General features: G+C 39.4%; 10 protein-coding genes across 15 annotated transcripts; 4 read left to right on the forward strand and 6 right to left on the reverse strand.

Moving 5' to 3' along the window:
* Window positions 1-392: 392 nt before the first annotated feature.
* kcns3a (potassium voltage-gated channel, delayed-rectifier, subfamily S, member 3a) lies at window positions 393-4,980 on the reverse strand. The gene is made up of 2 exons (XM_067613519.1): window positions 4,240-4,980; window positions 393-3,322 (listed from the first exon to the last, which is right to left on the reverse strand). Exon 2 carries the CDS (start codon window positions 3,250-3,252, stop codon window positions 1,963-1,965), a length of 1,290 nt encoding a protein of 429 aa, XP_067469620.1. The 5' UTR covers window positions 3,253-3,322; window positions 4,240-4,980; the 3' UTR covers window positions 393-1,962.
* Window positions 4,981-6,222: 1,242 nt separating this feature from the next.
* Window positions 6,223-23,394, reverse strand: wdr35 (WD repeat domain 35). 2 transcript variants are annotated; one of them, XM_067614151.1, is made up of 28 exons: window positions 22,958-23,394; window positions 22,732-22,849; window positions 21,605-21,676; window positions 21,356-21,448; window positions 21,142-21,270; window positions 20,876-21,009; window positions 20,233-20,398; window positions 19,995-20,140; window positions 19,490-19,615; window positions 18,416-18,601; window positions 18,106-18,141; window positions 17,934-17,994; window positions 16,894-17,038; window positions 16,441-16,510; window positions 16,006-16,059; window positions 15,804-15,913; window positions 15,445-15,664; window positions 15,226-15,306; window positions 14,821-14,957; window positions 13,265-13,468; window positions 12,972-13,118; window positions 11,881-12,013; window positions 11,613-11,723; window positions 10,650-10,814; window positions 10,076-10,216; window positions 8,485-8,641; window positions 7,591-7,828; window positions 6,223-6,838 (listed from the first exon to the last, which is right to left on the reverse strand). In XM_067614151.1, exons 1-28 carry the CDS (start codon window positions 22,979-22,981, stop codon window positions 6,688-6,690), a joined length of 3,555 nt encoding a protein of 1,184 aa, XP_067470252.1. In that variant the 5' UTR covers window positions 22,982-23,394; the 3' UTR covers window positions 6,223-6,687. The 2 variants fall into 2 exon arrangements, with proteins under 2 accessions (XP_067470252.1, XP_067470254.1); XM_067614153.1 differs by lacking the exon at window positions 18,106-18,141.
* A 1,014-nt stretch (window positions 23,395-24,408) lies between these two features.
* Window positions 24,409-41,015, reverse strand: LOC137199944 (matrilin-3-like). 5 transcript variants are annotated; one of them, XM_067614594.1, is made up of 15 exons: window positions 40,073-40,158; window positions 37,404-37,485; window positions 36,384-36,959; window positions 34,169-34,288; window positions 33,547-33,666; window positions 31,749-31,868; window positions 31,414-31,533; window positions 31,013-31,132; window positions 30,603-30,722; window positions 29,881-30,000; window positions 29,586-29,711; window positions 29,089-29,214; window positions 28,727-28,846; window positions 25,791-25,892; window positions 24,409-25,512 (listed from the first exon to the last, which is right to left on the reverse strand). In XM_067614594.1, the coding sequence occupies exons 1-15, from the start codon at window positions 40,076-40,078 to the stop codon at window positions 25,460-25,462; spliced, it is 2,031 nt and encodes a 676-aa protein (XP_067470695.1). In that variant the 5' UTR covers window positions 40,079-40,158; the 3' UTR covers window positions 24,409-25,459. The 5 variants fall into 5 exon arrangements, 3 of the variants coding, with proteins under 3 accessions (XP_067470695.1, XP_067470693.1, XP_067470694.1); XM_067614592.1 differs by lacking the exon at window positions 37,404-37,485 and having other exon boundaries at window positions 24,410-25,512; window positions 40,073-41,013; XR_010931882.1 differs by lacking the exons at window positions 24,409-25,512; window positions 37,404-37,485 and adding an exon at window positions 26,423-26,616 and having other exon boundaries at window positions 25,811-25,892; window positions 28,357-28,846; window positions 40,073-41,015.
* A 63-nt stretch (window positions 41,016-41,078) lies between these two features.
* LOC137200210 (ornithine decarboxylase 1-like) lies at window positions 41,079-42,644 on the reverse strand. The gene is made up of 5 exons (XM_067614862.1): window positions 42,634-42,644; window positions 42,507-42,552; window positions 42,176-42,338; window positions 41,948-42,063; window positions 41,079-41,828 (listed from the first exon to the last, which is right to left on the reverse strand). Exons 1-5 carry the CDS (start codon window positions 42,642-42,644, stop codon window positions 41,754-41,756), a joined length of 411 nt encoding a protein of 136 aa, XP_067470963.1. The 3' UTR covers window positions 41,079-41,753.
* Window positions 42,645-43,036: 392 nt separating this feature from the next.
* On the forward strand, window positions 43,037-49,905 carry LOC137200211 (G-protein coupled receptor family C group 6 member A-like). The gene is made up of 7 exons (XM_067614863.1): window positions 43,037-43,060; window positions 43,430-43,614; window positions 43,709-44,021; window positions 44,251-45,060; window positions 45,958-46,170; window positions 46,245-46,362; window positions 47,284-49,905. The coding sequence occupies exons 1-7, from the start codon at window positions 43,037-43,039 to the stop codon at window positions 48,204-48,206; spliced, it is 2,586 nt and encodes an 861-aa protein (XP_067470964.1). The 3' UTR covers window positions 48,207-49,905.
* Window positions 49,906-53,708: 3,803 nt separating this feature from the next.
* LOC137199524 (G-protein coupled receptor family C group 6 member A-like) lies at window positions 53,709-59,696 on the forward strand. Its single transcript, XM_067613864.1, has 6 exons — window positions 53,709-53,958; window positions 54,053-54,365; window positions 54,590-55,402; window positions 56,014-56,226; window positions 56,301-56,418; window positions 57,377-59,696. The coding sequence occupies exons 1-6, from the start codon at window positions 53,789-53,791 to the stop codon at window positions 58,300-58,302; spliced, it is 2,553 nt and encodes an 850-aa protein (XP_067469965.1). The 5' UTR covers window positions 53,709-53,788; the 3' UTR covers window positions 58,303-59,696.
* Window positions 59,697-59,721: 25 nt separating this feature from the next.
* On the reverse strand, window positions 59,722-65,381 carry LOC137199525 (ornithine decarboxylase-like). Its single transcript, XM_067613866.1, has 11 exons — window positions 65,242-65,381; window positions 64,110-64,258; window positions 63,743-63,874; window positions 63,033-63,206; window positions 62,724-62,896; window positions 62,381-62,597; window positions 62,201-62,284; window positions 61,872-62,034; window positions 61,629-61,744; window positions 61,296-61,510; window positions 59,722-61,205 (listed from the first exon to the last, which is right to left on the reverse strand). The coding sequence occupies exons 3-11, from the start codon at window positions 63,836-63,838 to the stop codon at window positions 61,067-61,069; spliced, it is 1,377 nt and encodes a 458-aa protein (XP_067469967.1). The 5' UTR covers window positions 63,839-63,874; window positions 64,110-64,258; window positions 65,242-65,381; the 3' UTR covers window positions 59,722-61,066.
* Window positions 65,382-83,285: 17,904 nt separating this feature from the next.
* nol10 (nucleolar protein 10) lies at window positions 83,286-98,075 on the reverse strand. The gene is made up of 21 exons (XM_067613717.1): window positions 97,919-98,075; window positions 97,378-97,423; window positions 97,169-97,267; window positions 97,001-97,078; window positions 96,876-96,913; window positions 95,378-95,514; window positions 95,216-95,281; window positions 94,984-95,044; window positions 94,250-94,335; window positions 93,881-93,959; window positions 93,253-93,402; window positions 92,926-92,992; window positions 91,424-91,476; window positions 88,633-88,759; window positions 87,106-87,185; window positions 86,833-86,931; window positions 86,220-86,312; window positions 85,720-85,896; window positions 84,803-85,116; window positions 84,412-84,514; window positions 83,286-84,087 (listed from the first exon to the last, which is right to left on the reverse strand). The coding sequence occupies exons 1-21, from the start codon at window positions 97,982-97,984 to the stop codon at window positions 83,908-83,910; spliced, it is 2,199 nt and encodes a 732-aa protein (XP_067469818.1). The 5' UTR covers window positions 97,985-98,075; the 3' UTR covers window positions 83,286-83,907.
* Window positions 98,076-98,137: 62 nt separating this feature from the next.
* atp6v1c2 (ATPase H+ transporting V1 subunit C2) lies at window positions 98,138-107,926 on the forward strand. Its single transcript, XM_067613719.1, has 13 exons — window positions 98,138-98,798; window positions 99,027-99,245; window positions 99,784-99,851; window positions 100,376-100,461; window positions 101,015-101,109; window positions 101,879-101,970; window positions 102,071-102,166; window positions 102,417-102,485; window positions 104,337-104,429; window positions 104,521-104,608; window positions 104,698-104,795; window positions 104,893-105,022; window positions 107,361-107,926. Exons 2-13 carry the CDS (start codon window positions 99,117-99,119, stop codon window positions 107,448-107,450), a joined length of 1,134 nt encoding a protein of 377 aa, XP_067469820.1. The 5' UTR covers window positions 98,138-98,798; window positions 99,027-99,116; the 3' UTR covers window positions 107,451-107,926.
* A 1,173-nt stretch (window positions 107,927-109,099) lies between these two features.
* Window positions 109,100-111,232, forward strand: kcnf1b (potassium voltage-gated channel, subfamily F, member 1b). The gene has a single exon (XM_067614091.1). The coding sequence runs from the start codon at window positions 109,580-109,582 to the stop codon at window positions 110,903-110,905; it is 1,326 nt and encodes a 441-aa protein (XP_067470192.1). The 5' UTR covers window positions 109,100-109,579; the 3' UTR covers window positions 110,906-111,232.
* The last annotated feature ends 13,781 nt before the right edge of the window (window positions 111,233-125,013 follow it).

Here is a 125,013-nt window from a genome sequence, read left to right on the forward strand (position 1 = left end):
TTGGGGTTATTTGTTTAAGTTAACCATGGGTAATGCTATTTAGATTTTAAAGGCACAATCCATGATCCAAACAAACAAAAATATGGTCCCACCACCAAATTCAAAACACAGCATTGGAAGGTTTGTTTACATTAGTGATAGGTGAACACTGTAGGCCTATATTTTCAATTATGACCAACTGGGAAACACACCAAGTGCTTATTTTCCAACTATAACATCCTCAACAATATTATGTTCATATATCTGCAACTTATAGTTTGCAGTGAAAAAAAACTGAGTGGGCCTTTAAACTGATAAAGTAGAGATGAAACTGTGTCAACTGACAGGAGTTAATAGGTGTCAAAGTGAGGGAGATATGAATGAAGGAATTCAATCAAAACTACTTCACAACAAGGAATTTCTATGTTCATTTTTATTATCATGTGGCTGAAATTATTTCACAAAGTGATTAATTAGAAAACTTAGTCTGGATCTGAAGTCAGTACATCACACAGTATATTTAAAGGTACTTCCAACTTTTTTTGGATTGGTTTTTGCTGCATGATAGTTGTGAAAATGTGAGTTAACATCTTCATCAATAACATCATGGTGAGGATAGCATGACTACAGACTTTTAGTGAAAACACAGTATCACTATGTTCCTGTGTAGCATAGCACCTGACTGCCCTTCAGTACAGAGATAACCACATTAGATATTGCTGACGGTGACTTTCAGTTTGAAAGACTCAAGCAATGAACTAAATCAGTGTACAGTACTTTGTGACTTTGAGTGTAAAAGAAGGACACAGGAGGAGGAACCCAAGCATAAAAGGTGACCATACCCCTGAGTGCTGACGTCAACGTTTATTTAAGGGCTGAAGCCACAAGCTACTTAGCTATTCCCTGACAGCTGACGGCTGCAAAACACTGTGAATGTTCATCAGCTGCCAGTGAGAATAATCTGACTAAAGATCACCATTTCACCATAAACAGTATTGTAGTGGCCATGATTTATATTAAAAATCAATTGAAGTGAGATTGTGGTTTCTGTTGTCTGCAGTATTGGCATTCTTTGGAGGGCAACTCTGATATTTGGCCTGTTTTCATTGATCTGAACATTCTTATCTGTTTAAGAGATAACAGATAAAACACACACAGACACTGTTGATGAAGGTGACTGCGGGAAACTGTTTCAGTGAGAAGAAGAACATAAAAACAGCACAGCATGAAATGTTTGCTCAGATTCAACACAAGTGAGAAATAAAACCTGTTAACAGCTGAATTAAAAAATGGAAATCCTGCTAATGATGATAAGACAAACTGAGACTTAATAACTTTATTGTCTGGTTTATTCTTCTCCAATTAAAGACTGCAGATCTCGATACTTACCATGGGATGAATTGTGAATTCAGCACCTTGTAAGGATTTCTATTGACTTTTACTGTTCTTGACCCAGGCACATTGATTAAGAACTCATTACACTGATGACCTAGCAAACAGCAGGACGCCTCTCATTGGATTAAGCAATTAAAAGCCTTTTGAAACAAAATACAGCAACGTGACAACAAGTCGATGGATCAATAACAGATGAGGACTGAAACAGCATGGTAGGAAAAGACAAAGGACAACTGCAGAATGCTGTATCATGTCTATAAGGAGTTTTAAAAACCTGCTACAGACACAAGATTGAGTGTGAATTCAGATAGTGTCTCATAAAGCATTTAGCGTACAAAAATGTAACTCTTGGGAAGAAAGCAACTAAAAGTATTTCCCGAAAAGCAAAATTATTCCTTTTGTCACAACAGAGGAAAAGACTTGTTTGATATTTGAATATTATCTCCATTTTGTTTTGCCAAGTTTGTTGCAGTATATTGTGTGGCTCTCCTTATAAGTTATGCTTCATACATGACTTTGTGGGGATACGTTCTTGACATTGCATCCTGGAAGACTCTTTCGCTAGCTGGAGGGGGTTCAGTTATTGCTTCACCTGAGATCGATGCGTTTTTGCCTCTCATAGAACTTGGAGAACTTATTGAAGATGTTAGTGATGGGCAACGCCACGATAAGCAGCCCACAGATGATGCACAGTGTTCCTATTATCTTCCCACCAAGCGTAACAGGAAAGGTGTCCCCATAGCCCACTGTAGTCATGCTAATAGTGGCCCACCACCAGCCAATAGGGATAGTCTGCAGCTCTGAATCCGGAGATTCTTTCTCTGCACAGTAAATGAGAGCAGAGAACATGGAAATGCCCACAGACAAGAACAGTATGAGAAGTCCGACTTCACGGGAGCTGTGTCGAAGTGTGGCACCAAGAGAGCGAAGGCCAGCTGAGTGGCGTGCCAGTTTTAGGATGCGAAACACTCGCATCAGCCGCAAAATCTGCACCACTTTGCCAACATTCTCCAGGTCTGTGTTTTCACCTTCGTCCGCTATGTCACAGGCCAAAGTGACATAGAAGGGCATAACTGACATTAAGTCAATAATATTGAGGGGACTGCACAAGAACTTCCTGGCTGATGGTGCAACAGCCAAACGAAGAATATATTCTGCAGAGAAGAACAGGACACAGAGGTTCTCAAAGAAAGTCAGCACTGGGTTTTCAATCTCCTTCTCATTGAGATCCACCTGATGAAAGTCAGGCATGCTGTGGACGCACATGGCTACAATGGAGACAATGACAACACTTAAGGATGCTACAGCCATCGCTTTGGCTGAAGTGGAGTGACCTGGATTCTCAAGTTGGATCCAAATATTCCTGCGGACGTCTGCACACCAGGAGCCTTCAAACATTTCTATGTCCTCGTCCAAAGCTGACAGCTCCTCAATAGATGAGTCCGAGCTGTGGAACTGCTGGTCTTCGCTCCCCTGATCCCAGCCTTTATCCTCAGCAAGTTCCATTAGCTCATGGAATTTGCCACTGCAGCAGAGGTCAAGGTGACGCTCCTTGATGCCCCAATACTCAATCTCTTGAAAAAAGGAGACTATGCACAACCCATCCACCAGGTGGATTTTGCCTGTGAGGTAAAAGTTGAGAACATAACAGAAAAAACGTGGATTGCGATCAAAATAGTACTCCATGTCAGAGGGACTGAAGTCATCGCAGAGCTCCAGGATTGCTTCTTTGGAGCTGCAACACAGAAGACGTCCCAGGCGTGTCTGAGGGAAACGTTTCAGGACATTGTGCTCCATTCGTTGTTTGAAACCCCCAACATTGACATTAATGAAGCAATCATCAGGACTGTGCCGATGAAAGATCTGTCCATACACCATGATGGAACAATGAACAGCTCCTAGAGGTTGTTTAGTTGTCCTTGGTGAAAAATCTCAGAGGCTTCGTTGCCTGCACACAAAGACACTGGGATTAGTACACCTCTTACACTTTCTTGTATGTAATCCGATCACAATGAAGTGCATTACATCAGGGTTGTCAAGTATCAAGTTGCATCTGGGTTTCTGTGACACGCTGTAATGGAACTGTGAAATGACAGCAGATGACTGGCTGAGCATTTTCTATTTCAGTACAAGAATATAATGAGTCTTTCCAGTTGACATGAAAAACTTGTACTTTCATTTGTGTCACTGGTTACATGTGTTACACATCATGATAGCATGCCTGCATAAATAGTGCATGCAGTGAACAACACTATCAAACTTTGTAAGTTAGATGTCCAAAAACAGCTGCAAAAATGAACCAAAGGCATTTAACACAAGAACAACTTGCTCAGTAAATTAAATGCATCAGCTGCTGAAGGCTCAGTGCATATTGACTGGCCTTTTGAAACTATGATATTAGGTAAGTGCACCATTTGTGCAGTTAAATATGACACCTAACATGATCAATATTTTTTACAAACATACATACACTTAGTGCTGGTCAAGTCATCAATAGCTGCTGTCATTCCTGCTGGTAGCTTTAAAGGAGTTGCAGTCTTACTTCTATTGTGTTACGCAAATTGCAGTAAATGGAAAGCCAAGGTCAGATTTGACATATTTCTGCTGCAATAAAAGTTGTCGGCGTAATAGAGTCTATAAAGGAATCGACGGAGAGGCATAAAACAGCAAAAGACTTAAGAGAAATCAACGAGACTTTGTGCGCCACTTAAAATAACACGATAATCAGATGGCAAATAATCTAAAAAAAAATGTGCACAAAATATACTTTGACAAATTGTCCATGGTCGCATCCTTAAAACTATTACTTCTAGTTCAAACTTCTCCTCATAGACACAGCAGCTGTAGGTAATTATTGCACCTTACCTGGCCATGTTGTGTCGGCGGCGCAGACGTCCTGTGGCTGGTTACTTTGCTCGGTGTCCAGCGCAGTGACGCTCAGTCAGTCCGGCGCAGGGCGGGACGCAGCATCCAGCAGGACAAATGATCACACGGCTGACACATCTCATCTCCTACTAACCCCACTAACAGGCTGCACAATATATTTAAACTTTTAACGTGTTGTGTGACACCAGTGTTCAGGGCGCGCCAGCTCACTTAAGGTGTGCCAAATTTATCACTGTAAATATTTTATGATTGTTTTGGCCAAGTGCTGACATTATTCTTTAGGGGCTGCTTGCGTTTTCTCATTTGTTTCCGTTAGGGACATTTGGCTTCGCTGTGCTGACTTTTGGTGTCAAATGAGAATAAACCTTTTGGGAAATAAGCGTAAAACTAATGGAACAGGTCTACAGCAGAGGGGGATATGAGGCATAAAAAAACGAATTAATTGGTTGAGAAAAATAATAAAAACACACAGCTACAGCGTTAGGCCTACAGTATAGTGAATCCACTTTGTGAGTGCACCATGCACGCAGGGTTTGTCATTGTCATCACGCCTATGCAACATTGATGCAGTGTTTGACGACTTAAAAACTGAGGCAGGGGTAAAAGTGTGCACGAGGGCTGTAGGGACTTCGGTGTTAGAGTGACTAAAGCTGCCAGTGTTAAAATGTTGAGGTCTGTGACACAAACATGTAAACATGCCACATTAATGAGTTATACTTTGAGATAACACTAAAAATAGGAGCATTGCCCTTCATGACCCCTGTGGCCTATAGATAAGTTAAGAGACACAATTCATATAGAGCATTGCAGACATGTATGTTAAAATGAACATGTACTGGTGTTTGTTCATAAGTTGACATAATAGAGAACTATTTTCAACAAAATTAATTTTCAAACCAATCAACTGACTTAGCAGAAGCAATGCACAGTATGCAAAGTGTACTTTTTTATAATGGAAGTGAAAACATCACATGACTTCAAGGACCCCAGTGTAATGCAGAAATACTTAAAATCCTACTGATAAAACACTGTAACTCCTAATTTAGGGCTCAGTTGAACAAAACCATCATGACCCAGATATGACTGAGTAATCATTGGTCAATGCACGTCATAATTATTTCATGAGAAATGCTGCAGTGGCATACCACATCACTGAAAATATACACAATGCAAAACAGAACACTGAGTCAGAGATGATTAACTGATTTTTTTTTTTAAAAAGCTTTATATAATAACTGTTTTAGATGTTGTATCCTTCTCAGTAATGCAATTTACTGACAGCAGATGGCAGAAGAAGGCTATCAGAGGCAGGTCAGCATGGCTCACTGACATGCAAACAAACAGCAACTGTCAAGACTGATACAGTGACTGCATAATGATGCGTGTATTAACTTCTGTTATATTCTGCAACTGTTTGGTGTTAAGTGAATTATTTGTAATGAAATTAATGTTTTGGATGGTAAAGACTTTTAAAACCAGCTGAAATCAAGCAAACCTTTCTTCCTTGACACATCAATGTAAAAGGCTGAAAAGATGCAACCTTGCTGAGGTACAAGTTATCATATATAGTTTTCCACTTGTAGGATTAATTAAACCAGACTTTTCCCTCCACAGATGCAGTGCTTCCCTCATTATCTGGTAAACTGACCCAGTAGAGGACATAACCTCACTTAAAGAGGTATTTGATCTGGTTGAATGATACAGCACTTAGGAGCTTCATACAACTGCTCAGCTCAGATGCTTATTTGTTAAACACTAATTAATCCAAGTGCAGTGATGTTATAAGCAAACACTGCTGATGGTGTGGGCACTGATTGGTAATTTTCCAAAACATCTAGTTGATGAGGATTGTCTAAAAGCAGTCTGTCCTTGCATAACAGTACTTCACACATCATCTACAGTGGTCAAGAATACAACACATGACATTAAAGTATCAGAAAAATGAAATCCAATCAAAATATATATAGTGCTGACAGTTTATTCACTGTTGGCTTCCATATAAAAAGCAGTTATATTCAAGTATTTTACAAGATTTAAAATACATTTAACTCAAATATTAAAGACACATGCAGTACCAGTCAAATGTTTGGACACACTGTCTCATTCAAGTGAATGGGGTTGTGTGTCCAAACTTTTAACTGGTATCATATATTGAAGTAAATTGAACATACATCTGCCACATTTTGACTGTTGACATCACATGTGACAGTTTGAGTTAAGGTGCCTGCTTTATTAGCACCTTCATAGCTGCCTATCTAAGCATTAACCACAACAAGAATGTTACTCTCAAGAACTTTAAGCATTAAGTTGAAACCAAGTGCAGCTATTTCCACAAGTAAATAATTTTAAACTATGTGTTCCACAAACTCATAAAAAAGAAACATATATGAAAGTACATTTTGATGCTGTGGAATGTGGGACTGATCTTCAGGCTACAGGACTGTGACACAGCGGGCAGCAGTTATATTTGCTGATCTCCTGCTCTAGAGCGCAGTGTTTACACGAACTGCACATCCAGAACTGGTACTCCTGGATTGGTAGACCTGTCACAATGCATGTGGGTAACTTTCCCTCCGTCCTGAAAGAGGGAAAAATAGAATTAGTTGTTATTTCAAGGAATATTTGTATTAAAGCAGCAGATGGGTTAAAGGGATAGCTGGCATTTTTCGAAGAAGGGTTGTATGAGGTACTTATCCAGATCAGCTGTTTTGGTCAGAATGTGCTGCTGCGGCATGCGTAGGAATACAGAAGTTCTACGGTTGAGAAACCATAGTGCCAAAGTGACCATCATCTACTGCAGGTAATACACTGACTATGGATAAGTACCTCATACGACCCCATTTCAAAAAAATGTGAACTATTCCTTTAATGGCAGACAAAAAGTTTCAGAGGATGGCCTGTTGATCAACTTTCCATTTAAGTGATGTACTTACTTAACTGTCCTTAATTAACTGGATTAATTTGATTTGATTTTTTGTCTTTCTAGTTCTACTTCTAACCTGTCTAATGTTTAAAAATAAGTCTATGAACAAGAATCACTCATAGAACATATTTCACGTCAAATATTATACAGATAATATACAGATACAGATAATAATAATTGAATATTTAATCATTTCTGTGTGCAGTTTAAAGGTATGTTAATAGTGAATTTTCTAAAGGTCTCTTCTTCTGAGAGGAACTGCTACATGAGCCCACAGACATTAATCATCTGAGCTAAGCTGACCTCATGGAGGAACAACAGGCTGCACTCAAACTGACACAGAAATGAAAATGATATTGGGACTGGTTTGGAGCCAGAGTTTGATGTGAACTCATTGGTGCCCTCACCCCTCTGATGATCTCTGCTCCATCATTCGGCTGTCCTTTGGGGTGTGCTTGGTGAAGATTTCCAGGGCCAAGTCCTCATACAGCTGACGCTGTTCTGGTTCCAGACTCTCCAGGGATTCCAGCTTGATGAAGGCCTGTGAGCATGTGCCGAAGGCCCGGTTGGCTGAGGCGCAAATGGCAAGCAGAGAGTAGATCTCCACCGCAGGGATGATGTCCTCATACTCACGTAGGTGAAGGGCTTTTAAAGATGAATTGAAAAAAAATTGGAGAGTTAGACTTTCACTATGTTTGGTTGAGTCTAGGATAGGAAACTAACTTGACTACACCATACAAATATGTGTCTGTTGACACTTACACAAGACCAACTCAGTTTTGCATAGGCCGGTAAAAATACACTCATTATGTATACATCCTCAGGTCAGTCAAAACACTGCTTACAGTATGCCCACATAACATGCAGCCAGTTACTGTATCTACATGTAGGTCAGCTCCATGTCAGGCTTCTGAAGGTCAACAGAAGTGGTCAGGAACAGGATGTTACTGCCTCAGTAGTTGATCTTAGAGTAAGTAACTTTATGGTCTGATTTGCGAGCTAGAAGAATTCAAGTTAGGGCACAATATAGGTAGAGGAGGTAATAACTACAGATTAAGACCAAAAAAAACCCCAACTTATTATGATAATGACATATTGTTGTGTACAACTGTTACAAATAACAGAATAATTACTTCAAAAATATGTGAAGAGAGCACTTAGGTAAATAAAACAATTTTTGTTTGAATGAGAGAAAAAAAGTGAATTACATCTCATGTATTCAACTCCTGTCTTTGAGTAGGTGGGTAAAAAACTGAATTTGAATTATTAATATGGGGAAATTGTCCTGTGTGATTGGGTACCTGTGCGCATGGCGTTCTCCATGTAGCCTTCATACAGCTGCCTTTGAGCAAGCAGGAAGAAGTGATACGCCTCTGCTCCACGCCACGCGTGGTCCACAATACGACTGTCTGCAGAGGTTGCATCTTCCTCAAGCAGCCCAGCAAGTGCAAATGTTGCCTAATTACAGAATGAAGTAAATGAAGGATGAGTAAAAATGGTATTGAGTACAGTATATCAGTGGTTCTCAACCTAGAGGTCGCGACCCTCTAATTTCTGGGGGTCGCCAGATGGTTGTGGAGAAAACAAGACTAATTCAAAACCTAGTATATGGCTGAACCCTGTATGAAACACTACAGGGCTTTTTGTTTGAAACAAAGGCTTTTTATTTGAAATAGCTACAGGAAGTGGCGGCGTTTGGCTGACCAATGGTGTAACTTCATCACTCGGTCATACAGCATTCGGCCGGCTCTTTGTGTGGTATCTTCCAACATAAAACCAAGAATACAGTTGCTTTGTTCAAATAAGCAGGTCCAGTCATCCCAGTAAAATGTGTGAGGGTAGATAATGAAAAAAAGAATGAACTGATTGATATGAGGCAACAAGCCTTTAAATGGAAGTCTGTCAAGAACTGAGTGAACAGACAGAGGATAGACCCTGAGTCTCTTATTTGATCTTATTCTTTGATCGCTCCTCGCTCCTAGCTTGAACTGTTCTGGTCCGTCATCTTGCAGGCTGTCCCAAAGCGATTATTTCTGCTCTGAGGAGCGAGGATCAAGGAGTGAAGAGGGATCTCTGAGGAGCCATGAGCAAGGATACACAAGAGCAGCCTTCATGGAAGTCTTTTACCAGCCAACATGCTTCCTTATTGGAAATCAGTTACTGGTCAGATGCTGCAGCTGAAACTCAAGTGTATCACTCCCAGGTTTTATATTTCATTTGTTTTCTGATTCACCATCTAATTAAAAATCTGTAAATTGTAGGTCTGAACAACAAAAGAACCATTAACAACTATTAGAAAGATTTTTCTTCTTCTTTTTGATCTGTTATTTTTGTTTTGTTTTGACACCAGTTTTGTTTTCAGGGGACAGTTTATCTGCAGATGAGACTCATTTTTTCTGCAGCTGGACATGTAGACATCAGTACTGACATGGTCTTTCTCTGCCCTCTTGTGGTCAATAAGCTTTGACTCAACTTGCAACTGGAGCTGGACATCATCACTCCTGCAAACTGAAATGCTAAACTGAGTCATTTATTCTGTGATGCACCAACAAAGGTCTTCTGTGTAAATTTACATCTTATTTTCTTGTGACTCTCTGTTGAGCAGAACTGACAAATTGAGATTCATGTTGCTCTGAGATGTGATCCATGTGTTTTGCATCACATCTTTCACAAGGCTGTATGCTCTGTTTCAGTCATGAACACCAACCTGATTATTCTGGGGGGTTGCAACTGGAAAAGGTTGAGAACCACTGCGGTATATGATGCCTTTCTATCATTCATTCATCTCTAGAATAGGCCGTAAACAATATTAAAAGTTTTTGTTGATGAAAAAAAAGAAAATTATATTAAAAGCATATATGGGTATAAAGTATACTGTAATATATCGTCTACCTCAGACTTCTTCCCTTTGGCTTTACTCTGCTGTGACGTCTTCACCTGCTCGTGGTAATTTTCAACAAGACGTGCTGCCAGCACATAGAGCTTCTTTACCCGCAGTGGTCGCGTCCTTTTCTTTGCCTCCTCATCTGCTATCTGTAAACAGTACCCACAAATGCCATGGTATGTACTCACACACAATTAATTCCAGCAATTAATTAGCTATATACTTAATACAGTGTATAAATGCATACATGTTATTATTCCGCATCTAGTACATAGGGCCAAGTTTTTTAGTTTTTTGTTAAAGAATAGTTTTTCTCTCAGTTATCAAACTGCCAAATATTTTTGAAAAACATCCATAAATACTCTCTGTATACATACTCTCTATAAGGTTTTGATGGAAGCTGAAAGATGATCAGTCACTAGTGAATTTCAACTGTACTGAAAGTGTTGACTCTACTTCCCTCTACGTCCCTCTCTACTTCTCTCTTTTACTGAAAATGTGTTTTTGTTGTTTTGGAACAGACCTCTTCATTTGAATGTACTGGAAACTTTCAATAGTGTTTTCATGGAAAAACAAGCCTACCTTAAACATGAGTTTGGCTGCATCGAGGAAATGGTGGGCTTTCTGATACAATTCTACCGCCTCCAGAGTTTTATTCTTCTCAAGAAGATGTGAAGCATATTTGGAAAGAAGAGATTTTATCTCCTTCATGTTGTGGGTCCTGGCGAGTTCCACTGCTTTGTTCCACTGTGGGACAACAGCAGCATAAAAAAAACAACATAAATACTACTGCATGCAACTTTTGCAATATGGAATTAGTCACATGAACCACGCATATTAATCATAATGTTCTGATTTTAAAAGCAGGATTTACTTGAAATTAGTGGCTGTGAAAGACTTTTTAACTGAAGTCACTTTCTTGCGCAAGCACTCAAACTCTGCAGCTGCAGATCTTATTTATGGTAAAACCACAACAGTTAGACATGAGAGGACGCTGTATTTTTAGATCTATCGATGGCAACAGAAAGTTTAAGTGGAAACAGTTAAAGTGACAGCTCATTCATTTCAACGTCAAACGCAGCATTAACACAGCAGGAGGTAAAGCCTGGAGGGGAGGCGGTCAGGATTTCTAATGAGCTCTCTTTGGATTAACACGGGTCAATTACAGCACTGTTTTAACATTTTTTAAACTAAAGCCAGCTGAGACACAACATCCTCACAAAGTACAGCAGTTGCAGCTTACATGATGCTTCCCTGCAACCACATACTGCTATCATTTCCTGTCTCCAACATGAACAGCTAAACAACATTTTTTCTTTAACCAAATGGTACAATTTACATTGGAAGAGCATATTTTTAGTTTTCACACTCCAGGGCTAAATATCACTCAGGAGGATGAGGGGAGTGGGAGGACAGCAGGTGCCACAGTGGCTGCTGTGGTCCAAAGTTGTTACATGCTTTGATTATAATCTGAAGGTCACCGTGGTGTTATCATGTCTGTCGCTCACAAACACTGGCGCCACAAGTTTTCTGTCTGTCTCTCACCTGGTTCAGATGGACACACGTGTCGACGGCAGCTTTGGGCTGGTTGCATTTAAGGTAGGCGTTCACAGCCTGTTCACACATGCCCACGGTGGCAAACATCTGACCAATCTCCTGCAACATAGAGGTGTAAAATGACAGTACATGATATGCTGTAGAGTTGGTTTTATTTAAAAGGTACATATTTATAGAGGTCTGATACTACAGCATGAAGCTCAAAGATGATATCCAAGAGTTATTATTTTTGGTCAATCCTGAACATTTGGCTCACCGGCAGAAGTTTATGATTCTCTGGTAGCAAGGTGGTCAGCCTCTCAAGGTCATCGTAGTCCTCTAACATGTAGTAGCATTCTGCCAGCCTCTCCTGGTTACGACCTTGAAGATAGTACTGCACTGCATTGACCCTTGAAAAAGGAAGAATAGATACTTATGTAACAGCTATAGTAATACAGTTTTTACCTTTGCGATAAATGGTGACATTCAAAAGAACAATGGCTGATTATCTGTATTTTTAACTGTTTAGTATTTCCTAAATATACTAATTAATGATATTAAATGGTGTTGAGATTGAATATGTGAGTGTATACTTTAAAAGTATAAATTGAGTCTATTTTCTATTGCTGGATGCTCTTTAAGTAATGCATATTCCCTGCACAAAGAATATAAAATACTATCACACTTGTTGAAGATTGCTAAGACATTATTTTAACACCTCATATTTAGCATTTATAATCAGTGAATAAACAATTTACAACATAGCTGTGAGCAGATATAAGGACACTGGAAGTGTTCATTAATAAATCTATCAACAACTAAAACTTCTACTGGGAAGCATCCAAAACAGATGTATAAACAGATAATGGTTGATAAAATGATATAACACAGTTGTAATCATCTAAAAGATGCCCTCATATTGTATATGAACATGAAAATCTAAATTATAATTGTATAATTACAATTGTATAATTAATGAGGTTTTTATTTATTTATAAATATTCTTTTTACTCTCAAGACAACTACGCAAACTATCCGCTGATGAAGGCCAGATAATCCCAGTAAGTGAACCTTGAGTCAAAGGTATAATCATTGAGACTTTCATGAAATACAAACCCAATTCTTGGACTTCACTATTCATGTTTTTTCTGCAATAGCCATTCAATGTATTTCAATTTTTTAATTAATACTTGACATGGTAGTTTTAATGGTTAGTGGTAGGGTATGTCATTATTTTGCAGGTTAAATACAGAGGGTTAAATTAAAATGTTACCCTAAACTAGTTTTAACTTCTAACATGAGTATACTGCACAGAATTCATACACTTAACAGATAATCAGAGAAAAAGGCTGAAAAAAATCCCAATACCACTTCTGTCTGTCAGCGAAGTAATCTCCGATTGCATTGTAAGCCTGCTCCAGCAGAGCATCATCACAGTCACCAGAGCCAGTTTTGAGCAGCTGGAGCACCCTGAACCAGTCTCCCAGCTTGATCCTAAGGCTGATGGCAAGATCCCTAGACACAAAGAGAAACATCAAATGGCCCCTATTACCATCATGCCTGAAAAATGGTGGCAATTTATCTTGTACGATAACACCAGCATTATATCCGACACAAGTTTAACAAAAAAGAAGAACTGAATTCATTAGGGCTCAACGTACCTGCGATCCATGTCCAGGTACATCCGCTCAGCTTCCTCAAACCTGCTGAAGTAAGCTGCCACTTCTGCCTGTTTCATGGGCTCGCTCTGCAGGTTTCCCAGACGCTTGACAAACTCAATGCCCTGGTAGTCTTTGCAGCGAACAAAGGCCTGCTCAGCCGTCTTCAGATCTAGTTTCTGGAGGGCTGCCTCAGCCAGCAGACGCCTGGCAGGTTGATAATGGAGAGAGGTTAGTCCCTATCAGTAGGGCTGAATGGCATGATGTATATGTGGAAATCCTTATACCCATCCTACTTTGATTAATTGAGATTTAAACCGGAATGAAACTATTGAGCTAGAAACTGGCCCCTAAAGAACAGGAAGGACATGTTTGAAGTTGCCAGATTTTGAAGGAAGCTGCAAAAACTGGCATACCAGCCAAAGAAAACACACAAACCACAGCGATCACACTGCTGCTTCAAAAAACTATAAATCTCTAACACTGCCATCGTCCTCCCACGCCAGCATCCTGAATATGCTCACATGGAAAAATTATAGTGACAGCAGCTATTTAGTGGTGATAACCTTACTTTTTTCACTTTTCTCTCAAATATAGAAGATGTAAAAAAATCGGTGGTTGTCAAGTTAATAATTTTAAATTGCGCATGTACCTATCACTAGATGACACCACAATGATTCAACCTATATCAAGTTCATGAAAGCTTTTACACTTTGTTTTCTCCAGCAACAGAAAACCAAAAGAATACATGACTGTATTAACAAACCAAAAACATTGCCAAAACCAAAAACTAAGGACTTTACTTTAAAAGGTATACTATGCAGGATTTTCCAAAAAACAATGTATAGACTTAAAAATAATCCCTCTCAATTATCACTTATGACCCACTAGAAGTGCGTGGCGGTGTGTTTATCTACAGAGACTCTGCCCTCTGCCTGTATTTTCTTATTATTTTGCTGCTGTGTTATTATTTTTGCTTCTGGGCAGTGGGTGTGTAGCCCCCAGCCAATAACAGTACACAGGGTGTGAGGTTGGGACTCATAGTGCAGCAACCAGGTTACATCGCTGTCTCTGTCTCTCTCCACTGCTTCGCTCTGCTCGCTGTCTCTGTGTCATGGATGTATGAAGAGCTGCAGGTCTGTGTGTCTGATTGACTGAGGGCGGCGCTGAGCGACACACGCGCAGAGCAGAGAGGCCACAGTGGACAGGATGAAGCTGCATTCACACAAAATCCTGCAATGCGGCACCTTCCTGCAGAGTTGTGCAGAGGTATGGGTGTGTTTATTTGCTTTAGAATGTAACCGCTGTGAAACAATCAGAAAATAACATTTTATTTATCTGATTCACTGCTTTGCATCGCTCTTCATTCACTCTCTAGTTCACTCGACCATCACTGCTTCTCTCTCTCTCACTCGCTTGTTAAACCGGGGAGGAGGGGCCAACCTTGAATGCTGTGTGTTTACAATCACCAAGCCACAAATCCTGCATAATATACCTTTGAATAAGAAAAGTTAAACAATCCCCATGCTGAATCAAAAGCACGACAATTTTGCATTTACCAGAGTCTTGGGTGAGGATTGTCTTCAATGAACTGTGAAGCATCTTCAATCCCCACTTTTTCAATCAATGCACGGCTGTCTCTCAGGGAGCGGATTTCAAAGTTGATGAGGTTGTCTTTGTTTGGCCGCTCTGGATCCTTTAAGGCAACATCGTATAACCGAATGTTTTATTCAATCAACAGATACAAACTACACGTTTGAACCCTTTCAAGATAATAAATACTCATGCTGATTACCTTTAGTGAAGCATTTTGTAATCAGCTGTTACCAAACTATTGTAAGTCTTTCTGCTTTGGGATATTTGAGATGCAAAATAGAACTTTCACTTGACACCATGAGAAAATAAGTATGTTTATACAGTATGTGTGTGATTGTGTCACAACTCAAATGACACCAAAAGTTTACCTTCATGATTTCATCAAGCAGAACGGATTTGATTTCCAGGTCCTCAAAGTTGCAGATGTATCCAGATGTTTGGATGGGTTCCTGTTTTAAACATGCAATAAAATATTGCAACAGTAATCACACTCAGATGTATATTTAGAATAAAAATAATTAGAACATTAAGACAATATAAATCAGACATCATTTGACCATCATACAAACACCAGACACTCCACCCACCTCTGGGTCCAGGTTCCTGAAGACGTACATCCTGGTCTTCTCCATCATGGCAAACAGGTCAGGGTTGTCATTCGCCCACTTCATGTCCCAAACATCCTTGCGCTCAAACTTGGATGGATCTCCTGCAGATGCTTGATTGCCAGTGCCATCGTCTGTGGAGGCACGAACTTCCAGGTCCAACAAAGTCAGCACACCTGCGATGTCAATGATGGCCAGTCGACTAAAGAAAATAATGATTACAGAATGATGTGACAGAGCTGCAATCGTGACGTTCAGATATAAAACTGTTTTTAAGGTGATTCACGACGGATTTCTTTAGAAAGATGACTTAAATCTGCAAAACATCAATCTGAGCTTGCCTGGAGTTGCAGTTCAAAGACAGATAGTAGGCTCTGTTGTTCAAAGTGTATTTCTGGATGAGAACAACATTTGGGAGGCTGTATTTGTGGATGGTGCCAGACTCCCGGCCCTGTAAGCACACATAAAAAAGAAGAGACTCAGTGTTTTACTTTGATTTTACTTTTCATTTTGTTGCACGATTCAAAATTCTGATGTACGTACCACAATCAATGTCTTATCTGTTGCTGTAATACAACAGATGGGATCTCGTGTTGCCTGAAATAGAACAGAAACATACATGTCATGACAATACATGTGCTTCATAGAAGAAATTACTTAATTATCCCTGATAATGATATTATAATGTTAAAATGTCAAAATATGATAATAATAATTATTTGTAGTAGTATTAGGATAATTATAACACCAATTTTATAGAACTGTTTTATTTTTTTAGAAACATAAGTCTTGAGACTATTCCAGTGACTCGTATCTTGTGAAAAGGGTATTTTATTTGAATGAATTAAGACAAACAGGACTTCACATACTGCAGACGAAGAGCGAAAATCAAACAAAAACAGGAAACAAAATGCCTCAGAAGTGTATTTGTGAACTAGATTCCTGTTTGTGTGCTTCCAAGATAAAAATGTCACTCACTGTGAAGGCTTTTGCAAAATCTGGACCACTGTCACTGGCTCCAGATGGATTGCTGTCAATGTGATAGACCCTAGAAAGGCAGGAAGTGAAAACAAATGAGAAAGAGTTAGAGACAGCCAGCCAGACAAATAGTTGCCCTTTCCACTGACGATGCTTTTGGTCCAGGTGCTAAGATAGTCCTGGCAGAACATTAGATCAAGCCTGTCTGGAACCTCAGTGGCATTTCATTCAGATGAATGAGTCCTTTTCAGATTTCACCCTCTGACTCTCAGAATCTAGCCTTGTGGTTATCTTGCCTCCCTGTAACTTTCCATGACCTGATTGATGTGTACTGTAAGTCCTGGCATGGGTGTTGTATTTCTTCCCCTTCCACCAACTGGCTTTGTTAAATACTCTCTCTGCCACATCCAGTTTAGGTCCAGCTCCACTCTTCTGTTAATTGTTAGACCTCACCTCTCCCTTCCCTCCTTCTTGGTCCTGGTCACTTGGTTGATCTCCAAGGCGGTTAATTTCTTCGCTACTCGGTACTGCCACAAGTAGAAAGCCTCTTTGGATGCAGCAATCACATGCGTCTTGGTCATGGTGACAAACAGTGGATCTGACCGAGGAGACAAGTGACAGATTTTAATGTTTTTAATCATTTGTATCCACGCTTTCTTCATGTCGTTTTGGCGGATCATGTATGTCCACTGTCTTCTGGCATCAAGTTTGTGATGTAGAGGATTTACACCTATCAATGTCACCTATCAAAATCATTTTAAAGCTTTTTTTGTTTGTTGGTTCTTGTCCATTTAAACCATACAGTATCTATACATATGAATAGTTATTAAACTATTTTCTGTGTGCATGAATTCCAACAAGTAAGTCCTGGGGTGTTCTTCTAGATTAATACTGTATATCTCTACAGATGCACGCTCTTTGACTAGTCTGGTAAAATAGCCACCAATAGGCCACAAGAGGACTCACCTCCAGGAAAATGTATACTTCACAAATCCCTCTCCTTTTATTTACTAAGGTGGGATATCTGGAACCCATTCAGACCACTGGAACCTTTCAATTCTGTAGACTTTGAACTGTCTTGGCCCGAGCTCCTCAGCAAACATTCAGCCGTGTCGTGCAGAAACGGAATGCTGAACATCTGTGAGATATAAAGATGCCCAGCGCTCACTGTCTATTTGCTATAGGATGCTGTGGGCCCATGAGAGATGTAACTGTGGGCGGCAGGAGGCAGAGCGCCAACCGCCATTCCTTCACACAGAGGGTGTGATCTCTCACATTGGCTTGAAGAAATACATCAACTTATGGTAAATTAGGAGTTCGAGCAACTCGCTGCTGTGCCGCATGAAGATCTTTTGCTTCTATGTATGTAAACTTGTAGGACACATAGCGTGTTTAGTGGAGGGTATGTTCAGTTTAAAGGATGTGTTAACTTGTAAATGTAATTTCAGTAGAATGACAATATTAATCTATCTACGTTTACTGTCTGAACTCACCAATGTCGATGTATTTTGAGTCCAACGGAGTCCCGATGGAGTTGCACAGAATCAGGACATACTAATAAAAAAACACACAGTAGTGCTGAATTATTATACAGATCAATTTATGAGTCTATATCATAAGAAATAGTCCTCATTTTGGGTGTGTGGTTTTTAATTTATACGTTACCCTTGCATGACTCGCAGACTCTAACTCAGCATCCTCCTGTGTAGCAGTGAATTACAAAAACAGGACGCAAGACAGCAGAGAAACATTTGTGATACTTACTATTACAGCTCACTCTATATACTCTACACAATATCTCTATGTTGTCTCTAACTCCGCGAAATAGACTTAGAATATATCTGTCGGAATCAATGAATAAGCTTGTCTGAGTCATATAGAGAGCAACAAGCTCATAAATTCAACCTGCAGTGTGATATATATCATAACAGATCCTGTTGCTATGATGAGACATATAATCTGGTGGTGTTAGTACCTGAGGCTGGGTGTTATCTGCCTTGCTGGCAAGGATGCAGAAGTCCCCTGAGGTAGTGATGGACATCAAGCTCTTGACATATTTGACAAACTTCTCGTTGTTTTTGGTGTCCCAGAACACCACACAGTACTCTTGCCGCTCTGGCTTTGTGTAGGCGTACACCACTGTGCTGCAACAGTAGCCCCACTGTTGAGAAACATGAAAGAGCTGCTGAGATTCACATTTTATGTGGGATTTCTAAACCCTGGGAAGCATGTGCCCACAGGTAGTTTGGTAGACAAGTCAATGACCTCTAAAACCACATGCTGCCCAAACTAGAAAGTCCCTCCATTCTTTTCAACTATGTAAATATGATTATGAGATAAAAGACACATTACTTCAGACAACCTTTTCATCAGAACCTTTTGGAGGTATGGTGCAGTAGCTACTGCTCCCAAGTGCTAACTGCTACTGTAGCTTCATAGAAAATATTTTTCTTTGGTTTTCAGGCAATTTAGATGAGTCTCCCTGCTATGTGAATATTTGAAGTCATAATGTTAACCAATCCATTAAATGTTTCAAAGAATATACTTGAGAAAATGTGTTAGAGTTGACAGTATGCAGAGTAAAGGATAGAAATTGGCAACATATTACTCGATTATAACTAATTTCCCCCTCTAAATGACCAAATAGTTAATGTGTGAGAACAATGTGTGATTTGGAAAGAGATTTGATACAGGAATGTATAATCCAGGAACATATACCTAAAAGAAAAAATGAAGGGTTAAAAAGAGCAAAAGGCACTTACAAATGTATGAATACAGAAACACTGCCATGATGTAAACCAAATTAAAGATTTTTTTTATTTAATGACAGGTGGGGCTGATTAATATTTATGTGACATGCTGTTTATTTGGTCTGTGATCATTTTCGTAATCAGTATACTATTAATTCTGGCCTGTGAGATTAAAGCATCTCTAAACATACTCATGCCAGTGTCTAAGGAATTGTTTCTTTCCCTAAGGCAATTTCAATAATAAGCAAAGAGCACCTTGGAACATCTTGTTTTTAAGCCTAGCAGGTGTTGGCATTTACCTTGTAATCTGGTCTTATATTGGCAAAGTAGATGTAGGAGTCCACAGCCAGGCCAATACGCAGCCCTCCTCCCTCCCAGGCAACTCCAGTCATCTGTTTTCCAGGCACCTTCAGAGTTCTCAGATGCTATTCAAACACCAAAGAGCATTTAAGGTACAAATTTAAAATCTTTACTGTGTCATAGTATCTGTGTCATATATTTTTACTAGTGTGGGATTTGAGAGTGTGAGGGTTGATAGATATTTTTAATCAATACTGGTGACTCAACAGCTATTTTGCCAGGTGCTGGGATTCATGCTTTCAGAGCTCAATTCCCAGCCCACATGCATTTTCAACTGCTGAACAACGAAGTACAGTGCAACAACAGAGAAACTAGCATTGCAATGTATTTAATTGTTAAATTAAAAAAATCTAGTTCTATACTATTTATGACAATGACGTCTAATGTGCATCTGATTTTCATGTCTAAAACCCTGCATAAAAGGAGCAAAATCTTCACCCTCACCTCTCCAAAGGGTGTGTAGAACTGCACTACATTGAATTCTTTGTCCATATTTGAGGCTCTGAGGGAACCTGCCACTGCCAGCACACTGCCACAATGATTCCACTGGATACTGACCACGTTCATCATAGTGTCAATACACACTGGGTCTGCAGAAAAAAAAGAAAAGTAAACATTTAATTCAAGTATAAACACAATTCAGTCGTTTCCAGGATTTTTTGTTGTTGTTGTTGTTGCTTACTTTCATCATTCTCGTAGCGCATGATCTGGCATCTTCCATTGTCAAAACAGATAGCGAGACATGGACAGTCTGGTTCAACATAACCCCCAGTTCCTGCGTACCAGTGGATACCGGCTATACTGATGGCTCCGGTCGTATTAGTGAGGCAGCTGATGGTCATTTTCATCTGAAACACAAATATCACAAAAAGGCCAACATAAGCTAATAGTTAGTAGAAGCAAATGTGATGGGATGTAATGAGCTTGAAAGAGAGGGAGAATCACTGTCAGGCTTATATGTTTTCTGTGTTTTCAGGATAGCAAATCTTTACAAAACAAATTAAACTATTTTTTTCACTTTCATGTGGGCACTTGGTGTTGGATATCAGTGTCTTTTCTGTGTCACCAAAGTCAGACATTTTCAAATCATACTAATATTAGTGGATCATAAACAAGATCATATCCATCCATGAAAAGGTTTAAAGAGACTAATATTTTGTCATATAATATGCCCTCTGATAGCTATCAAAATACCAAAAGTGTGTTGCCACTAACTCTCCACTATTCCCTGTGCAGTGCATTATGCACTTTGTTTCATGAAAACTGCATCCTATGAGCAAGGTAATGCAATGTCATTTCTATTTTATGTAAGCTTGTGCACTCACTATAAAGTTTCCCTGATTATCATAGATTTGGACTTCGCCGTTGGCCATGCCGAAGAGGAGGATCTTGCTGTCTGGCGACCATGCCACATGAGCAAGCTGATTTCCCTTTAGCTCCTTTCCCCAAATCCGGTTACCTACAAAAAAAAAAGGTCTTTATCCTACTGCACATTAATTTCCATTCACCCAGTGTGTGAACAAAGCAATCCTTGTCAAAGGAGCCTAAGTGATTAATTACATTTTAGTAATCATGCTGTAAGGTTGTTTACCATCTACAGATCCAACAATGACCGCCCCATCCTCATACACAATGCAGATCTTTTGACCGTCAGCGTTCCAACTCATGCTCCTCACCACCGATTTGTTCCTGTTGTTGATCATCTCCTCGTACCACGCACCTTAGGAAAGAAACAAAGGCAGCAACTATTAAAGATAAATTTATTACAAGATAATCTGTAGTTTTAGTAAAACTATGATAATTACCTTTGTAGAGCATCCATACAATAATGAGTCCATTCTGGTCACTGGTAGTCAGTTTTTCATACTGTTCGTTCCATGTAACCACTTGTACTGCACCTGCAAGTTTAATAATCATCAGTATCATATATTATTTTTTAATATTGCTGGCCTACATCGCATTTCCTTTGCTTTTGTGGACACTGTCTGTTACTAACTACTGTACTGTACTACAACTATAATGAGAAAAGGTTTAGCAGTTATTATATTACTTACCACTGTGTCCCTCTAGAGTCTGGTTCATTGACAGGTTACTGGGAGCAGCAAGTCCTTTAAGTTTGGCATCATCTGTTGAGAAAGCACAGGAAAAGAGATCAGGCAACAATGTTCAAACAATTCTCAATAACGGAATTGTGAAAATGTGTTAAAAAGGCTGACACCCACATATGGTATTTTAGTTTATGGTAATATAGTTTAGAAGTAAATATCAGCAAAGAGTTTTTACTGTTTCTTTCCCTTCACTGTTGGTGGTTTGCTATGTTTGTTGAACACCATAATAACCAGCAGATGGAGTGGACAAGGTGGTACTATTTCTACTTACAGTGACTGGACACTAAGGCACTAGAACTGAGCCAAAAGGGTTTTGAAAGTTTCAAAAGATTTCTTACACACTGTGAGAACCGTTGTTTCGAAAACCCTCAAATCTCAATCACATGGGTATTACGTAATGGCTCAGACTGTGACAAATAAACTTAGACACATACCTGAATGTACGTGACATTACTCACCTGACATTATGCAAAATAACAGCAAAAAAAAAAAAAAAACCCAACCCAAAGCAAATGTAGTATATTTAACTATGAACAGACACGCAGTATTAGCGATGCAAATTCCTGACACCAGGTTCACACAGCATCACTGTGCAGGGAATCAATCGCCAGGCAATATAAATAACTGACTATTCATGCTGCCATTATTCAGACATCTGCCATATCACCAATTTTGCACATCATCCTTATGGCCTTGGGCTAATGTAACTTTTGTCAATTAAAATATTATGACATATAAGTATTATTATGCCATATCAAGCCTTACCAATTATATAAAAGGGACCCTAACCACTCAAGATTTTTCAGAGGTAGTTTACTTGCACATGAGAGACATATGGACAGTACTAGTTATTTTAGGAGGCATATGGGTCCTTTTTGATTCGGTACATTCCACAGTAATACACTGTTGTCTGCGCATTGTGTATTGAATGTGTAATATTTATGTACTTTGCCTTTATGATCAGTCAGGTTTTCATTCTCATACAAAATGTGGTATTTCCATATAGGTGTAGCCTGAGAATCATGAAAGTGTTGTGGGACATGCAGGCTGTTCACTCCTCATCCTACACTTACCTGTCTGAGTTTCAAGCTTGAGCACTCTCAGGAGACCATCGTCCCCTCCACAGGCAATGAAGCCCTGATCTTTGTTCCAGGAGACACATTTCAGATGAATATTGTTGGGGATAGCAATCTATAAGACACGGGAAACGGCGGCCAAAGTCATGTTAACCAACGCTTTATCTCTTAATTTATTTAACAATTAGTAGCACAGGGGTGTCATAGTTTGTCCAGCACTCACCTTCTTGCTGAGGTAGATAAACATGATGGTAATAGCGTCAATACAAACGGAATTGCTTACGGCTTGTTATACTAATTAGCATTAAGCGAAGACACTAACCCAACGTCAATGATCAAACTAGACAGCTAAAGTGAGCTAACGTCAACTTCTACAACCTACATCCTGCGGCCTCGATGTAGTGAATGTAATGTTAGCCTATACCGTTAGCTTAGCTACCGATTAGTTTTGACTGCCTGACGCGACACAGCTACTCTAGTACCAAAGAGGGTTAACCTCATGTGCAGCGTCTCAAATTTACAGTCTGGCTACGATAATATTGATTAACATTAGAAAATGTAATGTGAAAACATTTCAAACTCGACGTTTCCGTGCCTTGTGTAGACAGACTACAGCACTCAGAGGCTGAAGCTTCCCACGGTCTCCCCTGGTAACCGTAAACCGGAAGAGTTGGGATTGTAGGGTCTTTATGGTAGTTGTAGTTTTTTTCTTGTTCGCGCTGACTTTACTCCCGTTTGATTCCAGTTTTCCAGTTTTTGAGGAAAAGCTATTTCTACGTTATTTGGCTTCACAGGGTTGTCTGCCTTGTACTTACTTTACCCTACTGTAAAAAGTGATGTAAAAATGTTTATAAAAAGCCTGATAAAACAGCACTGAACAAATGCATGAAATGAAATCAGTGTTGCATTTAATTATGTTGACTAATGCAAAATAATGTTAGTCCATAAAGGTATCATAAGACTAGTGGAAATATCAACCTAAAGGCCTACTCAGACCCCCAGGTAAAAGTAAAAGATACTCCATTACAAGTTAGGTCCCACATCCAAAACCTTCTTGAGTAAAATATTGAGTTTGTAAACTCAACATCACAAATCACAAATTTGCCTCAGGGGGCTTTACAGTCTGTACAGCAATACAAGAGTATTATACGACAGTATTATCAGCAAAATATACCTATCGAGTAGTATCAAAAGTGTCAAAGGTTTTTAATATTGATGCATCAATGTGAAATCCTAACCCCCATTTCACTGTTGAAACATTTCTGCGGGCCTTATCTTTGTTTTTTGTTTTGTTTTGTTTTGTTTTTCCTCTTTGGGCCTCAAACTGTTAAAAGGAGAAGTTTAAAAGGAACTTATTATTTGGTGGAACAGCTAACAACTCAGAGATCTGAAATGTGGCAAAAGGCCCCAACAGGACATTGCTTTTTCATAAGGGGTCATAAACCAGATGGTTGGGAACCATTGGTTTAATATTAACAACGTTTTGTGTTTTATCAGCATATCAAATGTTTTTAAATGTTAACTCTAAACCTATAGTTACTTGTAGCTATCTGTCAAATAAATATAGTGGGTTAACAGTATAATATAACTCTCTGAAATGTAGTGGAGTAGAAGTAGGGTGACATAAAATGGATATACACAAGTAAAATACAAGTACTTCAAAATTTTAAATACAGTTCTTTTTACCACTGCTCAAGACTGATTTGTTCTGAGATGCTAAAAGTCCACATCATACATAAAAAGTGGCTTGGTAACTAAGTGTAAAAACACACAATACAAGAGATATTTGGGATCCATTTTTTCAGAATATTTATTGCCCATGTGCAACTATACTTCCAATAGAAAATAGGTTATACAGGTTGTTGTGTTTTGTTGATCCAGAAATAAATCAAATCAAATCAAAAATAAAAAAATTGAAAAAAGAAACTGGTCCAAGACTTTTGCCAAGAGTGTGCAAAATATTGAAGCAGTCCAATCACCCAGGAACTCACTATGCTGTTTTCCCTCTCCCCCAAAAACAATTATAGGCTACTTGTTACAAACATAAAAGTATTTACCATTCAATGTTGTGCAATACATTTTTTTTTTCAAAATATTTCAGGTATCAACGAAAAGGATTATAGTAATGCACTGTGATGTAACTGCCATGGGCCAGCTGGAACAGACTTCATTTTGGTTTTTTCCTGCATAGTAATGCTACAATCAGAAGGGTAACAACAAACATCTTGTTGCATAAGAGATTAGTTGTTTTATATTCATGGCTTGAGGCTGCTCTCAGAGCAGTTAATACACAAGGATGTGGTACAACATGTTTGCCACCAAAAATAAAATTATTCAATGTAAAAATATTGTTTAAACTTTAAACATGTTCATTTTTAATAAAAATTACACTTCTATCTATTAGATAAATTCACTAATTATCTTACAAAGTCTAAATTTAACAAAACTGTTACGGGGAAATGTTGCTTTTCTTACAATCCATACATGTAAATATTTAAACCAGTTATACCTGACTTCTCTGTAAAACAGTGTTGTGACTGCAAACATATGAGTTTATAATATAAAACAAATGTACTGTATACTGTACAGTATACTGTATGAGGAATCAATACCAGATTTTAGAAATGTTACTCAAAATTAAGAGATTTTGAGGGTTCCAGATGATTTCAGCTGGTCAAAAAAATGAATACACTGCAATACATGTACTCTGATGTCATTGCTGTTCTTAATACTCCTGTCGGCCGTCAATCAGGTTCACTTTCTCTGAAAGTTCATCAAGTGGACAGACAGTCAAGGAAGTACAATAAAAAGAATAAAAAAAAAATAGTCGGAATGTTTACCAGTTCATCACAATACTGGGCATTCGTGAAAATATTCTATAAATCAGCTCAAAGTTTAGACTGCGATTGTCACTAAATGTACTAATAAGACAAAAAGATATCTGTCCAAATGGCAAACATTTTAGAGATATTAAAATATTAACCAGATATTTTATAATCTCAAAAGTAACTTCAATCTGCCTCATCTTGGGGTCACTGTGAGAAGCAAAAGGATATGTTTTCTGGTCAACTCCTGAAGAGCTGACTGCACATTTTTCTGGAACAAAATCTGAGCTTCACACATGCAGGCATCTTGAGTTACTTTACGACTCACTTCCTCTGAAAGAATTAGCAAAAAATAAGGAGACAGTTAAAGCATTTCAGTGGCATTTTATCATTTGTAGTGTGGCCTCTTTGTAATACTCAATTTGGCTTCTAAGAAGAAAAAAGCGACACAGCCCATTTTATGTTTCTCTTTGTGGATCAAGTCTGGAAACCTCCAAAGACTTGATGTTCAATATAAGCCTTTGTGACAAATACTTTGGAGATGACAAAATCTGAAAAAGTTCTGTGTTGTTTTTGAATGATAACATAAGCACAATGGATTTTGACTGATAATATATATATAGCTATACCATATAGCTAAGATCAGGCACAATTATGATTTTGCTTTTATGAGTGGGATTAGGAAATATGTTTAAAATCATTTTGTTAATTTACAGACAAGGAGTTACTGAGGTCAGGTGTGATTGGCTTAAACTGGGATTTTAAGATCCATGTTAACAATCATTTGTGCAAATATATACATGTATACACCAAATCACTTAAGAATATACAATCCCAACAAATAACAGAAAGAAGAGGCAAACCAGTTTCAACCAATTCTTTGATCCTTTGTTGGACCAAAGTTCCTTGTGAGCTCACACCACAACTTCAAATGCCTTAGCAGTCTCTCATTCCTCACATCCCCAGCACAGCACACTTTTATATTGTTATATACTGTGCAATAAATGACGTTGGACTCTGTAGTCTTGGTTGCAGTCAACTGCAGACTTCTCCACAACTGAAGAATGCAAAAAGAAAGACATAAAGGGCACAGTAACTATTTAAAGTTCACACATTGGAAACCCAAATCTATAGACTTAGGGCAGAGCCCCCTATCAGTGCTATGGGCTTGACCATGTTCCTTACATGTGTGAGCTTAGACGATGAGGAGTTTTTTCTTTTCTATGGAAGCTGGCTATATTTGCTGTGACTCAAGCTGTTTTCAAACCTATAGTTTGTTTGCTCTGGTCCAAATCAGTGGATAGTTAGTAAACTTGTTGCCTTTTCCCCTTACTTTGGTTTTTTTCACACAGAAAAAAATTCAAGCGAACCAAAACATATCACTAAAAGCCACGCATGAATGTTCGGCTCATTAGTCAGATGTGTCTAGGGCAGAAGCAAGAAAGTAAACACAAGAAGAAAGTCCTAATCTGTCCAAATATAACTCAAGGCTACATACTTGTTGCTAGTCCTGGTTACGGGAGCCATTTAGCTCAAACTTGCAGACAGCACCTTGTATTTCTGTCAGATCAAAGTTCAATCACGTTCCCACTACAAACAAACTGCTCCAGAATTTGTTTGTGACCGGTCTGAGACCACTTCCTCTAAAGGGCTTCGGTGCAGTTGTTTTGGTCCATACTTGTGGACGATTACTGTGTCCAGACCTGCCCAAACGAATCTCGCCAAGGAGGAAAACAAACCAGAGTCTGATTCAACTGGACTAAACCATGCAGGTTTGAAAACTCCCTCAGTTTGCATCCACAAAACCTCAACAATTTGTATAGGGTGACAGAGTTACAGACCTGTGGTCACGGAATTAGGGTTACAAACCTTATCCTTCATTCTATTTCATACAGCCAATGCCCTTAAGACAAATTTGTGCTTTTCTATTGAGGTGTTGCTGTACCTCACAAGATGCATGGTCTTCATGGAGACCACAAGAAATCTGACTAGTTTACTTGGGCTGCATTGTGAGTTCTCTCACAAGTTTCTGGTGCTGGTGGTGTTTCTTGATAGGTTAGACAGTATATAATAGGTTGAAGAGAGGCTTATCTTAAGGTTTTTAATCTATCAAACATCACATCTATCAAAGCCATTTCTCACCACCAAAGAGTTAAATCATAAGTGAAACTATAAATCTGTCTACAAAGGGACACCTCAACAAAGAAGAACACACTAGATCCTTCTTTAGGGATTATAGCCCAACAAATGCGCACCTTGGGTCAGCAGAAATTCTTCTAGTTAGGTGTTAACTGTGACTGAACTGTGTAAATCTTGGCACACTGTAGGGACCTGGCTATCACAATGTGGTTGTCTAGCTTGAAAAAGAAGAATTACCCTCCTTTAAAGGCAGGAGAACTTTACAGTTCCTCAACTAGAGGGCTGTCATGTTGAGCCAAAGCAGCATAGTACAAGCAGTGGCAAAGTCTCTGGCAAGGTAACTTAACTATCTAACCTGGGCACCCACCTTGCACCAGCAAGGCATCACAGTACAGAGTCAACATGTGGAGACAAGATTACCCTTGACAGCTATTCTTCACCTCTAGGTCTAGATTTTGTTTTTAGATGCAGAAGAAAAACAGAAGCAGAGTGAAGTCACAGTGTTTACAGTCAGACCAGCTTCCATACAAAAGGCTAGGCTCATACTGATTTGTTGACCGCACATACAAATTTCAGTACTGCTCTGCTTGGGAAATGGTCAAACCTATAGACCCTTTTAGAGGGTGTAATGGTAGCATTTGGAAAACTGGAATCTCACCTGAAATCCTTTGTCATAGTTAGGACGATTTACTCCAGCACACAGTCCAACCCTTCTTTCATAAAGCCTCTTCAAGTAACATAGATAAAGGGCATGCCTGGTCAGCTGTTGAAACTTTGGCTGATTATATTTCCTTTGAGGGCTCTTTGAAACTATGTCCATGTATGCCACACCTCTTGGTAAGTTAGCACCAGTCTGACACATTTGCTCAGCTCCACTTGAGCTCAATACTGGTTGCATTAGACTGTAATGCTCTGAAGCTCAGGGTTTGGTGAGAATTGTCAGGCTAGGACTTATACAATATAGACAACTTAACATTCAGTACACACACACAATTATGTATGTTGAGAAAAAAAGAGCAAATTCTTACGTGAACATGTTTTCTGGTCTTCATTCAAAACATATCCCTCTCGACACTTGCAGGTGTATGAATCACCATTGTTGATACAAATATGCTGGCAGTCATGTCCCTGAGCACATGCATCCGAGCCTGGAAAGAGACACTCCCACATCTAACTGACTTGGTAACCCAGCCAAGGAACCCTTGGCTATTGTTCCCATATATTCATGGAATCACTTGTCAAACCGTGACCGTGAATAGGTATATGTGTCTAGCACAATACAAGTGCCTCAGCAGCTCTTGTTCCAGAAGTCTTTGGAACTGCTCTGGAATAACACAAAATATCTTGAGGTACTGCACCAATGTTTACTTGAAAGGAAGAAGTTTCTTACGTGAGCATGTTTTCTGATCCATGTTCAATACATATCCCACTCGACATTTGCAGATGTACGAGTTCCCGTTATTGACACAGATGTGTTGACAGTCGTGTCCATTGGCACATGCATCAGTTTCAGAGCCTGCAAAGAGAAACTCAAACCTCAGTAACAGTTTCATGAGAACAGAAAAAAAATCACTTGGCTTTTTGTAGAGCCACAGTTCCATTTACAGGAAATGGATGCCACAGCCATGTGACAGAAGCATTTTAAAACTCCCAGCCTCCCATATCTCTTGCATATTGGCACTGGCCTAGAACAATGGAAGACATTATTCATATTAGGAGATATGTGGTGTGTCCACAAGACAAACTGCCTCACCAGCTCCTACTATTCAGATCCTGTAGGGATGATTTATAGCTTGAAAAGTGGGGCTTTGTAGAAAACCTGAGATGCTGGATCAAACCATAGACACCAAATACTGTTAGGTATATAGAAAAAGTCCAGGTGCTTACGTGAGCATGTTTTCCCGTCTGCATTCAATACATATCCTGCTTGACACTTGCAGGTATATGAATCATTGAGGTCATTGTTGACACAAATATGCTGGCAGTCATTTCCCCGGGCACATGTATCTGAACCTGAAAAGAAAGACTTCCACATCTGACTGACTTGATTTACATCAATCAGTGAGCCCTTAGTAAGCAATGGAACCTATGATGGGTCATTATGGTCATGCACTTCAAATAAGAGACTTGGAAGCAAACCTGAGACACTTTATCACATCTAAAAGAAAGTCCAAGTTCTTACGTGAGCATGTTTTCTTATCTGGATTCAACACATATCCCTCATGACATTTGCAGATGTACGAGTCATCATTGTTTATACAAACGTGCTGGCAATCATGTCCTTGGGCACATGGATCAGAACCTGAAAAGAAACATGTTCATATGTAACTGACATCTCATGTCATTAGTCGAGGGGAGCCTGGCCTTCTGGAGCCTCTGTCTGGCAACTGTTCCTTTTACATTTGATGGTATCTGTAAAGGAGCAGTTGAGCTTTTAATCAGCCACCATTCCATTGTCTGTATAAACAATGGCCATGGACACCATACCTCTAGGTTATCAGTCCACCTTTCTACTGGCTAAATATAAGGTCACTATTGGGGCAATCTTGTAGTCTGCTGGTTAAGATACCACATAACCACAATGTCTGCATGTTTGATTCCAGCTACGGACCTTTGTTACATATCATCCCCCTTCTCTTCCTATACCTCCTGTCTGTATCTCCACTTTTACTGTCAGGAATAAAGGCAAAATGCCTGAAAACAAAGACACTGTATTTGACTGATATGTGCTTCATCAGCTCTTGCTGTCCAAATGACACTTTGGAGGCCTGTTTAACACCAATGCCATCATAATTATTTCAATCCCCCAGAAGAAGTATTCTTTAAAATTTAGTCAAGCACCTAGAAGAGTGTAATTTGGACATATTGCACTAATTTTATGAGTTTACTGTTTTGTTGTCTTACGTGAGCATGTTTTCTGGTCTGCATTCAACACATATCCCTCATGACACATGCAGATGTCAGAATTGCCACTTCTGACACAAAAATGCTGGCAGTCATGTCCCTGGGTACATGTATCCACACCTGAAAAATCATCTTAGTCATTACTTTGGTGGGTACAATGTTATCATAACCAACAGAAATAATTGCCAAAACTATGAAAATGAGTCTTGAGATGTAGATAAACCTAAAAAAGACATGGTCTAACACCATCAGTAAAGGAATGCCCCAATGTGGAGCTTATGATAAGCAAATATACATACAAAAAATGATGAAGGCCATTGTCATATGTTCTATGCCTTTTTTTACATTTAAAAGTATAAAACATCCGGTCGGGTAAAACATGTGCACAAACGTAAGGCACAGGTTCTTACGTGAGCATGTTTTCTGGTCTGCATTCAACACATATCCCTCATTACACATGCAGATGTCAGAATTGCCACTTCTGACACAAACATGCTGGCAGTCATGTCCCTGGGCACATGTATCCACACCTGAAAAATCATCTTAGTCATTACTTTGGTGGGTACAATGTTATCATAACCAACAGAAATAATTGCCAAAACTATGAAAATAAGTCTTGATATGTAGATAAACCTAAAGAAAGACATGGTCTAACACCATTAGTAAAGGAATGGCCCAATGTGGAGCTTATGATAAGCAATTATAAATGATGAAGGCCATTGTCATATGTTCTATGCCTTTTTTACATTTAAAAGTATAAAACATCCGGTCGGGTAAAACATGTGCACAAACGTAAGGCACAGGTTCTTACGTGAGCATGTTTTCTGGTCTGCATTTAAAATATATCCCATCTCACACTTGCAGACAAATGAGTCATCACTGTTAATACAAATTTGTTGGCAGTCATGTCCCTGGGTACACGCATCCGAACCTGAAAGAGATACTTCCACAGCTCACACTACCACCATGAGTTAAGGAATCCTAGGCTTGTTGTGGTGCTTAGGATAGGCCAACACTAATTGCAAATATGATGCTCACAGTCAAATGCTTTCTGCCTTATTCTACATTAAATCAAGAAACAATCAATAGCAACCCAGAGTCACTATACTTAGACATGCAAATCATAGGTGCAGCCAGGGTTCTTACGTGAGCATGTTTTCTGGTCTGCATTTAAGATATGTCCCACTCGACACTTGCAGATGTACGAGCCATCATTGTTTTCACAAATGTGCTGACAATCATGTCCATGGGCACATGGATCAGCACCTGAAAAGAGATGATGTAACTGATGTTACATGACATCAGACAAGGACAGCCTGGCCTGTTGGCCACTGGCCTTTTGCAATTAATGAGGACTATGGCTACACCATGCTCTATGCCTCTGCAGCAACCAGCCTACCAAGTTATTCAGGCTGAGCTCTACTTTGTGATTATTTGCATGTTTTCCGGTCTGCATTGAACACATATCCCATTCAACACTTGCAGATGTACAAATTATCACTGCTGACACAAATATGCTGGTAGTCATGTCCCTAGGCACATGTATTTATACCTGAAAAAAGACACTTTCACATCTGACTGGCTCAATTTAATTACTATGTCAAGCAGCCTGAGTCAATTATATTTCATACACACACACATCTCTCTCTAAATGGGCTTTAAATGGGGTTTCAGTATTTACTGGTTACTGCTCCGGGCACTTAACATTTACATATGTTCCGCAAATCAGGATTATACTGCCCACTCTTTATGGATAGAGAATAAAGTTGATAACTTTCCAGCTACACAACAGCATTCAGCCCAAATTTGGATTTTCTGGCTCTACAGTACATAACCAGAGGTTTGCAGCTCCCTTACCCACTGCTTAAAGCTGCCTTTATCAATATTTCCATACTAGCAATGAATCAAATTACTGTGTTGTGTTGACTCTCATAGTGACAAATCGACAGAGGATTATCATCCTTCTCTGCAGTTCCTCTCAGCTCTCTTTGCTTTGGTTTTTAGGGGCTGCAGATTTTTTCTGTTTTGATTCAGTCTCACTGCTTTCATCAGCATTGTTTCCTGCAGGCAGCTGTTTCCAACGAAAGCTGTATGCTAGACCGCAGACAAAGTTAGCAACTAGCTGGTAAACAAAGTTGAGTATTTAGCAGCTAAAGAGCCAGGTATTTTTCTCAGGAGTTGGTGCAGACCAACACAGAGCTGAAATGAGAGTAAATATAGGACTTACATTCACTCTGAAACAAGAAACATGGCTCCAAATGAATGCTAATGTTGCTTTGGGTCTGTGAGATGGGTAAATTGACCACTGTTTGAAAGGTTTCTAGAGTTCAGGTCAGGCCCCAACTTTATAACTTTACAATCAGAGTTTTAAAGCATGTTGTGCTGTGCCCAAGTGGCCAAAAAAATCAAATAATGCAGGATTAAGCACTTTGCCCATGCCCAGACTAGCAGCCTAGACTAGTGGCACAGGTTGGTGCTTCTATCCTCTGGGCCTACATAGCCTCTTTAGAGGACCAAGCTTGTCTTAAATAGAACCGTGATCATGAATTGTGATTGTAAACATTGACAGAAACTTTGCTGCCGCCCCACTAGTGAGTGAGGATGTTGGTGTATGTTTTTTTTTCCGGAGCAGCTTTGGGTTGCACCTGACACAGATAAGACCCACAGTGAGGTTAAACCTGTGGGAAGATGTTCTGGGGTAAGCTGAAAGAGGCTTATTTCAGTTAATCAAGACCGGTGGTGAGTCTGTGTCTGTTAGGAAAAGGGAGGTTCTATTATGCTTATGGCTTCAGAGACCTGGGTGCCATTTTATAGACTGTGTACACATGGCAAAATAGGAATGTTTATATTCATAAGAAATGGTTTTCAAGCATCTGAAATATGGTAAAAAGCACTACACTTACACATGCATATAAAGAGATTGAGAAAAAATCCATGTTCTTACGTGAGCATGTTTTCTGGTCGGCATTCAACACAAATCCCACTTGACATGTGCAGATGTAAGAGTCACCATTGTTGGTACAAATATGCTGGCAGTCATGTCCCTGGGCACATGCATCTGAAACTGGAAAGAAACACTCTCATGTCTGACTAACACAGTCTTGGGTTCAGTCTAGAGATAACGGGGAGGCTTTTTGGCCATCATTACTTTTAGAATTTGTGCTTCTCATCAGTCCAGGCCTTTATTATGTCCTGCTCATTTGCGATGCTGAATAGAATCTGCTCATCTATTTATGGCAACCCAAAACATTAGTAACAAGGGATGGTATGCAGTGTGTCCGCAGCACAAAGTGTCCAACTTACCGATGTCCAGAAGGAATTTTATAAACTTAGAATTCCACATAACATGTTATTCCACATTCAGATTTTTACTTAAAATGTTCAAGTATATAGATAAATATTTAATATAGATATTTTTACCTTTAATGGGACTTTTTCAACCACAAATCAACGTTTAAACAAGATTCATTCAAAATTTAACTTTCAGCCAACTTTTTGGGAGTAGTGGGGTTTTCTAACGCTGAGACACTGGACAAAAACATTAAGAAAAAGAGAAAGATTCTTACGTGAGCATGTTTTCTTGTCCGGGTTCAAGACATAGCCCGCATTACACTTGCAGCTGTATGAGTCTCTAGTGCTGACACAAATGTGCTGGCAATCATGTCCTTGGGCACATAAATCCAAACCTGAAAAGAAACACTCCAATGTCTGATTGGCTTAAGTCTAATGAAATCAATAATTTTGTGTTATAGGAATATTAGTAAGTTGTAAGTATGCATTGATTAATTGTGCAAATTTGAATTCTACATAGCCACATGCAGATTAGTTTGCTTGATCACTTCAACTATAGGGATGTTATAGTGAATTTATTTTGTTGTTTCAAATCCTGTTATTTGTAAAAGGAAGAGACACAGTCATTTGTCACTTTCAAATGTTGCACTGGCTTTCCATCTTAATTTCCCGACAGAAATTCCATGCAGTACAGACCATGCAAACACAAACTCTACTGAAGGCAACAGTCTAATACCATGTCTTAAGTAGTGACGTCACTGTTGTAGATGGACAGACGTTGGTCTCGGTGAAACACAGATGAATTAGTTGAATGCACTCCTCAGGTTCAAGCTGTCATTTACGTGGCTGGAAGTAAGCCATGTTTGACACCACAGAGGATGTTGTGTGACTAGCATCGTTGACCTTAGCAGATATTTTGCTAGTTTGGGTGCTACCAAAAGTTGGAAAGAGAAATGAAATTATTTTTAAATTATTTTTTTTCCTGAAGAAAATTGCTCAAAAGTACAGAGCTCTGTTACTGTACCTCTCAATAACTTTTTGCATTTTCCCTGAACTACTGAGAAAGTCCGAGCTCCAACACTACAGAGCCACTGGCTGTGACCACAGCTGTAGCTGCATGCTTGGCACTGTGTTGAACTAGAATGGAAGTTGTGGCTGGGCCTATGACTGTGGCTGTGGATATGGTTATTGCTAGGGCTTTGGCTGCAGCAGTGGTTGTTCCTGGCTATTGGATATGGTTACATCTGTAGCTGCACTGTAGCAATCATAATATCATCATAATATCAATCATAATCATAATAACCAGAGGCATAGCTATAGCCATTATCACAGCAACAGCAAAGACCAAAGCTATAGCACATAATCACAGCTACAGTCTGTCACAATCACAGCCACAGCAGCAGCCAGTCATAACAACCTGTAGACAACTACACTCCACCAATTATCTTGAGATTAGCTGCACCATTGCTTGGGGACTTTCCTGGGGCTGCGTACAAAATAATTTCAGAATTACACTTTTCTGAAACCCTCCTCCTATTTTCCAAGTTCTGATATCACCCAAATGTATCATGGCAATGAGCAGTTGGGCTGGATCAAGCATTCCTGTAGCCGACAAGCATTAAGCACTACATTAAATATAGATAAATAAGTATATTTAGCAGAAAATATGTAAATGTCTCACACATAGGTCATTTTTATCCATTCTTTTTTATCAATCTTTGCAAATGTCTTTGCTCTCTCTGCAAAAAGCAAATAAACGTATGTCCTATGTTTTCTTGAAAATGTCTTTAAATCTAAAAATTTCAGCTCAAGTACATTTTAGTCAAATTTAGCGCAAGCTAAGTCACAAGCTAATTTAGTTTTTGCCTCGCAGGATAAGTGGCCATTAATGTTCAGTAACAACAGCCCAAACTGTGGACCTGAGCAGCTTAGCAGATCGTCAGGTAACTGAGCAGGGCACAAAGCATAAGGCAAAAGAAGCAGCGCAGAGTGCAAAGAGTAGCGCACTCCCTGTAAAAAATATAGGCAGCATCATATTAGGTTGAAACCATTTTAAAGTGTTCAAGGTTGTAGGATATGCTCTGAATTGGCAGATCAACCAGTGATCAGAAGTTTGTCTTCTTCTTCATGTTGGTTAGTGCATGACATACTGTACATGTTTAACGCTGACTGCATTACCTACACTACACTACTATATCACCATATGCATGGCAACAGTTAGTGAACACCTTTTTGAGGGAAATCTAAACACAACGAGTAAATCACTAGTTACTCTGCCCTTGTTCTTAAGACCAGAGAAGAGGGCCACTGACTTTAGAATGGAGATTCCCTCTATGGTGCTGCCCATATGATCATAAGTATATTTAAATTACAAATTTGACATACCATTGCTTCCTTTATCGTCATTTTCATTATTTTTCCCATTACCATCTTTTTTGTCATCTAGGCCTAGTCCGTAATCATCAATTCCACTTCCTTCATCATCCTTACCACACAAGGTTTCCCTAAATTTGGAAGTGAGCTTTTCTATGACACCATAGGTCTCCACATAGAAGACATGGTCATCCAGAGGTTGGCTGGCCATGAGGCGGAGGGACATCTTATCAGCTCTGTCTACTCCCACTGCGTAGATCTCAATCCCAGATGCCCGAGCGGCTGCTGATACCTCCTCCACCTTGTCCTGGGGCCTCCCATCTGTCACTATGATGGCTACTTTGGTGATGGTTGTGGAGCCAGATCGAGCCCCTGCCTCCACTGTGAAAGCTTTCTCCATAGCAGTCTTGATGGCCATGCCTGTCATGGTGCCTGAAGACAGGGGAACAATTCGGGCCAGTGCCTGCTTCAGGGCAGACTTGTCAAAATGAGTCTTGAGTAGAAACTCAATCTGCACTGTGCTGGCATAATTGACAAGGCCTACTCGTGTGTCATCTGGGCCAACCTCCAAGCTGTCCACCATGTCTTGCAGGAACTCCTTGGCCTTTTCAAACTCAGCAGGGCGTACACTGCGGGAGCTGTCGATGATGAACACCAGGTCTATAGGCCGATTTCTGCAGTTTAATCTTGCTCCTGTAAAAAATAGATGGATGTTTTAAATGGGATTAAAAGTGTTTTTGGATTAACATTACAATAACCACCAAAAATACATACTAAAAGATAACCAAGGCTATTGATATGTTGACTGATGCTGAGATACACCAATCGGTTCATGTGCAAGCCTCACTTAAATAGTGAACTGACTGCTGGCATTCTGTTGGGACTGATAGAGTTAAAGATACAGTATATTCCCTGAAATTGTTATATAGTATCTTCTCATTTCATTCTAAAATCTCCAAATTTCCACTCATCTCAGCGCTGACTACTTCAACTCAGCACATTGTGATGGAAATCCTGGTATATGAGGGAACAACACCTAAATCTAGGAGTGTACCTTAAAGTCAATTAAGCAGACACAAAATAATATTCTGAACAGCACGGCCCATTTTCAACTAACCAATCAAGTTTTCAACTAACCAATTTCCAACTTCAGTATCAGTGGACTTTTCCAAGAAGTCCTTTCCAAGAACTTCATCAGAGAGATGTTAACATTTTCAGCCTAATAAATGAGAAACAAACTTTATGAGATGAATATGTTAAGATGGCTACAGTGGCTTTTAATGTTAGTTAACTGTGAGACTTTAAAGTCCCCTTCCACTCAAAAACGTGTTTTGTTTGTGGAAAATGTCAACATCAGACACAAATTATTATTCAAAGCAGATCATGTCATGAGGGTCTTTAAACTTGGCCAGTAAAGGCTTCCACAACTATGTCTTTTGATGGGTTGAATGAGATGTTAGTTTAAAGCTAAGGTTCTGATGGATGCAGAGGAATTGCTCGAGTCTCAAGCAGGCTGACAAGATGCAGATGGTGCTGCTTTGTGTTGCAGCCGTGAGAGTGGCTGGTGATGGGAGGGCTGATAGTGATAAAACCTGGAATTAGTGCCACCAGCTTTGCCATGAGAGAGGAAAAAGGCATAGGGGGACGTGTTAGAGCATACTTTGGATTTAATTCAAGCAAACTGAGATGCAAAAGTAGAGGCATTGATACATGATTATCAGCTTAATAACACTTTCCATATGTGTCACAAAAGGGAGTAGAGCTTTTAGGGCTGAGGACAAATACATACTGTATTTTTACTGTTAAGTGATGCAATTATATTGCCTAATTTGAAATGCTGTCCAGTCTAATGAAAGCTAATAACTTATCACTAAAATCTATGATATACAGTTGGCATTGATATTTTCATTCTGACTGTTGATGGCTTTAAATTGTGCTTAAGGTGTGGCCTAGCTGTTCAATTATGAACAACAATTAACCCCAGATTGTCTCTCTCTTATATAACCATTACATTTGACTCACAAAGCTAAGTATCAGTTTTTCGGGGAGAATAAAAACCCAGGAGGTCATTAACATCACTTTTTCTCTGAAAGTATTTCCAGAATCCTGAAATCCTTAAAATATTTCGTCCTCTGCACAATGAAAAACATTTTTACCCTATTTCATAAGTTGCACCACTGTTTCATCATCCAACAAAGACAGTAGCCAAAAATGATATGTTCATGCTAGACTAATTATTAATTATTTTTAGTAACTTGGGCAATTGATTAATCTGATGATTATTTTCTTGATTAATTGATTTGGTCTATAAATTTTCAGAAAATGGTGAAAAATGCCAATTGTAATTCACAACTACTACCAACAGTCCAAAACTTTAAGATATTCAATTTACTGTCATATATGACAAAAGCAAATGATACATTCCATTATTTCATATTTTTGTTAAAAATAATGTGTTTCTTGTCATACAAAACACTAATTTCTGGCTACCTAGATAGGAAATATAGCTGCAACTCAAGAACCAATTAAAATCTTTTTTTATCCAGATGTCTGGATTAAAAAACATTTGTGGATTCTTGAAATACCAACTGAACAGAAGTAAGATTGTATTTATCTTTTGAAAAATCTCAAAAGTATTAATGTAATGGTGATACATTAGACTTCACACAGAATACAGTACATGCATTCCAAAACCGCTAAGGTCCCTGGTATTATAAGTTATAATAAATTTATATAAATATGCAATAAGGGGAAAAAATTGTTTTAGACAGTGGTGGAAAGTCACTAAGTACATTAGCACTGTACTTAAATATAATGCTGAGATACTTGTACTTTACTTGAGTATTTTAATTTGATGCTACTTTACTTCAAATCCACTACATTTCAGAGGGAAATATTGTACTTTCTACTCCACTACATTTCTTTGACAGCTTTAGTTACTTTTCAGATGAAGATTTGACACAATGGATAATAGAACAAGCTTTTAAAATACAACACATTGTTAAAGATGAAACCAGTGTTTCCAACCTTTTTGGCTTTTGACGTCTTACAAAAAACAGTGTGTAGTCAGGGTCACATTTCACATGTCTATGAGTTGTTAACAGCTCCACCAAATAGTGATTTTTCCCTCTAAACTTCTCACATGGTTTCATTTCAATAAATGTTCAAATGATCCAATATTTCAGCAAAAATCAAAGATTAGAGAAAAAGTCCAAAAACTGTAAACAGATTTGTGTATCAGAACTTTGTTTTTTCTTCTTTCCTCTCCCACTTATCATCTTATGACCCCTCAGATTTATCTGCTGACCCTTTAGAGGGACCAGACCCCTAGGCTGGGAACCACTGGACTAAACTAGTTAACTGTATATTAAGTAGTTGAAACTAGCTCCACCTCCAGCAGCTACATCAGTAACATGCTGCTCTAACACTGATGCTTCAGTATTAATAATTTAATGTTGTCATATATAATAATATATCAGTGAGAGGGACCACTACTTTTATTGCAATACTTTAACTATATCTTATGTACTACTTATGTACTTTTATTTTAAGTAGGATTTTTCATGCAGGACTCAATTGTAATGGAGTATTTTTACATTACTGTATTGGTACTTTTACTTAAGTAAAGGATCTGGATACTTCTACCGCTGTTCACAACGTTTCAAATTTGTACAAACCATGGGAAACGCACGGGAAAGAAATTATTACAAGAAGTACATTAGAAGGTTATTACAACATCTACAGTACGCACAGGAGGATGGATACTGACAACAATAATACAGGACACATAACATCTACGAACCAACCTCCATGGTCAGTTGTCCGTCTGTCCTGCGTCAGGTAGTTGTTGGTACCTGTCCGGCTGCCCCGCTGCTGGAAGCCTCGGTCGGTGTAACCACCCAGCTGGACGTCTTGGAAACTTTCAGCACTTGGCACTTCGTCTGAAGATAATTCGATGGATTTGATATTTGCAAAGCGCTGATAGACCCTTGGAGAGACTTGCGAGGACTCTCGGGTAATTGAGGGACTAATTGAGTGGATCTGGCGGGACCCAAACTGTGGGGAAATTCCCAGAGTTCCCGATGCCTGGATGCCAATGAAACACATCAGTCCCCACATTAAGGGAATCATGTCGCCTGCACACGGTGGGTTTTCCGTCCGGCTCTGGGTGTCCTTCGGTCCACTGCCTCAGCTGACTGTAGCCTATTTATATGATCTCGTCCACGGCTCACAGGGCGTGGGGAACAAAAGGCCCAATCCACAGACATTTGGAGGAAGTGCAGGGGGTGCACAATTGAGTGCTGTTAGTTTCATATTTCTGCGCTGGAAATACAGGATTCAACTGATTCCTCCCGGATTTCAGGATTTGATGAATTCGACATTGCAGCCACACTCGAAAAAGACTTTTGTTTATTTACAATTTCTTTGGTAACATTCTATTAATGGGTCCGTAATAAGAAATAGCCAATTACATTATTATTATGTCCTATATGATTGGAAAATTATAATTTACATTTTCCTAGAAAGTCTCATGGATGTGTCCAGTGTCCAGTACACTTTTAACTGAATAATTTTGGTATTTTGGTATCACACTTCCATAATGTTGGGGGATTCAATAGAGACAAATCACTAAAAAAGAATCAAAACACTAGAGGCAGAGATATCCTGACTTTCACTGGATCCTACATTTCCCATAATGCAACTCCAAAGGGACTTTTATTAGATCCCGTTCCCTCCTAAATGCCCCCCTTTTTTCTTACTCCACACCTACACAGCTCAACAGGGAAACACTGTGGCAGACAACCACTTGATATGGCTAATTCAGACTGGTGAAGCCTCATATAAGCTTCAGATCAACTTTTAAATGCATTTTTGCACAAAATGACTGTGTGGACACACTCTGGAATATGGCCGCCATCACTTACACTGAAAACACATTTGAAGGGAATCTTTGAATAGCCAGTATGAACAGGAGGAATGATTACAGCAATGAAAACTTCTTTCACTGTTCATATGGACTGCTGTTTTAAGATACATTTGAAAAATGTGAACCTATCCTTTAATTGCTGGCATTACCATAAGAGTCTTTTAGCACAACAGGTTAGCTGAACATGTCCAGAGGCTAACATACAATTCAACATACATAAGGAACAGATTTTCCAATAACAAATACATATTTACTTGGGTTCAATTCTTATTTTCCCATTGATTCTTATCAAACTCAGTTCTTCCTACATACCTTCCATGGGAATTATTAGAAAATTACAGCCCCCTCAAGTAAAATGTTACCATTAATTGACTCTGACACAGCCTACAATAGTGCGCATTTTCATACAATTGTATTAACATTCAAATTTGCAATAGACTGCTTCTAAAGAAACACGAGAGCTCAATAATCATGAACATGTTACACACATGCAATGTCTTTTTCAGAAGTTAAAAAGTCTAGTTTCAATTATTTAACGTATTGTCTGTGCAGTATATTTCTTAATTGACTGGGAAAACATCACATGTTGGGCCCCAGATACTGCAGAGGAACATGACCTCATCTGACTTTGGCTTCTTTTGGTAGGAAAAGGAGGGGATGGACACAAGAGGTTAAACATTAGCTTTGCTACAACTGTTCTAAACCAATGAGATGAGAAACATAGTTGCCATTTCAGTCCTTGAATTTAGCATACCTTATGCAATGTTGGCAGACAGTGAGCATGGTCATAAAGTATACAGTTGAAGGATCCATACACTCCATCGTTGACATAGTACATCAGGGTCCTGTCATTGGTCCCTTTGTCTTCCTCTGTGACAAAAGCATAAATCCATTTTACTACTGAGAATTACCAATGACAAACCTATGTTTAGAATAAACAAATTTAAAATAATGCCAAGTTTTTCTAAATCAAGGCTTTTACCATCAGAGGCTAATTCCTCATCCATGATGACCTTCTTGGCAATGATGTTGATCACCAGTGTGTAAGCAGAGGCCACATAAAAGCGCCCTGGCTCAGCAATGATCTTCACACCACAATCAGCAGGGAGATACTTGTCCAGGGCCGGGTTAATCACGGCTGTGATCTAACATGAAAAAAAACAAGTGTTCACATGACGTCAGAATATAAAAAACACAAAGTTGTTGGCTGTACTGCCTTGTTATATTTAGTTTTAGTTTAGTTGACAAAGCATTCATGGGAATGACACGTTTAGCCTAAGAAATACTACTTGACTAAGGAAAATTAAAGGTACCTCTTCAAATTTGAGTTCAGCATCATCTGAACCAGGGAAACAGATTCTCCAATTACAAATACATATTTACTTGGGTTCAATTCTTATTTTCCCGTTGATTCTTGACAAATTACTCAGTTCTTCCTACAAACCTTCCATGGGAATTATTAGAAAATTACAGACCCCTAAAGTAAAATGTTACCATTAATTCACTCTGACACAGCCTACAATAGTGCACATTTTCATACACTTGTATTAACATTCAAATTTGCAATGGACTGCTGCTAAAGAAACATGAGAACTCAATAATCATGAACATGTTACACGCATTCAATGTCTTTTTTCAGAAGTTGAACAGTCTAGTTTCAGTTGTTTAACGTATTGTCTGTGCATATTTCTTAATTGACTGGGACAACTAAGACGTCAAAAGGTCCATTACACCATATCAAAATATATCATATTTTTCATGATTAAATAATGAGTTTTACAATCCTGTCCTCTACTGGCAAGTATAAGCAGTAACATACAAGAAATGACTTATGGGGTCCTGAATGGATTCACAAACACAGTACCTGGTATTATAGCAATATTACTCCTGATATATTGATTGATCAAATGATCAAGATTGAATGATACATTGTGAAAAAAAAATTAACAAAAAACTCTCTACTTGAATGAAGAAACCTGCCTGGGAGACTGAGACTGATAAGGAATGAATCATCTTCTATGAGCAGTTCAAATCACCATGTTGTTTTTGTGACTGTTTATTTGTTTTGAGGATGTGTTGGTTAGAGCAACTGATTTGCATCAGGTTATAGAATCTGTCTCACAATGCAAATGATCCTATCTGACGTCACACAAGAGGAAGTTAAATGAGAGCGTTTGTCCAGGAATTGGGTCATAAAGTAGAGAGAGGATCAAATGCATACATACATGTGTTTTAGCCCTGCGTATCCACAATGTTCTGGTTCAGGTTATTTGTCACTATCATGAGCTTATTTTGCCCATGTTCGGGAGACGATGGCTTTCTCCATGCATATTCTCCGGGGGATATCGTCATTGGAGGACTTTTCCCTATTCACTTAAACACTAATAGAACAACAACGCCTGGACCAGTCTCCTGTAGTGAGTAAGTACGACCTCACTGAAATGAATCCTTTTACATGACATTTAACTTAACTTTGTGAGCTCATGAATTTCATAACTTCTATCAATTTTCGCAGCTATGATTTCCAAATGTTCCTACGAACTCAAGTGATGATATATGCCATCAGAGAAATAAACCAGCACACACCGAGGGTTCTACCCAACATCACCATTGGATATGACATCTATGACACTTGTGGAGATGTCACCTTGGCCATCAGAGCTACACTCCAGCTGCTGGAGGGCCAGTCAGACCCTCAGAGCTGTTTACTACCTGAAAACATTCAATCTGCTTTACCTGAACCCAAAACAAAGGTGGTTATTGGTGAGAGGTTTTCTGAAGTGTCAACAGCTGTTGCACGAGTTGTTTCTCTGGCATCAGTTACCCAGGTTTGTTTTCTCTGTACTTGATACTGTCAGATAAGTTAGAAATGCAAAATGCAAAGTTTGAGGCTACTGATTATAATGAGCTAATGAAGATTGACTGTCTAAATCTAAGATTCTATAGCTTTACAAATACAATAATAGCAATACATACCATTATTTTGACTTTAAATGCATCACTGTTGCAAACTGCATGCAGAACAATTTTGACATGGTTAATTCCTGTTTGCCACAGATTAGTTATGCATCGACGAGCGAGCTGCTCAGCAAGAAGCTGAAGTTCCCCACTTTTCTGAGAACAATATCAAGTGATGAATATCAGACAAAGGCCATTGCTGAGCTGGTGAAGCAGTTTAATTGGAAAACAGTGGCCATTGTAGGAAGTGATGATGAGTATGGGAAGTACGGCAGTGATCGACTTACAGACAATTTAAATGAAATGAAGGACATCTGCATTGAATTCATTGACATATTGCCTGGTTACTTTGCCCAGAACACATCCAAAACCCGTAAGAAGTTGGATGAACTGGTGAGCAAAATCAGAAAATCCTCTGCCGAAGCCATCATCATGTTCACCGGGGGTGGCAATGTTAATGTCATTATGGAAAAAGCTATTCAACTCAACCTCAACAGAACTTGGATTGCAAGTGATTCATGGTCTACCTCGTCAAAGATCTCTGCGATGCCAGACATTGAGATGGCCGGGCAGGTTTATGGTTTCATCTCTAAGAGGAATGAGGTGCCTGGTTTTAAGGACTACGTCATGTCAATGTTCAATGGAACCACCAATGACATTCTTGAACATTATCTGACTCACTATTCATGTGCGAATCAGTCTGAGAACAGAGAGAATAACTGCTTGTTAACAAACAGCCAACAAGGGTCAAAGGAATGTCTGGACCCAAGCTGCTTGCCCCATTACATCGACCACGATGAATCATACAATATCTACTTAGCCGTCCAAGTCATTGTTGAAGGTCTCAGACGCTTGCTGAAATGCGACAACCAACAGTGTCAACAAAGTGCCAAATTTACAGCCTTGGAGGTATAGTACAATTATCTTTCTGACATATTTTTGCATTGCTATTGCATATCTTAAAAGCCATAGTGTGAAAGTTTTGGGAAATACTTTCTTGCAGAGGTAGATGAGAAGATCAAAAACACGCCAAAATAAAATGCCAAAATAAAAACAAATCAAACAAAGAAATAAAGTGAAATGAATACAAAGTTTTTAATCCATCCAAAAACAAAGTGTGAAAATTATAATTTGTGTTTTATGAGGGGTCATGTGCTATGACTATTTCTCACAAATTGCTAATTTACAACCTTGGAAGTGCAGTAAAGTTATCTTGCTGATACATTTAGTCTTTAAGGCAACTAACATTTTGTGAAATGTTGGTTTCACAAAATGTTAGATGAGAAGATTGATACAGCTGTTATATGTATCTGGTAAATATAAAGCCACAGACAGCAGCCGGCTATATGTTGTTTGTTTAATCCATACAAAATAGTATATTTTTACAGACTATTTTGTTTTGTGTTATGGACTACTTCTAACACTTTAGTTTTTGTATGGATTAAACAAGCAAGATATAACAGTCTTTATCCTAAGCTATAAGCAGCTGCTGGCTGTAGCCTTATATTTACTTTTTACATGACAGCTATGAGAGAAGTGGTATCAAGATAGTGTGTTTCCCAAAATGTCTAACTATTCCTTTGAAAAAACAAAAATTACAATGTCTTTTTTTGTATTTGACAAAATGTACCTATAATATTCTAACACACTGCAAAGTTTCTAACTTTATTAGAAGTCTTCTCTTTAAAATATAAGATAGTTCCCCCTTTATGGATTATAGCTGTTGTCATTTTGCTTGTAATAGGAGAAAAAATGTGTTGATTTTCCCAGACAACAGTGTAGTTTTGTTTATGTTTGTCTTCACAGCTTCTCACAGAAATCAGGAAAGTCAACTTCACTGTGAACACCATGCGTATATTCTTTGACCCCAATGGAGACCCCAGTTTTGGATATGATATTGTATATTGGAACATGACTGGATCCACACAGCGCACACACGTAAAAACCATTGGAGAGTACTGGCCAGACGGAAAAATTCAAGTCCCAGATGATCTTGTTGAAAAAATGAGCAAAGTAACGGTGAGGTCAAGATTTAATTACATATTTATTCCCCTAAATAATGCATGAGTACTGATTCTGTTTTGTCCTTAAAGGTTAGTGCTTACAACTGCTCTAAAATGTGTAAAGCGGGACAAGAGTTGAAAAAGCAAAATGACCAGTGCTGTTATCAGTGTGTTCAATGTGCAGATGGAGACTTTTCCTTGGGAGGCCGTGAGTATCATATTAATAATCTCAAACAACATAACGATGTCTGCAGATAACTGAACTGTTTTCTTCCCATATGAAATATCCACCACCTAAAAATAGTAAAAGTCTCAATCCATCTCCCTGTGATGTGGATAATTTTGCAAAATTGAACATTTGAATAAATGTTTGTTTTAAAATAAAATGAAACAAGTAGATTTATTAATGTTTCACAGTTTAAATTCATTCTTTACAGTATTTATATAAGTTATATACAGTAATTGTTCAAATCTACTCATTTCATTTTATTTTTAAACAAACATTTATTCAAACATTCAATTTTGCAAAAATGTTCACATCACAGGGACCTCCCCTTGCTCCCCCCAAAAAATTCAGACCAGCAAAAAATCTATAACCCTCCCAATTTTCTAACTCACCTCCCCCGTTAATAATTTTTGTACAGTCCCTAACTAATATGAGGATGTGTATTTGATTCACCACCACCATGTGTTTTAACCAGACCTAGTCTCCCTTACTATTGAAGTTCTAAACCACAATAGAAGTGCTGTTTACTCCCTTAAATATTTAAAATCACAATCCAGACTGCTGATTCATTACATTACTGTATAATTCTCAAAGAAAGTTTACATAATAAACATTTTGAAAAATTAAAACTCTCTTATATGAGTTGTACACCAAATATGATGTTCAGATTAAATTATCATTGTTGTCTGGCCTGTTTTAATAAATGTTCAAAGACAGGTCTGCATTCATTTGAAAATTTTGCATAACTGTCACACTGCTATATGTGATGTTAATCAAATGTTGTCGTTCAAAAGAATCAACAATTCAGGAAGTCTTACATAATCCTTTTCAATTTGAATTCATCCTTCAATTTACACAAAATTATTCTGCAGTGAAATTGCATTTCTTTGTTTGCTCCCACAGGTGAGGAATGTAAAAGCTGCAGGAAGAATCAGTACTCATCTCCAAAAAAGGATAAGTGTTTGAATAAAACTGTTGAATTTTTAGATTGGCCAGATCCTGTCATTATATTGTTGAGTTCATTTGAAGTCTTGGGGATCATCATTACCATTGTGTTTGCTATTTTGTTTACAGTCTATCGTAGTACTCCCATTGTAAAGGCGGTTGGAGGTTACTTGTGTTTCTTGGAGCTTTTTTCCTTGCTGGCCTGCTTCTGCCTTACATTTAACTTCATAGGGAAACCCACTAAGGCTTCCTGCAAGTTAGGCCTGCCTTTCTTCGGCATAGCCTTTTCCCTCTGCATCTCCTGCATTCTGGCCAACCTGCTCCAAATCCTAGTAGGCTTCAACTTTGACCTGAAGATAGGGTCCTGGCTGAAGAAGCTCAATCAGCCGCTGGCTGTGGTGGTTATCATCTCAGGGATCCAGTTGGCGCTATGTGTACTATGGCTGTATAACCCCCCAGTTCCAGGAGAACAAATATTGAGCAAGAGCATCCTGCTGCAGTGTCAGAAAGGCTCCACTGGGCTCTTTGTAGCCATGTTAGGCTATAATGCTCTCTTGGCCATCATCTGTTTCCTGTTTGCATTCAAAGGAAAGCAGTTGCCAGATTTGTATAAAAATGCAAGTTTAATCACCATCAGTATGCTGCTGTTTTTAGTCATTTGGATCATCCTCATCCCTATTTATCTCAATTTGATTGGGAAATACAAACAAGCAATTGAAAGCGCTGCCATTCTCATTTCTAGCTACAGCATCCTCGGCTGTCACTTGGCCCCCAAGTGTTACATTATGGTGTTCAAGAAGGAGATTAATAATGAGAACGCCATTACTGAGTACATTAGGAAGCATTATGAGCAGAAAGGCATTACTGTGGTGAAATCCTAATCTCATATGCAAATCCATAAATTCTTTTCAGGTGCTGGGTAATTATCATCTGAGCAGAAAGACTTTCTGTATGTGCATCTCTCTCAGACTGTTACTGTAACGTGTGTTGATGTGTCGTCACACATGGTATGTACAATATGTATTTGTGCTACATGTATCCTGACATATGGAAGTATTTACTGCAGATTTTGTTATTTGTATACAGATCAGAGGTTTCCAAGGTTGTGTCAATAATCCATTTGTTGGCAAAACTCCTACTTCACTGCTGTTACAACTAGAGATGCACCGATACTGATACTGATATCGATCCAATACTGACTCAGATAGCTTGATTGAGTATGGGTGACATGGGCCGATCTATGTCAAATACCATTATTTTAATAAATAACGATTCAGTAAATTTATATCTATGTATTTATTTGTTACATTTTGTTTTACAAAGTTAGGAATGCAATGTTTTTGCCTTGCACGTAAAAAAAAAAGATCCCAGTCTCTTCCAGTGAGGCATACAGCTTATTAATTAGACACTGGTATCAGATATGTACTCAGTATTGGCTGATACCCAAAGCCCAGGTATCAGTATCAGTATCGGGACTAAAAAAGTCATATCAGTGCATCCCTAGTTACAACCACTGCTACTAAATCATGAGATGTTTTGTAAAGACATTGAGCTTTTGCATATGATCCTTACTGACATAAATTGCGACAAACGACGTTTTAAACTTTGAATAAGAGACTTTAGTGCAAATGCAAGGTAATATTTTGACCCACCTGTAAATATGCATATTGTGTATATTTTTTTTTACATTTTCAGTCATATTGTCTTTCAGATAGAAGTACTCAGACAATCGTATGTATGATATATATATGTGATGTGATCACCCTGATTAACTCATGACTGTATGATAGCTTACAGTTTTTATTTGAGTGTATACAGAAACTGAAGTGAGTGTTTTAGTGCACCAAATATCTGAGCATGAACGTTGCTTGAGAAATTCATTAGTGTGTGTTGATAGTATGCTGGAATGAAAAATCAATTACTTTGCATGTGTTTGAAGCAGGGTTGAGTGTGAAGGGAAATAACTGTGAAATTTATCTATGCCACAACTGAGATCATTGAAGGCACCTCAACTGTATATGCCAAATTGAGAATGTGGCAGATTAAATCAGTTCCTTTTACAAACACTAGATGGGGCTCTTGAAACATCCTGTAAATAGATTCCATAAAGATCCCCTTCAGACATGTATAAATACACATCATTGTTCCAAGCAGAGCAATAATATGTCTGATATGGTTTTCTGCAAAAAAATAAATAAAATTACTTTGTTAAAATGCTTAAAATTACATCTCCTCCTTCTCCTCTATGAATATATAAATATTATTTCAGAAACTGCTGGACACAAGATGTCTCCTACTTCACGGTGAAGTCCATTCTCTGTGTCTGTACACTGGAGGCTTCAAGTTTCCACATCACACTTGTGTAAATTGAATATGTCCCAAGGATTGGCTTCCAAATTATTTTTGATGTCACAGATCATGCTTGTAGACCCACCACATAAAATTGTATTTTCAGTGAGAAACGTTACACTTTCAATAGATGAAATGTGAAAACAGCCTTCTATCATCAAACTCTGCACATACATCATTCTGTACAGTGAAGCTCATTCGTCCAGCTGTAGAAATAAGAAGAAAAACATGTTTTTGAGTGGAGGGGGACTTTAAGTTCAAAGTGCCTGTTTAAGTATCTGAGTGGCTTTTATTTTGTCCCATATGTACAAAACACACAACATCCATAATTCGGCTCTGCACCTAACGTTTTATTTATTAAAAAAATACAAAACTTCAATAAGTTTCCATAGGAAAGCATTATGAATTTGCAATCCCATCTCTTTCGTATCCATTTCAAATGTATGATTAAACATGGTTTCTTATTAATATCATGAACAGATTTCTGGCTTTCTACAGGTTACAAAACATGAAAATAAAATCAAGTGGAACACCCCACGCCCAGCCCAAAGTGTGGGCCCCACTGGGACTCATTGTGGGCATGCAGCATGCCCACAGTATGCCCCTAAGTGGGCATGCTGTGGCCCCACTGGGGCCCACAATGGGCCCCACACTCAGCCCACACTTTGGGCTGGGTGTGGGCTGTCCCACTGGGGTACCACCTGGGCCCCATAGTGTGGGACCCACACATGCCCCACATTTCAGGCCAGTAACAGGGCCCACAGTGGGCTGCCCCTGCTTAAATCTATGTTTCAAACACATACATTTATTCACAGACAGGTTAGAAGAAAAAAATAAGAAAAAATAAAAAATGAAGAAAATATATTGAAAATTGAGTATAAAACTGAGCATATAGGTTAAACACTGAATAAAATGCTAAAACAATTTTCTTTTTTATAAAACAGAACAATGACCACATAGAACCACATTAGAACACAATAAGTACATAATAAATCAATCTCCTCAGGGGCCTCAGTGGTTCTCTGCCATTTATCTTCTGGTCCTTCTGTTCATGGGGAACCACAATGTTAAATACTAGACAAAATAAATAAGAACAAGCAAAAAATTTGAACACAAGGTCCAAAGGTTTTTTTCTGAAGCCTTCATATATAATGGAAAAGTAACACACACAAAGGGTTATAGTGAGGTGCTGATTGCTGGAAGCAGACTCAAGAGCAGGAATAAAGTATTGCACACTCTGGCTCCATATGCATTTCCCTTTTATTTGGATGACATTTTGGCCCTCATGCTTTCTTCAAGATCAGCAATCATAGTAGGACACAGTTACTGGTATGTTATATAGGTCACACCCTAGTAGCACAGCTGATGGTGATTAGATAATCATGTTCCACCATTAGGGTGAGAATATCAATCAAAAGGCCCTCAGCAGATCAAAACTTTTAACAAACAGTGACAGGAACTACAGCCAATCAATTCTTTTTAAATAAAGTGACAAAAACCAATATGTTTCATACCACATATAGAGATTTAAATTTTACATTCCAATGCTTTTGGTTAACTGCTTTGGGCTCCACACGGACTATTCCACAGGGGGGCTCATGTGGGCTTTCTGTGGGCAAGCCCACAATTGGTTGCCCACAGAAGACCCTCATTGGGGCCCAGAAGTGTAAAACTACTTTGGGCCTGCACAGGCTATCCCACAGGGTGGGCTTTCTGTGGGCAAGCCCACAATTGGTTGCCCACAGAAAACCCTGGTTGGGGCCCAAAATTGCAAAACTGCTTTGGGCCCCGAATGGACTTACCCACAGGGGCCCCTATGTGGGTTTTCTGTGGGAAAGTCCAACGGTGGGCTTGCCCACAGAGAGCCCACATAGGGTCCCCAAAGGGCAAAAATGCTGTGGGCCCTGCATAGGCTTACCCACATGGGGCCCACGTGGGATTAGTATGGGTTTGCCCTGCCCACAATGCCCCACAGTAAACCCACACATATCCACAGTGAGCCCGCATGGGCATGTTTGCTGGGTGTGTATGGAACTATACATATTCAACATTTGCATGAGAATGACAACTTCAGCCATTAACAGAACACACACACATTGATGTCCTATTGCTTCAAGAACAACGGTCAGAAAATACCGAATATGGTGCTATTGACATGTTAAAATCTAGATGATTAACACTTGAGGGGTTCTGTACAGAAGTGGAGATCATGGAAAAAAATAAATATAAAAATAGCAGCCGTTGTTGAAGAATTAAATCACTCCTCCAGCTACATCTTTGCAAGTTACTAGCTGAGGCTGTAAATTCAACTGTTAACAAGGCTTTGAGGGGGCAACAGTTCAATAAACTTAAACAAAGATGGTTAAAATTATTATTTTTTTATTTTATCAAATGAATAGCGTATGAGTAACCCGTCACCTCTATTGCTATAGTTTCAAGTGTTGTGAGTCCTATGGCGATGGGAAACCTTCAATGAAGTAGTTTATGGTTTATTTTGCAAAGCAACTGTTTCTCTCCCCACTTTATTCTAGTTCCGCAAATAGGTTCTTCATGAATACAGTTCTTATATTCATTCCCTGTAATTAGGGCAGAACGACTTCAGCAACAATGTCATGTACAGAGCTGCCCTGTAACAGTGGAACAGCCTGGAACCCACAGAGACACTCAGAGTGTGATTCAGCCTCGTGTCATTAAGGGTTGATCCCCAGCTTCCATACAGAACACTGAAATGTGTGCAACAACATGCTCTTCTCATTCTCCTGTCAAGTAACCGGCCTTGAAATTTCACGTACATTTGGGGAGAAGAGAAAAAAGAAAGAACCTTCTCCAATAATTAATGGCAAGAGATGCTAGATCTGGGAAACACTGCTGTGATGTACAGAATGTGTTTAAACCACATGGGCCTGGCAGGGCTTAGTGGGCATCTCCAAGCTGCTCTCTCGGCCACAGCAGGCTGGCACTTCAAACAGGCAGGACTCTTCCGCAGGAGCTGGCAGGCCCTTGGAACAGATCTGCTGCACATGTTGCCTGCAGAGGAAAATACAGGTAGATTTAGATTCTGTGGGAACACAACACACATTTAAACTGCCCAACAACTGTTGGCTGTACTGCCTTGTTATATTCAGTTTTAGTTTAGTTGACAAAGCATTCATGGGAATGACACGTTTAGCCTAAGAAATACTACTTGACTAAGGAAAATTAAAGGTACCTCTTCAAATTTGAGTTCAGCATCATCTGAACCAGGGAAACAGATTCTCCAATTACAAATACATATTTACTTGGATTCAATTCTTGTTTTCCCGTTGATTCTTAACAAATTACTCCGTTCTTCCTACAAACCTTCCATGGGAATTATTAGAAAATTACAGACCCCTAAAGTAAAATATTACCATTAATTCACTCTGACACAGCCTACAATAGTGCACATTTTCATACACTTGTATTAACATTCAAATTTGCAATGGACTGCTGCTAAAGAAACATGAGAACTCAATAATCATGAACATGTTACACGCATTCAATGTCTTTTTCAGAAGTTGAACAGTCTAGTTTCATTTGTTTAACGTATTGTCTGTGCAGTATATTTCTTAATAGACTGGGTACAACTAAGAAGTCAAAAGGTCCATTACACCATATCAAAATATATCATATTTTTCATGATTAAATAATACGTTTTACAATCCTGTCCTCTACTGGCAAGTATAAGCAGTAACATACAAGAAATGACTTATGGGGACCTGAATGGATTCACAAACACAGTACCTGGTATTATAGCAATATTACTCCTGATATATTGATTGATCAAATGACCAAGATTGTATGAAACCTTGTGAGAAAAAAAACATTAACAAAAAACTCTCTACTTGAATGCACATTATCCTCAGTGAGCGCAGTTTGCAAGGATTATAGTGCAGGCTGTGCCACACTTTTTAAAATGTGTTAGTTAGAGCGACTGATTTGCATCAGATTATAGAATCTGTCTCACAATGCAAATGATCCTGTCTGACGTCCCACAAGAGGAAATTATATGAGAGTGTTTGTCCAGGAATTGGGTCATGAAGTAGAGAGAGGATCAAATGCTTACATACATGTGTTTTAGCCCTGCGTATCCACAATGTTCTGGTTCAGGTTATTTGTCACTATCATGAGCTTATTTTGCCCATGTTCGGGAGACGATGGCTTTCTGCATGCATATTCTCTAGGGGATATCATCATTGGAGGACTTTTCCCTATTCACTTAAACACTAATAGAACAACAACGCCTGGACCAGTCTCCTGTAGTGAGTAAGTACGACCTCACTGAAATGAATCCTTTTACATGACATTTAACTTAACTTTGTGAGCTCATGAATTTCATAACCTCTATCAATTTTTGCAGCTATGATTTCCGAATGTTCCTACATACTCAAGTGATGATATACGCCATCAGAGAAATAAACCGGTACACACCGAGGGTTCTACCCAACATCACCATTGGATATGACATCTATGACACGTGTGGAGATGTCACCTTGGCCATCAGAGCTACACTCCAGCTGCTGGAGGGCCAGTCAGACCCTCAGAGCTGTTTACTACCTGAAAACATTCAATCTGCTTTACCTGAACCCAAAACAAAGGTGGTGATTGGTGAGAGGAATTCTGAAGTGTCAACAGTTGTTGCACGAGTTGTTTCCCTGGCATCAGTTACCCAGGTTTGTTTTCTCTGTACTTGATACTGTCAGATAAGTTAGAAATGCAAAATGCAAAGTTTGAGGCTACTGATTATAATGAGCTAATGAAGATTGACTGTCTAAATCTAAGATTCTGTAGCTTTACAAATACAATAATAGCAATACATACCATTATTTTGACTTTAAATGCATCACTGTTGCAAACTGCATGCAATTTTGACATGGTTTATTCCTGTTTGCCACAGATTAGTTATGCAGCGACGAGCGAGCTGCTCAGCAAGAAAATGAAGTTTCCCACTTTTCTGAGAACAACATCAAGTGATGAATATCAGACAAAGGCCATTGCTGAGCTGGTGAAGCAGTTTAATTGGAAAACAGTGGCCATTGTAGCAAGTGATGACGAGTATGGGATGTACGGAGGTTATCGACTCAAGGAAAACTTCATCGAAATGAAGGACATCTGCATTGAATTCATTGACACATTGCCTAATTACTTCTCCCAGAACACATCCAAAACCCGTAAGAAGTTGGATGAACTGGTGAGCAAAATCAGAAAATCCTCTGCCGAAGCCATCATCATGTTCACCAAGGACGTCAATGTTGATGTCATAATGGAAAAAGCTATTCAATGCAACCTCAACAGAACTTGGATTGCAAGTGATGCATGGTCTACCTCATCAAAGATCTCTGCAATGCCAGGCATTGAGATGGCCGGGCAGGTTTATGGTTTCATCTCTAAGAGGAATGAGGTGCCTGGTTTTAAGGACTACGTCATGTCAATGTTCAATGGAACCACCAATGACATTCTTGAACATTATCTGACTCACTATTCATGTGCGAATCAGTCTGAGGAGAACAGCGAGAATAACTGCTTGTTAACAAACAGCCAACAAGGGTCAAAGGAATGTCTGGACCCAAACTGCTTGCCCCATTACATCGACCACGATGAATCATACAATATCTACTTAGCCGTCCAAGTCATTGTTGAAGGTCTCAGACGCTTGCTGAAATGCGACAACCAACAGTGTCAACAAAGTGCCAAATTTACAGCCTTGGAGGTATAGTACAATTATCTTTCTGACATATTTTGCATTGCTATCGCATATCTTAAAAGCAATAGTGTGAAAGTTTTGGGAAATACTTTCTTACAGAGGTAGATGAGAAGATCAAAAACACTCTTATGATTGTCCAGTAAATATAAGCTTACAGCTAACAGCTTTGTTTAGTGTAAAGACTAGAAACTGGGAAATAGTGTATGGGAGATTTAAAATGTCTAAATAAAAACAAATCAATCAAGGAGATGAAGTGAAATAAAATACACATTGGTGTATGTATTTCCATTTTATGGAGATAAAAAGTTTTTTAATCCATTCAAAAACAAAGTGTGAAAATTATAACTTCTCATGCATTGACAGTGTATTTCCCAAAATGTGTTACTACTCCTTTAAACAAACAAATATTACAATGTCTTTTTTGTATTTGACAAAATATACCTATAATATTCTAACACACTGCAAAGTTTCCAACTTTATTGGAAGTCTTCTCTCTAAAATATAAGATAGTTCCCCCTTTATGGACTACAGCTGTTGTCATTTAAGTTGTATTAGAAGCGGAAATGTGTTGATTTTCCCAGACAACAGTGTAGTTTTGTTTATGTTTGTCTTCACAGCTTCTCACAGAAATCAGGAAAGTCAACTTCACTGTGAACACCACGCATATATTCTTTGACCCCAATGGAGACCCCAGATTTGGATATGATATTGTATATTGGAACATGACTGAATCCACACGGCGCACACACATAAAAACCATTGGAGAGTACTGGCCAGACGGAAAAATTCAAGTCCCAGATGATCTTGTTGAAAAAATGAGCAAAGTAACGGTGAGGTCAAGATTTAATTACATATTTATTCCCCTAAATAATGCATGAGTACTGATTCTGTTTTGTCCTTAAAGGTTAGTGCTTACAACTGCTCTAAAACGTGTGAACCGGGACAAGAGTTGAAAAGGCAAAATGACCAGTGCTGTTATCAGTGTGTTCAATGTGCAAATGGAGACTTTTCCTTGGGAGGCCGTGAGTATCATATTAATAATCTCAAACAACATAACGATGTCTGCAGATAACTGAACTGTTTTCTTCCCATATGAAATATCCACCACCTAAAAATAGTAAAAGTCTCAATCCATCTCCCTGTGATGTGGATAATTTTGCAAAATTGAACATTTGAATAAATGTTTGTTTTAAAATAAAATGAAACAAGTAGATTTATTATTATTATTATTATATATTATTAATTCATTCTTTACAGTATTTATATAAGTTATATACAGTAATTGTTGAAATCTACTCGTTTCATTTTATTTGAAAACAAACATTTATTCAAACATTCAATTTTGCAAAAATGTTCACATCACAGGGACCTCCCCTTGCTCCCCCCAAAAAATTCAGACCAGCAAAAAATCTATAACCCTCCCAATTTTCTAACTCACCTCCCCCGTTAATAATTTTTGTACAGTCCCTAACTAATGTGAGGATGTGTATTTGATTCACCACCACCATGTGTTTTAACCAGACCTAGTCTCCCTTACTATTGAAGTTCTAAACCACAATAGAAGTGCTGTTTACTCCCTTAAATATTTAAAATCACAATCCAGACTGCTGATTCATTACATTACTGTATAATTCTCAAAGAAAGTTTACATAATAAACATTTTGAAAAATTAAAACTCTCTTATATATGAGTTGTACACCAAATATGATGTTCAGATTAAATTATCATTGTTGTCTGGCCTGTTTTAATAAATGTTCAAAGACAGGTCTGCATTCATTTGAAAATTTTGCATAACTGTGCTGTCACACTGCTAAATGTGATGTTAATCAAATGTTGTCGTTCAGTACTTCCTCATTTATGTAAAACAAAAGAATCAACAATTCAGGAAGTCTTACATAATCCTTTTCAATTTGAATTCATCCTTCAATTTACACAAAATTATTCTGCAGTGAAATTGCATTTCTTTGTTTGCTCCCACAGGTGAGGAATGTAAACGCTGCAGGAAGAATCAGTACTCATCTCCAAAAAAGAATGAGTGTTTGAATAAAACTATTGAATTTTTAGATTGGTCAGATACCTTCATTATATTTTTGAGTTCATTTGAAGTCTTGGGGATCATCATTACCATTGTGTTTGCTATTTTGTTTACAGTCTATCGTAGTACTCCCATTGTAAAGGCGGTTGGAGGTTACTTGTGTTTCTTGGAGCTTTTTTCCTTGCTGGCCTGCTTCTGCCTTACATTTAACTTCATAGGGAAACCCACTAAGGCTTCCTGCATGTTAGGCCTGCCTTTCTTTGGCATAGCCTTTTCCCTCTGCATCTCCTGCATTCTGGCCAACCTGCTCCAAATCCTAGTAGGCTTCAACTTTGACCTGAAGATAGGGTCCTGGCTGAAGAAGCTCAATCAGCCGCTGGCTGTGGTGGTTATCGTCTCAGGGATCCAGTTGGCACTGTGTGTGCCATGGCTGTACTTTCACCCCCCAATTCCAGGAAATCAAACATTGAGCAAGAGCATCCTGCTGCAGTGTCAGAAAGGCTCCACTGGGTTCTTTGTAGCCATGTTAGGCTACAACGCTCTCTTGGCCGTCATCTGTTTCCTGTTTGCATTCAAAGGAAAGCAGTTGCCAGATTTGTATAAAAATGCAAGTTTAATCACCATCAGTATGCTGCTGTTTTTAGTCATTTGGATCATCTTCATCCCTATTTATCTCAATTTGATTGGGAAATACAAACAAGCAATTGAAAGCGCTGCCATTCTCATTTCAAGCTACAGCATCCTCGGCTGTCACTTGGCCCCCAAGTGTTACATTATGATGTTCAAGAAGGAGATTAATAATCAGAACGCTATTACTGAGTACATTAGGAAGCATTATGAGCAGAAAGGCATTACTGTGGTGAAATCCTAATCTCATATGCAAATCCATAAATTCTTTGCAAGTGCAGGTGTTAACTCATGACTAAATGACATTACTGAATGATAGTTTACAGTTTTTATTTAAGTGTAAAAACAAACTGAAGTGAGAGATGTTTCGCTTAAAAAAAGTAGGTACATTTACAGAAATCTATTGTTAGCTGAGTTAACTTGTTTTTTCTCTTGAACATGCAGTTTTGTCTTTCCTATGTTTACTGTTCCTGCCACTTTAAGCTTCATCACTTCATTTTGTACTGTGATTGTTTCTTGGGTTCAAGTACTATTTTATAAAGAAAGATTTGAAATGTTTCATCATAATGTGTACTGTAATTAACTGTGCGTTAAGTCTCTTACCCTTAAGGTTAATTGTTGGTAACAGTTATAATTTAAAAAAAACTTTGTTGTGAAATTCTTCTTAATGGAAACTGTGAAATTTTGGATTTTGGATGAATCTTTCAGGTTAGGCATGTTTCACAATCCAGTTTTTGCCTTGTGTAAAATCCATAAAGGTCAGAGGTGACTTGCAAAAGGTGTTTTATTGCACCAAATGTCTGAGCATGAACGTTGCTTGAGAAATTCATTAGTGTGTGTTGATAGTATGCTGGAATGAAAAATCAATTACTTTTTGCATGTGTTTGAAGCAGAGTGTGAAGGGAAATAACTGTGAAATTTATCTATGCCACAACTGAGATCATTGAAGGCACCTCAACTGTATATGCCAAATTGAGAATTGTCATTACCATCCATAATATGGATGGTAATGAGAATGTGGCAGATTAAATCAGTTCCTTTTACAAACACTAGATGGGGCTCTTGAAACATCCTGTAAATAGATTCCATAAAGATCCCCCTCAGACATGTATAAATACACATCATTGTTCCAAGCAGAGCAATAATGTGTCTGATATGGTTTCCTGCTAAAAAAAATAAATAAAATTACTTTGTTAAAATGCTTAAAATTACATCTCCTCCTTCTCCTCTATGAATATATAAATATTATTTCAGAAACTGCTGGACACAAGATGTCTCCTACTTCACTGTGAAGTCCATTCTCTGTGTCTGTACACTGGAGGCTTCAAGTTTCCACATCACACTTGTGTAAATTGAATATGTCCCAAGGATTGGCTTCCAAATTATTTTTGATATCACAGATCATGCTTGTAGACCCACCACATAAAATAGGATTTTCAAGGGCTCAGAGAAACTTTCTACTTTCAATAGATGAAAAACAGCCTTCTATCATCAAACTCTGCACATACATCATACTGTACAGTGAAGCTCAATCGTCCAGCTGTAGAAATAAGAAGAAAAACATGTTTTTGAGTGGAGGGGGACTTTAAGTTCAAAGTGCCTGTTTAAGTATCTGAGTGGCTTTTATTTTGTCCCATATGTACAAAACACACAACATCCATAATTCGGCTCTGCACCTAATGTTTTATTTATTAAAAAAATACAAAACTTCAAAAAGTTTCCATAGGAAAGCATTATGAATTTGCAATCCCGTCTCTTTCGTATCCATTTCAAATGTATGATTAAACATGGTTTCTTATTAATATCATGAACAGATTTCTGGCTTTCTACAGGTTACAAAACATGAAAATAAAATAACATAAGGAGGAGAAGAGGAGAGGTGCAGTCTGCTTCTTGAGTCCCTGTGGATAAGTGTTAATCTTGAAGATTTGTTTGGGATGTGGCGGCACCTGTAGTGTCTAGTGACTGGGACAAATAGGAGGATCACATGCTTGACATAGGGAGCTAAAATGCCTAATGTTTGGATCCATGTTGCTGTCTGACAAGTTGTTTCACATGATAAAGCCATTTCAGTACAGGGTAATACTCCATGTGATGTTTTTACATGCAGTGTGATGCATGCATATTATTTAATGCAAGTTTCTGTGTGTGGAACTATACATATTCAACTTCTGCATGGGAATGACAACTTCAGCCATTAACAGAACAGAAACACATTGATGTCCTATTGCTTCAAGAACAACAGTCGGGAAATATTGAATATGGTGCTTATTGATATGTTAAAATCTAGATGATTAACACTTGAGGGGTTCTGTACAGAAGTGGAGATCATGGAAAAAGATAAATATAAAAATAGCAGCCATTGTTGAGGAATTAAATCACTCCTCCAACCACATCTTTGCGAGTTACTAGCTGAGGCTGTAAATTCAGCTGTTAACAAGGCTTTGAGGGGGCAACAGTTCAATAAACTTACACTACGAAGGTTAGAATTATTTTGTTATTTTATTAAATGAATAGCGTATGAGTTACTCGTCACCTCTTGGACTATTGCTACAGTTTCAAGTGTTGTGAGTCCTATGGCGATGGGAAACCTTCAGTGAAGTAGTTTATGGTTTATTTTGCAAAGCAACTGTTTCTCTCCCCACTTTATTCTAGTTCCGCAAATAGGTTCTTCATGAATACAGTTCTTATATTCATTCCCTGTAATTAGGGCAGAACGACTTCAGCAACAATTTCATGTACAGAGCTGCCCTGTAACAGTGTGCCTGGAACCCACAGAGACACTCAGAGTGTGATTCAGCCTCATGTCATTAAGGGTTGATCCCCAGCTTCCATACAGAACACTGAAATGTGTGCAACAACATGCTCCTCTCATTCTCCTGTCAAGTAACTGGCCTTGAAATTTCACGTACATTTGAGGAGAAGAGAAAAAAGAAAGAACCTTCTCCAATAATTAATGGCAAGAGATGCTAGATCTGGGAAACACTGCTGTGATGTACAAAATGTGTTTAAACCACATGGGCCTGGCAGGGCTTAGTGGGCATCTCCAAGCTGCTCTCTCGGCCACAGCAGGCTGGCACTTCAAACAGGCAGGACTCCTCCGCAGGAGCTGGCAGGCCCTTGGAACAGATCTGCTGCACATGTTGCCTGCAGAGGAAAATACAGGTAGATTTAGATTCTGTGGGAACACAACACACATTTAAACTGCCCAACAATGTTTCTGTGACATGTACTCACCAGGCAGGGCGGGACATGACGTAGTGAATGTCAGGTCTCTGGAAGCCGTTGAAGGTGGAGGCGGCAGCCACAGTGTAGGCGCCCATGTTCTCGAAAACCAGCCAGTCGCCCACCTGCATGTCTGGCAGGTTACACTGCTCCACAATACGATCAAGGCCATCACATGTTGGGCCCCAAATACTGCAGGGGTACATGACCTCATCTGACTTTGGCTTCTTTTGGTAGGAAAAGGAGAGGGGAACACAAGAGGTTAAACATTAGCTTTGCTACAACTTTTCTTAACCCATGAGATGAGAAACATGGTTGCCATTTCAGTCCTTGAATTTAGCATACCTTATGCAATGTTGGCAGACAGTGAGCATGGTCATAAAGTATACAGTTGAAGGATCCATACACTCCATCGTTGACATAGTACATCAGGGTCCTGTCATTGGTCCCTTCGTCTTCCTCTGTGACAAAAGCATAAATCATCCATTTTACTACTGAGAATTACCAATGACAAACCTATGTTTAGAATAAACAGGGTTTTTTTTTAATTCAAAATAATGCCAAGTTTTTCTAAATCAAGGCTTTTACCATCAGAGGCTAATTCCTCATCCATGATGACCTTCTTGGCAATGATGTTGACCACCAGTGTGTAAGCAGAGGCCACATAAAAGCGCCCTGGCTCAGCAATGATCTTCACACCACAGTCAGCAGGGAAATACTTGTCCAGGGCCGGGTTAATCACGGCTGTGATCTAACATGAAAAAAAACAAGTGTTCACATGACATGAATATAAAAAACACAAAGTTGTTGGCTGTACTGCCTTGTTATATTTAGTTTTAGTTTAGTTAACAAAGCATTCATGGGAATGACATGTTTAGCCTAAGAAATACTACTTGACTAAGGAAAATTAAAAGTACCTCTTCAAATTTGAGTTCAGCATCATCTGAACCAGGGAAACCACCTCCGATGTCCAACAGGTTCATGTTGAAGCCCAGCTCATCCTAAGGGATGGGGGGGGGGGGAGTCATAAAAGTTTACTTTTCTGGTTGAAAACCCACACAAATCGCAGTTGCATGTGTATTTAAGGCAAGACTCACCCCCATATCGAAGACGCAGCGGGCATCAGTGATGGCCTGTGTGTAGGTCTCTGGGTCAGTGCAGCCGCTGCCAACATGGAAGCTAACACCAATCACATCCAGCCCCAGTTCCTTGGCCCGCTCAAGGAGGCCCCGACAAGCTTTGAGTGGGGCCCCAAACTTCACACTCAGGCGACACACTGCCTTTGAGTCATCCGTGGCAATACGCAACACCAACCTGGGAACAAAGAAACAACTGTGTAAGTGGAAAGGACAAAAGTGGAGATATGGCAGATGGGTAAAAACACTGCTAACACCCTCATATTATGGATGGTAATGACTAGCTTGATGTAAAGAGCCTTACTTGGCATTGTCATGACAACGGGCCACTTTCATCAGTTCCACCTCGCTATCAAAGGTCATCATCTGGACCCCATGAGCAGACGCATACTTGATCTGAGAAACCTGCTTGCAGGGGTTGGCATAGATGATTCTGCTTGGATCCACTCCCAGAGACTGAACCAGCTGAATCTCCGTCTAGAGGGGGGACAATGACAACAGTCAGCCAAAAAAAAGTGCTAATTTAAAATGCCATTTCAGCACTTGACCAACAGAGCTTTGTTTGTTTTATTCAGAGAACCTGTAGCGCTCTGGGAATGTCCCCAACACGCACCTTGCTTGCACAGTCAAAGCCAGTTCCCAGGGATGCCAGAGTCATAACTACAGCCCGGCTGTCGTTGCATTTGACAGCGTAGAAAGGAGCGACGCGGGGCAGGGCCCTCACCCAGCGCAGGTGTTTCTTTAACACATCGCCCAAGTCACAGACATAGAAGGCATCTCTGTCATCCTGTAATGGAGTGGATGAAAAGAGGGACACATTTTTAAAAAGGCTGTCCTGCAATAAAACATAATCCTTCAAAATAGAATACTACAGGATATGCTTCAAACAACTATACTACGCATGCAATATCAGGAAAGTGACAATAATTTGCACCAACAAGAACTTCAGGAGTTACTACAGAGTGTAGGATTTCAGTTTAACAGTTTGCTTTTAGTTTTAACATTAACATTGTTCTTAAATCATCATTTTCAGTCACTGTTCTTAGTTGTGGCTTGTAGTCTTTGTTGTCTCAATTACTGTTTGTAGTGGTTGTTTGTCTATGTCTGTTTTATTGTTGTCTCTATACCTGTATTAGTGTTGTATTGTGTGTTTTATCCCTCAAAAGCCTAACCAGGCACAAGGACTGCAAATTAGCTATGCATTTTATTTAAATGTAACAATGCCTACATGTATCGTCCCTGTCAAATAAATAATTAAATTCATCATCTAACAAATAAAGCCAGCTGTGTCTCCCCCAAGCAATGTCAACACAGGACACTTACCGTCATGGATGACTCATTGATGGTCTGTTCAACAATATCCCGGGCAGAGAAACCCTCCTCCAGGAAAGAGAAATCAAACTCAGTGGGAGTGTTCATGGTCACAAGAGGTCCTTTTGATTGGTCACTAGGAAACTGGAAGAGGGAGTGGGGGTAACTTGAGATTACATTCAGCTTTTAGAACAATGTGTCTCATGTGTTCTTGATTACTAAAGTTCATTTTATTCCCTATTCATGGGAAAGTCTCAAACAGTGTGAGTAATTCAAGGCATGGCACATTACTGAATGACATTTTGTTACAGTATTATCTGTATAAGATGACAGTACAGTACTGAATCAAGAAGTAAAAAAAACAGAGTCAAACACTTACTTGGATACGAAAGAGATGGAATTTGGTGTTGCTGTTTCTCAGGTGCAGAGAAGCCAAGGTGGCTCACCAGTGAAGTTAAACCCCTTCAGATAAGACTCAAGGCCAGGGCCTGCTGAGTAGCCAGAGTGCGTTCTCCTAGAGTGGTGATTCTGTAAACAAGAGTGGTTAACAGTGATCAAATAAAGCAGCATTTCGTGAAGGGGAACAAAACAAATTTCAGAAAAAAAAAAATTGAAATTAAAAACTCAGTATCAAAACGCTCAGTACTAGTTATGGGCTCAACTTTAGTGAGTTTAAAGTATACATTCTGAATAAAAATTGTAATATAAAATTTATTCATTCAATTTCTGAACTATTATGAATTCTGGAATATTTTACATTTAAATAAAGTTACAGATGTTTCTACTAAATCTATAATAAGTAACTTATGGCAGGTCAATAAAGCTGTAGTTCTCCAGGCTTTCATAGCGCTCCATTTTATAACTGTGTCATGACAACCTGACACCATCTGCACACAAAAAAAAATCCATTCAAAGACTCAATTCTTTAAGCCCCGCCCATGTAAGCTTTAATCCAATTACAAAGAAGATCCGCCTTTAACTTTAAAGAATGGCGTGAAGACGAACCAATCAGGGGCTAACAACTGACGCCAACGTCGGTGTGCCGGTTCCGCGTAGAGCTCTTCATGCCATGAGGCGATTTAGCATTTGAAGTTACTACTAACGTGGTTTAACTAAGTTACCCAAGTCACCATAGCCAATTTAAAAACTTGATAAGTATCACGTCAACAAACTGAAGTCTATAGCCCCGAAAAGTTACAATCATAGGCTAACGTTATGCGGTCAGTTTGCTAGGTTCGTCTAAGATAATAGGTAACGTTAACTTGGCTAACTTCGCCACACCGGCCACGTCGTAATGTTAGGCAACACTGAAGAGCGTTTCAATTCTGAAATAAAATTACGTTTCGGTGAAATAGCAAGATTACCTTACTCAAGTCTATTTTCCATTGTTCTTTTCAAGCCGCCATAACCAAACCAAACCAAACCAATCCAAACCAGCCCGCTAGCTAACGTTGGTTGACATGCATTTAAAATGCGTGGTTCTTAGTAACAAGACATCGAAAAGTTCTTACCTTAAAAAGCATTTACAAAGAGTTTGTCCATTAGACCCGAGTGCTGGGATAAAAAAAAAAGCAGTTCCCTTTCAAAATGAAGTCCACTGCTGAAGGCACCGCCTCACTACAAGGACTGCAATTGAGTGGAGGCAGATAACGGAGCCCCAGAGTATTTATAGACGGCTCGTTACTACGGCAACGCAGCCAGCTGAAACCGGCCTCCCATCCACGTATGAACCGGTTTGGGCTTGTCACTTCATCCACATGGTGGTAAAGACAGACAGGGACAACTAGCATTACCACAGAGCATTATCAAAGGTAACAGTAAACAGCCAGTTTAAACCGGTTTCTCATCTAAATGTTAAATAACTTTATGCCTGTCACTGCATTGTGGTAAAGACAAGACAGACAGAGCCCACAATGAACCACAAGCTCACACAGAACTACTCTAGTCATAGTTTGTGCCTTTTCATGTAAAAACGTGACTTGTATTGTCTCTTTTGTCAGTTTTTCTGACCTTTCTGAAAAAGTTAATACAGATTTGAACCTTTGAAATGTCTCTTTTATGTAAATTTGAAAATTTTCTCCTGTTGAAGTGTTGAAAAAGCCTGCATCTTTGACTGTATATGTTATCCACGTTAATTTGTTAGCAAGGCCAGGCAGTGCTTGCTGTGTAGAAATTTAAATTTAGAGAAGCATTTTATAATAAACATTAGAGCTAAAATGATTAGTCAATTCAATTGACAGGAAATATTTTGATAATTGATAATAGTTTCAATCATTTTCCAGGCAAAAAACATTTTCTTGGTTGAAGGTTCTTTTCTTGAAGGTTTTTTTTATTTTTGGTGATGAATGATCGTGAATTGAATGTCTGGGTTTTGGACTGGTGGTCAGATAAAATATTATGAATAAGTCACGTTAATATTTGCAAATTTTTTTGTTTTTCAGTATTTTCTGACAATTTATAGACAAAACATTAGGACTATGGTGCATTAATCTGCTAAATGAAAATGTAAATTGAAAATTAATCAACCATGAAAAGAAGTGATAGTAGTTGTAGCCCTAATAAACAATGATCACCAGTGCAGGCCAGCTGCAATGGAAGAAACTTGCACTGTATTTATTTGTGTTAATCCCTGAGGTGCTCAGTTATGCTGGCAGACTACAACTGTCTTCTGGCTCTGACTGACAGCAGTCTGCTCAGTCTCACTCAAAAGTTCCTCACCTGCCTGATGAGATTAAAGGAGATCACAAGATGACTCAGAGATAGCAAGATGTCAACACAGGTGTATGTACCAAAACAGCTATCTACTACATGAAGTTTAATTCGAATGAATACAGTTTTATCTATATCCTTGTCCACGTTTGTAAAACATGTTTGCCATGAATGAAAAATATATATGCTGCTGACCACTGAAAATGCTGCGCAGGATTATATCTCTATGTCTCTTATGGTGCTATTACTTCTACCTGGTAAAATGCTTTTTCACAAAGACCCCTCAATTTCCTGACCTCCAAACATTCCCCCTCACTGCACTTTTTAATCAGTCCAAAGGTTGCTTTCATAGACATTCGGTTTCTGAGCAGACATTACTAAATGGAGGAAAATGAAGAATTTGGTTAGTGTGGCTCAACAGTACATGTGGAAATGTTGCACAGGCCACTAACAGGAAAGTTTAGGGCTTCATGAGGACCACATATCTGTGGGCTTAGCTTAATATCTTTTCCAGGTCTGGAGGCCACAATCAAGATGGCATTCTACTCCTCGCACAACAGGGTTTCTATTCAAAAATGTCCGCAGAGTTGCTGAATGAAGTCATTTTTTTCCAAGTAGTTTAATTATCAAAAAGTAAAAAGCGCAGCCCTTTCTGAACTGGTCAAAAAGTTAAAATGAGGGTAAACACCACACTGACATGATGACATAATTTGCAATCATTTTCATGCATTGCAGTTTTCCTTATAGTCTTGCCCTGAATCTGAACTTGCTCTAGCAGGCCTCACCTCCTATGCAGACCCATGCCTGTCAGGCAGGAAGTGGGCCCACACTTGGGGGCTAATTCATTTTCAACAGATGCTTATCGGCTTGTCCAAAATCACAAGATCACAGAACATTTAAAACATATTACATAGCAAACCCGAGATAGATTGTTTCTATTTTCTCCTTCTCAGCCATTTCTTTTTGTTTCTGTTTTTGTCTCTTCACCCTTCTCTTTCTCCTCTTCTTGTAATGTCTAACTCTCACTCTGTGTGGACTTTCTGTTATCATTACTGTGGACCATTGTGGCCTAACCCCCACATTTGCAAGGCCACACAAAAGACAAGGATGATGATTGTTATTGGCCACCCACAAGATACAGTGCAGTGTACGATCCTTGGTGACTGTGTGTCATGTGTAGTATCTGGCTTTGTATTTCTCTTCACTTATTTGTTAGTTCCTAGCTCATAGTTGCACAATGAAATGCCACAGTCAGCTTTACTGTTTCATCAACTTATGTTCCTGTACTGTACTATCCAGCTCAGTGTGCATAACATGTCTTGTGACAATAAGCAGACCACAACTTTCCCTGACATTTCTCAAGAGAATGAACTGTACTCTACCTCATTTGTACCAAGATGAAGAAATCTGATAGTGTGTAGCCCAGTCTAAAAATATTACATTTTAGACAAATAAATGTGTAAACAAATAGAGATGAACTACTACATTAAAACCAGTTCATTGGAGTGTTTAATGCAGTTCATAGTGAATTAAAAATGCTATAGGCAAATCCTTGTCATTGTGTTAATAAAGTTTCTCCTGTGACTGATCAATGAAAACTTGGTCGACTAAGACTCTTCTCATCAACTAATGGTTTGGTCAACTATTAAGGGGCAACCCCAGTAGTTATATTTGTTACTTTGGTGGATACAGACTTTTACCAACGGGCAATGGATGCATTATTATGGATCCCACTGCTTTTCTTGGCAAGACATGCCCAGCACAACACACTGACTCTCTCTCTCATTCGATTTCTTCTTATATTTATCTCCTGCTGGAGATAAATTAACGGAAAGCAGCTGTCGGTTGTTTTAGATGCGAGGCGGCCGTCTAGCAGCTCAAGGATACAGTTTTGCTCTTTTCTTCCTTCCTTGTCAGATCTCTTTTCATGGGACTGCTGCTGCACCAAGGACCCACACCGCTGTATGCCTGCCACAGCAGGCCGCAGGATGGATTGACATGTTTCTTAGGCCCGCCATTTGAAATGCTTGTTTTGGGATGTTTTGCAGGTTTGCACTGTCCACAAGCACCGGAAGCTCTGCCTCAGCTCCCAGCACTGACATTGCACCGGTTTGCCCTGTGATTGTTTTTATTTTTGGATGATGCAAACCTCCAAAACGTCTTGAAAGTGCATTTCAAACGGCGGACATCGGCAACATGTCAACATGTACGCTGCCATGTGGTGGTGCGGCTCCTCGGTGCGGCAGCAGGAGTCCCAGGAAAGTTCTGAAAGAAGAAAGAAAAAATTCAGTTCCCCATATTGCTATTTTCCAAACTACACATAATAGCGATCTGCAGTAATAACTAACCAATGCAAGTGCTATTTATTTGGTAGCTTGCACTAGCAAGTGAAGCAACCATTTGTTTTAGGTCACTACTCTCCCAAGCAACAACTCAGGCCTGCATTGTTTTGTTTTCAGTTTAAAGGACACTACTTTATTTTGGTTGCAGAGGAAGTGTGTGCATCTGTGTGTGTGTGTCTGTGTCAAAAAGTCCAGGGCCACTTTTTTGTCCCAGTCTGACCTTGCCAGGGAGAACGTCTCTGTTTTAAAAAACTACTGTAGATAGTTTGCTTTTTACGAAGTGTTGATCATGTACTGTCTGTATGTATAATGTTTAGTTTGCATGCTATTTAAACTGTTGTTTGTTGTACCTGCATTATAACTGTATTGGTAAATAATCAATTCTGTTCCACAGAGACAGAATTGGAAGAGATGATAAGGAGTATTCTCAGGGCATGCCTCTTTTCTCTCTTAGAAGATTCAATACAGAGTACAGCAATAGAGCATTCCTATGGAGAAACAAAACGGTTTATGTGTGAAAACCACAAATGACTAAAAGTATATGGAACACTCCCAAACTACCTGATATTACCTAGTTATGTTATAGTCTAGTAGGAAGGGGGGGTCCCCATGCACCCGACTGATATATTTTTCTAACTTAGTTTTTTGTAATCCTCAAGGTGTCTAGTAAACAAATTTTCATGTTCCCAACTCGAAATATTGTCCCATGGGTCCGTTTGGCGGCCATCTTGGCGGCCATCTTGGCGGCCACATAGGAGTTCCGACAAAAATTGAAAATTGACATAACTTTTGAACCAGACATCATGCAGAGACAAATGACCCCATTTTTCTATATAATTTTGGCATGAGGAATTGATTGAGATGGTTATTGCAATGATTTTAATAAGTTTGGTACATTAAAAATCAAAAAATAAGAAAAAATTCTGTATAATTTACACTAAAAATCTTGCAAAATACAATGTCTACATGTATACCAAAGTATACGGTCCACACAAACTCTGGAGTCAGCTAAAATTGACAGTGAGTAGGGAAAAATAACAAAATATGAGTTAAATAAGTCAAGTAAATAAAAGGAAGGTGTTCCACTCCTAGTATAATCTTTCATGACAGAACAAGCGACAGAGGTGCTAAGCAATGCTACTTTTTCATCGTGCTGTGCTATATTTAGTCGTCATCATTAAGAAGCTCTTCATAGTCAATCTCTTGCTCCTCTTCCTCTTCTTCACTCTCCTCCACCTCCTCAGCAGTTTTCTCTAGTAAGTCAATGAGGGAAGAGGGGAGGATAGGGCCACAAGACCACACTGGTTCCAAACTACCCTCTTCAGTCTTCTCCCAGCCTTGTCCAGGATCATGAGGGTTGGGATGGGATAGGTTGGGATAGGTTGTATTTTTATTCGGGCACACCCCTAATGCAGCTCTACTATGAAATAAGATTTTACCCATTTTAAATGGTTAAAAAAAAAAAAAATAGAAAATCAATATGTGGTGGTCAATGTTGATATTGTGGCGGGCCACCACAAAGAAATGAATATATGGGAAATCCTATATATATACCAAACTGCTAATATTGCAGATAAATGCAATGCACAGGCCTCTACTGGACTCCATGGGTAATACTCCTCGCCAATCACAGGCACACAGTCGCTCACTGAAATTTGCATATACATATCCGGTAGTCAGGCAAAGAAACAGACACCAAGCAGCAAACAGCTAAGGTGAACCGACAGGGTGCACAACTCACTCACTCACTTGAAGTCAGTGCAAGCAGCAAAGCTGTCTTGAATGACCACACCTTTAAAGAGGAGCACTCCAGAGGCTCACAGGGATCACTCACTAGGCCTCGAGCAACACCGGCAGTTCCCACTGAGGAGTGGAGACACGCCTCACTGGCCAATGTCTCCTGACTCCTTGCATGAAACGCTTCATGAGGAGTTGGGCGAAGACAGGTCTGTTGCCCAACCCCTCATGAGGAGGAAACAGCTGCTGCATGCACTTCAACAGTGGCATGAGACAGCCCCTTATCACCCAGATATTGTAGAAACGAAAGGACCTCTTCCACTGCACGTCAGGGGGTCCGGCCTCCTCTCCTCACACCAGCGTTGGAATCCCAACCATTTTGCCTTGTAGCAAGCAATAGTGGATTCTGCTCTCGCTGCCTGGATAGTCTGCACAACCTGTGCAGACAGTCAATTCAATTTCAATTCAATTTATTTATATAGCGCCAAATCACAACAAAAGTCATCTCAGGGCACCTTTCACATGGAGCAAGTCTAGACCATACTCTTTAAAGTCCAGCCCTCATCAGCCTATCCCTCTCAGGAGCCAAGCCCGGAGAGGTTGGCCTAACATGGGCAGCACACCTATTGAGCCCACCTCCTGTGCCAAAGCCCCCCACACCTGGGGAATAGACCAGGGCTGGGCTGCCAACATCTGGGTCATCTCTGCATACCACGGTGCCCCTGTCAACCCCCAAGGGTGGTTCATCCTGCGGTGTCAGGAAAAACCAGAGCAGACAGCAGGTGTTGTTTCCACTGGCGAACAGGTCCACTTCCACTCTCGAAAACCAGTTCCAAATCTGCTGCACCACCTCGTCCAGCAGAGGGCTGCCCCTCAACATGACGTCAGTGCCCCTGTTCACCAGATGCGGAACGTGGAGGGCTCTCAGAGACAGAAGGTGTTCTGAGCCCCACACCAACAGGTTCTCCACTATCTTCAACAGGGCTGCGGACCGGACCCCACCCTGCCTGTTGATGTAGTCAACTGTGGCGCAGATGTCTGTTCTCACAGTCTACCCTGAACCACCATTGCAGGCAGCATATGTGCAGGAGCCCCAGTGGAACGACTCGATGGCCCGCTGCCATGAGCCCCAATGCCTGCATGACAGTCAAAGCTGTCACCGCCACAGTCTGAACTGCCACTGCAGTGCCGTCCATCTGGGTTCTGACAGAACAGCCCGCAGCCTGGCCGAATCTGGCACTCTTCTTCCAGTTGATGGCAAAGCCTAACTGAGTTAGGTGCAACACTAATCTGGCTGTGTGGAAAATGGCCCATCCTCTGGACCTGGCCATGACAATGAGGTTATCTAAATAGAAGACGACGCTCTCACCACAGTTGCAGAGCAGTTGCAGCGCTGTGTCCACACACTTGCTGAACGTGCAGGGAGATGGGGAGTAGTCGAACGGCAGCCTGTTGTAGTCGTAGGCTATCCCCTGGAAGCCAAAACACAGGAACTTCCTGTGTTTCGGTGCCACCTTGACATGAAAATAAACACCTTTCAGGTTGATGGTGGTGAACCAGTTGCCTGATTGAATCAGTTCCAGCAATCTCCTCATGGTCAGCATGTGGAATGTCTTTGCCAATGTATTGGTTCAGAATGCGGATATCCAAAATGGGTTTGAAACATCCCATCTTCTTGGGAACAAAGGAAATACGCAGAGTAAAACCCCTTCTGTCTGTCATGAGTGGGAATGACCGACCTTGTTTTGATAACAGGTGCTGGATCTCATTGAAGAGAAAATCTATTTCCTCTTGAGAGAATAGATTTATTTCCTTGATGCCCAAATATGGAGGAGGAACACAGCAGAACTAGAGAGAATAACCCAGTCTCAGTGTTTTGTCCATCCACTCCGATAACAAGCAGCTGTGATGCCATTTCTCGTCACAGCGGAATGGGACACCACATCGTCGAAAATGTTCCCACCGTTTCTGGCATAGATCTGGAGGAAGTGCTCAGCAGAATACGCAGGGCGGTGGCTGTATCATGCCACTCTCTGCGTAGTCCCACCCGAGGTACTCAAAGTGGGAAGTGATGCCCGGTGGAGATGAGACCAAGGCACGATGGAAGGAACGAGCATGTACCGGCGACTCCATCCCTGGAGAAGAGAGATAAGTGAGCTGATTCGCCGTTGCTGAAGAAAAGAAGAGCTAGTAGAAGAGCGGTAGCTAGACACTGCTTATATAGGGTGCGGGATATTTGAATCGGTAGGCGCGTCCTGATTGGCTGGCTACGTACATGCAAATTTCAGTGAGCAATTGTGTGTGTGTGATTGGGGAGGAGTATTACCTATAGAGTCCAGTAGAGGGCGGAGCCTGTGTGAGAACTTTTACTATGTCATTTGTTCAGCGTTGCTGTAAAGACTCAGAAGTGAGGGTGAAAAAATCATATAAATAATCATTAAACAAAAAGAAAGAATTTTAATATGGTTTAAAGTGATATTTATATGAAAATATTTCATTTGAAATAATGTCATATTGTAATTGAATTAGCTCATTTTTATGTATCTCAACATAAAGACCACAGTTGTGGAACATGAACAAAAGTGGTATTTGGACCCATAAAATGCTTCATAAATTTTATTAAATCACATTATTTAGTAATTATTCTTTATGTCAAGATGTGTAATAACACTGTGTATATATTTATCAAGTGTCATATGTACACCCATATGTAGACAGTCATTTTGCAAGATTTTGAGTGTAAATTATACAAACTTCTTTCTTATTTTTCGAGTTTTAATACAACAAACTTGATAAAATCACTACAATAACCATCTCAATCAATTCCTCATGCCAAAATTATATAGAAAAATGGGGTCATTTGTCTCTGTATGATGTCTTGTTCAAAAGTTATGTCAATTTTCAATTTCCGCCAGAAATCCAAGATGGCCGCCAAGATGGCCGCCAAACGGACCCATGGGACAATATTTCGAGTTGGGAACATGAAAATTTGTTTACTAGACACCTTGAGGATTACAAAAAACTAAGTTAGAAAAATATATCAGTCGGGTGCATGGGGACCCCCCCTTCCTACTAGACTATTAGGGGCTGTATTCTCATAAGCTTACAAGACAATGTCAGATAACTGGATTCTAGCAGAGGTTTGAAAAGCAAGTATAAAAACTTCTTATTAAAAAAATATAGAGATAACTAAATGTAGTTAATTTAGTTTGCACTATTGTGATAGCCATCAGCCAGCTTATGATAAGTAAGCATGTCACAGCTACTTGATATGGTATATTCCCAGTAGCACTTAGGGTTTAGCATGTTTTTAGCATTTAGATCATTATTGTGGAAGTCACACATTGGTTCCCTTTCATGCAATATGTTGGTCAAACATCACAAATGTTTCCATTAACTGAGCTATGCTCATCTCCCATCAGCGTCTATCAATTATATGACAATTAATACAGCCTATAAAATCCTAATAACATAGTTACTCTCCATAAACCTGTTGTCAACAACAGTGACTGACTCATTCATTTAAACAGCTACGTAGCTGTGGGGTCAGATGTCAAGGATTGCAGGTGTTTAGTCTTCATAAGAGGTTAGCCACCAGAATCCATGAGGGCTTGACCTCAATATGCGTTAGCATATGTGGCTGGCCCAGACATCTACTTATGAGACCGGAAATCTTAGTGTTTCTCTTTGTGGCTTTTGGCCTATTCGAGCAGATGGTACCTGTGGTGTTACTTTGCTCTTTTGACTCTGGTCCATTCGTCATCTCAAATTAGACAGAGTGACTTCGGGGGGGGGGGGGGGGGGGGGAAGCCTCCAGCAACATGTTGACACAGTGATAGCTTAATCAACTTTAAGCAATGATGACACCACAGACTCCACCCAGACAGCTGGGAGAGTCAAAACCGTTGCGCTACAAAGCCACTGAACCAAGACCAGTCAGCCACAGAGAGGAAGTGCATTGTTGCCAACAGTACTGCAATCCCTGAATTTAGATACAAACCTGATGTTGGTTTTGTTGCGTCAATGCAGGCTGGCATAAAAGCAGCACCATCAAACAAAAATGACACTACTTACTGTGATGAAGACATTCCAAGGAAAGAGTGGAGGTAAATGTCAAGATCTGTATGTTCATAAAATATACAGACAATGAGAGTCTTGTAAATTAGATCATGCTGTAGTGTCTTTTTTTAAAAAAAAGTAAATTGAAGGTTTGGTCTTGTGGGTCTCTGCTGACTGGACTCATCTGTAGTCAGGTCGTTCAAGGCTGATGTCATACTACTGCTCCTGCTGTCTTGACATCTTGCCTAGGTAATCTGTGTTTAGATACATGTCCTCAAGCTCTGTACCACATACATAGAGAAACTGTAGTATTAAATCCTAATAAATTTTAAAGGAAACGGTTTGAAATATACCCATTTTATTGGACATTGTGTGGTAATTTATAAATGGTTTACCACCACCAATAAAGAGAACACTCCTGCTTTCCTACTGTTTTTTTATTTTATCTTTTTAAGCAAGTTTACTGCCTTTGAACAAAGTGCCCTGCAGGATCAAAACTAGATAAAACCCACACATTTTCATACCACAGGCCGGGGCTGTTTTTCCTTTGTGGTTAGTATCACTGATTCTTTTATTAGTGCCTTGTAAATAAAGGAAACATGCTAACTAAGATGAATGTGCTGTATGTACTTTAACAGTAAACTAACCTTCTTATCTACCTCTAAAATGACATCTTCACAGGACATTTCCCTTTTGAAAGTATATGTCTGGTAAGCATCATAAAGAGGAGTGGAAGTGTTATAAGTTAAGTAAGTTATAAGTGTTAGCTCTGTGTTGTGACCTTTGTTGGACAGTGACCACTGAAGCCAAAAGTGGCAATTACGGGACATTGGTAAATGCTAAAACATGTACAGTGATACAAGTAAAGAGAAAAGAGACGTACGGTTAACGAAACGACTCAGTTACTTCATCTACATGGCAAGACCTACCTAAAGTTTGCTAACATTAACCCCTGAGTGCACTGCATTGAGCAACGGCACAATTTATTGTTTAGAAATTCAATTCTTAATTTATAAGTGGAAGAATGTGTTATTTCTTCTTTCAAAAGTTATTGTCTCACTTTAAAGACTGTAAAAGTCATGTATCTGACATTTTTTTAACCATCCTAGTGGCGTTCACCGTAAGGATGCATACAATGAGGCCTGTTGGTCGATCAGTCAACCACTTTTGTCCAAAGTTAAATATCTCAACAACTGTTTCCTGATTGTCACAAGATTTTGTGCAGACATTCATGGTGATCCTCTGACTTTTCCCCTAGTGTCACCATGAGGTTGACATAGTTGTTTTTTAGTGAAATGTTTATACATCTACAAGATGGATAGACACAACATTTTGAACAGATATTAATTTTCCCTAGAGGATGAATTTGGTGCAAACATTAATGTTCCTCTCAGGATGAGTTGTAAAGAGTTGAGGGATCTTCTGACTTTTCATCTAGTGCCACATTTTTGATTTATTCAATACTTTGGTTTATGACCAAATACTGTACTATGTGTAACACTAATTACTAAAAGTTATTATGCTGTGAGTCCTGCTGTTGTGCATGTTGGCTCACAGTCACACTGTCATGGCTTACTGGGATACTTGAATAGACTGGAGAATGTTATTAGTAACCTCTTTGCCTTTCCTACCATGACAAGTCAAAATGTCTGCAGTGAAAACGGCCTGTTGTCACTGTGAGCATGTTAGCCTGCTGACTTTATAATTTAGCTCAAAGTACTGCTGTACTTAAGTACAGCTTCACAGAGCTGCCAGCGTGGCTGTAGACTCTCTCCACATATAGTGTTCCTCCACCATGTAACATGGTATTTGGGACAAAACGGCAGTGAGGACACGTTTTGTGTATGCAAGAGAACAAGTCAAAACTTTTCACTGCCTCACTTCTGTGACTCCTTGTTGAGGAAAACAGTTTTTCTGAAATGACTACAACTCACCAGTGTGGTTTAAATAACATATGAAGACAAATATGCAAGCTGCTTATCTTTAAATGTCATTGTGATAATGTTGAGACATAATGCAGCTTGTATTACTTTGTGTCTTGAATCTGAAGGTCAGAATGACACCAAATTTCCAACATCCTTTCAGTGCTGAAGGTTGTTATACGCCTTTATCAAATTACTTTTACAAAGCCAAAGAGCAGAGATCATCAAATATTAATCCTAAAATTGTCCCAAAAAAGGCAATTTGCCTTTTTTTCATGTACACTTTGCTGCAAAGTGTGAATGCATGGCTAGTTAACAGATAAAATGCCTGTCAGCGTATCTATCTAGTCAGTGTGGTGTATCAGGGTGAACATCTTAAATCTATTTTGTGTTGAAAAGTTGGTATCCCTCTGCTTCTTATTATTCGTGGAGCGCTGGTTCTGACACATCGGGGTCACATCCTCGGCATCACTGTGAAAACTCCCTGTGACAGTGACCTAATTTTGTGTCTTTGTACATGTGCCTGTCTGTCAGACAGAGACAGGAGGAGAATGAAGAATGAATGAGAATGAAGAGGCAGTATAAATACAAATGTTTCAGGAAGTTTACAGTTCCCTGAGTTTATGGTAGTAATAGAAGAGTTTTTGCAGTGAAAATGTATGGATAGGATTGGATTATTTAGAATATCACATTATTAATACATACCAACTGTTAGTGTTAACATTTGTACAGTTTTACATTTGTCTTCTTATCAGCTTGTCAGTCATCTGTAAAACATGTAAAATTGCACTAAACTGTATAAAAGGTGCTGTACAAATCAAGTTGAATTGATTCATTGATTAATACATCATTTAAATAAAATTAATAATTTTTGATTAAGCCTAATTACAATCTAAATTGTATTGAGATGTCCTGATAATCAAATTAGCCTTTGGCCGTGCAGCTGCCCTGCTTGCCCACAGCTCTGTCCCTGGAGTGATGAGAGGAGAGCTGTTTAATCTGGTGCTCTGCTGACTCATCATTTCTTCTTTTTTCAAGGTTGAGTTGCCCACAGTTAGTTCGCTCCGCAGTGGGGAGACCGAGGCAAAAAAAAAAAAAAAAAAAAAAAAAGTCATCGTATTTTCACTGGAACATCTTTTGTGCTTTCCTAGGTTGGCCTGAAGCTCGGTGAACATCCTGCATCAGCACATTTCACTCCTTTGATCCTTTTGGAGATAAAAGACACAGACTGAAGAGGAGGCTCGCTGCTTTACACTCTGTGTCGTGGTTTCTACCATTAACACCATCATATTTGCCTTATGAGAACTATGCAGGTCTACAAAGTTTTAACAAGTTGGGCATGCATTTGTAGTAAATGAAGAAAAGCGACTGTATTCTAAGTGTCCTCAGCTAACCTATTCAAGGTTCAAGTGTCTGTTGACCTCTGGAGAGATGCTGTTCCAAAGCTGAGCAGCTCTGAAGCCTGAAGTGGCTGTAGCTTGCAGACTCATAATATGATCTCATAGAAGGTAGCCTTAGAGTGGAGTTCATAGCCTAATATTCCTATTAAATGTGGAGATGAGTCATGGTTTCAAGATGACTCATAGTTTCCTAAATGACTCAAAATCTACTTTCCATCATCAGGGGACTCTATGATGGGATTACAGTATGAGGCATTTTACTCGTAGCCCATATAAAAATCAAAAATAAAACTAACAAAGTGTGTACCACAATGCTATTATAATCAACAATGACAGTGAATGAATGAATAGAGATTGACAAGAAACAGTCAGAATCGAACCAAAGACATTGCAGTTGCATGCCACGCGTCTTAGACCACAATTCCCGAGGGACGCCACCCTGAAAACCATTTTAGACAATTAAGACAGAATTGCTGTGTGATGGTGGAAAAAAATCACAAAAGCTACAACTTTACACTCCAGTGGGGTGTGGGAAGATTAAAGAGGTAATCTTGATCTAAAGAACCCAGAAAGAGTGGTGACATAAAGTCAGGGAGGGACAGTTGTAGTAGTGACAGAGCAACAAAGGCAAGAATATATAATAGCATTCAGAGGAACATGAGGAGAATAGTGATCAATTAAAACGGTGCAGATATGTACACTAAGTGAGTCAAACTTTTAAACAATTAAAAAAGTTGTCCTAAACATATCATCATGAAGGTCTACTATAACAGGAAAGGGAGTAAACAATTAGCCAGCAAATCCATGCATACTGCAGAGTCTTGCTTTTTGTTTCCAAATGAAATGTCTTCTCTTACTATAAATGTCAAACCTGACCGACATTGCTCACCAGTTGATGATGTGTGTGTGTGTGTGTGTGTGTGTGTGTGTGAGAGAGAGAGAGAGAGAGAGAGAGACTGCTAGTTGAGGCAAACCATCTAACTCGTTAAGTGGATTAATCTTTCAAGGAGCCGTGTCTTTGGTCTGACCCACAGCAGGTCAGTGACAGCTGGTTGCAGCTCTAGACAGACTCAAATCACCTCACTTCAAGGTGAACAATACTGTCTGCAACAACTTTAAGAAGCTGCTGCTGACTTGTACTACTTCATATATATATTTGATATTTACAATTTTAAATAAAAAAAACATCTGTTATTTCATATTAATGTTAATAAGCAACATTAAAATGATTTTTGGTGAAAAATACAGTGCCAGTTAGGCTGCCCTCTCTAACATGTACCCACAAGTCTGCCAGATTTCTTAGAGCATGTTTATAGGGAGTGGAAAGAAGGCTGGAGAAAGTGGTGGCACCTATCAATGATTCAAAAATTACTTCTTTTAATTCAAAGTAATTTAACCATGGCAGAACAGTGCTGTTGGTCAGAACTTGTTCAAGTGTTGTTTTACGATGCACCATAAGGAATGTCAACTTGTTCATTTAAAAAGAATGGAGCCGCACCCATTAAGATGAAACAATGTCTACTAGTCACCCTACATCACAGGCTACGGCCTTAATGTTGATATGAGCTGCAAGCAGTTCAACCAAAGCATGCTTTTTCCTTCTCATATTGTTTTATCTTCTCTCATAGAATATGTATGAACATCATTTTGTGTAAATAAATTACCTGAGCACCAAGGCACTTAGTACATAATAAACTAGTTTGGACACACCTACTCATTCAAAGGTTTTTCTTTATTTTACTTTATTCTCTACATTGTAGATTAATATTGAAGACATCAAAATTATAAAATAACACATATGGAATTATGTGGTAAGCAAAAAAAATCACTACCTCATGAATCTGGTTAAGATACTGTCAATAGTGTGCAAAGCTGTCATCAAGGCAAACAGTGGCTTCTTTGAGGAATCTAAAATATTAACATATTTTGAACATATTTTGCTTTGTTTAAACTTTTTTTTTTGATTACCACATAATTCCATATGTGTCATTTCATAGTTTTTATGTCTTTAGTATTGCTCTACAATGTAGAAAATTGTAAAAAAATAAAGAAAGACCCTTGAATGAGTAGGTGTGTCCAAGGTTTTGACTGGTACTGTAGTTCTCTGTGCCGCTGGCCCTTTTCAGAACTGGCTTCTTTAAGATAGAGCATGTCTAGACCTAGCTGAGACAGATTGCTGTTCATACCTGACATCTGAATGCATCCAAAGAAAGCAGTTGTGATCAGATTTATCTGCCCATAAATCAGATTTTACTTCTGAATGAACAGTGTTGTTCATTGAACTTTACACACACGCACATTTACACTTGACTGTAGATCGACAGGAATCTTATAACCTTTTCTCAAGGTTGACACTTTAACCTTATCAAACACATGATCAAATAAATAACAGCTACAGTCTGGGACACTTTAACAGAACATCCACAATTCATGTTATTGCTTACAAGCCAAGTCAAATTACGATAAGCATGGTGAGAAAGGCCTGTCTGATACTAGCCTCAGGTATTGCTAATGACTTCAAAACCTCATCTAAGTTGTTTGACCTAGGTCAACTGTGTTTGGAAGGTTTCTCATGCTATAAACGCACTACAAAGTTGTTGGATGGAGTACCATCAAATTTGGTACAGACATCATGGTTTGATGGAAGAGGATGGAATGTAAAAACTTTGATCCCTTGACCTTTGCACCATCATGAGTTCAACATTTCTGTTTGCCCAACACCGTATAACCAAATACTGCACCAGTAAAACTACTCTAAGTACATTCCCATGTCGCCTTGTACCTTGTGTGTAGTGCTAATTAGCAAATGTTGGAAAACTGACACTAAGATTTTGAACATTAAACCCAATATCAACATGCTAGCATTATCATTGTGAGCATTTTAGCATGGTGATGTTAGCATGTAGCTGCAAGCTGCTGTGCCTAACATGCCTCACATAGTCGCTAGCATGGCTGTAAACTCTTGAAGCTGTGTCCCAAATCCAGACTTAACTAATTCTGAGCAAGTTTTGAGTCTGTAGTGTGTTCACACTGGAAATGTGAGTACATTTACTAAGTATACTCAAAATAGTTGATGGACACTATTCTCTCACAATGCAATGAACAACAAAAACGTGGGAGCTACTCACAGCCGGGCACGTTAAAAGTAAGAGTGGATGGTGGTGAAACAGCTCCAGGAACACCTCAGAAAACAAAAACTATTGAATTTAAAAAGGAAAAATAAAACAAACAAACAAAAAAAACCCCATCTTTTTGTTAGGTTTTACTGTGCATTGTGAAGTCACAGGTAGTTAATTCCTGCTGGTATAAAACCATGTAGTATTGTTTTCTTGTAACTGCAGAAACAGTATGTAGCATGGACGTGGGACAGATCTTCCACCTTGTTGCTACATTAGAGTTTATAATTCAAACTGAAGCACACCATGATTTACTATTACGCCCAATGTCCTACCACCATGAAGTTCTGATTAGCATTGGTTGGAGTATGCAATATCTCTCTTGTGAAAACATGCCTTGATAAATTCCACATGGGACTGAAATCTTCTTCAGAAATCACAACCCACAAGGCATATTGTGGGTCTACACAATCGTTTGGCTTACGTGATACCATGTATCAAATAGCACTTCCTTCCTTCTTTGTGCCAACTTTGGTTGACCCACTTCCTGTGGCCCGATTGCCAGTTGTCATGGTGAAGCTAAAGCATTGTGAAAGAAAAAGGGGGCAATTTGCCTGGAGCCCAGATTAGAGAACTATACCACATGACACTTTGCTAGATGATGTTTATTTGTTCTACAGTGGGACAGTATCAATCGTGTCCCAACACAAAGGAGTAAACTAGGCTGGAGCTTTGTCATCTGGCCTCATGCAGTAACCTCTCTACTGATGGCAATCTCTCAACAAATACCTGGATAAAAAGCTTCCTGCTCATCTTAGAAAGGCTTTGCACCGATTAATTTGTTTTAAAGTATGTTAAACCCCTACGCTGATCTACTTAGCGGTATACAAAGTGACAGGGTTAGATGAGTGAAGATGACATAATCATGCCATATATGCACAAGGTTTTACTTTTACCCATGCCACGTTCACGTCTTATAGATTCCCATGTCTACAACTTACAAGCATCCGACAACTCGAGACAGTTGTATAATTACACAGTTGGTCAAGTGAAGGTTAAACACACTGTGCAGTGACAATATAACAATGTATTCATTACAACTTAGGTTTAATCATCTTGAACAACAGACTTTGGTTAAAGTGAAGCGTCCATATTTGCTTGATTTTCAGGCATTTCCGTATTAGGAAGCACCAAGTCAGATACAGTATATTGGAGTTTTGAGAAGTCAGTTCCTCAGTCATAGTTACGACTTGGAAGTTGCTGTGAATGCTATTTGGAATTAAGAATCTCGTAATTACAATAACTCTAATATGATATGAAGGCTGCACAACACCACCAGCCGATTAGCAAACCTTAGCATGAGGACAGGAAACAGTTATCCTTGCTCTGCCTAAAGGTAAGTAAACCAAACTCTTGTAAGTTACCTGTCAAGCCAAGAAATAGTATGGCACATGACCCCCTATAAAAATGCAAATTGCTGTTTTTACACTTCAATTTTTACACAGATTGAACAGAGTGAGCTATGATGTGTTAATTTATGAGTTTTAAAGGTGCTGGTATGAGGATTTTGTTGCCTTTGGACAGAGCTAAGCTAGTGATTTCCCCTGTTTCAAGTCTTTATGCTATGCTAACTGGCTCCTAGCTGTGGCTTCATATTAACTGTACAGACATGAAAGTGATATCAAACTCCTCAAATAACTCTGAGTAAGAAAGAAAATAAGTGTATTTCCCAAAAATGTTCCTGTAAAGCTAATAATATTGCAAGTGTGTTAGGCTTTTGCAGCAAATGTCCAGGGTGACATTTATGTCTAACATACTATAATCTTCTGGATTCCTCTTCAATAAATAATTAATATTCATACTGTCATAAAACCTGACAGACTGCCATGGTGCTAAAGCATGGTCAGCATAGTCAAAGGAGTTCAAATGAGCTTGGGTCACTGCTGGTATGCTGAGGGCTGAAACACACCTCCCTAACATTTGAAATGGGCCAATGCTACACCAGAAGGGGGTTCACACCATGAACCACATTGGGGGATGGGAGGGACACCCAGGCGGTCTCTCTATTTCCAAGAACTGCAGTTGTTGGCGGGGGAAATTTAAAAAAAACCTTCCTCATTCACATTTCTCTCCTCCCTCCTCCTACTGCTGACGTAAGTAGTTACCAAACTGCTGAACAGGAAGCATGTTCTAATTTGGCCAGTCTTTCCACAATTTGAGTAGAAAATTGGATATTTTGGTTTTCAACAATAAAAACATTGCAGACAATCAAGTGTTGTACCAAATATAATATAAAGTACAAGTGTTGTTAATCCAGTGTTGGCTTAACAATATATGGTAATAACAAAGAGCATTAAAAAATACTACTTTTTTTTTTTACACACACACATCTTTTATCTCCTCTATTAACTGTAACAGAGGGCTCCACTAAGGAGCAGTTGTAAGAAACTAGACGCCTGAGACAAGGCAGGTCATGTTAAGTCCTTTCAGATCTTCATAGCTTTAATTCCTCCTGGGGCCACCCATGCTAAAATGGATGTAGTCAAAGTACTTGAAGGTGTTTTGGATAATGGCCTAGGCTTTACAGTGCATGCACACACCCAACAACATAGGTAATCATTTTTAATATGCTCGGAATTTGCAAAGAGCAGCTAAACACATGGCCAAGACCACCCAGGAGCAGGGCAGGCTTGTCTGTTCATTAATGTCAGTCTTTGCCACTTGTGCAGAACGTCTCCAGAACATCTCTAGAGCTTAAAATCAGTACTCTTCTATGTTTTAAGAAATCTGCCTGGGCGGAGTGAAGGTAAGAAACCTGAAAACTTGGACTTTAGGTGAGGACTGTTGTCCATCCAGCACAAAGGCACTGGGTGCGGACTAGCGCTGCCATTCTCAGTACCGGCCTCTTCCTCCCCCTCTTCCTCCCCCTCTTCCTCTGCCTCCTCCTCTTCCTCTGCCGCTGCCCCAGCCCCTCCCACGGCTGCTGCTCAGGTGTCCGGCAGAGCGCCTCAGCTTCTTCCTCTCCTCATGGTGCTCCCGCTCTGCCTGCTGCTGTTTCCTCTGCTGCTCCGACTGCAAAGGTGGACAGAAAAAAGTATATTCGATAATGTTCTGCTGCGTGTTTCTACCACCTGTACATAGATGGCAGGTAGCCGCGGGGGGGAGAGAAAAAATATTTTGAAGGCCTGATGAAGGTTGCTTTACCAAAACAGTAAAATTGCCACAGATGTCTACAGAGTGCAGGAGCCGATTTTCTAAAACTAATGTTCTGAAAGCTCATGCTGAGGGCACATTTTGACATTTTGATTTATTTTTTTTTTCATTCCATCGCACAATGGAGAGATGGGAATGAATTATAAACCAGGCAGGGGACGGAACACCACATGGGCAATTTACCTTTTTGAGAGTAAAGGTTAGCTGTTTGCTGCCCACTGCAGTGTCGGCCATGTTGCTGGTTCCATTGTGCTCCTCCAACTTCAGACGGTCCTCCAGAGAAGCCCTGGGAGAACACATACATCTTCCTCAGATAGTGTACAGTATACATAGAATGCAGATAGAAAGTATAAGTACATCTCTACTGACTTTCAGCTTTAAGCATGGTTTTGTATATCATTTATATAAATTTGTAAATGTATTCATTTAGAAAATACCACAAAGTTTCTTCTATCACTGTAGAGGCAAGTTACTGTGCCAGACTTTGCAAACCCGTGCTGTGAGTGTGTACCATCTGACACAAGAAACCATCACTCTTATAACAGTTCCACTTAATACATTTCCAAAGACATACTTCTGTAGTTTCTGCTTGCGGGACATCTCGTTAAAGCTGCGGAACTCCTCCCCGGCTTTGATCTGATAAAACTGAGGCTGACTTGTCTTCTTGCTCTCAGCCATGTTTGAGGTTTTCTCTCCTCCGTTGTGTTCCCTCTCCAGCAGGACAGTGTTGCGGTCTGCTTCCTTCCTCTCCTGCCGCCGGCGGTCTCGGCCCTCCTGCCACAGTAGCCTCCGCTGCTCCCTCACCTCCTCCACCCAGCTCTTGTCGTCGTCCGAGCTCTCTTCCTCGGAGCTGGGTCGCCCTTCGGACTCCTCGTCCTCTTCAGCCTCCTGGATAGAGATGTCGCAAAACAAGAAATACTGACGTGATATTTTTTAATGTACAATGACCCTCCTCCTAAACAATGTCTAGAAATGACAGTATGTGCAAACAGCAGACTTGCAGAGGCCTGTGAGTAAGAGAAAAAAAAAAAAAGATGACTGTGTCTGGACAGATTATAGGATGCTGCAAGCTGATATCACACATCATACAATACTTCCAACACGAGAACTGAATGTGGAAAGCCACTGTTTAGTTATGCTACTTGCTTCAGGCTTAAAGAAATACTTTGACATTTTGGCAAATATGCTTATTCACTTTCTTGCCAAGATCAGAAGATTGATAACGCTCTCACATAGGCGGGGGTTATCAATCTTCTCATTGCACTCTTGACAAGAAAGTGAATAAGCATATTTCCCACATGTCAAACTATTTCTTTTCATTTCTGATACAAGTTGTTTACTTTCTCATGGAGGAGCAGCTGAAGAACTGGTGATTCAAGCCAGACGTCTTTCAATTGGATTTCTAGAGAACTGTTAATTTAAGATTCCAGTTTAAGTTCCCAGCAATTTAAGATTGCTGGAAACGTGCCTGGTATCTAAGTGCAGCGTTACCTGTTGAGAGGCGGCAGCTTGCTGAGCCAGTAGTCGCAGCTTCTTCTTCCTCTTCTGTCCCACCTTGGAGACGATGGGGTTGAGCAGACGGAACTCCTCGCTCTGCTCGTCCACCTGGTACTCGGGGTTTTCGAACATCACCTTGAAGCGGTCGTCGCCCAGGATTGAGGGGAGAGCCTACAGTTTTGAAAAAGTTGGAACGGTGAATAGGTTTTTATGGCTAGGTAGAGCATGCCAATTCACAAGTTAGGTTTAATTTCTCTTTTTCTCTTGCCTTCGTTCAGTTCAAAAGGTACACGATAGGAAACATGGTGATAGGAAATCATCTCTTAAAAAACTTGAATTCTTTAATTCAAATCACATTTTTGGACAGAATACAAAGAATTAACATTGAAATGAAAGATGAGTCATCTCCACATTTTAAGAAAGAGCGCTATGATGAGTATGATGAGTTTATAAATTAAAAGAACTGAGGACAAATGAACACGTAACATATCTACCTTGCCCTTCTTTTTCCTAGACGCCAGCTCTGCTTCGTCATCTCCCTCCTCCATCAGCTTGAGAGCAAGCTCCTTGTTCACTTTAGGCAGCTTCTGTCTCAGTCAGGACAAATTGTACATTTGATTAGACACACACAAACACACACTGGGATTAACTTCATTGCTTCCCACCAAACTGCCTTTCACACACACATTCATGAGCCAACACACCTGTTTTTTTACTGACATTATGAAACAAAGATCATAAAGTAAAGTTTCTAGAGACTCTTGGTTTTTTGACCTTGCCTTCACATCCTGCCACACCTATCAGCTGTTACTGTCAGCTTCACGGGCAATAACCAGTGCAAACCAGTTTGAAAAGTCAATTTCACTCCATGAAATGCTTAGGGGAATGGATGTTTGGCATGGGGAAATATGTATAATAGTATTACTTTTCAATATTGAGCAAGGAACAGTGAAAAAGTTGTGATTTGCATGATTTCCTCTCTTACACAAACAAACAAAAAGACAATATAACTTTTCAGGCCTGAGATTTGGACAGTTCTGCTCAACAGACTGGGTGAAGCTGTAGCCACTAGTGGAAAGCTGAGACGTTTTGTTTGGAATCTCTCACCTTAACCTGCACCCTCTGGGTCCTGGACTCTTCGATCTTCTGCCGGATCTTATCCTTGCGATACTCCTCGTATGCAAAAGGATTTGCCATACTTTTGACCTGTGGCCAAACCAAACAGCGAAAATGTCAAATCCACTCATTCCTCTTTGGCAATAACAGCACTTTAGCGCAGTACTGTATGTCTGTTATGTCATGATCAGTCTGATTTTAAGGACTCTGCCAAATATGCAAGATGTGTTAACAAGAACTTGATACAGCAGTTAGACACTTTACCTTGTGATAAAGCCTGATGTCCATGAAATAGCCGTGCATGTAGGCTCTCAGGAGAGACGATCCCACCAGGTGAGACAAACCTGACACCGATAGGGAAATAACACTAAGTCAGGTATTTATGAGAAAAAGTGAAAATTGTACTTTTTATTTTCAAGAATCACTTAAGACTACATTTGTTCATTTCATTCATTCATTTGTTCGAGTATAAAATCTTTAAAAAAAAAAAAAAAACATGCTGATGCACCTTACTCTGACTCTGTTGTCAACTTTAGTGGTTTATTATATAGGTCTTGTATCTTACATATTATATAGATCTCAGTGAAAGAGTAGGATATGTAAAACATTACCAGAATCTGCTGACTTCTTCCATCAAAGTTACAGTGTAGAAATATGACACAACGTCTATATTTAGATTTTACTGAAGTTGCTTGATTGATCTGATGTAAGCTGAAGTGAGGAGTGGATCCTATTAAATAGTAATATTTGTTTAAAAAGGTTGAACCTTTGCACATAAGAAATGTATTAGTGAAAGAATGACTAGATATCTGTAGGCAGTTTGGTGGGAAACAATGAAGTTAATCCCAGATAAATTCAGCTTTTCCATACATGGCATAAAAATCTAACTTTTTTTCTACAGCATCCTTTCATTCTTCTCTTTACATCAAAAATATTTCAACAGCTATCCTTCATTTTATGCCATATAAAAGAAGGTAGCGAAAAAGCAGTGTCATTCCTCGTGTCTTAATGAATTTGCGTAACTGAACAGGATTATAGTGTGCAAACAAGTAGTTTAGAGAAAATGTGTCACTAGGGTAACAAGTTACTAAGTAACAATTAAAATCTGACAACAGTGTAAGAATCTCCACCTTGAAATGACTCACTGTCGGGTATGAATGGGAGCAGCAACATACACGTGTTGCGTTCATTTTTTCTTTAGCGAGTGAGTGCGTGTGGATCACAAGGGACGCGGAGAATGTGGAGGATCTTCCGTCAATGTGTTCTACTCTAGTCCGCCCAGGCTGCCTCGCTGTTACATAACCGGGCCACATTACGCGGCTCCTGTAAATCAACACCGCTGTTCCCCTGCCCCTGCCCCCTCCTCTGCTTTTATTCCATGGCAGCCAACCACCTTTCTGCTTCTTGTCATTTGATCTCTTTACTGCTGAGCCTGCATTCCAATGTTCATTCAACCCTTCCAGTGTCCACTCCCCCTCGACCCTCCTTGCTACCACCCCCACGCATAAGACTTTTCTTACCTAATGCCTGTCAATAGTCAAGCCACCCTTGGCGGCAACGTGACTCCGATTGATTCAAAGTTTTGAGTTTCACTTGCAGGGCTGTAATAATGTTCCCTCACTAAACTATTTGATTGATCTCTTTGACCCCATATGCTTTCTAAAGAAAAGGGAAAAAAAATGCATGCATTGCTTGGGGAAAAAGGGAAAACCTTTGCTGTGAAAATTGTTGTATAACTGATTTTCCCCCCCCTCACATGCAGTGAGGTTAATGAAGGCACCCAGCTCTCACCCAGGCTTTCCAGGTCCTTCCGGGTGACAAACTTGTAGTCATCGTACACTGTGCTCTCCGGGCTCTCCTCCAGCTCTTCTGTCAGGTTGTCAAGGAAGGAGCACCAGCGAGGTGCGGGCCCTAGAGCCTAAACACACACACACACACACACACACACACACACACAGGCTCATATGTTAACTGTCGAGTAAATGCTAAACCTTTCATGTATCTGTTCAAACAAATATAGACCAACTTTCCCGGATCATCTTTCCATTCCAGTTAGAAATGACTCTGAGCTCTTGGAATGACTGAGCTCATGTCATGATGACACCCAACCCGATAGTGGTGATACAGCAAAAGCATACAGCTTCTCATGTTGACCGATCATTTTCACATGGTTTCATTCCACTATCCTAACATTGTCACTGCTGAGTGTCTGCTTGAAATTCTAACTTGGACACTACTGGCTCACACTTAGAAGTTAGAAGCCGTGCTGTATTTATAGCACCAAACCAGGAATTTCAACCATGTTCTCATCAACATCTTGTTGGTCTGGAAAGCAAACCCGATTCTCTGTCTTCTTTCTCCGTTTTGTTTCCATCAGTTCCTTTTGTGTGGATTTGTTCATTAAGGATAAAGAGTAATCATTTGTTGCTCAGACTATAAAGCCCCAGCAAATTTATGATTTTCTGCTATATAAAGAAAACTGACTTGACTTTAAAGAGTTCTGGGTTGCTGTTATCATCCCTGCTCCCCTCCTCTCTTTACTATCTGCTGAAGAAAGGTAAGTGTAAGAGATGTAGGACAAAATCCAGAGTCCTCCTCCTCCTGTGCAAAAATACAACCCAAAGTTCAGCTGAAGATAATATGAGGCTTCTGCAGTCTGAGTAAGCAAATGGAGTGGTTGTCTTTGTCCTTGCAGTCATGTGTAGGTTTATTGATGGCGTTTTGGCCCTGCAACAAACCTACTGTATGACCTTTGTCCTAAAAAGTCTGTAATTTTGAAAAATACCCACTTGATTTATCTAACTCAGACAGTGAAGCCTCATATTATCATCGACTGAACTTTAGAATGTGTTTTTTTTTTTTTGCTCAGAATGACGACAGCAGGGATCTCTTAAAGGCCAGTACAGAGAGAGGGAAGGATTACGGGAATTGCATACATGAGAGTTTGCAAGAGCAAAAAGATCCGAACTTAAAGGTGTTACAGCCGCTGTCTTAGAGGCTGCTGTTGCATAAATTAAGTGTGTTATCTGTAAAGAAGGTTTAGCTGGAATGCTTCAGAGTGGAAAGAGAAAGTCTTTCTCTTCGTGCCTTTCTTGTTATGTAACTACATGGGATTTCCTTTCCTGTACTGCATCATTCTGTGAGGATGGTACAGGTTGAGGGGAGAAAAAATTAGCCGGGCTGAAAGACTGAATTTGTAAATTATTATTTTTTCCCTACAATCACACATTTATAATGTTTGTCAAGTCATATCCCATTTGTGTTTTCTTTTATGTCACTATTTCATGCTGTTTCTCAAAGTTCAAATCTTCTCTTCCCTCATATGTGGCTATAAAACACTGAGCTAAATAAAGGTTTAACTACATAAAAGTTCAGCAGATCAAAGATCCACTTGTGACATTTCACTGACTCAAAATAGACTAAAATGTGGCTTTCTGCCTGTTCAGTGGAGTCCGCTCAGTCCACATAGATGATGACATCACATGGTGTCACACACTGAGGCCAAAGTCAACAGAACTCGTTCACTGTTCGTGTTTCATCAGTGCCGGACTGACAGCTGATAAAGCTTCAAGCTGTCCTACAGAGACAATCATCTCTGGCTTATGCCACACTGAACCTTAATGCTAACGCTAACAGGTTGTTCAAACAAGACTGAACGCACATCCTGATTTTTCCCAGTATTTTTTTTCCTGACACCATAAACAATCATATAAAAAGTCGCTCTCGGGACACGAGGTACTTTGCCAAATCATGATGTGCAGTCTGAACACACCTCCGAGCTGCGTTTCTCAGAAAATCACCAATCAACCAACAGTTTGACTGATTATGGATTTTGAAACACATATTTTGCATTACATTGCTTACATTTTGTGTCGTAACACACGACGACGACGACTATTACCACAGTATTTTACAGAAAAGCTTCCAAGTTAAGGCGGTAAAGCTCCCTGTAGATCATGATGTATGTGTGACTTGCGCTGGACCCTGCAGACACGATGTTTCGTTCAACTACATGTGTGAATTCCTTTGTGCATGAGTGACAAATGACTTGATCAGAAAAACCTGTCCATGCAAAGTTCTGTGGAACTGGATGAACCTGAATTCCCCAAAACAACACAACAAAGGACAACGGATCAACTAATAAACCAGTAAACAGGTGTATTCACCAGTGCAGGACAGACAGGTCAATGCATGTCCACATCCATCATGCTTGGAATTTACACATTTACACTAAATCTAGTTTACTGTACACACCTTCTCTCAGATAACACAGGCTATAAGGTCATATCAGTCAAGGACTAGACTGACCTAGACCTGTGGGTATCAGATTAACTAACATACAAAAAAAAACCCCAGCAACAATCAACTGAATCAGGCGTCTTTGTATACACAGCTGTGTGCACATCTGTTCTGCAAAACACCAAATGTCCTTTATTGCACCATAAAGAATGAGTGCGCCTGTGTTTCTATCAGATAGGTGCTTGTCAGGCCTACACTCGATGAACAGGATGTGAACGTGACCCGTCTGCTGCACACTGGCTGTAAAGTCACAGCTGAGGAATGTAAATGCCTCTGCACTCACCGGGATGTAGAATGTATTCATCTTGGGATCTTCATTGGCAGTGAAGAGCATACCTGTCAATGAGACACGCAGGATATAAGCGACACAATGTGAGGATAGAAGCAGAGCAGCTATTGTACAGCTCATATATGGTGTAAACACTGAGTCACGTATATCTGGGAGTCCTATTACACTTGAAAAATGGAGCTAGAATGTGAAACAGTGACTGGTGAAGACTTGAATATGCGTAGCCTAAGGGTAGGATTTAGTTTCAGCCGTAATGAGAAGGGAAATAGAAACTGCTGTTTTTAGAAACTCTTCACTGAAAAGTAATAATTTAAAAAGAACAAAAGAACTGGTGAGCTGAATGAGCAAAGTGAGGGGAGTGTCTTTAGCTCATTGCTCTAAAACATCTTCAAGAATGATACTTACTGAAAAAACTTTGAAACTAAAAATTTCAAGTCTGGCTTACATCAGAACTAAATGATCATTTCATTGTGAAAAAAAAATCACCTTCAGTCTTGCATCTTGTGGAAAATGACAAGCATGTAATGACAGACCAGACGAAACTGAAATGTCAAAGTGTGTGAACTCTACAGTGGCGCCACCCGGAGGTAGAAGAGTGACAGGTTATGACAAAAGTGACCTTTTGAAATCTTTTTGAAGGACAGTTTTGAACATTTTGTCGTCACATTAAAACTTAAAGTGAGATTATGTAAGTTTTCTTCCTCTTACTTATGAACTTATGAAGTACTTGGTCTGGTATGACTAGTAGTTTCTGGAGGCTTATATATTGGCAAACTTTAGCTTGATACCTCCATGTAACAGACATCACTGAGTCAGTTCACCACCTGGAGAATTTTCTCTACTTGTGCTACTGTTATGTTATGCTTTGGCATTCATCACTATCCCATAATTGTCACATGTAGCCACAGTGGTCAATGTTCTACGTTGTTACGTTGTGACTCAGATCTGTTTTTTTCATAATAGTGTGAACAGCGGGTCAGTTCAGGACCACAACTAGTTCACACTGGAATCTGATGTTGTTCACATTTTAAAAATAATGTGAACAGCCAAAACAAAAAAATACAATCTGAGCAATAAATCTGAATTGAGCACTAAAGGACTGCAGTGTGAACGTAGCCATGGCCTCGCTTTAAAGCCATCACTTCTGTTCATCTTTGAAGGCAGATTTAGCATCGCATACAAGTATTTAAGCTGCTCACACAGCTATCTGCAGACAAATTCATTTCATTTCATCCCCTGCTCACTTTATTTGTGAATATTTTTTATCTAAATACACATTACAGATACAATTAATATACTATGTGTAGTATTAAGTAGCTTTTATTTTAGTTTTTCATGCTTAATTTGCATAGTAGAAGTTCATAATAAATACTGTATTCCATTACTCATCTATTAATCTCTTTTCACACTTCTGCTGCTGTGACACTCACATTTCCCTGCATGCAACCAATGAAGTTTCTCTTGTCTAGTGATCTTGTTGGAAAGGTTCTTCTTACCTGAATGAGGGTAGATGCAAACATCATTGATGTTGCTCTGAGGCTGTATGGAGGAGAACACCTTGCCCTGTGATGAACAGAAGAAGAGATGAGTGACATCAGAAGATTTCTTTATGTTAACACAAGCTTCCACATGTCCACCAAATGAAACATGGAAAGATTTCTGACTAGTTCATTGTTTCACATGGGCTAATGTTACACATATGCAAACAATCCTTTTACATCATCTCGGACTACTCACAACATACTGGCTGCTACTCGTATTGAGCGATTCAATGAATCTGAGCATCTACACGTATTTTCCCGTAATGGCTGTTAGAGTCTTACACTGTCTTTATTCCACATTTTTATGATCTTTGAGTCGGCTGACACAACCAGGTCCATCTGATCGTGGAAGTTGAGTGACTTGATAGGCAGGTTGTAGAAGTGGTCTTTAACCAGCAGCGGCTGGCTGGAGCGCAGGTCATACAGCAGCACCTTCAAGACAAAGCAAAGGGTGGAGAAATCACACTAAATCTGTTTAATGCTATAACAGGGATGCTACTGAGTGCTCCAACAAACAAGAAAAAAGTAAGGATGCATTCAGGACTATTATATTTTTTCCAATTATCAGTTTTCTATCACAGACAACAGGAACATTTTATTTTATTAAAGTCACATCATTCGGCCTTTTTATTGAAAACAAAGCTTGTTTTGAGAACAGCATGACTTCTTAGAAGAGACTACATGACGTCAGGCATTTCATTGTGAGTCGACTAATCACAGGAGGAAGAGGAGGAATTTTGCGCCATGCGGGCAGCTGACAGTTTACAACAACAAACGTAAAGAAGGTGGAGGATGTAGCTGTGAACCAGTATTATTTAGATTCTGACCGCTGATGCCAACAGGACGATGATGTCCAGCTGCTGCAGCAATGGTGAAAATACTGTGCCACACATGAATGATTTTGGCTCACCTGTCCTGTGCTGGTGCCTACTGCCATGGTGAGGGAGCCGTTAAACTTTAGCGCACTGATTGAAGGCAAACTCTGAACTCTGTCAACACAAACACATCATCGTATCAACAGAAGAAAGGCAGAAATATGAGTATGAAAGACATGTACGTTTCAGTTTGGTAAACACACCGCTGCTGCTTTGTGACAGGATAAAAACTGGACATTTCAGAGTCTTCTACAGTGTATCATAATGATGGTACACTGAACAGCTTGTAGCTTTTTTTTTTTTAATGCAGCAGAAATACAAGCCATGTGGCTACATGCTATGCATCGTCCGGCTGAGATCAGCAGAAATCATCTGACATCTCGGCGTGACAGCTTGGTACTTACTCTGTTCCCTCGGTGAGGCTGCTCAGGGCGCAGTCCAGCATGCCCACTCGATTCCGGACGCGAGGGTCCCAGCATTCCACCTTTCCCTGGTAACCGAACAGAAGAGATGTCGAACAGTCAGACGAATGCAGAGTCACTGTTGGTTTCAGTGAGCTCATGACTCCGGAGATTTTAATAACATCTGGGACTGAATTTAAGACTAATAAAAAGCTGCTGTAGGCAACTTTTCATGTCGACAGCTCCAAATGTAAGTGAGAGACGACGGTTTGAGAAAGTTGAACTTTAACACTCAGAAATCATGTAGCACGCTTATTATTATTATCAGCCCAGCTGGTGTGTGAAACAAACAATATCAAAGCGATGAGAGAGGAGGAAGACGAAGAAGAAGACCATCAGAGAATCCAACAATGAAAAATGTCATTTTCTCAACCCTCTTCCATAAACCACCATACACACAGTCTGCAGCTTATCTTCCATCCTGCACTGTTGAAACAATTCTCTTCTTTAGCAGCAAAACTGATCAACTGTGAAATTGTTCTGTTTCACTTTAAATACACGTCGCACAATCAAATGTGCATTAAGTCTCAAAGACGTTTTAATCATTATTGGGAGCGATTACTGTGATAAACAGGACTTTTTAAAAATATGACATTTTGGTATGAGCAATTAGGCATTTGGTAATAAACAGCCACTATCACACGTGTGTCACACACACAGCCTGCTATGGCACTTACCTCAGAGGTTCCTGTGGCAAACAAATGATGGACGGGATTGATGTCACACACATTGTGCTCCCTGGTCGCAAAAGAAAAAGAAGCATCATGAACGTCAGCTAAGAGCAGTGACAGGAAAGAGTGACTGTCGTATTACACCAAAGCTTGACTGTTTACACTGAACAGAATTGAGTTGTATGACAATTTTCAGCAGGCTGAATCTAGAGAAAGAAAAATGTTTTGCAATACTCACACAGCATCTGTCTGAAGTGAGTTGAGGAAGCGGCCTTGTTCTAGATTCAGTCGATACACCTCTGAACTGAAAATCAAAAGAAAAACAGACTTATTCCTAAAAACATGCAAAGGATGCATTTAATAACATGCCTGAATGAGAGAGCAACAAAATCTGTCTCACCTTGTCCCCACAAAATAGAGGTCACAGGAGGGATAGTGATAAGAAAAGTCCCGTCCGAACTTTGGAATGCGCGTCTTGTAGTAGTGACCGTTCTGGGAGTGGAACTCTACGTAGCGGTCGCAGTGTAGAAACACCAGCTGCACGCAGGCGGAGGAGTCAAAACAACACTCAAATAACAATCTTGACATTGTAACATCTGAGCATTTCATGAGTTTGGATTAGAAACACATTCAGTGCATCAGCATTAGGAAAATAAAAGGTCAGTTTAAACCATAACCAGCTATTTATTCAAATACAAAACTATTACACTAAGATTCTGGGAGATCGGTAAATAAGTCAACTAACCCATTAAGCATCCATGAGGCTGCATGTCAACACTACAGTATATACTACAGCATAACCCTGCAGCTCTCCACTAATCTAAACCACATGTACAATGATGCACATCAACTGAATGGAGTGAATTTAAATATTTAATACATTTTTGGACAAAATGACTGTGTGGACACACTGTGGATTTTGGCCCCCATCACTTACATTAGGTACTTTTGGATCAGAGGAACTTTTTTATAGTTCTAAGAACTGTTGGATGAACTATAGTACCCTCTTTTTATTGTGTCCACACTGCAGGAACTGGGAATGATCATAGTTCTTAGAACGCTGTTTTGAGGGACTTTTTTTGTACTTCAGGGAACCTTGAGTGACGAAAGTGTACACTGATTGGTCAAACACATGAGCCAATGCAGCAATGGCAACCGCCATCTTTAAAAACCCACATAAAACAACTGCATAGTCTAAATTTGCACATCCCCTTTTTCCTGCTAAAACTACATATTTTCATGGCCTTCTTTCTGTTTGCATTCACACTGCCAATATGAACGCTGAAGTGACGTAAGCCGGCCGGCGGTTGGTATAGCAACGTCACTTCTGCGCAAGATTCCTCTCAGGGAGATCCCGCAACTGTTTGGTGTGAATGCTCTTATGGAAAGCATATTTGAAGGGGGTCTTTTAACAGCCAGTATGAACGGGAGTTATGATTACAGCGAGGAAAACTTCTTTCACTGTTCATATGGACACCTGACTGTTGTTTTAAGACACACTTGATAAATCTATCCTTTAATTGAGGCTGCTCGCACAATCAAAAAGAGACCAGTTTTACTCTGAGTGGTGGCCTCGCAATACTCAGCTTTTGCAAACCACAAATGCATTAAACCAAATGCATCTAACTTACACTAACCAAGCACTTTATTAGGAATACATGTGCAACCTAATACAACAGCTCTGCCAGAAATTCTACTTTTATGAAGCTTATACATTTTCATTTTGTTGACATTGTCAGATGATGATAATTCTATTTTATGCTTATTATTGAGGTCGTAGCGGGTGGTGGTGGTGTACATATACATATATAAGTGCTCGGTGATGATATAGAGGATATACTGTACACTGTGCACACAAAAAACAAACATCACAACACAAATCGTAAACATCGTCTTACCTTAGAATAGTCATCAGACAGGATGTCGAAGGCCACGACTGTGAGGGGGAGAGAAAAAAATCATCCAAATTCAGTCGTCCATGATATGAAAGTCCAGCAGCAAGTGGGTGTGTGTACTGACTTACCATCTGAATCCAGGCAGCGCTCAAACTTCAAGGACAGCTGGTAGGTGTCATAACAGCGGATCCTGGGTTTGTAAGTGCCTGAAATAATGGAAAATTAAAAAAGGTACAGAGAAAAGATGTTGCTCCTGACTACTGCCTGTAACTATCTCTATCAACAGCTCCTCTTACCTGCTGCCAGGACGTACTGCCCATCCCTCGACACTTTGATAGAGGTGCACACTGTGGGCATCTCAAAGTCCTGGATGAGCTCAATCCTGCGCTGGATGTCTAGAAAAGAAACAGACAGACAGATAAGAAAACATCATGTCAGGATAACTACATGCATTTAGAGCAAAAATTAAGATTTGATACTGCCGAAATTGAAGCTAGCAACTCACCAACATCTTTCTTTTGTAGCTGCCTCTTCTTCCGATCCGACAGCCACTATAGGTGAAAGAGGAAAATGAACATTAGTTTTGCATAATGAGGGATAAAGGCTCATCTTAACAGAGGCAAGTTAGTGCTGTTTAAAGGGTGCCTGAGGGTGTTCAGCTGTAGAAATATGTTCCTTAATTGATATAGAGGTTTACATTGAGGTGACATTTTTTTGCAGTATATAAATATTTTTAATTTTCATTTAATCAAAACTGTAGATGCTATGAGCAATACAGTCCACACCTTTCACTTATGATTTGGTGTGGAATTTAATGAAAATAAACATGGCTTGAATTGTATTTCAGTATCTAGCACTGATATTGTGAGGTTACATAGTGACGTATTTTTTTAAAGAGAGTTTCACAGTGAAATTTACTCGGTAACGTTACATTAAGGAAAAACAAGTCAGAACTCCTCTTGTGACGGCTAGCTGTGTTAGCTCGTTAGCTCGTTTCAAGGGAAGAAACTACTAAAATGTAACTGCGGTAAGTTCGTGCTTCTCACCTCTGGAAGAGACTTTCCATGGCTTAAATTGTAAATCTTCACATCGTTCACACTAGATATCTGCATTGTAAAAAGTGAACACGGCTCCGGTCACACATTACATTCAATCCACGTTGTTGCTGCGGAGCCAAAACAGGAAGTAAAGGTGAGCTTTCGGAAACACGTCCGTGTAGAAACACCGAGCACACATACTATCCCTCTCCTCTCCTCTCTTCTCCTCTCCTCTTAGAAGTGATTCTAGATTTTAATCATCACTTCATTCAATTAAAGATCATTTTATAAGTCTTAAAAATCGACAAATACTAGAGGAAAATATCATGCTACACATCCAAGTGAAATAACTTATCTTTTATCAAGATATTACATTACAATAACACACAAGTCTAGTTAGTTAACTAGTTAATTGGTAAATATTTATGTCGCTTTTTAAATTACAATAAAATAACAATTAATGCACTTAAACCAAATTACTGAGAATGACAGTAAGACATTTGACATAAGACATCAAAGCCAGTATATCGCTCACCAAGCCACAAATATCTCATGTGACATTTTTTGGTAACCTAATGAACGCACATTATGCAATATATTTGTTTAATTGCTGTTCAGGTCAGTTAATTGTGATAGCCTGCAGACCTGTCAAATAGAAAAAAAACCCAACAACTAAATTTTAGTGTAACTGAGGAATTGCAGAGTGACAACAAAGTCGCACCTTAAGTCGACCATTTTTTCCCCAGTGGCGTTTATTTGAATCAGCTGGAGTGATGTAACAGCCTCTTGTGATCCTAGAGGACAGTCAGTCTCAGGTGAAGCTGCTGCTCAGACTCTCACAGCACTCTGTGTGGGACTGACACAGGATGGTCATGAAGATAACCTGAAGGTAACAATCCTGCTTTGAAAGGTTGCTTCTTTATCCTTTTTTAGTCTATTTTATTTGACTTTATGTAGCTTTAACCAAGGCAGAAATTTGAGAAAAGGAATATGGTCATGTGACACTCAATTAGTGAATTAAAAATGAAATAATATAAACTGGTATAAAATCATGAAAATGTTAAATTTTACAAAGTCACCATTGCCTAAAAACCTGTCTATGTTTTCCATGATGCAGCTCGTCTTCCTGTATGTGTTTGCTTCAGTGCCAAACTGCTCTTGAAGGGAGGATTTTGACTGGAGGTGTCTATGTGAAGCACCAGGAGTCATGACAGACTTGTGGTTGATTTCTGTCCCACTGGACAAGACCAGTTTAACCAGTGTAGCGAAACTCAAGCGCACCATTGCCAAGTCCAACCTGGCCTCCTGCTGCAAGTTCTCCATTCCAGATCTCAAGGTACGTGAGACCACGTATTATCTGTCCCACTGAGGAGTCCAGTGGCGTATACAGAGTTAATGTATGTCTGTAGAACCAGACAAAGAAGAGTCACTGTTTGTTGTTTGCAGTGAAAACAGTATTGTCAAAAACTATGAGCAAGGAGAATTGTAAGTGTATGTTAGTTCTGTGTGTATATGTATACAGTAGAGTGGAGTTTAGGAGGGTGATGGTGTTTGGTGTCCTTTTCTGGTGAAGGCTCAGGTTGCTCTCTACAGTTTGAAGAAAAATTTCCATCTGACCCATTTCGCGCAACGTGATCAATGTTACCTCGGCTGCCGGGAATCACATTTTAACAGCAGCTTTTCAATTCTATCAAGAGTTCAAACATAAAAACCTTGTTAAATGTGATATTGACCATGTGGACATCTGCACGCTGAATCTTAAAAGTCAGTAAATTCGCAGGTCGTGCAGAACTTGTTGCTCGTGTGTAATGATTTTCTATGATGTCAGATGGCAGCTTCAGTAACAACTATGCTTGTCTGTGCTGTGACCCCAGGTGGTAATACTGGACAACCTGCTCAGTGTGTCAGATGACCTCTCCAAGCTCGACACGCTGACTGAAAGGTAAAAAAAGTCAAATGAAAGAGCGGCGAAACCAAACTGAATATGTTGCCCATTCTGTGGTGATGAGGACGGAGCCTGTTTGTCATTGCATGTCTGTAGCTTCATGTGCAGCTTTGTCCTTAATTAAGACTAGTAACTGAGAGCTTGTGTGCGGTCTGTGCCATGATTTATTTATGGTCAGGGGCAGTTGACGGTTAGTTTTCCCTCCTGAATTTAAATTCATTGTTGGTGTATCTGAACTGACACGGTGCAAGAGGGGATGCTAATGCCTGTTTACGACATTAAAATGTGTCCTACAGGAGATCAAACATGAGTCCAAACTAGCTTGCATTGAATCTCTCCTCAGCTAGAGGTCTTTACTTGGATAAATAAAACTCTGGTTCCACATTAATAGTTCATTGTGTATTTCAGTGTCAATCACGAAATAAGAAGGGGAAAAGAGATTTCCAGGAAAGTAGGATATAAATGATTAATAAATATATGAATACTCTGTAATAATGATATTTTTCCTGTCGTCCGGTCAGTGTGATTAAAAAAACATGTCAGTGTATGAGGGAGGTGATGGAGCAGTCGAATGACAAAGTGCTGGAAAATGCCTTAGCCAATGGAGGTGAGTCACACACAGACACACACATACATGCTGAAGGTGTTAATTACATTGTATAGAAACTCATTAAGTAAGTGAATAGAAGTTCCAGGCTACATGCACGTCGCAAATAAGACTAAGAGCCACCTAAACTAAGCTCCATATGCATGTATGTACACAAACATGGACATAACACATGCTGATCCCTTTATCTTGTATAAGCCTTCTGCATAGAGGCAATAGGACAGCTGGTCGACCGAAACCAGGCTGTCAAAGAAACAATGTTAACTAATGTGTCTGATCACTTTCCCCCCTCATCAGACCACGACATGAATCAGAGAGCCCTCCAGTCTCCCTTAAAGGCGTACCTCAAGTCTCTGAGGGGTATTTTATCTGCTGACAATTTGCTCTGTGAGCTGGGGTGCAGTGTCGTGTGAATCACTTTATAGACTATGTATTTTTTGACAGTACCTACAGTGCATAGTTTAGTATGTTGTGGTGGTGTGTTTGCAGTTTTACAATTTTCAGTTTCTAGTTCAGTTATGAATTCTTGTGTGTGTGTGTGTGTGTGTCTCAGTGGACCTGATGAGCTACGTGACAAAGTTTCAGTGGGACAAAGCCAAATATCCCACAGCTCTGCCTCTCTGTAGCCTGGTAGATATTATCAACAAGGTATGAACTGATGAAAATGAGCAAATGAGCATGACAGCAATTATGATGGTATTGAAAGGTAGAACCAGATTTTTTCAAGACTGGCTTAAAGCAGCACTGTCATGCCCATATGTACATTGAAACAGTTATTGGTTGCAGTACTCAGTCACGGTGGCAGGGAAGTGATCTCTGTCTCTATCTAGTGCAACTCCAGTGTAATAAATGAGTGTGCAAAAATGTGTTTCTGATGACGTTTCATTGCTGAGGGATAGTAATGCAAATACTTGATCTGACTTGACTATGTTGGACTGTTGAAGACTCATATTAGCTTTGGTTGACCTTTTGAATATGTTTTGCACAGAAGGAGAACCGTAAATATTGTCCGTCATCTCTTACATTGGAGTCACACCAGAAAGAGATCACTGCACTGTGAATATGGACGATTCTATGACTAATAATTCTTTCAGTGTACATATAGGCATGTGAGTGCTGCTTTAAGCCAGTCTTGAAAACATGAACCTATGTATATCCTATGTATAGTGCCTTAAATATGTAGAAATGTTGCTCTGTGACATGGATGCACAGAGGTGTTGACCAAGATTATATGAAATTTAAAGTATTCTTTTTTTTTGCAGTAAAGCTTTAATGTGCATGCAAACAGCACCGGATGTAGAATTATTGCTTTTAGATACATTTAATGTGTTCTTTTTTTCATACTAGTTTTGAGGTTATGACGCATTACTTCTGATGTTTATACTGTATGTGCTGTGGATGCCTACATGTGTGTCAGGAAGTTTCTCAGGTGGAGTTGGAATTAAAATCCCGAGCTGCGGCGTACAACAGTGTGAAAGCGAGCCTGCAAAGCCTCAAGCACAAACAAGAGTGAGTGACATTAGGTGCAAATGAAGTGGATCAGTATGTCAATATGTGAATATTGACATGTTAGTATGTCAATATTGAACTTAGGTGTCTGTCTCCCCAGGGAGAATTTGCAAACTCGGAGTCTGAATGACATAGTGAGGAGAGAAGACCTGGTGACCTCAGAGTACCTCACCACTCTACTAGTAGTGGTGCTCAGGTCAGTAACACATGCACACTGAAGCAACTGAAGTTATTCTGCCCTTCAGTTCTATTAACACGTTCTAAGAGAAGTGACCACATCACACCAGTCCTTGCTGCCCTTTGTTGTAATTGTTTTTATCTTCTATTTTTTGGATTTGATTTACTTTTTTAGTCCTTGTTTTCCTGCACAGCACTCTTGTAGTGTGTGTTATCATGTGTTATTCTTTATGTGTAAATGGGTTTCTGCACATGTTTTTTGGTCACAGAGGGAGCTATGTGCAGTGGGAGAGGACCTATGAATCTTTGTCACAGTTTGTGGTTCCGCGGTCGAGCAGGTGAGCTGTCTTTTTGCGCTCTTGGCTGTAAGACAAGCCATTCCATTTGATCCAAGTACAAGAACAAAGCTCCGAGTATCTGCTCTCCCATCCAAAAGGTCAGGCTAAGTAACCACAAGTGTTCAATTACCAGCAGAAAGTAAGAGTCCATGTGGCCTGGATCGTTAGCAGGGAAGGAGTGTTTTTCAAAGTAAATAATGTATTCAACTGGAGTTTTTAATATTTGAATTCTATAAAAAGATCATCTGAGAACATGAAGCATGTGCAGGCTACCTTACATGAAGAAATAAAGTGCTTTGAAATTACTCAAGGGTGACTTGTAAAAAGAGTTCATTAGTGTTAAGTAAATATATAATACATTTTAATGAGTCCTTTAAGTCAGCCTATGGATGCTCATCTGCAAAACATTACAATTTAGACTCTGATCTTACTGAAAGCAAATACTAGTGTGTGTCAGTGAAAATATGAAAACAAGGTGCTTGCTTTGTGTGTTGTGTTGGAACTGCTGATTGATATTTTGTGCCAATATGCATTATATTTAAAATTTGAACCTTTCTATGCCAGAAATTCAGATATACACTGTCTCTTGACAGGTTGGAAAAGCCTCTGAAAAAGTATTTATCGTTTAGAGACACTAACATCTCCACTAATACCTACACACATATAGCCCACATATACAGGTAGTTTCACTTATTTTACGTGATTAGACCTCTTTGTAGGACTGTGTGGGTGCATACAGACTGTGCTTGATTGACATCTCCCTCACCACTTTCTTCGTACTTGCTTGGCCTCCAGCCACTACTTCAACACACAGAAAAATGAATACAGTTGATATGAGGAATGAATGAGTATATACACCAACAACATGAAAGAAACTAACATTCTATTATACACAGATGATATAAATAATAGGCTAAGTACTCTAATAGTAAATCATGTTCTTTTGTCATTTCAAGTAAATTAAGGGCTGCATTTAAAAATAAAATAATGTGCATCCTAAAATAAAGTGGATCGATCATATTTGGCTCTTAGATCAATCCTATTTTCTGTGCCTTCGGATTTCGGATTTGAGTCAGTATGTTTGCTCAAAAGATTTGTGTTTTGTGTGTAGTGGTGTTTCACAATCACCACCGTCTCAAAACCAATTTGTCATATGTGACAAACTGGTTTTGAACTGCCCGTGGAAGTATTTCCTTCGTTTTATGCAAATGCTAATGGAAATGCTAACATGCTGATGTTTACCAGGTAGTGTTTACTATGGTCACCATCTGAGTTTAGTGTGTTAACATGCTAACATAAAGCTGTGTAAACACATAGCTAGTTAAGCTGCAGCTGATGGGAATGTCATCAGTATTGCAAATTGATTTGATCATAAACCAAAGTATTGGACAAATTACAATGTTGACCTGATGATGGTGCTAGATGAAAAGTCAGTGGAGTCTTTGGATAACCAAAGTTATTACAAGTCATCTTGAGGAGAATATGAGTGTCTGTACCAAATTTCATGGGAATCCATTCAAAAGTTGAGATATTTCAGTCTGGAGTTCTGGAACAAGTAATAGACCATCATTGCCAACCATAGAGCTATGTGGCTAGCATGGCTAAAAATAATGATTACTAATGTGAATATGATGATCACTTCACTTAACTATACATAGCAGATAACCATGCGAGCTACACATTGCATGATATCTAGTCTATTATCATAATGCAGTATTACAGAACATTGATCATTCAGCCTTTGTTGGCACATTTGTCAACATTATTTTCTTATTGTCCTATTATTGGCCTGCTATTGCATGCTGCCATGTGTCGCTCTAATTTTCTGTCATTTTTGTGCTTGACCTTCAGGAAACTCTACGAGGATAAAGAGGGAGGCATTTTCTCTGTTACACTTTTCAAAAGAGCTGTGTGTGAATTCAAAGCCAAAGCCCACGAGAGCAAGTAAGCAGGATGGATTGCCAGAAAATATAACATCAAGTCAAAGCCGTGTTGTCTGTGTCAATTACCATAGTGTAGCCTATGATCCACACAGGTTCACCGTGCGCGAGTACAGCTTTGATCTGGAGGAGAAGCAGCAGCAGGAGATGAAGCAACTTCGTGTTCACAAGAAGGAACAATATGTGAGTCAAAATCATGTCGACTATCTGTAGAGTTTGTGTGTGTCTGGGTGTGTTGTAGTGTGTTCTAAATGTCCATGCCTCCTCTATAGGGAATCTTTGTGCGCTGGCTGAAGGTGAATTTCAATGAGGTGTTTGTTGCCTGGATTCACTTGAAAGCGTTGAGGGTGTTTGTGGAATCAGTCCTCAGGTCAGTGCAGATAACATGATGTGTTCTCTCATTCATTAAATGGCCTGTGATTCATTTTCCTACATGTGAGTAGACTCATAGTGATATCCGCTGCCAGGTATGGATTACCTGTGAACTATCAGGCCCTTCTGCTGCAGACAGACAAGAAGCGTTCAAAGAAACTGAGAGAAGAGCTCACCTCATTGTTTATGCATCTGGACCCCACTGCCACTGTCAGCAAGACAGATGTAAGAGGCCAAACTCAACTACACTGCATCAAATGTTTATTATAATTATGTCATTGTAACATTTACATTTCATCTAAAGCATAAAAAGACACAAAAGTGTTAGCATGGAAGGTCACTCTTGACCTCAGGATCAGTATGTGTGATAAAAATAATGTCAACATGAAGTCCACTCACTAGCTTTTTCAAAGCTTTCAACCACATCTCACAGTCTTCATCATTAAAGGGGCTCAGATAACCTAAGTGTGGAACTATCAGTCACGTGATGACACCTGAGCCACTTTTATTTAAAAGTTTAATTTGAGTTTTATCTGAATGCAGAAAAATGTCTCTTTCTACTCAATCATGAATTACATTAACAAAACATTGCATCAAACTGTAGCTGGAAGTGGAAAGCAGCTTAGTACATTTCCTCAAGTGGTATATTGAGGTACTTGTATTTTATTCGTATTGCCATTTTGTGCTACTTTATAAATTTACTTTAGACCAGTATACTGTCTTTACTGTACTTTTCAGATTAAACATTTAATTCAAAATATGTGATGAAATATGGTGCATTATTGTAGATCAAACTATCCAACAGTATATAAAGTAGATCCCTGGTCAATATTATCAACCATTTTTAGCTTATCATAAATATATTGTATTTGTTATAACTAACAAGAAATGGAAAAAAGCATATTTTTCAACTGTAAAATGTCATGCTTAGTGCATATCTCTTTGATTGCCAAATTTAAGGGATGCTTATAAAAAGTGTTTGTTTGTGTTATGTATTTATGTTCTTAAAAATAGCGACTCAGTTCTATCAATCTCTCAAATACCAATATTGCTGTCGGCCTCAAAAATCCATCAAGCTCTAATAGAAAGTAATTAAAATCAATTCTGCCATGACAAGCTGCAATATTGAGATGATCAGGAATAATGATCCAAACACGCAATATACAATGGTATAACACACGTAACACCTTTAATTAAAGTGAGACTATAACCTTTGAATAAAAAATTAACACAATCTTCCTCTTAGAAATGAAACGTTGATATCATAAGCAATAACACGTACTCTTACTTACTCAATATGCTCAGAGGTTTTGCTGCTACATCATTACTTGGTCTGGTATGACCAAGTAGCTTAATACGTTAGCAAATGTTAGCAAACGTTAATACCTGCAGTATTTTATTGGCCACTAGGGGGCAGCACAACAAACTGTAAACAAAACACTGACATATTATCAGCATATAAAATTGTTATGGTGAACTTGTTAGCAAACAGTTTCCTTTTTACACGTACAACAGACACAGAGCAGGATTAGCTTTCATTTGGAGTCATGTTTCTGAGCACCAAGCAAATATAAGTCCAGTATTCACTCTCCTTGCTGTTTTAGTCTCCACAAACTCTTGAAAAATATCTTTGGCTCTTTAGCTACAAAATGCTTGACTACACTTGGCACTGCTAGTGCTCACCAATTTGTCTGTCTGCTGTTTGGTGCTGGGCAGATAGCTAACAGTAGGTTCACAAGAGCTTTTTCACTGAAAACAGCTACCGGTTCCAAAACAGTACAGCTTAAAGCTGTAAAATCAAAATAATGAGCTGAATGAGTTTGGGTAATAATTCTCTGTGGGATCATCATTAAGAGTGATCTTTCATTCATTGTTAATATAAAATGCTTTAAAAACATTCTGTATGCAGCATGAGAGTTTTCAAATTGTGGAGTTGCTGCCTTTATGTAAAGGTCTTTTACTTCCACCTGTAGCCAGTTCATTAAATCTTTTTTTTTTTTTATCTAGCCTATTGCTTCAAACATCCAATGTTTGTATGGTTAAAAACATACTGAAGGTTACACTTTAATGATATGATACTCAAAAAAAAATCAAATTAATTCAGAGAGAAACTGCAAATACTTTAAGAGGAATTTGACAATGTTTCCTGAACAGCTGCCATGATTTTCCATTTTCAAAAGACCATTGACAGTCCAGCAAGTGAAGTGTTTGCCCAGTCAGATTTCATGTTGATGTCTGAGTAAGGGAGAACACTGTCAACCATCTGCTGTCCAGCCTTGTTGAAATGACATCTGTCTCATGCAAATTCATCCATGGCCTTGCCAGACCGCAGTGACAGAAGTGAAATTATGGGTCACTGTACTGCACGCACATTTACTGCACTAAAATCAAGGCAAGATAACCACAGTGCACATTAAAAAAAACACAGAACTGCCTATGAAAAGAGCTGAATTTGCATGGATGGAGCACATTGCACATACTCTCTATGATGATGTTTTTTCACTGGCTCGAGTTTGTGCATGACGTACTGTTTTCTGTGTTTCTGTGTCTCTCTGCTGAGCAGGCAAACTGTGACATCCCAGGACTCTCTCAGCAGGAGTACTTCTCCTACATCTGCTTCCATATCCACACCAACATGCTGGAAATCCGCTAGCAGTCAGCGAAGAGAGGACCCACACACTGATGAGGCAATCAGGACCCTGTCGATCATGTGATGGCTTGTTCCATGTCAGCCAGTCAGAACCAGGGACTTACAGACCCTCAACACCAAAACAAAACACATCTACCAGATTATACATCCTTGAATATCTTGGTTTCAACATTTCTCTTTAGATGGAAAGAACTGGCTCCTGTAAATAATCCTGTTAAGTGAATTCTGGATTTTCAGGTCCTCGTCTCTACATTGTGAACTGCAAATGGACCTGTGGAACCATTTAAATATGTTTAAACTCTAAAAGTTGTTCAAGCTTTTCTTTTGAGAGTTAATGTACTGTAAATATTGATATCTGGGTACAGCTTCAAACATCTGAAGTGTCCATTCCACCGAGAAATCCACTTTTATTTTTTAGAAATGCACACATGTACTTGCACATATATACTGTATATACCTGTATGTATTCACATTGTCTGCTGACAACCAAAAAAACAGCCCTTTTTGCACGTGCACACACACACACACACAAACACACACACACATATATATATATATATATATATATATATATATATATATCCAACAGAAAGCACCTGTAAAAACAGAAGTCTGCAGTGTCTGCATATACAATACATTACAAATCATTCCCAACACATCTACTCACATAAAGGCATGTGTGCATGTATACCTGAAGACCTTGGATGAAGGAGAAAATTAAATTAGTGATAAGTGATTAAAAAGGAAATGAATGAATACATGAACAAACAAACAGATAGTGTTACAGTATCTGCAGACAAACCTAGGGATCTTATCAAATCTCATCACATAGTAATAAAGCGGATTTTTTCCAGCACAGTTGCACATTGTTCAACAAAACATCCCAATACATTTTTCAATGCATTACATTGTATATTCTGCAAGAAAGGAATATTGTGTGTTTATATCACTCGTCTTTTTAACTCATATTTAAAAATGTCCTAACATCCAAATCCTGCACTCAAGTACAAAATATAAGAAGCAACAGTACTTGTTCTGCATAGAAATGGCACTGTGACTGATGTATCATTATATATGACATCATTAGATTGTTAATACTGATGCATCAATGTGTAAGCAGCTGGTTGAGGTGGAGCTAGTTCTAACCTCTTTGAACCTTGTGGTTGCCAACCTGGGGGTGGGGTCCTCTCCGAAGGGTCACAAGATAAATCTGAGGGATCATGAGGTGATTAATGAGTATAGAAGAAAAACACTTTTCCTGCACTAATTTGTATTCACATTGTTTTGCAAGGGGGTTGCAAAACAAAAAGTACAGTAAAAAGTATAACGTGTCCCACTGAAATGTAGTTTAGTAGAAGTATAAAGTAACACAATGTTATGGAAATACTCAAATGAAGGACCAGTACCTCGAAATGAGGTGCAATACTTAGTTACTTTCCACCTCTGAATGCTATACAGCACATGGTCACCAGAGAGTGCACTGTCTCTGTTCTGTGCACAGCATTTATCCCTGCTATCATAAATCACATCTGATTTGTTTACATCAATATGTTGTATGTTGGAAGATTTCCTTCAGATATTAGAAACTCTAAATTCTAGTAAGTGAGTGGTTAATTAATGTCACTCCATAATGCATGTAAAACTGAAGAATAGGCCTATAACCACTGTGGGAAAGGAGTTACAGTTTGTCTGTATTATAGTGTGGGGGAGTGGTGATTAATGGTGCTCTTTAATTATTGACTGATCTGTCTTTACAACCAAACAGGCCACATATTGCATCTCCCAGACATGAGAAGCAAGTGCATGTTGCAGTTGCTCTCTCTCTCTCTCTCTCTCTCTCTCTCTCTCTCTCTCTCTGTGTGTGTGTGTGTGTGTGTGTGTGTGTGTTTGTGTGTGTGTGTGTGTGTGTGTGTGAGAGAGAGAGAGAGAGAGAGAGAGAGAGAGAGAGAGAGAGAGAGAGATGGGAAGTGTTAGGAAAAGCTGGCCGCGCAAGCTGTGCCATTCATTGCATGAAACAGTCTGGAGAGGAAACATTTTACGCGCCGAAGTTATGGACATTAATTCTGTCTGTTGCACGTCACTTTCACACTAGGCTATAAGATAAGCTTTTATTTAAGCAAACATTTAGTAAAATGTGGACGATTCCGAAACCAAAATACAAGACCGGTTTGTGCGCCGATGGTGAGGCTGAGATTACTGTGAACATTGGCGGAGTCCGAGTGGTACTTTTCGGGGATGTTTTGAATCGCTACCCGGAGAGCAGACTGGCAGAGTTGGTGAACTGCTCAACTCAGAATTATGAAGTTATCTCTTCGCTTTGTGACGATTTCGATCCTGGCAGAAAAGAGTTTTACTTTGACCGAGATCCTGATGCCTTCAAGTGCATCATCGACGTCTACTACTTTGATGAAATCCACATCAAACGCGGCATTTGCCCCATCTGTTTCATCAAGGAGATGGAGTTCTGGAAAATAGACCAAAGTGTTTTAGACGAATGCTGTAAAAGTTACCTGAGTGAGAAGGAGGAGGAGCTGAAAGAGATTGCAAACAAAGTGAAAGTGATTTTGGAGGATCTGGAGGTCGACCAGTGCATTACGCGCACCCAGCGGTGCCAGAGGTTCCTGTGGAAACTGATGGAGAAGCCGGGTTCCTCCCTGCCGGCGCGCATCATTGCCATCGCATCGTTCCTCTCCATCCTGGTCTCGGCCGTGGTGATGTGCGTGGGGACCATCCCGGAGCTTCAGGTGACAGACGCCGATGGGAAGCTCGTGGAGCACCCGACCTTGGAGGGGATCGAGACCGCCTGCATGTTATGGTTCACCGCGGAGTACCTGCTGCGTCTTGCCTCCTCTCCGAACAAGCTGCACTTCGCGCTCTCTTTCATGAACATTATAGACTTCATGGCCATCATGCCTTTCTACGTGGTGCTATCCCTTACCTACCTCGGCACTACCTCTATGATGGAGCTGGCAAACGTCCAACAGGCTGTCCAGGCCCTCCGCATCATGCGTATCGCGCGTATTTTCAAGTTGGCGCGCCACTCCTCCGGGCTGCAGACTCTGACCTACGCGCTCAAGAGGAGCCTCAAAGAGCTGGGGCTGCTCCTCATGTACATGGGCGTGGGGATCTTTGTGTTCTCGGCGCTGGCCTACACCATGGAGCAAAGCCATCCGGAGACACTTTTCAGGAGCATCCCGCAGTCTTTCTGGTGGGCCATCATCACCATGACCACGGTGGGCTACGGAGACATCTACCCCAAAACCACGCTCGGCAAGTGCAACGCAGCAGTGAGTTTTCTGTGCGGGGTGATCGCCATCGCCTTACCCATCCACCCCATCATAAATAACTTTGTGGTCTTCTACAATAAGCAGAAAGTGCTGGAGACTGCGGCGAAACACGAAGTGGAACTGATGGAGCTGAAGTCCGGCAGGGACGCGCGAAGAAAAAGCAGTAATTAAGAGCAGACTGCGGGCGCACCAGCAAGTTAAGACTTTCCCAAGACATTTTGTCGGAAACATCAAGAGCAATTTCATAACGAAAGTACATGTGAAAAAAACATCTAGGTTGAAGCTAAAGTTTGTTCATAAAATTCAGTATCTAACTTAAATGAAGACTTTTCATGAGCTCCACGCAGTGACACCTGCTGTACATAGCGTCTTTGCTCAGCTGTGCTGTTTCTGTTTGCTTTGACTGTCAAACGTGCTGCCAACACTGGTCCGGTTTTCTGCTTCACATCTCTTGTCATTGTGAAGGCTTGTTGTTATTATATAATTAAAACGTGTGCATGAAAAGAAACATGTGCATAGAGAATCATTAAAGCATCACCTGTGTTACCTGCTGTGTCACTGACAAGATGGTACTTAACATAGACACCTCAGTCTAAATATTCATATGATATATGATAATAATAATACTAATCATATAAAATTGCCAGGAATTTCTTTTGAAAGACAGTGCAAATTAAATTTCAGTTAATATGTAATATAATCAGTTTTCAGTGTATTTGATAGGGACTTCATGGGGCCACACTGTGGGTGGATTAATACCTTTAATCATTCTAAGAAATACCTTATACCTTATGACAAAAATTGAGTCATAAAATACAGCCCACATAAAAGAAATGTATGACTGAAAGAAAAATCTGGAATATTTTTGATAAAATGCTATTAGCTGTGTACCTGGCTGATCCCACTGGCCAGCAGTAATTATGAGTAGGTAGATGTGATTATTAATTCCCATGGGAGGGACAGGCTTTTAAACAAACCACAGCAATGAGAAAGCATGTGTTTTCATCTAACACAGACATACAGGCGTATTAAACACGAGTGACTGCTGGACAGCTGCTGACTATGCTGCATCCTCAGTTCCAGCCATTCACCCAGTGATGTGAACAAATGTTCAGTTTCAGTATTTTTGTTCTTCAGAAGAAATTCATTTGAGGTGCCTACATACTGTAGATTTCTAGCTATAGCAGATTTTAGTGATCTAAAAGTAAAGTGTGTGTGTGTGTGTGTGTGTGTGTGTGTGTCTTTTGAATTTGCCATTCATGCCAATGTGCTCACATGCACTTGTGACTTCAAAGTAGTATTTAAATAAAAGCTCTGTCTCTTTTTTTAATATTCATGCAAGCCATGTGACTGCTATAATCTTCACAAATTGCATTTTCAAATCTTATGCTGCAAAAATCAGTTTGAGTGTTGTGCTAATTCAAAGGTTAAAGGGGCATTCCACCAATTTAGCATAAAGTGCATTTTACGTGTTCTAAGGAGAACTATCCTCAACCTTTGAATGGTGTACAGCTGGTGCACAGTGTAATGCCTCCTGTGGCTCTGGAGGTGCTTTCTTAAGTCTGAGGGTTATCTTGGTTTGGGCTTGAAAATTAAGATTTGGTAATGGTTACAACAGTGTAATTATTCCACATGTACAGTGTAAAACCAGGAGTGTCCATCTAACAGCCAAAGCATCTGTATAAGATGATTGATTTTACATCCTGTCACAGTGTAACTGCCATGAACTTCTAGCTTTGTTGATTAGTACTGTTCATACTGTAGCCTGTAGTATTAGAATAGCTGCAAGTACTACAATAGGTATAAGTCATATGCCCAGTAATATTAGAATAATACCTGTACCTACAGTATAAATTCTTTTTAATTTCCCATATTGGTACCCCCCTTATTCACTAACTTCACATCTTGTCCCCTTGCACCTACATGTAAGCTATGTGTCAGTACATGCTGTACTGGTACATGTTAGTACATAAAATTACACTGTACATTGGGAATAATTACATTGTATGTTGTGGGCTATAATCTTAAGTGTCACCTAAAATTTTAAACAGAAAACCTGCATAACAAACCGGATATGTGGGATTTGAAAGAAGAGGCAGGGAGGCCTAATGAAAGACAGTACTGAGTTGGATTTAGGATCCAGTGTTTTTGGTGCTTGACTGATATTAGAGACGAAAGGTCAAGATATCTCAATATTGACCATTAAAAAAAATATCAGTCCCCCAACTTAATGGAAGTGCAATGCTAAATTGCTGAAGTACTCCTTTAAGACAGAAGAGGATGTGTACTTATTTTTGATGTGGCCAAAACGCACATAAACTACATTTGCAAGGTGCTACAGTCAGTGTTTTGAATAAAAACTGAATTTTATTCCACTCAGAGAGTTGTATATCTGGGCTCAGTGCTACATGTATCTGTCTGTCAGTGTCTGTATCTGCATGTTGCTGTATACCTTTCTGTGTTTATCTGCACTTGTGCATTGCGTGTCACACTATCCAAGTCAGAGGTCTGTGAGAAACTGCCGTCCCCAACGGGAAAACACTTCAAAGTAAAGATATACACACCCACTCAAAACACCCCTCGCCCCCCCACAACCCTCCTCTCACCCACCCCACCCGCTGCTTCTCTCTGTCTCCTTCTCACTCCTTCGTCCTGCCTCCACCTCCTCATCCTCCGTCTCAGATGATGATCTGTCAGCATCACTGGCTGAGAGAGCAGCGATCAGATGCAACAATATGTAAAGCGTTACTGCTGTCATATTTTGAGGGTGTGCAGTGATGCAAAACTTTACATTTTTGAAAAGAAAGCGTATCACGCTTGGAAGGTAAAAATGGAAAGAAAGAAATTGTTCACCCACATTCAAGTATGAAAGATTAGTGTGAGGATGAAGGGAAATTATGAGAGACATTAGCTGACATTGACTTCAACCAAATATAGCACTTCATATGTTATGCATCACTAACCATTACAGATGAGTCACACTCACTCTGACTGTATGACACAGGCACACACAGGTTGAAATGATGTTGCTCACAAAAGTCTGTAATTACCTTTAAAAGCGGAAGAGACTGAATGATTGACTGTCAAGCTGTTAAAATGTGCAGCTCACTGCATGAACATACATTTTAGTCAAGTGCAATTCATTTTCTCTTTGCCTCTCCTATGTTCGATCAATGGCAACCTGTAAACAAACGCATCAAAGAGGTATAAAAGCTCCTTGTCAATAGCTGGCATCCCCTAGTGCGCTTTGATGCTTCACAGGAAGTCTCCCACGATCCTTAGTCCCTGAGTGTGTGTGTGTGTGTCTGGAAGAGGATTTGATGGTATGTAGCTTGTGAGTGAAGTATGGTTTAATACTGATAATTATTCATTTTTAATTAGTTCCCACTGGCCGTAGTAAGATAGTAGTGTAGGCAGTGGATAGGCAGGTTAGGATTTACTGTACTGTAGGCAGCTGAAGTTTCCACCCTCTGTTCCTATCACATTTCTGTTTGGCAGTTTTCTTGAGATATGAGCATTGCTGCGGCAACACTTAAGTGACACACAAGTGGCAAGTACTCTACATGTGATCACAGTAGAAAGGAAAATCCATATATATATTTCTGTATTACGTTTGAGTTTTGGATTCATGCAAATCTGAAGACATAAGAAGTTGTGCACTTATGGCTGATGTGGCATTCAGTTGCCAAATAGCTTATTGTCAAATACGCCACAGCACAAAAGAGAAGAAAATGTATTTTATTTGGATGAGGAGGGAAAAAAATGTTGGAATCGAGTGCACGCCTTCTCAAGAGAAGTGACAGATTGATTCCTGACAAAAATTGAAACATGTATGAGTGAGCTTGGAGTGCAAGTGCAGTAGCCTCATTTTTCTACAACAAAAACATATAGATAGATAACTTTATTGATGTAGACAGCAGTGGACAGGTAAGCAAATTGTCAGCAGGGTGGCAGATTTAAAACATCTGAATCATTTGAAAGGATCACAGAAAACTTCAACATATAGTCTATTTTTTTTTAAGATCACAGGTTTTTCTACTTAGCTTCTTGTGAGAGCAGATATGAGGATAATGTGTCAAAATTTTCACCGACTGTCAACTCTTTGACCATGGCTCCTGTTTAATTTGCAGAGAGTCAGACACCAAGAGGCATTTCTTGTTACCAGTGCAGCAATCAGCCTTCCTCTGTCTGTGTGCAAGGCAAACACTGACAGTCATTACTGGAAAATTCCAGAGACAAGGGAAATGGCACTGAGGACAAGTGGAGTTTCTTACTTATGAAAAATAAGTCCAGAATTCAGATTTTAATAACAACTGACTTGTTAGGACATGCTTTTTGTGGTGTGCTAACAGGGGTGAAATTTAAAAACAGTTTTAAAAAAAAGTAATAAGAGGAACTTCATATCATGCCGTTTAAACATCTTGTAAGTTTGATGGTCATGCATAGAACCTATGGGTGTGCCTGAATACAAATACATTATTCGGCAAAGCACAAATAGTGATTTTTTTTTTTTTGTTTTGTTTTTTTATGAATATTTGTTTCATACAAATATTTTAAAAATTATTTGTTTTCGGGGAAAAAACAAAACGTCAAATACCAGCGCACAGGTCGGTTACATGGCTATCTCAGTCTCTCTCCTCTGCTCCGCTGTTACCTGTACCAGCAGGTCTCAACAAGGGGAGTCACATCCACCTGCTACATGACGCACATTTCCTAATTTGGACATCACTCCCGGAGTTAGGGGGTTCCCCAGAGATAAATCTGAGCTACTGACACAAGCGTTTCACAAGTGCTTACAAGGTACTCTCCATAACCTGTTGTTCCCCTTCTCTCTTCCACAAAGTTAGGTTGTAAAAAATAGGCTATGAATGAAAAGTGCAAAGCAATAATTGCATTTGAAGTTCTTCCCTACATGTTACACAGTGTGCTGTCTCTGTGTTATGGGTGTATAAATAGGTAAAGGTCTGTCTGCAATGAGGTGATGAGTAAAGTTTTAGCTCAGTAGTCAGCGCAGTCATCTATGATCTGGGAGAGTCCAGTTCGAGACCCGGTGACCTCCTTCGTAAGGTGGTTTATTCATAAACACTTATTGTAACACTTTAATTTTCAAAAATTAAAAAAATTTGCTGCCCAGAATCTAAGAGGTTTCTCAAACTACTTACAGCTAGTTTGAACTTGAAAGGTTAGCAAGGCTAATGACGAACTGATATAACTTACTCTCTTATGTACATGCCATTAGGCAATGCATCACAAATGATGAAAAATATCAAATTTCCTTGTTTCTGGGTTTGATTTTCTGACAAGCAAAAGCACATGAACCAACACTGCTTGACAGCTGGCTCATATGTCTCAGATGTCAGACCTCCACACCAGTACGTGAATATTCAATATTTCTGTCACCACAGCCTCTTCCATCTTTGTGCAAATAAAAGTCCAATCTGTCAGATTCAAAGCAACACTGTGCTATTTGAAAATGCCCTCACAATGGTAACACAAAATTGAGTCACTAATGGCAGTTCAAGCCAGCATATTGCTCTAAGTAAAAACATCTGTCAATCAAAATAATTGTACTCAATTAAGAACCAAACCTTATGTCCTTCATTTGATGTCATGTAACATTATAGCAACATATCCCCCTCCGCTTTTCTTTCTCTCTCAAAAAAACACAACTAATTTCCCTCACCAGCAGTGGTCCTCTGTTGTCATGGCTCCAGTCTTTAAATAACAGTCTCGCTCTCATTATTCTGCCTCAACGAAGCCTTTTGCTTTTAGACTGGACTCCCACATTGTATGCACTCTGTGGTTCTTTGTAATAGATTTAATAGAGCAACACAGTATTTTTTGATGCAACACACGTCAGAAGAATGATTACAGATATTCTGAGGTGTTGCTGAGTTGCACATGAAAAGAGGAAAGGAGTTGTATTACGTGAAATCTGATCAAGTCTCTATGTAATAAGACTCCATCCACTTAGCCATATATCAGCTTTGCACCGGGGACAAATTACAACATGAAGAACAACACCTATTTCATGCTTGCATTCCAATTCGCATTAGTAATTGTAATTAATGATGCAGTGCAATAGTTACATGGTTAATGAGTGACCACAGAATCTGGTACAGTGGGAGGTGGTGACAGATTTTTCTCCTGCCTTGCACGTACACGTGTAGCTGCTTCGTTTTTACACAAGGACATTTTGACAAGATGCTAGACGGACGAGCAGTTCAGTCTGCTGAAGCTTCAGGCTGTAATGATCTGGGTTAGAGATATTGTCAACAAAAGATTACATAAAGCCTTAAAGGATAGGTTCACAGTTTTTCAAGTGTGTCTTAAAACAACAGTCAGGTGTCCATATGAACAGTGAAAGAGCTTTTCCTTGCTGTAATCATTCCTCCTGTTCATACTGGCTATTAAAAGATCCCCTTCAAATATGCCTTCAATGAAGGTTATGGGGGCCAAAATCCACAGTGTGTCCACACAATCATTTTGCGCAAAAAAACATCTCAGCAGTCTGAGTTAGTCGTATCAAGTGGATATCTGCCACATTTACAGTCTTTTTATTCATAAGGTTTCATTTAAACCAAATATTTCATTTTCAAAACAAAGTGGGTCACCTGTTGCATATACAGTATGTTCTAAATCTTGTTCTCCTCACACACATGAAAAACGGGATGAGATCATTTCACTGGTTTTAAAGGACCAGTGTGTAGGATTTAGTGGCATCTAGCAGTGAGGTTGCAGATTGCAACAAACTGAATATCCCAATCCTCCCCCTCCCCTTCCAAGCATGTAGGAGAACCTACAGTGGCCAAGAAACTCACGAAAAACACGAAAGGCCCTGTCTAGAGCCAGTGTTTGGTTTGTCTGTTCTGGGCTACTGTAGAAACAGGGTGGGCTCCATGGAAGAGGACTCGCTCTCTAAGTAGATATAAAGGGCTCATTCTAAGGTAATGAAAACACAACAATTCTTATTTTTAGGTGATTATACACTAATTAAAACATACTTATGAATATTATTTTCCGTTTCTGCCAAGTTTGTTCCACTAGATGCCACTAAATCCTACACACTGGTCCTTTAAGGTGTGAAGTAGTTAAATTTTTATATATATAAAAATCATCTAAGCCAAATGTTGCCTTTTTGGATTTATGAGTCTAATAAGATTCTTAATGTCAATACTTTGAGGAAATTACTGTCAAAATGAACATTTTTGCTGGTTTATAATTTAAGATGTTTGTTTTTTAAGCTCCTGGGTTTTATTTGTGTCAGTCAAACTTAACAAGTTATGTATCTGGTGGCAAAAACAACGATCACACTGGTGCCACTGGGGACGACAGCTAGATGTGATTTGAGGCGACAGAGGGAGAGTCACTAATGATGGATAACTTGTGGAGTGACTCAAGCTGTTAGTGTAGTTCTGGCAGTGGCTTTATGGAGAACACAAAAACTCCAAGTATGTTATTTTTGTGATTTTTATTTCAGTTTTAGTGGCTTGAGACGTCAAAGCACAAATGTGCAGAAATGTCTCACTTTCTGGATGGACACTGGTGCGGCTGCCTTAATCTACTGTGACATCAGAGTCTGAAATTGAATCCTGTGGCTCCATCATGCTCAGTGTCACCCTTCTCAGCTTTTTTAATGTGTGCTGAAAAGCACAGCACTCTATCAGGGTGAACCCCACTTCACTTCACTGTTGTCAAGAAATGCTCCACTTTAGGTCTCAACTCAACTGGGAAGTGGGAAACAGAAACACTTCATGAGTAGAGTGAGAAACACATGTTCTTACCTTAGATTCAACAGTTCTTCGACAGCCAAATTATTGATCTTGAGAATTAATCTGTAAAAGCAGCAGGATGGTGACCTTTCAGACAGCAATTTTTTTCAGTTTGCCAGTCTGATGCGGAGTGAGCACTCAGCCTTGCCCGCTCAATGATTGCTTTGTACTCCTCCTCGGCCCCCACTCGCTCACAGCAGGTCACTCAGTCTAGTTTTAAGGGTTTTCAAGTGCCGACATTGGAAACTCTTTATGTCTCCCTTTTTTAGTTTTGCAAAGCACTTCTTGGTCAATAATGCATGTTCTCCCTGCAAAGGCCACTGCTGGCAGGAGGTGGGGATGTTGTCATGTTTGGTGTGTTGTTTGAGCGTGTACTAATGTATATGTATGGTCTGAGAGAGGTGAGAGAGTTTATACTGTACCGGGTTAGTGGTAGTGTTCTGACCAGGCCTTAATGGTGCTTGATTGACTAGCTGATTGATGCCTGCAGCACTTTGTGTTTTGGACTTTTACAGATGCATTACAATGCAGCAATTTAAGTTAAGTTTAAGAGGCAAAATGAATGAATTTGAAATATTTGAATCAATTAGAATCAAATTGGAGGTGTGTCTTAATAAAAATCTTCCTACTGGCTACTGTTTACACAACATAGGAAATATTTTCATGAGCTCCGTGTTCTGCAGGGCTAGCACACATAAATGTGTTTGATTACTTTTGAATCCATTTAGTTGTTTTTTATAATTTATATTTGGAAATGTGTTACACTTTTTTGAAGAATATAGTTTGATTTAATTTCATTGTCCTATGAAATAAAGTGATATTGAAATTAAATACAATCATATAAATGAAATAAATTTGTGGGCAGAATGTGAGACTAAATCTATGCTGGAAGAATAAAAGTTGAATTGCACTGGAAAAAGTAAATTTAAATAAAGACTTCAGCCATGCTAGCAGCTCTGTGACGTTGTAGCTCTGTTAAGCTGTACTTAGGCACAATGGTGGTTTGAGCTAAACGCTAAGACATCTTAGTTTATTGTGTTAGCATGCTAACATTTGCTAATTAGCACAATTTTTGACAGCGGGCTATTTAGCCATAAACCAAAATAAGTGAAAACAAGTGTTGGACCAAGTAAAATTGGGACCTGCTCATATCACTAGAGTTCAAGTTAAGGGATCATTAAATTCTTACACAGGCACAATTAATAACGTCAATGATGGCTCAACAGTATGGCTTCCTTGGACACCTGAATTAAATTTAGCCCTTGTTAATGTTATCAGTTCCACCTGTGCATTTCAAGCTGTGACAAATCAAAAAGTCTGCTGTGAAAAAGGTATATTCATCCTGAGGTGAACATGAAACTCTTTACCAATTGTCATGTCATTATATCCCATAGTTGTCCAGACAGTTTTTTGCCTCCTGCAGATGTTGAGATATTTCACAGGTTAAGTTAAAACTTTGACCGGCTGTTGGTGCCACTGGGAAGTCAGGGGATCACCAACTTCATTGAGATTTATCCTCTGGGCACCATGAATGTTTGTACCAAATAGTTGTTGAGATATTTCACTATGAACCAAAGTGGTTGATCAAACCATAGAGCCATATAGAGCAACATGCAGTTCCAGAAACAGTGTCCTGGTTTTTGAACAATCTACAGAAACCAACGGTTTTCACTGGAACTTCTTTCTTTGAAAGAAATAACCACTATAGGTAGATTCATCTACTTTGTTTTGGAGTGAGGGCAGAAATCTCAGAGACAGATGTCATATCTTAAAACCTGAGCAAATAAAACCCAAACGACCCGCATGGTTTTTAGATAATTTGGGTGAAGAAACTGTCTAAAGACTGAACATCTCTAATATTGCAACACAATCTATTTTTGATCATTCTTGTACCTTACATACATCAGATGCAACATAAAAAGATGTTTCCACTTCCAGTTTCTCGCATATCATTGGATAATCTGTCGGAGCTCACCCTCACCCAGTTTAGAGTTTAGAAGCTGGGGAGCTATCATCACTTTTTGCATTTTGTTCAACATAGTTCAACAAATCAAATAAGTCTGTTTATCATCCCGTAAGAAATAAGTGCCCCCTCAGCCATAACAAACACATAACTTTGAGTGATTTTGAGAAAACCCTATTGAGGATAATGTGTTCATAGCTCAACTGTTCTGGGCTGTACGCCTTTCTAAATATCGTCGAGGACATGAGGGAAACTCAATCATATGGTTGAGCTAGCTTCTTATTCACATCCATTTCTTGCAAATTGCTCTTTAAAATGTCACCGGCTGCAGTGCCGATGCGTGCATGCAAAATCTTTCCCTTGAGGGAAGGATGGGAATATTTTAGTCCACGGTGTACTTTTGGCCATATGTACATCGCTGCATATCCAGCACTCTGTATGCCTGGGGACAAACAAGTAAAAGTAAAACTGATTGGGAAGGAAGCTTGTTCTTTGCTTGAAGGCAGATGGAGATGCTGGGTGTTTTTTTTAAATTTGATTTTACTGAGATACACCAGCTACAATATATATTCACATTTCATATAATGATTCAAACATTACATGCATATTCTGAAATAGGAAGAGGAAAGAGAGAGTGCATGTAAAATTGAAAGTCACATCCTATATTCTTCAGTTGTATATTTTCTTTTATTGTAATATTATTTTATTGTTATAATTGTTAGTCTTCTGTTTCTATTATCATCTTAACTTTTAAAATATTGTTATTAGGCAATACATTAATCTTATTTGAAAACCTAGCCTACCTTCCACTAACATGTCCACCAACTTAAAAACCTGAGGCCGCATGTCACAGATTTGATGTGAGGGTGTTCGTGTTTGTCCCTCATGAGTGTGTTCTGTTTCCCCGGTCTGGGGGTGAAAAGGTTTGACTCAAAAGACTGGAGTCTGCATCTACCAGGTCATGTTTTATTTTAAGGCTAAAAGGGTGGATGTCAAATTTCATGATTGTTACACAGTCCAAATCAACGATTTACCTTTGTGGGATCGTCTCAGTGTGGCACAACTCAGCATCTACACTGTTGCTCCCCCCCCTCCCGTTTGCTCCACAGGTGTGTTGCATCAGTAGCTAATTAAGAGTCACAGCTGTCCAAAAACAACATATTATCACCATTTAGCTGATATGGCAAACATGTTAGCTAAAATATATGGGGTGAGATTGGCGTTCATTTTGGGACATGTTTCTAGCCATCAGGCAAATGTAAGTTCAATATTCACTCTTCTTATAGCTCCTAAGGGACATATCTGGCTCTTTAACTGTTAAATGCTTGTCTATGTTCGCTAGCTAGCTGCTAACGTCTTCCTATCTTTTTATGGTTTTCTGGTTAAAACCAGTTGCCTACTGAATCTGGAAATTATTCTAATGAGAGCATTGAGAGTGAACCAAAACAATAAAGTTTATCAGTAAAGTTGTGGGCTGTAAAACCAAAACATTAAAAGAAGCTGAAAAGCTTCATGGGGCTCTTAGAAGTGCAAGGAGCCAACTTTTGGCTTACATGTGGTAATGTCATCTAACGTTACCATAAAAATAATGCATCTTTAAATTTTAGTTTTATACGACAATTGCTCAAAGTTAAAAAACAAAAGTTCTGAAAAATATGAATTATGATGCAAACGGAGAAGATGTTGGATCAAACTTGACTATCATTAAATCCGTTATACAGGTTATCTGTGAAAGTGTTTGAAGTTTCGATGAAGATACAGAATATTCTGCAAATTGGTGAGCATATATATATAAATATATAAAGGAATTCATTCTCTGATTTGTCTCCCTTTTAGAAACAGATTTCACAGTAACAGTGACATTAATGACTGCCAAGAAAGCTCAAAATGCATCAGCGATTTAAAATAGCACCTGGCGTCATACTGTTAAAATTTTTCTCTTTTCCATTTTCTGACTGAATGCCTAATCTTTTCTAAGCTGCCTCATTGTTGGTAATTGCTATAATTTTGAGCTTGGACAAAGACACTGAAAATTTGACTTACAGTAAACTTCCAATGGTTCAGTTATTTCAAATAGTTTGCTGCTGAGACACAGATCTGATCAAATATGGCTTTAGCGAACACAATTCTTCCAAATTAACAAGTTTTAGAGCTGCTTGTGAGGATGCATGCAGGCTTGCAATAGCAGGTAGCAGTGCAAAAACTCTGACTGTACGGTAAACTTTGTGACAAGGCCATCCCAAAGTTAACTTTGCACTGCAGCATTTGAGTGAACCCACTGCACAGAGCCTCAAAGCTAAAAAAAATAGCTGAAATTGCTATTTGCTAAAAAAAAAAATCGCTATTTGCTAAAATATTTCCATAGTTGCATTCTAAGCATCTCTATGAATCCTTTTAAGTTATGGTTTGAAACAGGAATTTGGCAGGCAAATGTCAAATGATGGTTTCCTCAACAGCTATTAGCGCTGCTGTACTGCTGAGGCTATTTGAAATTCCTGTCTTTCACAGCATTTTCATTTCCCTCATACTATCATAGTTTTCCGTTTTTATTCATAATTTATTCATATGTGCATACTGTAATTCTGCATCAAGCACAGCTCCTGCAAACTATACTACCATGTGATGAAAATCCATCACATTCCTGAAGAGATTTCAGCTGAAAGGAGAAGAAACTGTGGGGTTAAGTGGATATCTGTCGAAATAGAGTTCAGCAATGAATGAAGAGGACAAACCTAAATTATTCATATGCTGACTACCTTTTCATTAATCTCTGGGAACTAGAAAGTGCTTCACCTCTGCAGGAGTTAATAATAGCTCTTTTAAAGAAGTAAAAGGATGGACGAGAGTCCAAACTGCAGAGGCTCAGAGTAATAAAATACAGCGAGTATACACTGAACCATAAAGTACTGCACTTGCTGGTGAGTTTTAAATTGTTGAACACAATCTCTGTGCATGTGGTAACTTGGTTGTTTGCTGTCTTACAGCAAATAATTCACTAAATAAAATATACCACTAAATATAGTCATGAATGATGCATAAAAAGTAATTTAAGATGAAGTTCAAGCTCAAGATTCTTGAAATCACATTGTTCAATTTCACTGGATTTAGTGAAATTAAAAATGTCATTAAATTCCATAGCAACACTGAAAAGACATTTTATGGTCAGTATGTGATGTTTAATAAATAACTGTGTCATTGGGTTCAGCTTGACTTGTCATCCACCCCATCGTCTCAACCCCATATGTGCCGTCACTCTTCAGTCTCCACTGTCAGCTATCTAATAAAATCCATAAAAACAACATTAAAAAGAGATGTTCTGTATCAGTTTATGGGTATGTATTACAAGATGTTTTCTTTTGAAGTACCTCAGGAAATGTAATTTGCAATTCATGTGGTGGGACTGCATTCCCCTGACCTTTACAGCACTTGAAAACTTGAGATACACAAGCTTCTACTTTTGCAGGAAAAACAATCTAAAAGTTTAATGACCGCAATGCTTAGTTGGCATGATCACATTAACCTCTCCACTGCCTGGGAAACTGTATACTGTGATTATAGAATCAATGGATATAATCAATGTGCATTTGCTGCACTGCATGTTTAGGAAAATCCTTTGTCCCAAACCACTGAGGCTTCTCTTATCATTTGATGTTCAAAGTTATTTTGCAGCTGTCCTCCTCTCATTTCTGAACATCTTCTTTGTCCCTGTGTTTTCTGAGCTGTCTCTTGTGGCTAACACCCACTCTGGCAGAGAACTGATAACGGCTTGAGGATTAACTTCAGAGACGCACCGCATGTGGTGTAAGTCCCCTCTCCCTCAGCTAAAGCATGAAGTCAACAAAGGACAATGCCATGTCCCCAAATAATGCCGGATGTCAAAGAACCACAGCTCTGGAGGATATTGATTATTGTTTGTGTTTAACCCTGGTGGATTCTATTTAGTGGAGCAATGACAATCCTGTCAGCAGTCATGAAGTTATTAATCCTAAAGAAAGATTCATTTGGTCACTAGACGATGCCCAATATATAGGTCAAGAGCATCAGCTGCAAAGGCACAATATCAGCTGACAAAATGGCTACACATAAAGCTACAGTTTGCAAAGGATAAGCCCTTGAAACATTTTGACTTCAGTACCCAGACTCAAAAGAAATATCACATTCTTCCTCTTACAAATGGCAAGATGAATTCATACACAACAAAATGAAGTGAATGAGGTGGCTAATAAACCTGAATGAGGAAGTTCAGTTGAATTCGGTAATTCAATTCAGTTGGAGTGGCATACTCAGCCCGATAAGATCTGATCTGTCTGAGGTTATAAGCAACATGACCGAATGACAGATACAACATGCTCAGTTAAAGTTAGTTGATTGTGGCAGGAGTAAAGTCATATGTTGGAAAAGAGTTTTCACTGAGATCTGCAATGAGACAGGTTGTCTGGTGGGAAGGACGGAGCTAGGTATCATCAGTGTAGCATTGGTAAGAAAAAAACATGAACAGATAATCGGACCAAGGGAGGTGGTGTACATTTACAAGAGAAGGGGAC

Source organism: Thunnus thynnus, chromosome 16 (genome assembly GCF_963924715.1).
Source record: "Thunnus thynnus chromosome 16, fThuThy2.1, whole genome shotgun sequence".
In the NCBI taxonomy this organism is placed as follows: Eukaryota; Metazoa; Chordata; class Actinopteri; order Scombriformes; family Scombridae; genus Thunnus; species Thunnus thynnus.

Coding starts and splice junctions, on each gene's coding strand:
- kcns3a (XM_067613519.1), bottom strand. CDS start 3,252: ATGGTGTATGGACAGATCTTTCATCGGCACAGTCCTGATGATTGCTTC.
- wdr35 (XM_067614151.1), bottom strand. CDS start 22,981: ATGTTTATCTACCTCAGCAAGAAG. Junction 17,039..17,933: donor CTCAAAATACATCGACATTG/GTGAGTTCAGAC, acceptor CTCCTCGGTCAG/ATCCACTGTTTGTCACCATG. Junction 8,642..10,075: donor CCAAAGGGAAGAAGTCTGAG/GTAGACGATATA, acceptor TTCTGTAATTAG/GCAACATTTGCACTTGCTGG.
- LOC137199944 (XM_067614592.1), bottom strand. CDS start 40,397: ATGATTCCCTTAATGTGGGGACTGATGTGTTTCATTGGCATCCAGGCA. Junction 28,847..29,088: donor GGATCAGAAAACATGCTCAC/GTAAGAAACTTC, acceptor GTCTCTTTCCAG/GCTCGGATGCATGTGCTCAG. Junction 25,893..28,726: donor AGACCAGAAAACATGTTCAC/GTAAGAATTTGC, acceptor TAATTCTTTCAG/AGGAAGTGAGTCGTAAAGTA.
- LOC137200210 (XM_067614862.1), bottom strand. Junction 42,339..42,506: donor CTGAACTCAAATTTGAAGAG/GTACCTTTAATT, acceptor TTTTCATGTTAG/ATCACAGCCGTGATTAACCC. Junction 42,064..42,175: donor TGAGGAATTAGCCTCTGATG/GTAAAAGCCTTG, acceptor CTTTTGTCACAG/AGGAAGACAAAGGGACCAAT.
- LOC137200211 (XM_067614863.1), top strand. CDS start 43,037: ATGGATTCACAAACACAGTACCTG. Junction 43,061..43,429: donor ATTCACAAACACAGTACCTG/GTATTATAGCAA, acceptor CATGTGTTTTAG/CCCTGCGTATCCACAATGTT. Junction 46,171..46,244: donor AAAAAATGAGCAAAGTAACG/GTGAGGTCAAGA, acceptor TTGTCCTTAAAG/GTTAGTGCTTACAACTGCTC.
- LOC137199524 (XM_067613864.1), top strand. CDS start 53,789: ATGTTCTGGTTCAGGTTATTTGTCACTATCATGAGCTTATTTTGCCCA. Junction 53,959..54,052: donor GGACCAGTCTCCTGTAGTGA/GTAAGTACGACC, acceptor CAATTTTTGCAG/CTATGATTTCCGAATGTTCC. Junction 56,419..57,376: donor AGACTTTTCCTTGGGAGGCC/GTGAGTATCATA, acceptor TTGCTCCCACAG/GTGAGGAATGTAAACGCTGC.
- LOC137199525 (XM_067613866.1), bottom strand. CDS start 63,838: ATGAACACTCCCACTGAGTTTGATTTCTCTTTCCTGGAGGAGGGTTTC. Junction 62,598..62,723: donor CGTTGTCATGACAATGCCAA/GTAAGGCTCTTT, acceptor CTTTGTTCCCAG/GTTGGTGTTGCGTATTGCCA. Junction 61,745..61,871: donor TGAGGAATTAGCCTCTGATG/GTAAAAGCCTTG, acceptor CTTTTGTCACAG/AGGAAGACGAAGGGACCAAT.
- nol10 (XM_067613717.1), bottom strand. CDS start 97,984: ATGCAGATATCTAGTGTGAACGATGTGAAGATTTACAATTTAAGCCAT. Junction 91,477..92,925: donor TTGCATCTACCCTCATTCAG/GTAAGAAGAACC, acceptor TCTCATTGACAG/GTATGCTCTTCACTGCCAAT. Junction 86,932..87,105: donor ACATCAGGCTTTATCACAAG/GTAAAGTGTCTA, acceptor GTTTGGCCACAG/GTCAAAAGTATGGCAAATCC.
- atp6v1c2 (XM_067613719.1), top strand. CDS start 99,117: ATGACAGACTTGTGGTTGATTTCTGTCCCACTGGACAAGACCAGTTTA. Junction 101,110..101,878: donor TGGTAGATATTATCAACAAG/GTATGAACTGAT, acceptor CATGTGTGTCAG/GAAGTTTCTCAGGTGGAGTT. Junction 104,609..104,697: donor TTCACAAGAAGGAACAATAT/GTGAGTCAAAAT, acceptor CCTCCTCTATAG/GGAATCTTTGTGCGCTGGCT.
- kcnf1b (XM_067614091.1), top strand. CDS start 109,580: ATGTGGACGATTCCGAAACCAAAATACAAGACCGGTTTGTGCGCCGAT.